The sequence below is a fragment of the Rana temporaria genome, chromosome 7 (assembly GCF_905171775.1).
Source record: "Rana temporaria chromosome 7, aRanTem1.1, whole genome shotgun sequence".
NCBI classification, from domain to species: Eukaryota; Metazoa; Chordata; class Amphibia; order Anura; family Ranidae; genus Rana; species Rana temporaria.
The window spans coordinates 87,717,665-87,861,843 of NC_053495.1; the positions used below are offsets into that span (position 1 = coordinate 87,717,665).

At 43.1% G+C, this 144,179-nt stretch overlaps 1 protein-coding gene across 1 annotated transcript; it reads left to right on the forward strand.

Moving 5' to 3' along the window:
* Nucleotides 1-57,574: 57,574 nt before the first annotated feature.
* EMP1 (epithelial membrane protein 1) lies at nt 57,575-117,355 on the forward strand. Its single transcript, XM_040359617.1, has 5 exons — nt 57,575-57,677; nt 102,906-103,016; nt 110,346-110,448; nt 111,122-111,265; nt 116,584-117,355. Exons 2-5 carry the CDS (start codon nt 102,939-102,941, stop codon nt 116,733-116,735), a joined length of 477 nt encoding a protein of 158 aa, XP_040215551.1. The 5' UTR covers nt 57,575-57,677; nt 102,906-102,938; the 3' UTR covers nt 116,736-117,355.
* Nucleotides 117,356-144,179: the final 26,824 nt, after the last annotated feature.

Below are 144,179 nucleotides of genomic sequence, written 5' to 3' on the forward strand. Positions count from 1 at the left end.
ACAGCTCGGGTGGATTATGGATCAGCGGCACCCCCGCCGCCTATTGCCTACAAACCCCAGTCGGACCGTCCTACAACACCACCTCCAGCGGCCACTTATCCTCAGAAGCCTACGTTCAACTCCCAGGACTACTCACAGTCCATCAGGTGTTTCGGGTGTAAACAGCTAGGACACAGAAAGCTAGACTGTCCATTGAATCCACCCAGGCAGTCACAGTCATGGAGACAGCCAGAAAGGGGGAACCCCCGCACACCCATGCCTGCGGCCCACTGCGTTGAGGAGGAAGAACATTGGGACGTTCTGCACGAGGCAGATCCGATACAAGCAGCTAACCAGGACAACAGGCAGCAACACAGGCAGACTGTCTGGGTCAATGGAAAGGTAGCCAATGGACTACGCGATTCTGGGGCCACAATGACCCTGCTACAGAAGAAACTCATCCCAGAGAGCCAGCACACCGGAGACACCGTAGCCGTAAGAGTAGCGGGAGGCACCGTCTTCCGGCTACCCGTTGCCCGGGTTCACCTGGATTGGGGGGTTGGTTCGGGACACGTGAATGTGGGGGTGATGAAGGATTTGCCAGCAGATGTACTACTGGGGAATGATTTGGCCCCCCTTATTTCTGCGTACGCCCCGATGTGCCCCGCTGAAGCCCACACAGTGACTACCTGTGCCCAGACCCGCGTTGCTGGAACCAACTCGCTTGCTGCTGAGACCCGGGTAAGACTACCTTCCCCGACATGTACTGTAGATCCGGCACAATATCACAGTCTAAAATGGGAATGTGACAAGTTGGCCAGTGAGAAATCAGAGATGCAACGACACTATGTCATGTATTATGAGATGTCCCGTGGCTTGAACATTGAAATGCACAAACAGGCGGAAATTGTCAAAAGATTAAATGGGATTTGCATCCAGGTGGTGCCTTATCTGTCCCAAGAGCATCAGCAACAGGTTTTGGGAGCCATTGAGAGAGCAAAGCAAGTGACTGTTCCAGAACTGAATTCCATTATTCACCGTCACCATCAGCTACCGATCTGGTAAGCCAAATGGCAATGCTGATGGTTTATCCCGGCAAACAGATGTTATCCCGGCCTCCTAGTTCCGGACATCCCCAAGTTGACCCGAAAAGGATCAAGCCGGGTCTGCCAGAGTGTTCCACAAGGAGGGAGCCATGTAACAGGAGTGACTTTAGGGGCACAGGGTGAATGAGAACCCCACTTTGGTCTGTGCTAGTCACATTTAATGCGGTCAGATATTGTATGTATATATATTGTGTGTTGGCTGATGTATACTAGTAAGCTTGCTGTGATGAAAGGGGTGGGGTGTGATTGCATTCCATTGTCTATTGTGGTAATTAAGTCTGCTATGTGGATTGGAGCTTGGTAGACAGTCTGAATACCTATTATGGGATGTTAAAGTGTCTTGCTGTGAGGAAAGGGGGGGAATCACTCCAGCAAACCCCCCTCCCCTGCTAAGACTGTTTACTGAAGGAGAAGTTTGAACACACCTGACCTGTATCACCATTGTCATTGGACAATTTAACCCACCCTGTTTCCCAAGGGTGGGAGGGATGTATTTTGAAGAGAAATGTGTGACCATGTGCAGATAATAAAGATTCATTCCCTGTTTTGAACCTCAACCAGAGCTGTGTGTCTCGTTTCTGGGGGGAATGGAATATCGTGTACGGATTTAACCCCTGTCCCATTTGGGGTTCCGTTACAGTCTCATAGACACATAGTAGCTTTGATAGTACATCAATAGAAAGCTCTATGCACGTTTTGTGGATAACTTCCACTCATCAGGAGCAAATGCTATATAGGTATGTCTGTAATAAAATATAAATACTAAATAGTATAGTAACTAACATAACAGGAAGAGGGGGAACCAAATCTTAATCCCAGTACTCTTACCTATAAGTAAGCTACCGTATTCAACAACATGGGTAGTACTGGTAGCTGGAGGCACTATGGGAACATCATCCCCGGAAACTGAGGTAGCGATAACTGCGGCAATACATCAGTGAACAGAGAACAAGAAGCGAGCATCAATAGTGATTTTGTCCCCAATAAATAACTGTGGTTGTAATAGGTGCTGAGTAAAAGCCCATTGGGCTTCTGTGGAAAAATTGTAAGTAAAGTGTATCAGCAAAGTGACTACACAATACATAGTTGGGGAAGATATGAAAACCATTACCAAGGGGAGAAAGACAAAGAACAGATCTTAAGTGTAAATTTAAAACAGGTAAGTGTCTCACCATAAAATGGGTGATAAGATCAAAGATAAAACATAAGAACCATAGATGGATAGAAAACCAATTATTACCCTTAATATGAAGTGAAAAACATAGTCCAGAGATGTGCATAGTGTCATCAATGTGCAAGGAGCATACTGAGTATGTGTTCCATAGGGGTGTGGAATATATACCTGCCCCATCCCCATAGGACCGGGGACGTGGTCTGTCACCCTAGCTCCGATCATGACAGGGAGACAAACCGAGACACCAGCGGTGCTTTTGCGGTACTCCAGCGGGACTTCAGTCATACCCCAGCAGTATGGACTCAGGGAGACAGCCGGAAACTAAAACCGCCCGCAAAGCAGCCCAGTCAGCTAAAGCAGCCAGAGAGAGAGAATTGCAGCCATAGATTCACCGCTACTTCCCCGCGATACAGGGAACAGGACTTGAACCGGGAAGTGAGGGCAGTAAGGTAGACACGCTGCTACATCCTGGTGGGAGTTTGCCTATGCAGGTATTACAAACACAGATAGCAGTGAGAGCAAGTGTGGAAGCCCTACGGACCACCCCGCAGACTCCCTGAATGCTGGCCGCAGTAGCTGGGACTTTACCTTTTCCTCCCCAGCGGGGGAGACGGAAGTAGGGTAGGTTAAAAATTGAGGAATTAAAGACTCCCTACACGGGCAGATATAGAAGCCCGTATTGTAAAAGTAGAAGATGCACACCTTTCTCCCCCCCCTTTTATATATATATATGTTTTACTATGTTTTTTACTGATGTTTTTTTTTTTTTTGAGGGGGGAGGGTGGAAGATAAGGGTAAAGAAATAAAACTGAGATGATTGTGGCTAAGTAGTTTGTATGAAAGGACCACCCCCAAAATGTTAAATTGTAAGGTTATACAGCCCCGCCCGTCTTCCCCTTTATTCCCTGCGGGTCACATATACACGCATGATTACATGATTTTTTTTTAGGGGGAGGGGGAGGAGAAGGGGGTTACCCTCCCTCTTTTATTATTTTTTTTTGGCTTGTTTTTTTGGTTTGTTGGGTTTTTTATTTTTTATTTGTTTTTTGATACAGGGCTGGGAGGCACATAGGGTACACAGGAGAAAGGGGATGGGACAGGGGTTCATTTGCCTCTCCCCCTTTTTTTTTTTTAGAAGAAATTGATATAGGTAATTAAAAGGGAAAGTAGTAACACAAGATGACATTAAGCCAGCACAAGGATACAAATAAGGGACACAAACACATAATCACAATAGTACAAGAGCAGTACAACAAATTATAATAATACAATAATACAATAAATTACTCACACTTACACACCTACATAGGTATACACAAGGTGGAGTTAGTAGGGTCCCGGCTGGGGGGAGGGTTAAGAGGGCAGAAGGTGTTATTAACTAGAGTAGAAGAGGGGTGTAATGGTCAGGGGTTACTGTCGTTTACGATATTCCATTCCACCCAAGACACGACAGCTTATCGACAGTCTACAATCCAGCAGACAAACATGGCCCATACAGATTCCCCAGAAACAAGACACAGCTCTGTTCTCTGGTTCAACAGGAATAGATAGTTTAATGGTAAACTCAGGCTCTTATACAGTTAGCAACCAAATATGAACAATGACTCAACTCCACCCACAACATTATACAATGCTTCCTAACGAGCCTCCATTACACATCTTGGGTAGACTTTCTTGCACCAGGTCTGACACATCAGACATCTGACCTTTTAGACTGTGCTAGCTCACAACACATTTATCATCAATAGAACTTCAAACAATACAGTGTCAATTAGCATACACAATCAAAGGTCTTAGAAGCCAGATTAATTAGACTAAGGTTAATTTACATGACAGTAGCAGACTTAATTACCACCTTAACAGTCTGTGTTCCCACATGAATGAATCACTCTATTGTCCGGTTTTGTTTAGAATCAACAACCTGTAATATTTCAAGATATCCTGCAGTACATTTTGAATTATCATTACTGTCCCATCTCATGTAATCCGAGATATCATTTCGCAGTCATCCTATGCCCCTAGTGGACATAGGATGACCCTAGACACAAGAGTCATTGGTGAAGCTGGAACAGGAGTACCCCACACCCTTCAAGAGCCTCTGTGTCCCACGGGCAATTCCGTTACAAGGGGGTAGGAGTCAATAGAAGAGAGTATTAGTGGTATGTTAGAGATATGTTGAATATACATAGGGAGGGCGAGTTTGAGATAAAAAATGGGTGGGTTGGCTTTTTCGGGTGGGTTATGATTGGTTTATGGTTGGTTTGTGGAGGATGGATGGGTAATCCTATTTTCTTCCTGTATTCTACATATGATATATATTCTTTTGAGATATAGATTGATGTGTATGGATATAATGATCTTGTGTGGGGTTTTATCACACTGCATTATACCCTATAATATTTTTTTTCTCTCTCTCTTTCTCTCTCTCCCCATTGCGCATTTTCCCCCTTCGTTTTCCACTCTGGATTCCTGGGTATATCTTTGCTCTTGTTGATAAGAAATAGACACTCTGTCAATAATGTCAATTAATGCTAAAGGGTTAAATACCCCTGAAAAGCGATGTATACTCCTGCAGGATCTAAAACCAGTGGGGAGTGATATAGCATTTGTCCAGGAGACACACTTAAGGGAAAATAGTCTCCCCTTTCTTAGAAACAGATTTTTTCTAATTGGATATCATGCTACTAATCCTGTTGCTAAGAAGGGGGGAGTATCTATTTTGGATTCCGGCAATATTCTTGTACGGACTCCCTGGTGGATGCTGGGGGACAATACCTGCTTCTGAAAGGTAAAATTTGGGGGGTCAGGGGTCAGGTCTTTTTACGCCCCTAATACACAACAGGATGTATTCCTTAGGAAGTTTTTGGATAAACTTGCGAGATTTCAGGAAGTCCAACATTTTGGGGGGAGATCTGAACATCCCCTTGGTTCCCAGTGAGGATACTTCTACCGGGGGTCTCTGTGGCATCGGCGGGCACCTGGAAGAGGATCTCACTTTTACTACAGGGAGCAAGGTTAGTGGATGTATGGCGATTGTTTCACTCAGGAGAGAGGGATTACTCTTTCTACTCTGCCCCACACAAGACATACTCCCGAATTGATTATTATTTTATTCCACATCGACAATTGCATGCAGTAGAGGAAGTGGGAATTGGAAGGATTACTTGGTCAGACCATGCGCCAATTTTTTTGATATACAACCTCTCGGATATCCAACTAACGACATGCCGGACTGTGATTCAGGTGTGATCTGGGAGGCCCATAAAGCAGTGATAAGGGGAGTACTGATAACACATGGGGCAAGGATTAAAAGGGAAAGAGAAGCAAAGCTAACACCATTATTGGCAGAACTCCTTCGTTTAGAAACCTTTCACAGAGTGCTAACCCAATTAAGCTAAGAGGGCAATACAGGCAGGAAGGAAACAGAACTATGAATATGGCAATAAGTTCGGGAAACAACTTGCTAGCTCTTTGAGGGAACAACAACTGAAGGTGTACATACCCTTGATTATGGGAGCTAATGGTGGGAAAATTATGTTACCTAGACATATAGCACAGCGGTTTGGAGATTTCTATTCATCTCTCTATTAGGGGTGAGCCGAACACCCCCCGGTTCGGTTTGCATCAAAACCTTCGAACGGACCGAACGTTCGCGCAAACTTTAGTCTATGGGACTCGAATGTTCTAAATCAAAAGTGCTAATTTTAAAGGCTAATATGCAAGTTATTGTCCTAAAAAATGGTTTGGGGACCCAGGTCCTGCCCCAGGGAACATGTATCATTGCAAAAAAAGTTTTAAAAACTGACATTTTTTAAGGGGCAGTGATTTTAATGATGCTTAAAGTGAAAAAAAGTGAAATATTCCTTTAAATATCGTACCTGCTGGGTGTCTATCGTATGCCTGTGAAGTGCCATGTGTTTCTCATGTTTAGAACTGTCCCTGCACACAATTAAATTTCTATAGGAAAAAAGTAATTTAAAACTGCTTGCAGCTTTAATGTAATGTCTAGTCCTGGCAATATGGATGAAAATCATTGAGAAAAATGGCATGAGTTCCCATTCCCCCCCCCCCAGGCCATTACCAGCCCCTTTGGGTCTTGTATGGATATTAAGGGGAAGCCCGCACCCAAAATAAAAAAAGGAAAGACGTGGGGCCCCCAGGCCCTATATACTCTGAACAGCAGTATACAGGCTGTGCAAATAAGACAGGGACTGTAGGTTTGTTGATAAGTAGAATCTGTTTGTAATTTTGAACTGGTACATTTTTAAAGTGTAGCTCCGGCCAAAAAATCTATTTTTAAGCTTTTTGGAAAACATAGGCAAGAGTTATCACCCCTGTAACATTTGTTTTGCTGTCTGTGCACCTGTTCAGAAGATTTCACCTCACTTTATGTCCCAATGACAAATGATTTTTAGAAAATTTGGGTTTTTTAGTGAAACAAGGATTGGTGATAAAGCATCAGTGGAGAGGAGACACCTCTTACAGGAGAGAATTTCCAATCCTAGGGGTAGATTTCCTCTCACTTCCTGTTGTCTCCTTCCGTTTGCAAGTAGGAGTCATTTGTAAGTTTGATGTTTGAAAGTAGGGGCCTGCTGTATATACTCTGCAGAAATTTGGGCCCTAGGTGTTGGTGTTGCCACAACACTGTAAGCCCTCACAGTTAGTCTTGGTGGGTGCTGGAACGCCCTGCTGTGAGCTATTATATCAAAAATTGTAATTACATGCCATTGTTGAACAGTGGTAGAAAAATTGGGCCTTTGGTGATGGTGGTGGTGCTGGTGCCACAACACTGTAAGTTCTCAGTTACTCTTGGCGGGCGCTGGAACGGCCCTGCTGTGAAATATTAGATCAAGAATTGTAATTACATGCACCTGTTGAACAGGTACAGAAAAATTGGGCCTTTGGTGGTGGTGTTGCCACAACACTGTAAGCCCTCACAGTTACTCTTGGTGGGCGCAGGAATGGGCCCTGCTGTGAAATATTAGATCAAGAATTGTAATTACATGCCCCTATTGAACAGGGGCAGAAAAATTGGGCCTTGGGCACTGGTTGCGCAACACAGCAACCCCTCACAGATACTCTAGTTGGAGCGCAGGAATGAGCCCTGCTGCAAAGTATTGCAGGGGCAGAGAAATTCTCCTCCTCCTCCCCTCTCCTATCAGGCACCCACGTGACCTCATCACTGTAGCAAACCTGGCAGTATGCTGCAGCTGGGGGAACATGACTGCCAGATTGCTGCCCTTCTTGGGTACCCCCTCTGGGCTCACGTTACTGCCTTCCTCTAGCTGGGTACCATCATCGGAGCCTTCAAAACGCTGCGCATCTTCCTGCAGCATGTACCCAACACTGTGGTCAAACAGTTCAGGGGACTCCTCAGGAGGACACGGTGGGGCTAGGGAAGGAGTGACTGATGCCATTGAGCAGAGGGAAGAGGCCGCGTTGGCAGCTGCTTTGCCAGACAAAGTACCCTGAGCCTGGGTGAGAGAGGATGAGGAGGATGAGGACGGCTTGATAAGCATGTGCATTTCGTTTCATTCCGAATCGAAATACGGACACATTTTTCATTATTCGGACATTCGGGTGCATACGAATTCCTGAATTGTAATATTAACGAATTTAATCGAATCCGAACGAACGTTTTCGAAACGAAAACCCACGGACGAAATTCGATCGAATTCAAAAACAAATTCTATTCGAATCGAATTAGAAAACAATTCGATTCGAAAACAAATTCGAATGAAAATTGAAAGCAAATTTGAATCAAAATCTAAAAAATATAAATTGATTTCTAAAAAAGAATACAATAAATTAGAATATAAAATAATAAAACAATAGAATGAAAATCAAAGAATAGTAAAGAACAGAATGGAATTTAATAGAATGTTATCAAATACAATAGAATATGACCTGGCTTCTTCTATCTATCTTCTATCTATCTTCCATTTTCTGAAATTCGAAATTCATATAGAATGAACTCAAATTCGAATAGAAAAATATTAGAAGAGTAGAATAATATATATATATATATATATATATATATATATATATATATATATATATATATATATATATATATATTTTTTTTTTTTATTATTCTACTCTATACTAATATTTTTCTATTCGAATTTGAGTTCATTCTATATGAATTTTGAATTTCAGAAGATGGTTATATATATAAATGTAATTATATATATATATATATATATATAATTACATTTATATATATAACCATCTTCTGAAATTCGAAATTCATATAGAATGAACTCAAATTCGAATAGAAAAATATTAGTATAGAGTAGAATAAATATATATATATATATATATATATGTTATTATTCTACTCTTCTAATATTTTTCTATTCGAATTTGAGTTCATTCTATATGAATTTCGAATTTCAGAAAATGGAAGATAGATAGAAGATAGATAGAAGAAGCCAGGTCATATTCTATTGTATTTGATTACATTCTATTAAATTCCATTCTGTTCTTTACTATTCTTTGATTTTCATTCTATTGTTTTATTATTTTATATTCTACTTTATTGTATTCTTTTTTAGAAATCGATTTATATTTTTTAGATTTTGGTTCAAATTTGCTTTCAATTTTCATTCGAATTTGTTTTCGAATCAAATTGTTTTCGAATTTGATTCGAATAGAATTTGTTTTCAAATCCGATCAAAATATTATCGAATCCGGTCGAAATATTTTCGAATTCGACCGGATTTTTTGAATTCGGTGGAAAACGTACGAATTCCGAAAACGAATTTAACACATGTAACGAATCTAACTTAACGAAATTAATTAAATAACGAATTAAAACAAAACGAAACAAAACAAATTTTTCCCTTTTGCACATGCCTACGGCTTGATCATCCACTCTACCAAGTAACCAATGTTGCGGCTCAACACGGCCAGCTGCTAAATAAAAGGACGAGCGTGTCCCACGGCCACGTGCTGATGAGGATGCACCGTGTCCATGACCAGCACTGTTGCCTCTAGACGCAGAGCCTGCTTGGCCTCTTTTATCGGCTCATGACTTTCTCCCTCTCCTTGTTGTCCTTCCAGACATATCAATGGCCTGCAGGGAGATGTAGCTGCACAAAGCTGGGATGTTTATATATATACTGATTATACTGCAGCTAGCAGAATCAACTGCCTGCCTGTAGTATTATTATTAACCACTTGTCCACCGGCCCTATTTTGGCACTTCTCTCCATGTAAAAATCAAAAATGTTTTGCTAGAAAATTATTCAGAACCCCCAAACATTATATATATATTTTTTTTAGCAGACACCCTAGGGAATAAAATGGCAGTCATTGCAACTTTTTTTCTTGCACGGTATTTGCGCAATAATTTATCAAGCGCCTTTTTTGGGGAAAAAAACGGTTTCATGAATTTTAAAAATAACAAACCAGTGAAGTTAACCCAATTTTTTGTATAATGTGAAAGATGATGTTAGGCCGAGTAAATAGATACCTAACATGTCACACTTTAAAATTGCGCACACTCATGGAATAGCGCCAAACTTTGTTACTTAAAAATCTCCATAGGCGACGCTTTAATTTGTTTTACAGGTTACTATTTTCGAGTTACAGAGAAGGTCTAGTGCTAGAATTGTTGCACACGCTCTAACGCACGTGACGATACCTCGCATTTGAACAGCGTTTACATATGTGGGCAGGACTTAAATGCTGTTTGCTTCTGAGTGCGAGCTACCAGGGACAGGGGAAGCAGCACACTCCCCCTTCTTCCCCCACTCCAGAAGGGCCATGAGACCCCCCTCTCCTCTGTCAGACCTCCCTCCTCTCTGCCAGACCCCCCTCCTCTCTGCCAGACCCCCCTCCTCTCTGTCAGACCCCTGTCCTCTCTGCCAGGCCCCCCTCCTCTCTTCCAAACCCCCCTCCTCTCTGCCAGACCCCCCTCCTCTCTGTCATACCCACCTCCTCTATGCCAGACCCCCTCCTCTCTGTCAGACCCCCCTCCTCTCTGCCAGACCCCCTCCTCTCTGTGAGACCCCTCTCCTCTCCTCTCTGCCAGACCCCCCTCCTCTCTGCCAGACCCCCCTCCTCTCTGCCAGACCCCCCTTCTCTCTGCCAGACCCCCCTTCTCTCTGTCAGACCCCTGTCCTCTCTGCCAGACCCCCCTTCTCTCTACCAGACCACCCTCCTCTCTGTCAGACCCCCTACTCTCTGCCAGACCCTCCTCCTCTCTGCCAGACCCCCCTCTTCTCTGCCATACCCCCCTCTTCTCTGTCAGACTCCCATCCTCTCTGCCAGACCCCCCTCCTCTCTGTCAGTCCCCCCTTCTCTCTGCCAGACCCCCCTCTTCTCTGCCAGAACCCCCTCCTCTCTGTCAGACCCCCCTTCTCTCTGCCAGACCCCTCTCCTCTCTGTCAGACTCCCCTACTCTCTGCCAGACCCCCTCCTCTCTGTCAAACCTCCCTCCTCTCTGTTCGAACCCACTCCTCTCTGTCATACCCCCATCTTCTCTATCAGCTCCCCATCTTCTCTGCCAGACCCCCATCTTCTCTGTCAGCTCCCCATGTGGCAACATGTGGCAAGTGACAATCCGCAACGTGTGGCAGGTGATGTGGCAAGTGACAATCCACAACGTGTGGCAGGTGACAATCCGCAACGTGTGGCAGGTGACAATCCGCAATGTGTGGCAGGTGATGTGGCAAGTGACAATCCGTAACCTGTGGCAGGTGACTTAGCAAGTGACTATCTGCATCTGGTGACAGGCAACGTGGCAAGTGACAAGCTGAATCTGGTGACAAGGAACCAGTGGCAAATGACACGCTTAATCTGGTGACGGGATGAGTGGCAAATGACATGCTGAATCTGGTGACGGGATAGATGGTAAGTGACACGCTGAATCTGGTGAGAGGGGATGGGTGGCAAGTGACACGCTGAATTTGATGACAGGTGACATGGCAAGTGACACGCTTAAACTGGTGGCGGTGGCAAGTGACACGCTGAATATGGAGGCAGGTGATGGTGGCAAGTGACATGCTGAATCTCTCTGCCAGACCCCCTCTCCTCTCTGGCAGACTCCCCTACTCTCTGCCAGACCCCCTCCTCTTTGTCAAACCTCCCTCCTCTCTGTCCGAACCCACTCCTCTCTGTCAGACCCCCCCATCTTCTCTGTCAGTTCCCCATCTTCTCTGCCAGACCCCCCTCCTCTCTGCCAATCCCCCCAGCTTCTCTGTCAGACCCCCATCTTCCCTGTCAGCTCCCCATGTGACAACGTGTGGCAAGTGACAATCCACAACGTGTGGCAGGTGATGTGGCAAGTGACAATCCGCAACGTGTGGCAGGTGACAATCCGCAATGTGTGGCAGGTGATGTGGCAAGTGACAATCCGTAACCTGTGGCAGGTGACTTAGCAAGTGACTATCTGCATCTGGTGACAGGCAACGTGGCAAGTGACAAGCTGAATCTGGTGACAAGGAACCAGTGGCAAATGACACGCTTAATCTGGTGACGGGATGAGTGGCAAATGACACGCTGAATCTGGTGACGGGATAGATGGTAAGTGACACGCTGAATCTGGTGAGAGGGGATGGGTGGCAAGTGACACGCTGAATTTGATGACAGGTGACATGGCAAGTGACACGCTTAAACTGGTGGCGGTGGCAAGTGACACGCTGAATATGGAGGCAGGTGATGGTGGCAAGTGACATGCTGAATCTGGTGGCAGGGGACAGTAGCAAGTGACACGCTGTAAAGTAGAAATATTGTACTTTCATTCTTGAGAGTAGGTGCGTAAATTGGGGCAGGCTTGTAGGGGCCCCATAGCATTACTTTGCCCAGGGGCCCATGATGCTATTAAGATGGCCCTGACTAACTCACAATACTTGCAGGTCCCTGCCTGTGGTATTAGTATGAGAACACCAGCAATTGTAGTCAGGTAGCTTTAGGTGCACACTGTGCAGAGGACACAGTACACCAAGTGAAAATACTTGCAGATCCCTGCCTGTGGTATTAGTATGAGAACACCAGCAATTGTATTCAGGTAGTTTTGGTGCACACTGTGCAAAGACACAGTACACTAACTGACAATACTTGCAGATTCCTGCCTGTGGTATTAGTATGAGAACACCAGCAGTTGTAGTCAGGTATCTTTAGGTGCACACTGTGCAGAGGACACAGTACACCAAGTGAAATACTTGCAGATCCCTGCCTGTGGTATTAGTATGAGAACACCAGCAATTGTATTCAGGTAAGCTTTAGGTGCACATTGTGCAAAGGACACTAAAACTGAATACTGGAGGTCCCTGCCTGTATTTGTATAAGAACACCGCTGTAACGGACATATGCATGCTGCCGGGACAGTTATAATCGTCATGCAGGGAGGACTACAAGGAACTGCATGGCTTGTCACAATTGGATGTACCACATTGTATTCTAAGCTCAAAGGGTTAATTGGACAAGTCTCTTTCATTGCTGAATGCTAATGTTCCCTTCGCATAGCTAATGAACTCTCTCTTGTGTGTAGGTAACAGCCCCCCTGTGAGGTGTATGCTGATGGGGATTATGTGTGAGTGATAATTGTTTTAAAGGTTAATTGAATTCTATTGAGAAAGGAATGTGCCTGGCCAGAAAATGTTAAGTGGTTTGCGGTGCCGAAGCGTCTAGAGACTGGTCAAGTGATTAATTCAAGGAGATGTCATTGTTTCAGGGGGTCTGTGTTGAAGCCCCCTACTGGGTGAAGGGGGGGGGGCGGAAACTGTCATTGTTCTTGTAACAGTTGTAAGCAGATATAAGCAGGTGAAATATGCCAAATAAAGTCAGTCTGCTTGACCCTTCAAACGTAGCCCGTCTCGTTTCTTGGAAGGGCGTTCGATGGGATATACCGGCGGTACCTGCATATCATAACTTGTCCGCAAAAAGGACGTCTCCAACGGCCGATACCCCTCACTACCAGTGGGTAGCCGTTACAACCGCCAATTGTATTCAGGTAAGCTTTAGGTGCACACTGTGCAAAGGAAACTAAAACAGAATACTGGAGGTCCCTGCCTGTATTTGTATGAGAACACCAGCAATTGTATTCAGGTAAGCTTTAGGTGCACACTGTGCAAAGGACACAGTACACTAAGTGAAAATACTGCAGCTAGCACAATCACCTGCCTGCCTGTCAGTATATTAGGAAGAGAATACAGGAACGGATCTAGTCAAAGTGAATGCAGTGTATAAATATATATACAACACCTGGGATGCATACATATCCTCTACACACTGTAAATGCAGCTAACTGACTCGCCTGCCTGCCTGACTGCTCTATCTAACTCAATTGAAATGACACTGTCTCTCTCTCTCTCTGTCTGTCTGTCTTTCACCAATGTCGCAACACACTACACAAGGCCGACTTCTAGGCAGCCTTATATAGTGTGGGGCATGTACTAAATCCCCTGAGGCATAATTGGCCAAAGCCACCCTGGCTTTGACCAATTACGGCTCTCTGTGCAGATGGCGCTGTGATTGGCCAAGCATGCGGGTCATAGTGCATGCTTGGCCAATCATCAGCCAGCAATGCACTGCAATGACGTGCCACTCGAATTTGGCGCGAACGGCCCATAACATTCGCAATTCGACGAACGATCGAACATACGATGTTCGAGTCGAACATGAGTTCGACTCGAACACGAAGCTCATCCCTACTCTCTATAACTTACAGTTAAGTTCTGAGAACCAGACTGCGATAGATGAGTACTTAGCAACCTTGGGAATGTCTAGCTTGAAGCCATCTATAACCTTGGGAATGTCTAGCTTGAAGCCATCTATAAGACAGGAATTACAATAGAGGAAATCCAGGAGGCAGTGAAAGTGGCAAAAAGAGGTAAGACCCCTGGTCCAGATGTTTTTTCCATTCAATATTATAGACTCCTTTTTCCTATATTAGGACCCTATCTTGTAAAATTGTACAATGGATTAGGATCTTTGAAAGCTTTAATCACGATTTTTCCTAAGGAAGGTAAGGATCCATCGCAGTGTGGGAGTTATAGACCGATATCTCTTTTAAACATGGACTTAAAGCTCTTCTCTAAGATTCTGGCGACACGGCTTCAACAGCACATAACCTCCCTGGTCCAAAAAGACCAGGTAGGGTTTGTGCAGATGCGGGAATCAAGACTTTGAATTTGATTCATGTAGCAAAGACATCCCAAACTCCATGGCCCGGATTCACATACATCGGCGCATATTTATGCGGGCGTAGCGTATCTAATATACACTACGCCGACGCAGCGCAGAAAGGCATGCACTGAATTCACAAAGCCTCCGCTGCCCAAACTGCGCTGGGTTTCCTCTGCGTAAGCCGTCGTAGGTAGAAGTGGGCGTGAGCCATGCTAATGAGGCGTGACCCCATGTAAATGATGGGCCGAGCGCCATACAAGTGCTTAAAACGAACGGCGCATTCGCCGTCCCGTGGACGCATCCCAGTGTGCATGCTCAGAATCACGTTGGAACTACTCCCTAAGATACGTCGAATCACTGCCTACGACGTGAACGTAACCTATGCCTAGCCATATTCACGTACTATGTAAACAACATAAAATACGATGGCTGTGTTCCCTGGTGCAGCCATTTGCATGGATGCTGCTGACTTACACCTGCTTTATGGGGCATAACTTTATGCCAGACATACGACTTACGCAAACTGCGTATATTATGCGCCGGGCGCAACTACGTTCGTGAATCGGCGTATCTCACTCATTTGCATATGTGCATAGAAAATCAATGGGAGCGGCAAATGCACCCAGCGTAAATATGCGCCCACGATACGCCGGCGTAGGAAAGTTACGTTGGTCGAATGAAGCCTATTTTCAGGCGTATCTCAGTTTATGGGCACGGCGCATAGATACGACGGCGCATACTTACACTTACGCGGTGTATCTTGAGATACGTGGGTGTAAGTGCTTTGTGAATCCGGGCCCATGTGTATTTCTGGGGATAGATGCAGAGAAAGCTTTTGACCATATTAATTGGCAATTTATGTTTTCGGTCTTAAGACACGCAGGGTTGGGAAATAAGATGGTCCATTGGATCACGAGTATTTATACCCAAACAACTGCTCAAGTTAGGGTGAATGGAGTCTTGTCCCCACTTTTTAAGGTATCTAATGGGACTAGACAGGGGTGTACATTATCCCAACTCAGATTTTCGTTGTCCGTAGAGCCTCTATTGAGTAGGATCCAACTGAATTCAGATATAATAGGTTGGTCGGTGGGAGGAACAAGATTCCAGCCTATGCGGATGATATGCTGTACACATTGACCAACCCAATAGTATTCCTTCCTAACCTGCTTCAAGAAATGGAGATATATGGTTCTTTATCAAACTTTGAGGCCCTGTACACATGATCAGTCCAAACTGATGAAAACAGACTGAAGGTCCGTTTCATCAGTCCAAACCGACCGTGTGTGGGCCCCATCAGTCAGTTCTCCTTTCTTTTCAAAAATTTAGAACTTGCTTTAAAATTTAACTGATGAACTGATAACCGATAGGTCAAACCCGATGTTTAGTACGTAAAAGCATCGGTTCAAAACCCGCGCATGCTCAGAATCAAGTCGACGCATGCTTAGAAGCATTGAACTTCGTTTTTTTCAGCACGTCGTTGTGTTTTACGTCACCGCGTTGGACTCGATCAGTTTTTGAACTGATGGTGTGTAGGCACATCAGACCATCAGTCAGCTTCATCGGTTAACCGATGAAACGGACCTTCAGTCTGTTTTCATCAGTTTGGACTGAGTTTGGTAAGATTCATTTTTCAAAATCTGAAGCGATGGAGGTTGCGATTTCCAAAGAGGTGTTCTCAATAAATTTAAATGGACAGACCAAGCACCGAATTACCTGGGAACTTTTATCCTAGCGGATCTTTCACAGATATATAAACTTAATTTTCCATCATTACTATCCAGAGTATGGATTCTCCTGGGGGGATGGCAGAGGGGGTTCCACTCCTGGTTTGGGAGTATACTAGCTACTTATCCTCCAACACAATTTTTATCCCAGTATTGCTGTAAACCCTGGCTCCCTGTGTGATCCCTTGGTTGGTGCTAGCGTTTTCCTGTCTCGCATTGGAAGCTCCGATGTGTATAAAGAGAGGCTTTTCTGTGTCTCCTGCTGTCCCCATCTGCTTTTGGTCGGATGGGGACGCCTACACATCGGTGCCATGTTTAGGCGCCAGAAGCATGGCGTCTGCGTTCCCGCAGACGTCGGCGCAGCTGGACGCACTTTATCATCTGATGGCATGGGGGTGCATTCGCACATGCGTGCCTCCCTATGACAGTGGGCGCCTCCTGCGCTCACATATCAGCCATCCACACATGGTGTTGGGGGCGGAGCCCTCTGGGCTCTTTTGGGGTAAATTGGAGGTCAGGCATGGCTTGGATTTCATTTCACTCTTCACTGGGGACACACACAGCTGTGGAGATTGCCTGCTGCGTCTCATTACTTTTATACTTGGGATATTCACCATACTCAGGTACTTACTATATCCACCTTATTATATTTAGGCACACTTGCATTCCTTACACACAGCTCATTTCTTGAGAACTCATTATTTATTTATTTTTATTTTTTGTTTTGTCTTTTGTTTTGTTTTTTGATATCACAGATTTCTCCACACAACCAAAGTTCACCCCTTTCTCCTCTCTCTCTTTCTCATCTTGTCACTTACTAGTACCCCTTTGCTATCCTATGTTTTACATCATCTCCAGGTCCCTACCATCTTTGACCCAGGCCTTTTACTGAGATATATACATCTTTATGCCAATACTCATTGATTTTACTTTACTACTTCAGATACCTGTGTAGCAGGGTCATCCTGTCAGAGTTTAATGACAGGCCATCCCCGCCAGAACTTTATTCACGCTTGTAAATATGTAAGATACCTTTAAGAAAGTTATGCATTGTGGGACTTCAAGTAGCAGAAGATATGGACTCTATTGACTCTCAGGAGAAATAAACTATGCTTCCCACAATGCCTTGCATCATTTGAACATGTGACACCTCCGCACAGACTTATGGGGGAGGTTACTTAAGGAAAGGGAGTGGCTGCTCTCTCGCTCTCGGGACCAGCATCTTCACCTCTGCAGAGCTGCCGAGGACAGCACAGCCGTGCTGCTAGGCCTGAAGCCTGGGCCTAAATCCACTGAGAGACCAGCCATCCAGAAGGAAGCAAGACTCCAGTATCCAGCCCGTGTTCCCGGAGATCGGAGAGACGACCCAGCTGACAACTGAAACAGTGGAGAATCCTCGTCCAGGATCCTTGTGCTGTGGAGCAGTGATTTATCAACGCGCCTTCTGAGAAGAACTCAGGCTGATCGGCCTGTCAGGTGAGAGAGCACATGCTCAGCTTGAAACTCTCCCTTTAGACAGTTAACCTACTGCCACCCCACAGGCCAGAGACACGTGTTGGGCCTCCAGCTGAAGTTTAGAGGCCCCTTATACTGTTCATAGTTATTATACTGAAGTGACTGATGCTGGCTAGCGATCAGCTCACCAACATTGCTGTTCAGGATACATTGTTTAATCGACTTTCCCTTATCATTTACCACTTGTGGATTATAAATCTAATGTGCACCAACCGGCCGCAACGTGAACATTAACTGTTTGCAGGATAGCCCGCTAGCGGGCGCTCGCGAGCACAGACTGTTCACTTTAGTTTAGCTGAATGGTACCATTATTTAGTCTAGATTTTTCTTTCATTAATGTCATTTGCTGATTCCCGCAAGGGCCCTTGCGAAATCATATTGTGCTAATGTGTGACAGTTGCTCATTTATGATTCAAAGTCTTCTTTGAGTTCATATAAAGTAAACTCATTCTTTTGGTTTAAATATACTACTGTGTGAAGTGTATTTTCTCGTCTGGTGGGACCATCCGTAAAGCAGGTAATATTACTGTTACATTGTCATTGAACATTACATGCCTTTTATTGTGACCCCCAGCCCAGCAGAGATTGCAATATTCCCACCAGACTTCTGATGTGTCAAGAGAGGATTCGAGCCAGTTAAATAGGGGTGAGCCAAGCAAAAGAGATAGTAGATCCCAAAACAACCAGCGGCTCCTGAGAGGGCAGCGCTACACCTGATCAACATATTTATAGCTTATACTCTTTATGGAATAAGGAGGTTTCTAGGGACACATCACCTCTCTTTCCTATCTTGTCATCTGCTAGTATCCCTCTGTTATCCCATGTTTCTAACCATCTCCATGTCGCCACCACCTTTGGCCCAGGCCTTTCATTTATGTATACATATTCTTATGCTAATACATATTGATTCTACTTTACTACTTTAGATGCCTGGCAAACATACTTATGTTCACAGCCTATACTTTTTATGGACTCACGATCTCTCTATGGATACATCACTACACCTATGCCATGCCTGCTCTCCGTTTGGCCCCTGGTGGGGTCCCTTACTGACTCTGTCCCCTCAGCTCCCAGGTGAGGCACCTGCTGCCGCCATCTTGGGGCCGCACACCTGTAGCCATGGTCAAGCTCAGTGGTGAGTATGGGGACCCACAACCCCTTCTACCCTGTGCCGTTACAACCAATACTGTGCCATATATATATTGTAAGGGTTAGCTCTGTAGCGGGGGTGCGTGACCCCCTGGATGGGTTCACTACACACGGAACGATACAGAGAAACAGCCGAAGACGGTTGAAAACAAAGAATTTGGTTTATTCTTCTATCTTGCTGGAAACAAGTGCAAGCATCCAAACAGCATAAACAAAATCAAACATAAAATAAACCCTGGCCACTTGGGGCGTCTACCTTCACCACACAGGAACCTATCTATGGACTCTGGCACAGCCTACTGCTGAGCAGACACTGCTGGTCATACAGCAGTAAAACAAATAGTCTTTTTGATTTTTATCACATAGCAAAATCAACAGCACCTCACCTCTTCAGAAGTATTTCTGTTCACTGCTCTCCTTCACTCCAAAAGCCTCAGGATGCAGCATTCAGTAGTAATCCTCTGGATTACTTATAGAGGCCTTAATTGCCTCATTCTGAACAGCTGAAGTTTTCAGAGAACGTGTCTACCTTCACCACACAGGAACCTATCTATGGAGTCTGGCACAGCCTAGTGCTGGGCAGACACTGCTGGTCCTACAGCAGAAAACAATAGTCTCTTTATTCTTCCATTTTGCTGGAAACAAGTGCAAGCATCCAAACAGCATAAACAAAATCAAACCCTGGCCATTTTGGGCATCTACCTTCACCACACAGGAACCTATCTATAGAGTCTGGCACAGCCTACTGCTGAGCAGACACTGCTGGTCATACAGCAGTAAAACAAATAGTCTTTTTGATTTTTATCACACAGAAAAATCAACAGCACCTCACCTCTTCAGAAGTTTTTCTGCTCACTGCTCTCCTTCGCTCAGAAAGCCTCAGGATGCAGCAACAGTAGTAATCCTTTGGATTATTTATAGAGGCCTTAATTGCCTCATTCTGAACAGCCAAAGTTTTCCAACGCCCCTAAATCTTTCTGGCTGCTTCTGCAGCCAACACCTGATAATAATTGGTGTATTGTCTAAACAAGGCAGAAATGTATCTCCCATCTGTGACAACACCCACAGATTTACCTGACTTCCTGTCACATACCCCCCCTCTTGCTTCAACCCTAGGGTTGGGACACAGGTTGCCAGGCAGGCATGCACTCGGGACAACCCATCTGCATTCCCCATTTTAGCACCGGGGCAATGCGTTACCACAAAACTAAATTCCTGGAGGGCCAGGAACCACCTATTTATTCTCCTATTGGTCTCTTTCTTTTGTACCATCCACTTCAATGGGGCATGATCCATCACCAGTTCAAACTGTCTACCCACGAGGTAGTACTGGAGAGAATCCAAAGCCCATTTCACCGCCAAACACTCTTTCTCAATGGTGGCATAATTCTCCTCATGGGCCTTCAACTTTTGGCTGAGGTACATAACAGGGTGTTCCTCCCCCTTGATAATCTGGGACAGTACAGCTCCTAACTCCACATTTGACGCATCTGTCTGAACCAAGAAGTCCCGTGAAAAATCAGGCGAATTTAAAACTGGCTGACTACATAAGGCCTGTTTTAAAGCCTGAAAAGCTGTTTCTGCTTCGGGAGTCCATTTGGTCATGACAGACTCCTTCCCTTTGGTCAAATTGGTCAGGGGAGCAGCCTGTGAGGCAAAATGGGGGATAAAGCGCGATAATAGCCCGCGATCCCCAAAAATGCACAAACCTGTTTCTTGTTGGTGGGACGTGGCCAATCCTGAATAGCCTCAACTTTGTTTATTTGGGGCTTGATTAGACCTCTTCCAATGGTATACCCCAGATACTTTGCCTCTTCTAGCCCAAGGGTACATTTTTTGGGATTGGCTGTAAACCCGGCTTTCCAGATGGAATCCAACACAGCCTGAACTTTTGGTAAGTGTGAGTCCCAATCCTCACTGTGGATGACCACGTCATCGAGGTATGCAGCAGCATAGGCTCGTGAGGCCGAAGGGTCTTATCCATGGTGCGTTGAAATGTGGCGGGAGCATTCTGTAACCCAAAAGGCATCCTCCGATATTGGAAAGATCCGTCTGGAGTTACAAATGCTGTTTTTTCCCTGGCCTACTCTGAGAGAGGAATTTGCCAGAAAACCCTTGGTCAGGTCTAACGTCGTCATGTACCGGGCAGTGCCTAGGCGATCAAACAGTTAATCTATGCGGGGCATAGGATAGGTGTCAAACTTAGTGATTTGATTCAGGCGGCGAAAGTCATTACAAAACTGCCAACTTCCATCTGGTTTGGGCACTAAGACAATGGGACTGGACCAATCAATTTGACTCTTCTATCACCCCCAGCTCAAGCATTTGTTTTACTTCCTGGTGAATTGCCTCTCGCCGGGCTTCTGGAATTCTATAAGGCTTCAACTTGACCTTATCCCCTGGTGTGGTGATAATGTCATGTTCAACTCCAGAGACCCAACCTGGCAGGTCTGAAAACTTCTCCTTATTACGGAGCACAAATTCTTTAACCTCCTGTTGCTGAGTTTTGGATAGAGTCTCCGCTATCCCAACTTCAGGGACAGCCAGGTTAAATGGAGCAGAAAATCGGGTAGTCTTAGCGACCAAGGACTCTCTATCCTTCCATGGTTTCAGCAAGTTCACGTGATAGAGCTGCTCAGGTTTTCGTCTTTCCGGTTGGCTAATTTTATAATTCACCACCCCCATTTTCTCCAACACTTCATAGGGACCCTGCCATTTGGCTAGGAATTTACTTTTGACCGTGGGAACCAGCACCAACACCCTATCACCAGGTGCAAAGGAACGGACCTGGGCCCCACGATTGTAAATCCTTTGTTGAGCCAATTGGGCTTGGGCTAAATGTTCCTTCACAATTGGCATCACTTGGGCAATTCTGTCTTGCATTTGGGCCACATGTTCAATCACACTTCGATGAGGGGAACTCTCACTGTCCCATGTTTCCCTGGAAATGTCCAGTAGGCCCCGGGGGTGCCTCCCATACAGTAGCTCAAATGGAGAGAACCCTGTGGACGATTGGGGAACCTCTCTTATGGCAAACATCAGATAAGGGAGCAGATAAACCCAATTCTTTCTGTCTTTATCCGCCATCTTCCTCAACATTTGTTTTAAGGTTTTATTAAACCTTTCTACTAACCCGTCTGTACGTAATTGGCTCTCTTTCAGGAGTTTACAAAGTTCTTTGGTCACCCTAGACATAAACGGGGTGCCCTGGTCAGTTAGGACTTCCTTAGGAAGACCCACACGGCTGAAAACCTGAAATAACTCTTTGGCAATGGTTTTAGCAGAGGTGTTTCGAAAGAGGAATCGCTTCTGGGTAATGGGTGGCATAGTCCATTATTACCAAGATGTGCTGGTGCCCTCTAGTGGACTTCAGAAAGGGGCCAACCAAGTCCATGGCGATCCTCTCAAAAGGGACCTCGATAATGGGCAGGGGTACCAACAGACTGCGGAAATGTGGCATGGGTGCAGTAATCTGACACACTGGACAGGAAGAGCAGTACAATTCCACTTTCTTAGTGATCCCAGGCCAATAAAACCTCTGGGTGATCCTCTCCCGGGTTTTTTCTGCTCCCAAATGTCCCCCAAGAATGTGCCCATGGGTCAGTTTCAAAACCATCTTGCGGTACAGTTTAGGCACTACCAGTTGCTCAATGGTTTCCTCTATCCTCTGTGACACTCGATATAACAGGTCCCTTTCAATAATGAAGTAAGGGAGGGCAACCCTCTCGTCAGGGTTAACTAACTCCCCATCTATCTTCACTACATTCTCCCGGGCTCTTAGCAATGTGGGGTCCCTCAATTGCTCAATGACAACATTTTCTCTGTGCACCTCAAGGTCTGAGGTAGCAGGCTCCTCCCTGGGACTGGTGTTTCCCCTGCTAAGACTGAGAATGGAAACTCAGGAGAATCCTCACAGTTAGAGGTTTCTGGAGTAGATGTTTCAGGCTCAGAAGAACCACCTACTGGGGAATCTGGGCAGTCCCAGAGTTCCCAGAATTTTGGGAAATCCCTTCCCACAATGGCGTCATGTTGCAGTTTGGGAACTAAACCCACCTGGTGACACAAGTTACCGAGGGAGGTTTCAAAGGAAACCGTAGTCACCGGATATTCTCGAGTGTCCCCATGTACACAAACTACAGCCATTTCACTAGGATGTAAGGTTTTTCCCACCACTAGATCACTTTTCACTAAGGTGACCAGGCTACCTGAATCCAACAATACTACAACATCTTTACCATCTAAGCACATTTTATATAAAGGTTTCTCATTTCCCTTTACTGCAGTGCATGTGGTTGCAAAAAGGGACTGTCGTCTCTCTGTCAGAAAGTCACACTGCATGGGTTCATCACCCGCTGGGCAAACCGCTGCTACATGTCCCTCTTCCCGGCAACAGTAACAAATCAACCTTCTGGTCCTCTCCTGTGGGATGGGTCTTCCAGTCCGCTCTCGCCAAACATTAGCAGTAGTCCCGATAATACCTCTTGTTGCTCTTTGGTCCCTCTCTCCACCCCCATCCCTTGATGCAGTCTTACCTATAGGTGGGGAGGGTCTGGTCTTGGGGTGGAAAGTCTGTGCGTCTCTGGTGGGAAAGGACATATTCTCTGTTGTTAGGTACCTTTCGACCAGGTCTACAAATTTGTCTGCGGTTTCCGCACCACCATGGTTCACCCATTTCTGCAGGGTGTTAGGAAGAGACCTAAGAAATTTGTCCATGACTACTCGCTCCAAAATTTTTGGTCCGGACAGAGTTTCCGGCTGCAGCAATTTCCTAGCCAAATGGATTAGGTCATACATCTGCGACCGAGGTGGCTTCCTCTGCTGATAACTCCAATTGTGGACCCGCTGAGCACGGACATCCAGGGTTACACCGAAACGTGCCAATATTTCCTCTTTTAATCGATCATAGTTTTTTTGCGTCTGCAAGCTCCAGATCAAAATATGCCTTTTGGGCTTCTCCAGATAATAGGGGGGGCCACTAGTCCAGCCCACTGTTCTTTAGGCCAACTCTCTATTTCCGCTGCTCTCTCAAACGTGGTCAGAAACATCTCAGGGTCATCATCTGCAGTCATCTCTGGCAATAAGTGTCTTACCCGAAAGGTCGGTATGTTACTGGCCTGACTCCCAGCCTCGGTCTGCTGTCTTTAAAGCTGTTTCACGATGGCCTCCATTTGCTGCTGGTGTCTCTGTTCCAAGCCTGCAATGCTCTCTTGGTGAGCCTGTTGTTGAGCTGCAAGGCTCCGCTGCAAACCTGCGTTTGTCTGCTGTTGATTTGCATTTGCTAAAGCCAGCTGTTTCAGTATCTCCTCCATTTTGGGTTTACTTTAACTGCCCGCATTCTTCACCATGTGTAAGGGATTAGCTCGGTAGCGGGGGTGCGTGACCCCCTGGATGGGTTCACTACACACTGAATTTATACAGAAAGGTAGTCGAAGACGGTTGAAAACAAAAGATTTTGGTTTATTCTTCCATCTTGCTGGAAACAAGTGCAAGCATCGAAACAGCATAAACAAAATCAAACATAAAATAAACCCTGGCCACTTGAGGCGTCTACCTTCACCACACAGGAACCTATCTATGGAGTCTGGCACAGCCTAGTGCTGGGCAGACACTGCTGGTCCTACAGAAGAAAACAATAGTCTCTTTTTGATTTTTATCACACAGAAAAATCAACAGCACCTCACCTCTTCAGAAGTATTTCTGCTCACTGCTCTCCTTCACTCAGAAAGCCTCAGGATGCAGCAACAGTAGTAATCCTCTGGATTACTTATAGAGGCCTTAATTGCCTCATTCTGAACAGCTGAAGTTTTCCAACGCCCCTAAATCTTTCTGGCTGCTTCTGGAGCGACACCTGATAATAATTGGTGTATTGTCTAAACAAGGCAGAAATGTATCTCCCATCTGTGACAACACCCACAGATATACCTGACTTCCTGTCACATTTGCCATCTCCTGAATGCAGCAAGAGCATGCACCCCTAATATGAAGTAAAAAACAGAGATGTGCATAGGGTCATTAAGGTGCAAAGAGTATGTGCTCCATAGCGGTGTGGAATATATACCCGCCCCATCCCCACAGAACCCCACCAATGTCACGTTGCACGCTAATGGGAAGGCGGAGCCAGTGTTCAAGTGACCATTGACGGCCAGCACTGGATATCACCAACTCCCTCATAACGCATGCAGATGGATAGACAGCGTCGGCCCGCAGCGTCAAGATTGATGACACTATGCACATCTCTGGATTTTATGTTATATATTCTATGTATGTATTTATTGTGAATGAGGGGGGGGGGTCATGAAATGGCCTCCCTGTGACTTATGTGTAGAATTCCAAAGAGTGAGCTGTGTGTGGTGCCTCTCTAATGCTGGACACATAATAAAAGGTCTGTCGATCTGCCCTGGCTACATATGAACCTGGTCAGAGGCATGTCCCCCACCAATGTCATGTGCAATGCCAAATAGGATGGGGGGCGGACACTGAAATCTACTCTCAGTGCGTGTGCCAAAGGTAGAGTCATGCCCGCCCCGTCTATGGCCCGAGATGGACTGAAAACATCTCTCTGGATATGCCCCACTGTAAGTGGGGCATATCCATGATGCCGATGCACAGGTGCACTCTCCCCGCCCACATCTCAACTGACCACTAGGGAGCAAGTCAGAACATTGACCCCTCGTTACTGTGGGATCCGTTACCAGGTACCACCATTCACGACAGTTTGCGTTGTACATTTGGTTACCCATAGCATCTACATTGCTCCTCTAGCTTTATTTGCCAAGTAGAAGCAGCTAAGCTTCATACCCCACATGTGCTTTTACTGACCCTGGTTCTTTTGATATTTCAAAACCAATATGCACCCATTTGAATAACTTCAGACTAGGCTTAGAACAGTTGATGCAACTTTACTTGAGGAGTTTTTGGCAATACATTTTAACATGAACAATGAATGAACAAGTTCCTGACCCTAAATACCACTTTTTGACTGCCCAGGCATACCTCAGTAAGGTAGTCCATTTTTAGTTTACCAGTTTTTGCTTGATCTCCAGGTCCCCGATGCTTCAGACAGACTGCAAGGCGCAGAAGTCCTCCTCCTCATGAATCACAGCTTGTCCTTCCTGATGTGGCCCTATCCAAAGACCCCAAACCTCATATTTATACTACTGGTTGGTAGGCTGGATCCCAAAAAGCTTGGGAACCGTATTACACACATTAATGCCGCGTACAGACGGTCGTTTTTTGTGATGTAAAAAAAAACGACGTTTTATGTGATGTTAAAAAACAACGTTTTTGAAACTTCATTTTCAAAAACGATGTAGCATACACACCGTCGTTTTTTCAAAAAGCTCTAGCAAAGCGCGGTTACGTCCAGCACATACGATGGCACTATAAAGGGTAATTTCCATGCGGAAGACGGCCTCTTTTGCTGATATCGTGTTGCAGCGTGTTAGTAAAAGTTTGGTGAGAGACGATTCGCGCTTTTCAGTCTTCGTGCTTTAAATTTAGTTTTCTGTCGTACAGTTTGTGTATTTGGGGTCGGATCTGTCTTACAGTGCTTGTATTCAGGACGTATTTGTTTTGGCAGTGCGTTCTTGTGTGCACGTTCCTGTTTTGCAGGTCGTTCTTCAGAGGCATTTCTGTTCTTCAGGGCGTAATTTTTAGTTCGATCTGATTTGACAACTGTTTTCTAGCCATGTTGCGGGTACGTTCTCGTCGCCGAGATCGTGCTGTGCTTGTTGTTCGGATGTGTGCTGCATCCCGGCAACGGTCCATGAACAGGGTGAGGAGGAGGTTGTGGACCAAGACCAAGAACTGGTTGCTTCGCAGGGACCAGTTCTCTCATATGCCTCTGCTGCAGGAGATCCGAGAAAACAACCCTGATGATTTCAGGAATTTTCTCAGAATGTCTGACCCCGTATTTCAGCAGCTTTTGGCTTTGGTGTTGCCTTATATAACCAGGCAGGACACCGTTATGCGGGAAGCCATCACTACTGAGCAGCGGCTAGTTGCTACCTTGCAACAGGGAGAAGTCTGCAGGACTTGAAGTTCTCGACGGGCATCTCCCCCCAGGCTCTGGGCCTCATAATCCCGGAGACCTGTTCTGCCATCATTCAGGTTCTGCAGGAGGACTATGTTAAGGTAAGTGGTGTCCTTTCAATGCACAAACTATGTATTTATTGCCTGCTTTTAATTGTTTTTTTCCAAACACTCCCTAATTAATATGTTTGTAATATGCTGTGAATGTTCCCTTTGTCTCCATGTATGCTGTTTTTTTTTTAAGTTAGGGCCTACATGCATCTTTTGTCTAGCCAACCTGTCCAGCATTCTATTTTGTGGCCAAACACACCTAGCCTAGTCCCTATATCCCCCTTTTTTGGTGGCCTCCTTTGTAGTGCTGCATTTTGTGTGTCCCTATATCCCCCTTTATGTGTGGCCTCCATTGTAGTGCTGCATTTTGTGTGTCCCTATATCCCCCTTTTATTTGTGGCCTCCATTGTAGTGCTGCATTTTGTGTCCCTATATCCCCCTTTATTTGTGGCCTCCATTGTAGTGCTGCATTTTGTGTGTCCCTATATCCCCCTTTATTTGTGGCCTCCATTGTAGTGCTGCATTTTGTGTGTCCCTATATCCCCCTTTATTTGTGGCCTCCATTGTAGTCCACGCCCAACCCCCCCCCCCCCATTTTTTTTTTTTTAACCACTTGCTTACTGGGCACTTAAACCACCTTCGTTCCCGGAGCAATTTTCAGCTTTCAGCGCTCTCACACTTTGAATGTTAATTACTCAGTCATACAACATTGTATCCAAATGAATTTTTTTCCTTTTGTTCATACAAATAGAGCTTTCTTTTGGTGGTATTTGATCACCTCTGTACTTTTTATTTTTTGCGCTATAAATGAAAAAAGGCGGAAATTTTTAAAAAAAAATGAATTTTTCTTAGTTTATGCGATAAAATTTAGCAAAATATTAATTTTTCTTCATAAATTTTGGCCACAATTTATACTGCTACATGTCTTTGGTAAAAATAAACCAAATTAGTGGATATTATTTGCTCTTTGTGAAAGTTAGAGAGTCTACAAGCTATGGTGCAAATCATAAAAAAATTATCACACCTGTTGTACCGGTGCCTATCTCATTTCTTGGGGCCCTGAACACGCCAGGAAAGTACAAATACCCCCCAAATGACCCCTTTTTAGAAAGTAGACATTCCAAGGTATTTAGTAAGATGCATGATGAGGTTTTTGATGTTGTATTTTTTCCCACAATTCTTTGCAAAATGAATATTTTTTTTATTTTTTTTTCCCCCCTCACAAAATTGTCATTGTAATAGGTTATTTCTCTCACATGGCATGTGTATACCACAAATGACACCCAAAAATACATTCTGCTACTCCTCCAGAGTATGGCGATACCACATATGTGGGACTTTTTCACAGCCTGGCCACATACAGAGCCCCAATATGCAGGGAGCACCATCAGGTGTTCTAGGAGCATAAATTACACATCTAACTTGTTGACTACCTATTACACTTTTGAAGGCCCTGGAGCACCTGGACAATGGAAATGCCCACAAAGTGACCCCATTTTGGAAAGCTAACACCCCAACGTATAATCTATGAAGCATAATGAGTCTTTTGAACGATTCATTTTTTTCCAAACGTTTTTGGAAAATGTGGAAAAAAAATGAAAACGCCATTTTTTTATGCAAATTTGTCCATTTATAAGATATTGCCAACACATAGCCTGTACATAGCAAAAATTACACCCCAAAATACATTCTGCTACTCCTTCTGAGTATGGCGATACCACATGTGTGGGACTTTTTCACAGCCTGACCACATACAGAGGCCCAACATGCAAGGAACACCAACAGGTGTTCTAGGGACACATAGCATGCACATGACAAGAATTACACCCCAAAATACATTATGCTAAGCAAAGGGTAATCAAAAAATGTACCTGTGGTTTTAGTAGCGCAGTTGTCCACGGGACGATAGCACTGGTCCAGGCAGCAGGCAGGGACTTGGTCAGCAAAAGAATGCAATTGTCCAGGCAACAGGCAGGGATATTGTCCATAGTCACCACAGGCATGATGGCATAGGTCCTACAGGCAGCAGGCAGAAGTAGGGCCTCGTTCAGGACAGAATGGGGACAGGGGTAGAGGCTTCTCCCACCCAAATCTCTTTGAAGCCTCCGGGCAACCAGACCCTAATCTAGAATGAGAAAACAAACAATAGTTTTCTTCATCCAGAAAAACAATTCTGGAGCCCCTCACATATGTGAGACCCCTGTGCTATGAATCCCACTAGTCCACTGGCAGGGTAAAAGATCAGTTCAAGAGGCAGGCAAAAAGAATGGTCAAACAATCCAAGGTCAGTTCCAGATCAGGCAGAGGTATAAACAGAATCGGTAGGCATAAGCGTGGTCAAATAACAGTCCAGGGTCAGTTCCATATCAGGCAGAGGTATAAACAGAATCGGTAGGCATAAGCGTGGTCAAATAACAGTCCAGGGTCAGTTCCATATCAGGCAGAGGTATAAACAAAATCGGTAGGCAGAATCTTGGTCAAATAACAAGCCAGGGTCATAAGCAGAGGTATAAGGGGTGTGAAGGTAAATGGCAGGAAGGGACTAATAATTTAGTGAGGAATGGTAAATGCGGAAACAGTCAACTACGCAGAGGCCTGGTTGGGAAGGGCATTGGGCACAATAATAAATGGTGTCTCTTCTCACTCCTCCTTCGGAGCACATCCGGCATTTCTTTTGACGTGTTTGGCCTGTTGGTCTGGGAGGGACTCTATCTGGGAAGTGGCGCTCGTAAAGACGGCTAACCACATTGGAACGAATGTTTGCTGGTGGGTTGCTGTGGTATAAAAGGGCAGTGGTGATTTCCTCCTGGTAGTAAAGGTAGGATTTGGGTCTTGGAGTGGATTTCCGATAGATTATATAAGTGTTGTACATGGCCAAATTGAATAAGTAAATAGAAACTTTCTTGTACCACTGGTATGATCTTCTTGTGGAAAGGTACGGTTCCAGCATCTGGTCGTTCAAGTCGACACCCCCCATGAACTTATTGTAATCTTGAATGCATTTTGGTTTCCGGATTTGCCCATTCCTCCTCCTGATGGTAACACATCCCTTTTGTCCCTCCATTTCACGGCCAGAACTTCCTCATTCCGTAAACTCGCCGTCTCCCTTTTTTAAATTTTTTGGTGACAAGGCTTTGAGGAAAGCCCTTCCGGTTCGACCGTACGGTGCCGCATGCGGGTGTCTTTTTTCTATAGAGGTTTCGGAACATACAAACTTGAATAGAAATTGTCCACATACAAATGGTATCCTTTCTCCATTAGTGGGTTTAGGAGTTGCCAAACAATTTTCCCGCTGGTCCCAATGTAGTCTGGACAATTAGGGGGGTGTAGCTGGCTGTCCTTTCCTTCGTATACGTTGAAGGCATACGTATATCCGGTGGCTCGGTCGCATAATTTATAGAGTTTCACCCCATAGCGGGCCCTTTTGGAGGGAATAAATTGCTTTATGCCGAGCCTGCCCGAAAACTTTACAAGTGACTCGTCAACACATATGTTTTGGTCCGGGGTAAACAACTGGGGGAAAATTTGGGAAAAATAATTAAGTAGTGGCCGAATTTTATAAAGTTTGTCAAAATTTGGATCATCTCGGGGAGGGCACTGGGTATTGTCGCTGTAATGTAGGAATCGCATGATCATTTGATATCTGGACCTGGGCATTTTTGAGGAAAAGATGGGCATGTGGTAGATGGGGCGTTTTGACCAATATGATCGTACTTCGTTTTTATAGTTTAGTCCCATACAAAATACGAGGCCCAATTTTTTTTTGAATTCCTCCATTGTTACGGGTCTCCACTCGAAGGGACGGGCATAATAGGACGTGGGGTGACTGGAAATAAATTGTTCAGCATAGAGATTGGACTGGGAAACAATTGAGGCAAGCATGTCGTCTGTAAAAATTAGATTGAAAAAATCGATCGGGGCAAAATTTTCTGTGTCCACTTGGACTCCTGGCTGGGCCATGAAAGGGGAAATGTTGGCTTCTCCTGAATTAGGAGGAAGCCACAAGGGGTTCTGAAGGGAATAGGGAAGGCTGGCATGGAACCTACTGGTACGTGACCTTGCTTGCCGAGGTGTTGCGGTTCTGGTGGATGAAACACGGGTGCTGGTGGATGGCACTGCCTCCTCAGCAATACGCCTTCGTCTGACAGGCGAACCCTCCTCCTCCTCTTCTTCCTCTTCTTCCTCTTCCTCCTCTCCCTCCTCTTCCTCCTCCCCCTCCTCCTCGGATGTCTCTGTTCCACTGCTAACTACCGGCTCGTAGTCAACGTCAGATTCGGCGTCTGAATTTGCGGAGGAATCCAAATCGGGGAGCTCCCCGTTGCTCCCATCGGCCGCAAGAATTTCGTACGCCTCCGCGAGTGAAAATGATCGTTTAGCCATTGTTGTTGATGACACTGACAGGTGTCACTGACGGCAAATGGCACGGGTAGATGGCATGGGTAGATGGCACGGGCAGGTGGCACGGGCAGGTGGCATGGGCAGATGGCACGGGCAGATGGCAAAGGCAGATGGCACAGGCAGATGGCACAGGCAGATGGCACGGGCAGATGGCACAGGCAGATGGCACGGGCAGATGGCATGGGCAGATGGCACGGGCAGATGGCACTGATGGCAGATTGCACTGGCAGGTGGCACTGATGGCAGATTGCACTGGCAGGTAGCACTGATGGCAGATTGCACTGATGGCAGATGGCACAAGCAGGTGGCAGGGGCAGGTGGCACTGATGGCAGGGGCAGGTGTCACTGATGGCAGGGGCAGGTGGCACTGGCAGGTAGCACTGGCAGGTAGCACTGGCTGATTGCACTGGCAGGTGGCACTGGCTGGTGGCAGGGACTGTGGGCACTGATTTATGTGTTTTTTCACTCACTGTGTTAAACTGTGTTAAACTGTAATCGCTCTCTCTCTCTCTCTCCTCACACGCGGTCTGTGTGTGAGGAGAGAAAGCCGGCGATGAGAGATGATCTCATATGTTTACATTTGAGATCATCTCCCATTGGACGGCTAGATCGAGTGCTGAATGGCTGCTGTGATTGGCCATTCAGCACGATCTGTGATTGGCTGTGTCCAAGGGACACGGCCAACACAGTTTTTCGCCCAATGCGCGCTCGCGGGGACGCGCAGGACGATGTAAACACAGGACGTCCATTGACGTCCACCCGGCACTTCAGGTCCGCGCTGCGGACATCTTTTGTCTATAGCGCGGATCTGAAGTGGTTAATTAACTATATAATTCATTTTTTTTCCGGATTTTTGGGGGTTGTTTTTTAGGTCAGCAACTCATCTCAGGCCCCCCCTCCCCCTAAGCTTTTATTTTTCACATCAGAGGTGGTGATTAATCTGCTTAGTGATCCCTTATTATTTATGTATGTTAAAATAATACTTGAAATGGTTTTGTTTAAATTTTTTTATGATCCCTGATTTTTTTGTGATATTCTGTTAGCAATGTTTGTTTTAATTTCTTTTTTGTTTCTTTTTCTATACAGTTCCCCACCACGCCACAGGAATGGCAGACTGTGGCAGCGGACTTCTCCCAGTGTTGGAACTTTCCGAACTGGGGAGGAGCCATTGATGGCAAGCACGTCCGCATCGTGCCCCCATCCCATTCCGGATCCCATTATTTCAATTACAAGGGGTTCCACAGCGTTGTGCTGATGGCGGTGGTGTCTGCCAATTATGATTTAATCTACGTTGATGTTGGGAAAAATGTCCGGATGTTGGACGGCGGGGTCTTTGCGGAGACCGAGTTCGCCCAACGGCTTCAGTCGGAAGACCTTGGATTGCCACCTGCGGAGGAGAACGAAGATGGTCTGCCCTTCGTATTTTTAGCAGATGAGCGTTTTGGATTGGGTCCCCACCTCATGAGGCCATTTCCCCAACGCACCCTCACCCCTGAGAGGAGGGTTTTTAGTTATCGGCTGGCCAGAGCAAGACGGGTGGTAGAGAATGCATTTGGAATCATGGCCAGCCGATTCAGATTGTTCTTGACTGCCATAAACCTGGCAGAATACAAATGGAACCACATCATCTTGTGCATTCTCCATAATTTTTTACGAAGACATTCATCAAACTATTTGACTGTATTGCCTGATGAGGCACTTGATATAGCTCCAGAGGCGGCCCGTGAGGCTAGCCATACAGGCTTTGCCCCCCAAAGCACACGTGCACTGCGGCAAGCCTATGTTGACTATTTTATGGGGAGAGGGGCCATTCCAATGCCAGATCTTGGCTAAATAAAATCTTTTATTTTCTGAAAGAAACAGTCTAATTTTTTTTTTTTTTTTTTTTAGTTTTGTGTATTGTAGCTTTTTCCTAGGTTCTCATAGAGCCATGTGTTTGGGATGTACTAAATACCCATCATTGTCAATCTTACCACCCCAAATATAGTTATTTTATTAGTCAGCATTGATACAACGAACTAGCCATACATTTTTGATCTTACAAATATGTTTATTGTTTAACAGAGATAAAATCAAGGTTTTTTTTTTTCTCATTTCTACAAATATAAAATCAAGGTTTTTTTATTTTATTTTTATTTTTTTTCTCATTTCTACAAATATAAAATCAAGGTTTTTTTTTCTCATTTCTACAAATATAAAATCAAGGTTTTTTATTTTTATTTTATTTTTCACATTTCTACAAATATAAAATCAAGGTTTTATTTTTTTTTATTTTTTTTCACATTTACAAATAGAAAATCAAGGTTTTTAGAAAACATAATAAAAAAAATCAAACCTTTAAATAAAAATGAATCAAACCCTCCCCAAAACATCAATTACATTTTTTAGCTGTCGTTCCAGCCTTTTTGCTTTCACCCGAATCTCTCTTGATGCAAGACGGATGTCTTTTACCTGTGCCCTGCACGAAAACACCTCTGCAATCAAGAGCTGGGCACTATATGTGTGAAGTCCCTCACCAGCACGACTTGTTCCTGAAATGTGGGACCAAAACATGTATTAAAATTATGTAGGCCTACATCTACATTACCTGAAGCTGTGGTATATGATACTTTACCGGATGTTGTGGCGGGTTCCCCTTCGTCAACATCCCTCGGGGGTGTGCCTTGGGTTGGTTCGGCCTCCTGCCTTGCTGCTTCATTGTGCCCTACGAGATTGAAGAAAAGGTAAACATGAGCTTAAAAGATTATAGAGGCCGGAAAGAAAATTAAAATATATTTTTGACTAAAATGATGGGACGATAGTTGGTTTTAAAAACCCTTCTAAAACCAGAAAAAAAGTATTTTAGTCATTCCCAATGCACTTAAAATTCTTTGGAGATTTGGTGTATTTTTCTACATGGAAGCTAACTGGAGCAGCTCACCTCTGTGTGACCCCCTACATAGGTTGTTCTTGTGACAAAGAATTGTGCTACTGAGTCCACATGTGTAACCAACTGCTGAGTAGACACTCCTTTTTCTATATATTAAGGTAGTATTTAATCTTAAAATCTAGTTAGGAACACATCTACATCAATTCCACAATTGATATCACCTCAACCCACAAATATGTTGCAACTTTCATGTTTGTGGGTCCAATAATTGGTTGTACGAGTCGTCGTTCGTTCAATCAAAAATAATAAAAAGACGATCTTTTTGGCAGATACATTGTTTTAAATCCCATTAGCCCATGCGAAATAGGCATGATGCCATTTCTCACAAAGATCTACTTTTATTAGTTAAAGTCATCGAATGAAGACGACTCTGACGACCAAATATTGTGCCCACAATCAACACAATTCAGTTCAATCTGAAAGAAAAACCACATGGCACAAAGAACACACTCAAATAATGATTACACATGAAAAATACTTCCTTTTTCTTCTAATAACTCTTTTTATTTTATCAAGTTGCTCGGGCTCTCTCAACTTGAGGTCTGACCACCTTTTTCGCAGTTGCTCTCTGCTCCTGCGTTCCCTAAATTTCTCATGGAGCCTCCTGATCACTTTCTCCATTATTTTGGCCTTTACTTTATTGGGATGCCTGTGCAGGCCATGTTTGGCATCATAGTCCTCCCTCCTTACGATGCTGACCATCTCCATCATTTCCTGGAAGGCCATGTTTGAGGCTTTGTACCTCCGCCTGGTTCTTCTGCCTGCCTCCTGGCTCGAGTTAGTAGCCATATTTCTCTGCTCATCCATAATTATTCTTCACAAAACGAGAGAGAAGGGGCGGGGAAAGGACGAGACCGAACGTCAGGGGCGGGGTATCGTGCGGAGCGGCACGAGTGCGTAGTGTAAAAAGGGATCCGACGTGTTTGAAAGCGGCGTTCAGAGTCTGTAGAAGAAGGCGGAAGTCACGATCGTTTCAAACGACGGTACGTAACTGTATTTTTGTCTTTATTATAGTGAACAGTGGATGAGTTTGTGGGCTAGATATGGTGTTAAAGCTTATTAGTAGTAGTGGCTTGACTGACATTAGGTTTTTGATTTTATATTTGACTTGCAGAAATAATGGATCCCTTCAAAGATGACGAGTTCATGACCGAATTCATCCAGAGATGGAAGGAACATCCTGTTTTGTGGCAAACTAAAAACAAACTTAATAAAAACAAAGATGCCAGGAATAAAGCTAAGGAGAGCGTGCTTGAATTTGTAAAGACAAGGGTCCCCAACGCCACCACAGAGACTGTGAAGCAGAAAATAAATTCCATCAGGGGCACCTACAGGGCCCAACGGGTCCAAGTCCTGGCCTCAATGAGGTCTGGGGCTGCAGCTGACTCCATCTACAAGCCTACCCTGTGGTACTATGGTCAGCTGCAGTTCCTGGACGACCACATTGAGGCCAGGCCATCTCTGTCTACCCTTCCGCCAAGAGGTAGCTTCCATCTTCCCTGCAGCCAATCCTTCAGTCTTCCCTGCAGGCAAGAGCAGGCAAGCTTGGAGGAAGAGCAAGAGTTCCTGGAGGACCCTGATTGTGACCCATGGAGCCAGGTATTGCATTTTGATAACAATTTTTGAAATTCAAAGTATAATAATGATGTCAAATTGATGTTACTAGTGTTATAAATTCCAAGGGAATGTACAAAAAATGTTGAACATATCAATAGACAGTAGTGGCAAAACAGGATGGGGACAAGATAGAAAAATGAAGGGGTCTAAATGATTGTGTGTCATTTTCTGGTACGCCATTAGGGGGGGTAACGCAATACACCTGGAAGGGGTCCCGTATGTCAAAGACCATTTTTGCCACAAATCAATTTGTCACAAAATAGACTACTTTTCTATTTTGGGTAAAGGCCCCCTACTTCTCTATTTCAGCCGGCAACAACCCCCCCAATTCCAGGGGGCCCATGTCTGAAGCTGTGTAAGGGGCCACATAATTATGGATGGCGACCCTGTGTGTAATATATATTAGCATTTAATTTGCATATGTCATGATTTTAAAAATGTGTGTGATTAATGAAAACAACAAATAAACTATGTCCTTTTTTTTATACACAGACAGAGCAAAGCCAGCAGGAGGCAGGCCCCACAGGTAGCCAGGGGGAGGATGGCCCCACAGGGAGCCAGGGGGAGGCAGGCCCCACAGGGAGCCAGGGGGGGGGAAGGTACAACTGCAAGGCAGGAGGTGGCAGAACCCACTGGGAGCCAGGAGGTGGCAGGCCCCAGTGGGAGCCAGGAGGCACGCCGGCGTGATACCATCTCCCGGATCCCTCCACTCCGCACTCCCGCGAAAAGGGCCAGGAGGCTTCTCCAAATGGAGAAGGAGACCCAGGCCATGCTTCGCGAAGCAACTGCGGCCATCCCAGAGCCACCCACTGAAGAAGAGGGGTTCGCAGCGCTCATTGCAGCCAAGCTACAAAATCTGGAGCAGGGCCAGCGTGTGCGCTGCGAACTCCTCATCTTCAAGGCCATAAGCATGGCATCACTGGGGCAGCTCGATGACGACACCGACATTGTGCGGATTGCTCCTCCTGTCCTTGCCACTACTCCTGCTCCTCCTCCTGCTCCTGCTCTTCCTGAGGCTGCTCTGGCTCCTGGCACTACCTCGGCTCCAACCCAGCCCCCGAGGACTTGGGCTACAGGGATGACTGCAAGGAAGACTGCAAGGAAGGCTGCTGGGAAGAAGAAGTCCAAAAAATGAGACGGTGCCCCTGATGGAATTTATTTTTGCCTCACAGCCTGGATTATTGGCTTGGTGGACCCTTGTCTTTATAATTTCAAGCACGCTCTCAAGTGCTGCCTTCCTTGGCATCTTTGTTTTTATTACGTTTTTTAGTTTGCCACCATTTTATAATTTCAAATTTTTTATTCGGCCAGAATAAATGCATTTTTGTTTTCTCGTACAAATTTGACCATGTGTATTTTTTCTAAAATAGAGAGATCATTAGTGAGTGGGCAGACCCATTTCCCAAACATTTTTGTTTACATTAAAGCGGTGGTTCCCCTAAAAATAAAATGTTGACATTGCATTTAGCAAATAAATTACAGTTAGAATCGGGTTGTTTTATTTAAAAAATACCTCCGTACGTATCGTTTCCATTATTCGGTCCCACCGCCACTTCCGGGTACGATGCAGGTGGTGGGCGTTCCTAATTGATTGACAGGCATCCGAACGACGCATCCATCGCGTCACGAGATGCCGAAAAAAGCCGAACGTCGGTGCGGCTCTATACGGCGCATGCGCACCGACGTCGGCTTTTTCCGGCAGCTCGTGACGCGATGGATGCGTCGTTCGGATGCCTGTCAATCAATTAGGAACGCCCACCGCCTGCATCGTACCCGGAAGTGGCGGTGGGACCGAATAATGGAAACGATACGTACGGAGGTATTTTTTAAATAAAACAACCCGATTCTAACTGTAATTTATTTGCTAAATGCGATGTCAACATTTTATTTTTAGGGGAACCACCGCTTTAACAAGGTACAAAAACCTCCTTGTGGGTAAATTCAAAGAAATAATTATGTTGTTGCGGCCACTTCACACACTCCAAAATCAACCCAAAATATATATTTCACAAAAAGTTTTGGCCAAAAAATCCAAAAATAAAAAATAAATATATATTTAGAATTTTGGAGATGGAAGATACACCTAAAAAACACAACACAAAACAAAACATTATATAGCAAGAAATAATAAAGTAAAAAGCTTGTCATAACTATGTAACAAGATCAGCCGCAACAAACGAGCATTTTTGTGTAGCATTTAAAAGCAGGGTGTAATGCAGCGCATTCTTTTCTTCTTCTATAAGTTGAAAACTAACTAACGAATGTGCTTACTCCATTCTGAACAGTAGTTTTACCAGAACGAGCGCTGCCATCTCCTAACTTGCTTCTGAGCATGCGCGGGCTTAAAACTTTGTTTTTCCCTACACACGGTGATTTTTTATGACACAAAAAACGACGTTTGGGAAAAACGACACAAAAAATTGAAGCATGCTCGAATTATTTTTTTTACGTTTTTCAGAAGACATAAAACAACGTTTTCCCCACACACGCTCATTTAAAATGATGTTTTTAAAAATGTCGTTTTTTTTCATCACATAAAGCGACCGTGTGTACGCGGCATAACTCTTCCCTCCCCCCTTAGCCTGGACCAGCTACTAACTAAAACCATACTCCTGCAGGTAACCTCCCTACAAGTATATATAATTTTGTTTATATACAGTATATAGCAAATAAAGTAAGTAATCATATGTTATATGTAATGCTTTTAACAGCCCCTCGCTTGAAATTTACATGTCTTTTATTCATCTTTAAAGTTGATCTGTTACTGGTGTGTTTGTGTGTACAACTGACAGATGATCTGTCACCTCATAATACTTATATTTGCTTACTTTACTCTGATCTTGCTCAGAGCACTTCCACTGCTTCTTTACCTCCAAGTGGAGGATGACAAGTAGGGATGAGCCGAACATACCCGGGTTCGGTTCGCACCAGAACGTTCGAACAGACCGACCGTTCGCACGAACATTTAGAACCCCATTGAAGTCTATGGGACTCGAACGTTCGAATTCAAAAGTGCTCATTTTAAAGCCCAACATGCAAGTTATTGTTGGAAAACGTCTTTGAGAACCTGGGTCTTGCCCCAGGGAACATGTATCAATGGAAAAAAAAGTTGTAAAAACTGTATTTTTTTCTTGAGCAGCGATTTTAATGATGCTTAAAGTGAAAAAAAAAAGTTTTCCTTTAAATATGGTACCTGCTGGATGTCTATAGTAGGGGCACGTGTTTAGAAATGTCCCTGCACAACATGAGATTACTCTCAGAAAAAAGTAATTTAATACTGCTTGCGGCTTTAATTTAATGTTTGGTCCCTGCAATATGGATAAAAATCATTGAAAAAAATAGCATGAGTTTCCCCACCACCACTCCCCCCAAGTCATTACAAGACCCAGTGCCGATCCTGACCACCCTGGGGCCCTAAGCAAAATTACATGGCACATTAAAAAAGAGAATCGGGGGGGGGGGGCGCTGACGACAGTGACATGTCACATTAAAGAAAGTTGAGAAGCGGGGTGAGGGGGTGTTCTGCGGTCGGAAATGACTCAGCCAGCGAGTTTAGAAGCGGGTGAGGGGGCGAAAATGACTTCTCACCAGGCGGGGCCTCTAGTAATTTGGGGGGCCCTTTGCAGCTTTGCGGGGCCCTAAGCGGCTTGCATAGTGAGCCTATAGCGAGGATCGGCCCTGACAAGAACGTTTGGCCCTATATACTTTGAACAGCAGTATACAGGCAGTGCAAACAAGATAAGGACTGTAGGTTTCTTAACCACTTAAGCCCCGGACCAATACGCTGTCTAAAGACCCAAGGTGTTTTTACAATTTGGCAATGCGCTGCTTTAACTGGTAATTGCGCGGTCATGCAATGTTGTACCGAAACGAAACTTGCGTCCTTTTCTTCCCACAAATAGAGCTTTATTTTGATGGTATTTGATCGCCTCTGCGATTTTTATTTTTTGCGATATAAACGCAAAAATACCGTAAATTTTGAAAAAAAAATATTTTTCTTATAACAAAAAGTAAAAAAAATCGAATAAACTAAATTTTAGTCAAACATTTAGGCCAAAATGTATTCAGCCACATGTCTTTAGTAAAAAAAATCGCAATAAGCGTATATTTATTGGTTTTCGCAAAAGTTATAGCGTCTACAAACTAGGGTACATTTTCTGGAATTTACACAGCTTTTATTTTATGACTGCCTATCTCATTTCTTGAGGTGCTAAAATGGCAGGGCAGTACAAAACCCCCCCAAATGACCCCATTTTGGAAAGTAGACACCCCAAGGAAACTGCTGAGAGGCATGTTGAGTCCATTGAATATTTAATTTTTTTGTCCCAAGTGATTGAATAATGACGAAAAAAAAAAAAAATGTTTACAAAAAGTTGTCACTAAATGATATATTTCTCACACATGCCATGGTTATATGTGGAATTGCACCCCAAAATACATTCTGCTGCTTCTCCTGAGTACGGGGATACCACATGTGTGGGACTTTTTGGGAGCCTAGCCGCATACGGGGGCCCCAAAACCCAAGCACCGCCTTCAGCATTTCTAAGGGCACAAATTTTTGATTTCACTCCTCACTACCTATCAAGGTTTCGAAGGCCATAAAATGCCAAAATAGCAAAAAAAAAACCCAAATGACCCCATTTTGGAAAGTAGACACCCTAAGCTATTTGCTGAGAGGCATGTCGAGTCCATGGAATATTTTATATTTTGACACAAGTTGCGGGAATATGACAAACTGATTTTTTTTTGCACAAAGTTGTCACTAAATGATATATTGCTCACACATGCCATAGTTATATGTGGAATTGCACCCCAAAATACATTCTGCTGCTTCTCCCGAGTACGGGGATACCACATATGTGGGACTTTTTGTGAGCCTAGCTGCATACGGGGCCCCGAAAACAAAGCACCGCCTTCAAGATTTCTAAGGGCATACATTTTTGATTTCACTCCTCACTACCTATCACTACCTATCACAGTTTTGAAGGCCATAAAATGCCAAGATGTCACACAACCCCCCCAAATGACCCCATTTTGGAAAGAAGACACCCCAAGCTATTTGCTGAGAGGCATGTTGAGTCCATGGAATATTTAATTTTATGGCCCCAAGTGATTGAATAATGACCAAAAAAAAAAAAAAAAAACATTTTACAAAACGTTGTCACTAAATGATATATTTCTCACATATGCCATGGGCATATGTGGAATTGCACCCCAAAATACATTCTGCTGCTTCTCCTGAGTACGGGGATACCACATGTGTGGGACTTTTTGGGAGCCTAGCCGCGTACGGGACCCCGAAAACCAATCACCGCCTTCAGGATTTCTAAGGGCATAAATTTTTGATTTCACTCCTCACTACCTATCACAGTTTCGAAGGCAATAAAATGCCAAAACAGCACAAAACCCCCCCAAATGACCCCATTTTGGAAAGTAGACACCCCAAGCTATTTGCTGAGAGGGATGTTGAGTCCATGGAATATTTAATTTTTTTGCCCCAAGTCACTGAATAATGACCAAAAAAAAAAAAATACAAAACGTTGTCACTAAATGATATATTTCTCACACATGCCACGGTTATATGTGGAATTGCACCCCAAAATACATTCTGCTGCTTCTCCTGAGTACGGGGATACCACATGTGTGGGACTTTTTGGGAGCCTAGCCGCGTACGGGGCCCCGAAAACCAAGCACTGCCTTCAAGATTTGTGTGAGTGAAATCAAAAATTTATGTCCTTAGAAATCTTGAAGGCGGTGCTTGGTTTTCGGGGTCTCATACGCGGCTAGGCTCCCAAAAAGTCCCACACATGTGGTATCCCCGTACTCAGGAGAAGCAGCAGAATGTATTTTGGGGTGCAATTCCACATATAACCATGGCATGTGTGAGAAATATATCATTTAGTGACAATGTTTTGTACATTTTTTTATTTTAATTTTTTTTGGTCATGATTCAATCACTTGGGGCAAAAAAATTAAATATTCCATGGACTCAACATGCCTCTCAGCAAATAGCTTGGGGTGTCTACTTTCCAAAATGGGGTCATTTGGGGGGTTTTTGTGCTATTTTGGCATTTTATGGCCTTCGAAACTGTGATAGGTAGTGAGGAGTGAAATCAAAAATTTGCGCCCTTAGAAATGCTGAAGGCGGTGCTTGGTTTTCGGGGTCCCGTACGCGGCTAGGCTCCCAAAAAGTCCCAAACATGTGGTATCCCCGTACTCAGGAGAAGCAGCAGAATGCATTTTGGGGTGTAATTCCACATATGCCCATGGCATGTTTGAGCAATATATCATTTAGTGACAACTTTGCGCAAAAAATATATATATATATATATATATTTATATTTCCCGCAACTTGGGTCAAAATCTAAAATATTCCATGGACTTAAGATGCCTCTCAGCAAATAGCTTGGGGTGTCTACTTTCCAAAATGGGGTCATTTGGGGGGGTTTTCAATTGTCCTGGCATTTTATGCACAACAATTAGAAGCTTATGTCACACATCACCCACTCTTCTAACCACTTGAAGAAAAAGCCCTTTCTGACACTGTTTGTTTACATAAAAACATATTATTTTTTTGCAAGAAAGTAAAGTTGAACCCCCAAACATTATATATTTTTTTAAAGCAAAGGCCCTACAGATTAAAATGGTGGGTGTTGCAAAAAAAATTTCCACACAGTATTTGCGCAGCGTTTTTTCAAACGCATTTTTTGGGGAAAAAATACACTTTTTTTTATTTTAAAGCACTAAAACACACTATATTGCCCAAATTATTGATGAAATAAAAATTATGATCTTAGGCCGAGTACATGGATACCAAACACGACATACTTTAAAATTGCGCACAAACGCGCAGTGGCGACAAACTACATACATTTTTAAAAGCCTTTAAAAGCCTTTACAGGTTACCACATTAGATGTACAGAGTAGGTCTACTGCTAAAATGACTGCCCTCGATCTGCCCTTCGCGGTGATACCTCACATGCATGGTGCAATTGCTGTTTACATATGACTCCAGACCGACGCTTGCGTTCGCCTTTGCGCAAGAGCAGGGGGGGACAGGGATGCTTTTTTTTATTTTTTTATTTTTTTATATATTTATTTCGCTTTTTTTATTTTATTTGTTAACTGTTCCTTCCATTTATTTATTTTTTTACCATTTTTATTGTTATCTCAGAGAATGTAAATATCCCTTATGATAGCAATAGTTAGTGACAGGTACTTTTTTTTTTTTTTAAATGGGGTCTATTAGACCCTAGATCTTTCCTCTGCCCTCAAAGCATCTGACCACACCAAGATCGGTGTGATAAAATGCTTTCCCATATTCTCAATGGCGCCGTTTATATCTGGGGGGGGGGGGGGACATTCCCTCCCACTGAATGTAAAAGCAGTCTAGAGGCTAATTAGCCGCTAGGACTGCTTTTACATGAAAGCCGACCGCTGGCTGAAAAGAATGATACCAAGATGATGCCTAAACCCGCAGGCATCATTCTGGTATAACCATTCAAAGTCCAGCAACATACCAGTACGTTGATGGTTCTTGTTGGACATGTATTGTAATCTTTTTTTTTTTCATGCAGCCTGTTGGCTGAACAAAAAAAAGATTGATCGGTGGGTATGCCCACCATTAGAATACCTCCCTTCATCCACCCACTTCTAATGATGGGCATACATGCACCATTTATATATGCCGAAGCATGGGGGCATCCTCCCGCAAAAAAGTTATGCCGCGTACGGTCGGACTTTTCTATGCCGCGTACACACGGTCGGACTTTTCTATGCCGTGTACACATGGTCAGACTTTTCCACAGGAAAGCCTCCGTAGGAATGTCAACCGTATGTACGCGGCATTAGGAGCAAAATCGCTCCTCCGCCCCTGCTTCCCCCATGCTTCGGCATATATGCTCTTTTTTTTAACTGTGGTGGTGAAATCACCTCCTACAGCACTGGCGGCTTTATATATCGTGGGAGCAAACGCTGTTGCTGTCAAGATAAATAAGTCCGCGCAACAGCTGAATGGCGTACCTGAAAACAGTAAAATAAATTACATACCTGAAAAGCAAGCATGAAAAAACATAACAACAATAAAACTTTGCAGAATAGAATACAGTAAAAAAGAGCAGAACAATATAGAGAGAATAGAGAGGGAGAGAACAATAAAACGACAACTATTTTTGTTTTTTTTATTTTATATTTTTTTGTGTGTTTTTATTTTTTACTTTTTTTTAACACTTTTTTTTGTAACTGTGAACTGTAACTTCAACTTTTCGGTTCCAGGTTTGGGTCTCTCAAAATGCGATGGCATCTTGGGAGACCCTGTGTGAGTGTGCCTAGCCTGTGAAATGTTTCACCCTACACTAATAATTAACGTGTGTGTGGAAGCGTTCAAAACATTCACCAATACAAAGACCAGGATTGCCAGGACATTTGGGACAAAAATAACGGGTGTCACGCCTAAATCCGCGCTTGGTACAGACACGACATTTTCTTTGGGGGGCTCGTTGGGTAGGGGTAGTCTCGAGGACATAAGGAAAATGCCTCTCATGCAGTCGGCTTACTGCATTTGGTAGGGGCTGGTGAGGTACAGTACCGCCTGGATACAGGAGTTCTGTGATGATATCCCTCTGGAATTGAAGGAAGGATTCATTCCGTCCTGAATCTCTGTATACGACATGAGCATTCAGTAGAGCCAATTGAAATAAATGTAGAGACACTTTTTTGTACCAGCGTCTCGTCTTACGGGCAATATGATACGGCGCCTTTAACTGGTCGTTGAGGTCCACCCCTCCCATATTAAGGTTATATTCGTGGACACAGAGGGGTTTCTCCACAACACCAGTCGCCGTACGAATTTGGACTGTCGTGTCTGCGTGAAGGGTGGTAAGAACGAAAACATTCCTATTGTCCCGCCACTTCACAGCGAGCAAATTTTTACATCTGCAGCAGGCTCTCGCCCCCGGCCTAATACGGGCATCTACAAGCCGCTGGGGGAAGCCCCGGCGATTAGGTCGCACGGTGCCACATGCTCCAATCTGTTGATCAAATAAGTGGCTAAAAAGTGGCACGCTGCTGTAAAAATTGTCCACATACAAATGGTACCCCTTTCCGAATAAGGGTGACACCAAGTCCCAAACAATCTTGCCAGCGCTCCCCATGTAATCTGGGCATCCTTCCGGCTCTACCTGACTATCTTTTCCCTCGTAAACCCTAAAGCTCCATGTGTAGCCTGTGGCCCTGTCACAGAGCTTATAGAGCTTGACCCCGTATCTGGCACGCTTGCTGGGAAGGAACTGTTTGAAAGACAAGCGGCCAGCAAATTTAACCAGGGACTCATCAACGCATACAACCTGCTGGGGATTAAACAAGGCTGCAAAACGTTCGTTGAAATGGTTTACGAGGGGCCGAAATTTGTAGAGCCGGTCAAATTCAGGGTCTCCACGTGGACGACAAAGTGCATTGTCACTGAAATGCAGGAACCGCAGGATCGCCTCGTATCGTTTCCTGGCCATGTGAGCAGAGAACACGTGCATATGGTCGATGGGATGTGTGGACCAATACATCCGCAACTCCGGAAATTTGTGTATGCCCATGTTGAGGGTAAGGCCCAGAAAGGTCTTAAATTCGGAAACCTCGAGAGGTTTCCATTGTTTGGCAAGGCGAGACTGGGGGTTAGCGGCGATATAGGTACCAGCATATAAATTAGTCTGGTCCACAATAGATCTATAGAGATCTTCCGTGAAATACAGCGAATAAAAATCAAGTGACGTAAAGTTCGCTGTATCCACCTGAATACCGGGTTGGCCAGTGAATGGGGGAAGTACAGGTGCTGTAGAAGTGGTGGGGACCCAATCAGGATAGGCAAATTCTACAGGAAGGGCACTATGGGCACGACGGGCCTGTCTCTGTCTTCTTCTTGGTGGCAGCGGGACACTACTTGTGCTTGCCACATCGCCAGCTTGAACTGCACTTATGGGACTCGCCACGTCACCAAGTGTTACTGCAGTGCTGGATAAACGACCAGGGTGTACTAGGCCGCTGGTGCTTGCCAATCCACCAGAAGGAATAGCGGCGCTAGTACTGGATCTCTGCTCCATACGAGGGTCCTGCGGTTCTTGCTGCTCAACAACATCAGAACGGGATCGGGTACGCCTGGCCTTAGCAGGGACCTCAACTTCGTCGTGCGAGCTATCTGACATGGAGCCGCTGTCGTAAACGGGTTCGTATTCTGAGCCAGAATCTGTCAGATGCGTGACCTCCTCCTCTTCACTATCTGACATGCACATGAACTCCAAGGCCTGCTTATCATTGTACCTTCGGTTTGCCATTTTGGACTCTAAATTTAGTGGTACAATGGTAAGGATTCACAGGTAAAAAAAGCACCTGATCTGTAGAAAAGCAAACGTAGAAAACGCTTAAAAAAAAACTGTAAGCGATCGCAGGGATCAGGCCTGTCTCTGCGAACGCTGCAGTTATGTGTCTTGTGTTTTGTAAGTGACAGTGATCGATCGATACTGCACTTGGGTGGGTTGGGCTGGGCAGAGGGGGAAAACGCAGGTGCTAGCGGGTATCTGGGCTGATTCCGCTAACAATGCGTTTTTGGGTACCCTAAACTGCTGGGTACGCTAGTATAGATCTGATCAGATCAGGTATCGATCCGTTCAGATCCTATACCACTAAGGGGGGTGTATGCTTAGCGAGTGGGTGTAAGCGGTACTGGCTCTAACCTAACGCTGCCTGGGGCGACGCAGACCCTGACTGGCGCTAAAATTAAATTTATATCACCCGCCGGGTGATCAGGGGGTTAAACCTATTGGGTTATATACGGCGGGTGCTCTGATGCTATAAACAGCAAACTAACCAACCAGCGTCAACCGTAACACTTATACGGTGATCACTGGTGAAAGGGTTAACTAGGGGGCAATCAGGGGGTTAAAACCTTTATTCGGTAATATATGGGGGTACCTGACGCTTTCTAAAAACCTGGTGGCGAACCTAAAATAACTAAATAACTAACTGGCTAACCACGTCACCAGTGACACTTATACAGTGATCAGTGGTGAAAGGGTTAACTCTAGGGGCAATCAGGGGTTAAAACCTTTATTTATGGGGGTACCTAACGCTATATAAACCTGGTGGCGAACCTCAAAAAAAACTAACTGCCTAGCGGCAACAGTGACACTAATACAGCGATCAGAAACCGATCGCTTAGTGACACTGGCAATAGGGGTGAAAGGGTTAACTCTAGGGGCAATCAGGGGTTAAAACCTTTATTTATGGGGGTACCTAACGCTATATAAACCTGGCGGCGAACCTCAAAAAAAACTAACTGCCTAGCGGCAACAGTGACACTAATACAGCGATCAGAAACCGATCGCTTAGTGACACTGGCAATAGGGGTGAAAGGGTTAACTCTAGGGGCAATCAGGGGTTAAAACCTTTATTTATGGGGGTACCTAACGCTATATAAACCTGGCGGCGAACCTAAAAAAAAACTAACTGCCTAGCGGCAACAGTGACACTAATACAGCGATGAGAAACCGATCGCTTAGTGACACTGGCAATAGGGGTGAAAGGGTTAACTCTAGGGGCAATCAGGGGTTAAACCTTTATTGGGGGGGGGGGTAGGGGGCTACCCTGGACCTAAAGGGGCCTAAACCTAACTGCCCTGACACTTTTTTCTGTCACACTGACACTAAAAGCAGTGATCAGAAAATAAATGATCACTGCAATCAGTGACACTGTGACAGGGGGTGATCTGGGGGTGCTGGGGGGGGTGATCGGGGGGGGTTATGTACCTATGTGTGCTGTGTCAGTGTGCTGTTGGTGCAACTCACAGTACTGACGTCTTCTCTCCTCTGGAACCGGACGAAAAGACCGCCAGAGGGGAGAAAACGTCACTTCCTCCCTGCCTGTGTTTACAGTTACACAGGCAGGGAGGGCTCAGGTGGAATCTGATTCGCCGAGGGAGATCGAGAGGGGACGGCTGGAAACCAATAGCCGCCCCCTCCTCCCGGACCTCCCGTACACCGTTCCCGGCCGTCGCATGTACCGGAGGGGGTCCCGATCGGACCCCCGAACCCGGGTAAGGCGGGGACGTACATGTACGCCCATGTGCCTGTACGTGCCATATTGTGGACGTATATGTACATGCGGGGGTCGGGAACTGGTTAAGTAGAATCAGAACCATGTCATACTTTGCTCCTGCATATTGCACAATTTCCTAAAGAGACCCTCAACAAACCACATGACACTTGTGCCTGATGAGGCCACTGATGTTCCAGTGGTGGTGGCCCGTGAGACTGTGCATACAGGCTTGGCCCCCCAAAGTGCATGTGCTGTGTGGCAACAATATGTCGATTATTTTAGGGGTGGGGGGGGCATTACAATGCCAGATCTTGGCTCAATAAATTATTTTTTGGGGAAAGAAAAATTCTAGAAAAAAGGGGGGTTGCCATCCGGGGCCCCCTTTGAACAAATTATGTGAAGAACTCCTGTTCTCTGAAGGCCTCCATTATTTCTGCAAGTCAAAATGTATAAACAAAACTAATGTCAGTCAAGCCTTAGCTTTCTCCCCATATCTAACCCACAAAGTCATCCACTGAACATAAAGTCCAAAAATCAAGTTTCGTATCGTCGTACTGCAGGATCGTTTTCACAAAGTTTTCTACCGACTGCGAACGACGTTCTCACTTACGCATAGATATCCCTAAAATCCGACAGGTGTAATAGTTTTACATTGTCGGATCTTAGGATGCAGTACCGTGGCCGCCGCTGGGGGGAGTTTGCGTCGTAAACCAGCGTCGGGTATGCAAATTAGGAGTTACGGCGATCCACAAAGCTTTTTCCCGTCGTTACGTCGCCGCGAGTGTTAGTTTTCCGTCGCAAAGATAGGGCACCTTTTACAAAGTGGAAAATTACTCCACCATGTAAAAATATACCCGTATTTCCCGCGTCGCTTTTGAATTTTTTTTTTTTTTTCTTCCCGGGGGAAAGTCTTTTTTTCACGTCGCGATTCACAAAACGTCGGCGCGTCGTAATTTCGCGCAGAGCACGTCGGGAAATTTGCGTCGGGAGCATGCGCAGTACGTCCAGCGCTGGAGCGCGCCTAATTTAAATGGTACCCGCCCCATTTGAATTGGCCCGCCTTGCGCCGGACGGACGCAAATTTCCAGGTAAGTGCTTTGTGGATCGGGCACTTAGACAGAAAATTTGCGGCGGTGTAACGTAAATCGGTTACGTTACGCTGCGCCCGGGCTACGTGAATCTGGCCAAGTGTCTCTATCTATCTCTCTCTCTCTAACTGTTCTTTTCTTTAACAAAGCTGGAACACACTACACGCGGCCGCCTTACAGGCGACCTTATATAGTGTGGGGCGTGTACTAAACCCCCTGAGCCATAATTGGCCAAAGCCATCCTGGCGCATAAATATTGCATCCTATGATGTACAGGACTTGTGTCTTTGGCTCCCTGTTTAGACCCCAAATTGGTGAAAAAATCTTAATGTTGAGACTTTTTTAGATACGCTTTATTGTGGTGACCACCATTTGATTGACAATTAAATTTGGAGTCCATATGCTCCTCCATATAGGTCTAAGCACACATACAGTTCTTCATATGCATTTTTAGTGAAGTCCTAAAAAAGTTAATATTTTATCCTAGTGGCAACTGGTAGACACACCCTTGTTCTGTAGTTCAGATTACCAGACTTCAGCATTCTGCCATTTTTTCTAGTTCTGATATGAAAACTATGAGTAAGAACCCGACCTTGGTGTGAAACATGTAAGCTGATACCTGTAGTTCACCTTTGTATCCGGCACTTGAATAAAGAAATTGCATAGGAGTGCCGCCGTCCAGCCTTCTTTTCTTCTAAGTATCTGTTTGCATACAGGGCTCCTACCCTCCACATGGCATGGAGGCTTTTTGGAGCAGCAGGGTAAGAGAAACTGCCTCAGAACGATGTACGTGTACATATCTGATAAGAAAATGCATGGAAGCAATAATGAATAAAACCCCACTTTAACTTACACCGTGGTTGTGAATCACAGAATTAAATTTAATAAAATGTATACAGCTGTTTAAACTTACCGTATATACTCGAGTATAAGCCGACCCGATTATAAGTCGAGGTATCTAATTTTACCACAAAAAAACAGGGAAAACTTATTGACTCGAGTATAAGCCGAGGGTGAGAATGCAGCAGCTACTGTAAGCGGAAAAGAGGGTCAACAATGCCCATTTGCACGCCTCACTGTGCCCATTGCAACCTCACTGTGCCATTCTCACTGTGCCCATTGTTACTGTGCCAATCCTCACTGTGTCAATCCTCACTGTGCCCGTCATCACTGTGCCCATTGTCACTGTGCCCGTCATCACTGTTCCCATTGTCACTGTGCCCGTTGTCACTGTACCTGAAATTGAGAGGCTGCGGGCGTCCATTCATTGTTTAAAACTTGCAGTCTCCTCCTGGTCCCTTCCGTGATAGGCGTTTCTCAGCTGACACAGTTCTGCCTATCACGGACGTTCTCTCATCCTCGGACTCTGTGACACAGTGACACAGCAGACACTGTGTTCAGTGTTCCGCCAATCATGGACGTCCTCTTGTCCGAGGATAAAAAGGCATCCGTGACAGAACACTGCACACAGTATCTGCTGGTATGGGTGAGGATGAGAGAACGTTTGTAATAGGCATTTCTTAGCAGACAGAGTTCCGCCTATCACGAAAGGAACAAGAGGAGACCGCAAATTTTAAAAGATTGTATGGCACGAGATTGCATCTGCAGTATACTTTGAATGGAAACAGTCAAGTTCTCAACAAAATGCCACTGTTGACTATTAGGGATGAGCTTCGAGTTCGAGTCGAACTCATGTTCGACTCGAACATTGCTTGTTCGCCTGTTCGGCGAACAACAAACAATTTGAGGTGTTCGCGGCAAATTCGAAAAGCCACGGAACACCCTGTCTATGGGAGAAATCTAAAGTACTAATTTTAAAGGCTAATATGCAAGTTATTGTCCTAAAAAGTGTTTGGGGACCTGGGTCCTGCCCCAGAGGACATGTATCAATGCAAAAAAAAGTTTTAAAAACTGCAGTTTTTTCGGGAGCTGTGATTTTAATCATGCTTAGAGTGAAACAATAAAAGTGAAATATTCCTTTAAATTTCGTACCTAGGGGGGGTGTAAAGTAAGCATGTGAAAATGTGCATGTTTCCAGTACTTAGAACTGTCCCTGCACAAAGTGTTATTTCTGAAAGAAATAAAGTTATTTAAAACCGGACTTGCGGCTTTAATGATTTGTCGGCTCCCGGCAATTCAGAGAGGATTCATTCATAAAAAATAAAAAAAATGTGTGGGGGTCCCCCCAAATTCAATTACCAGGCCCTTCAGGTCTGGTATGGATATTAAGGGGAACCCCGCTGTCAATTTAAAAAAAATGACGTGGGGTTCCGCCCAAATATCCATTCCAGACCCTTTAGGTCTGGTGTGGATTTTAAGGGGAACTCCACCCCAATTTTTTTTGAAAAATGGCGTGGAGTTCCCCCAAAAATACACACCAGACCCCCTATCTGAGCATGTTAACCTGGCCGGCCACAGAAAAGAGGGGGGACAAAGTGCGGCCCCCCCTCTCCTGAACCGTACCAGGCCACATGCCCTCAACATGGGGAGGATGTCCCCATGTTGATGGGGACAAGGGCCTCATCCCGAAACCCTTGCCCGGTGGTTGTGGGGGTCTGTGGGCAGGGGGCTTATCAGAATCTGGAAGACCCCTTTAACAAAGGGGACCCCCAGATCCTGGCCCCCCCTATGTGAATTGGTAATGGGGTACATTGTACCCCTACCATTTTACGAAGGAAGTGTAAATAGTTGTAAAAAACAGACACACACACACACTGTAGAAAAAAAGTCCTTTATTAATAAAAAAAATAAAAAATAAATCCAGCGGTGGTAATCCACTCGGCCCCGGCTCCGTGCTCCAACGTTGTCTGTATCAAGCGATGGGTGATCACATAGGGGGGCAGGATCTGAGGGTCCCGTTTGTTAAAGGGGTCTTCCAGATTCTGATAAGCCCCCCCGCCCGCAGACCCCCACAACCAGACCTGAAGGGTCTGGAATGAATATTTGGGGGGAACCCCACGTCATTTTTTTTTAATTGACGGCGGTGTTCCTGAAGGGCCTGGTAATTGGATTTGGGGGGACCCCCACGCTATTTTTTTTCTTTTTTATGAATGAATCCTCTCTGAATTGCCGGGAGCCGACAATTCATTATAGCCGCAAGTCCGGTTTTAAATTACTTTTTTTCTTTCAGAAATTACACTTTGTGCAGAGACAGTTTTAAGTACGGGAAACATGCGCTATTTCACATGCTAACTTTACACCCCCCCATGGTACGAAATTTAAAGGAATATTTCACTTTTATTGTTTCACTTTTAGCATTAATAAATTCACTGCTCCCGAAAAAACTGCAGTTTTTAAAACTTTTTTTTGCATTGATACATGTCCCCTGGGGCAGGACCCAGGTCCCCAAACACTTTTTAGGACAATAACTTGCATATTAGCCTTTAAAATTAGCACTTTAGATTTCAAACGTTCAAGTCCCATAGACTTTAACAGGGTTCTAAAGTTCACATGAACGTTTGGTGTGTTTGCAAGTTCTGGTGCGAACCGAACAGGGGGGTGTTCGGCTCATCCCTAGTGACTATGTATGGTATAATGTATTAAAAAAAAAAAAAACCTGCACGTGTTCCCCCCAAGATTTATAGATAGAACACAGTGTAAACACCTATTTTTGCTTCTTCCAAGCTCTGTCTCCAGGTTGTGAATGAATGGCTTGGCGCGGCTGGTGGGAAAGAACTCTGTCTGCCATCGACAATGGATAGCACAATGGGAGGGTGACAACACTGTTTTGTGAATTTAGCTTTGTTGTCAAGCCATGTAGCAGGAGCTGTGTGGTCACATGAGTGCTTCGAAGAAGTGTAAACAAAAGATATGTATGCTGAGATTTTTTTAAACTGTATCCAGCTTGTTTATCGGCAGTGGGAAGGCAAGATTTAACATTTTATTTAAAGCGGTAATAAACCCAAAAGCAAACATTTATTATATTGCAGCTTACCAATTCTTAGATGTGATGGCTGCATTTGTTTCCTCTTTTAGGCTTTCTTTCGTCTATATTCATCTAGTGATCCAGCTAGTAAGTCTGTTGTTTTTCAACAGAAAGGCTCTTTTGCATTAACAGGGATGAGACAGACCATTTAACACTGACAGTGGTGCCTAAAGTGATTGATTTTTGTTTGGGTAAAACCTTTATCCCAAAAGGAAAAAAAAAATGTCTGCTGTAACTGATTATAAAGTGTTAGCCCAAGCTCATCTTCCGTTTGTTAGGGTATTTGAATCCGTTAGTACAGCTCAGGCCCCTTTCACATTTGTGCGACTTGTCCTGTGATTTGGGAGTGCAAAGTCACATGACAAGTTGTACCCCCATGATTTCCAATGATAACCATTCATATCTGTGTGAAAGGGGCCTTGCACCGACTTTAAAGTAGTCCCTGCACTACTTTGGTCCGACTTTGATGCGAGTTGAGGTCCATAGACCTCAAGTTTACACAAGCATTCCCTGAAATTGCAGCAAAACCACGGAAAAATCACAGCAAAGTTGTACCTGCAAAATCACGATAGAATTGCAGCAAAATTGCAGGATTTTAAAGTTGTAACAGTGTGAAAGGGGCCTAACACTACCCTCTCCCAGACTGACAATGCTGCTGTCCAAATTTCCACCCTGTGATCCTTCATCCAGAGTGATGTCAGTATAATACTGAAGGTGCGTTACTGGCCAGATAATCAGGGAAAAACAGAGGGAGAAAAACTAAAAAAAGAAAACGAATGTAGCTACCACATCTAATGATTTCTGTAGCGCTACCCCCGAAGGAGCCGCTGTTTGATTTGGGATCAGACTATTAAGTTACCCTAGCGTTGTCTAGGGGTGCAATTGTAGAGACAGACAGTGAGCGAAGGTCCAGACAGGGAATAAAGGTTTTTTCTAATGCTTTATTTTCCAGGCCAACACGGCCAACATCAACATCAATTGGGAAGGGCAAAGTTGATGAATAGAGACAGAGGAAGAACCTTGCAGTATCAGGCCTGGATATTAAATAGAGCAGTCAGTACTGCTCTGCGTAGTACAATTTGTAACTCGTCGCCACTCCAACTGAGTGGGTAAAGTGCCCCCGGACAGACCCTTTTTACAGGCCTGGCAGCCGAGGTGTCACTTAGGATTTCTGGGAGGAACAGGCCTCTCTCACCGACCTGGCTTGGGCCTCCGCCACAGGCCAATTACAATAACTGAGCTAGATAGATAGATGGAGCTAATCCTCCCAGTAGATTTCTGCATCGGTCACCAAATGACAGCAAACATACCTGTCAGTACTCTGGTCACCAGATCCCCAATTGGTTTGTTCAGGCTCTGTTGGACGACCTGCCCCCGGGTCCTCCCCAAACCGACTCCCCAATCGAACGGCACCCAGCCTGGGATCCTTTAAATAGAACCGGGAACCCAGCCAGTCACTGGGGTCCCCTTGTACCTCTGGATGAGGTCCCAAGTAATCTGCAATTATGGCCAGGTGGGCCACGCCGACGGGGTCCATGGATGCACGCACCCTGAAGGTGGATGCCGCACCTGAAACGGGGACCCCGCAAAGATTTTAGAACACATGACACCTGTCACAGATATACTCCTCTCCAGCACACCCCGTGAGGGAAAAACTCCTCTGATTGGCTGCTGGAGAAACTTATTCTGCCAGAATCCCTCTGGCGCCAACTGCTGGCCAGGGATGACATTGCATCCCTGGACCACAGACCGACCCAGTGGACATTTCTGGAATGACTGAAGTCCCACAATTTGAACAAATAGTGAATGGGAGCAAGGTAACTCTCCCATTCCCCACTAATTTTAGCGTAGTGCCCATTCTGAAAGTAAGGGGGCGCTACATTTCTATGCAGCAAAATATTACAGTTTGTGGTTTAGGATAATGTGGGTTAGGATAATGATGTAGTGTATTGTCAACCTTCCATGGAAAAACTCAAAATGCAAAGAAAGATACCTAGAAACCTGGAATAAAAAATAAATAAAAAAACAATGTTATTACATTATACTTTTCGATTTTCTTTGTAGTCAAATCCTGAAGACCAAATGACAGAACATACAGGACAACTATAGAAAGGAGTTGATGCTGCAGAAGAAGAGTAGGAGTGGTGCAAGGGCGTGCAGCAGCATGTCCCATGCCATTGTAATTTACTAAATGTACTGAAACCCTATGTGGAGTTGTGGAAGTATGTTTATACACATTTGTTATATGTAAAAAAAAAATGATAAGGACTAATATTATAAGGACTAATATTGCTTGCTTCTTTTTTTAGCACTTGGTGTGCAATTGAATATGAGAAGTAAGAAAAGGAAGCAGAGGGAGAATTTTTTCTGAGCCTGTATGCCATGTCTTGCCAAGACTGCAAATGCAAATTTGGAGGTGTCTTATTCTAGTGCCACCACATAATATCCCACTGAAAATGTTAGAGCAGTCTGTCCCATCAAGCACCAAGCTAAGAATTAAATCCAGAGGCTACCTCCCAGGAGAAAAGCACATTGGGGCTAACAAGAATGGAGAAGAAGATGCCACGAGGCCCATACACAAATTAGTTGTAAGAAGGAACATTGACAATAAATATCACCTGGCTAAGGCTCTCTCTTTCAACCCACAAACAGAATTGGGAAGTGTTGTACCAGGAGGAAATAGCCAGTAAAACTCATGTTAAAATATTGCAGGTGCACATAGAAATACACAAGTGCATCCATTTTTCTTGCATGTTTATGCACACTGATTTGTGAACCAAGCCCTAAAGATGAATACAATTGAAGTCTATACAGTAGATGAAAAATATTGTTTCTAGGGCTAATGAGCAAACGACATGGAAAGTTCGGCACTTCCATTGGGCACATGTACCAATGCTAATAAAAATAATAATACCAAACAGTAGGGATAGAGCATTAAAATGAAGCTACAAATACTGCAGCTGCTGACTTTAATATCGGCACACTTACCTGTTCTGGAGTCCAGCGCCGTCCGCAGCAGAGGAGGAGCGATCGCTCGTCACTCTGCTGCCCCCCCCACCATCCTCGGTGAGGAAACCAGGAAGTGAAGCGCTCCGGCTTCACTGCTTGGTTCCCTACGGCGCAATGCGCGAGTCGCGATGCACCGTTCTGACTGGCTCCCGCTGTGTTCTGGGAGCCGAGTTTTTCCCAGAACACAACAGGGGTGGACGGGAGGTGACGTCCTGCCCGCAGACTGTGTGGCCGGAAGTGGGTGCAAATACCTGTCTTTAGACAAGTATCTGCACCCCCCTCCCCCCTGAAAGGTGTCAAATGTGACACCGGAGGGGGAGAGGCTTCCGCTTCGCGGGAGTGAAGGTGGAGGGTGGAGGGTAGAGCTCCGCTTTAAACCCTTCCCTGCCAGTGTCATTAGTACAATAACAGTGCATATTTTTAGCACTGATCACTGTCACTGGTTCCCAAAAAAGTGTAAAAAATGTCAGTTAGGTGTCTGTCGCAGTCCCGCTAAAAATTACTGATCACCACCATTACTAGTAAAAAAATGAAAATAATAAAAATTCCATAAATCTATCCCCTATTTTGTAGACACAATAACTTGTGTGCAAACCAATTAATATACACTTATTGCGATTTTTTTTATCAAAACTATGTAGAATAATACATATTGGCCTAAACTGATGAAGAACTTTATTATAGCAAAACATTGTTTTTTTCAAAATTTACGCTCTTTTTTTGTTTATAGGGCAAGAAATAAATACTGCAGAGGTGATCAAATACCACCAAAACGAAGCTCTATTTGTGTGAAAAAAGGAAATAAATTTTGTTTGCGTACAGCATCTCAAGACCGTGCAATTGTCAGTTAAATTGTCAATTTAAGCACATGACTAGTGGTATGTAAACATTATAATCCCTATGGCCACCAGCCATCAGTGGCGCCTGGTGCTCAAAATTTTAGGGGGGGGGGGGTGCAAACTAAAAAAAATCTGAATAATAATACTGAAACATAAACATCAAATGAAGTCAATGTGTCATAAATTGCAGCCACTGTGCCCCATCATATGCAGCCACTGTGCCCATGAAATGCAGCCTCTGTGCCAATCATATGCAGCCACTGTACCCATGAAATGCAGCCACTGTGCCCATCATATGCAGCCTCTGTGCCCATGGATCATGCTTTGCTGGGGGTTTTCGCCTTTCTCTGCATTTTTATCTTTTTTCCCTTTTTATAGGTTGAACTAGATGGACGTGTGTCTTTTTTTAACCTGATTTACTATGTAACTATGTAACCTTAAAATGATTGATTAACTATGTAAAGAGAATGTTGTGGGAAAAAACACCATTTCCTCTTTAACCTCGGCTCATTCCAGTACCACATGGTCAACACACATTGTTTTTCTTCATAATTGTGAATCTGTGTTTTTGTAAACAAAGACGTTTCCCGAGGTTTCTCTGTGCATCATTATGGAATGGTTTAGTCATTCATTTTCAGTCATTCTACCAAGAAAAATGTAGCTGTGACTAAGACAGTACAGAACATATTACAACTCTCAGCCACCTCCCAATTCTTCCATCTGTATGACTGCCAAAAAAACAGGGTGTAGCTGAATTCTTTCTCTGCTATTTCTTTGCATATATGTTCCTATAAAACACACACAGGCACCTCCCTAATTGCATCACAGAAAACCTATAACTGCTTGTGAAATTTTACTATGAAAGTATTGCCATTTACACTAAAATAGAGTGAGGACTTCAGAGGCATTCCTAATCGTATAAAGGTAAGCTTTGTAGTGTATTTTTTTTTTTTGACAATGACAACAATTTTGTAGTATTCAAGGATAGCACACTAACAAACACAAGTCAGCAGCTTAAACTATACCATCTTTATAACTTGTAAAAATTATTTTTATTGAAGCCAGATATATGAAATCAAATTAACAATTCAATTTAATTAGTTACACAATAAATTATAGGTCCTCTGGTAACAAAATAGTGGGAAGAGGAAATTTGTTTACTGTTTTGCTTTTAATACCTTAAACAGTTAAACAGTTTTTATTTTGTCCTATGAAATTATTAAAACACTAATATTAGAGTCAACTCTAGATATTTTTTTCTTAAAAATAGATTTTACCCAAAAAAATTCTACAAATTGCACTAATAATGTTGGCATAGTTGATATATATTAAAAATGCTAAAAGGTACTATTTCAGTAATAGATAACTAATCCTAAACAGATTTTACTAACTTTAGTTAAAACAAATTGATAATTGTATTATTATCTGAATGCACAGAATTTTTTTAATAAAAACACTGGGCACAATATAATCGCTTACCCCAAAATGTTATGTAGCTACTTGTTCTTCATGACAATTAATGCAGGAGAAAGGTGAATATGACTGAATCCTTAGCAGTAAAATCCAGAAGGCATTTCACTTATGATTCCACCTCTGGGCTGACAAAATTGTGACAGCATGAGATTTTGTTGTAATGTAATGATATTCCGTGTAAAAACAAACCATATCACTTTGTAAAATAGTTTGTTATAAAATTATACCTCCAAGTGATTTTGCAATATTGTTTATACTGTATATTTTCAAGCAAATAGAAAAGTATCATTGGCTATGATTGATTAATTGTGCCATATGTGAAGTGCCCCTCTTGCCTCTCTTTTGCTAGACACCCGTGCATTTAGGGGGATTGAGGCCTTCACTTTGCAAGGTGTATGTTCACTTACTGTACACATTATTGGCTATTTAAAACAGCACAAGTTCACCTTATTTACCAACATTCACTTTGTAAAGAGCATAGTCCCTCTTCTAAAGGAACAGCCTGTACCTCCTTATTAAATCAACCCTAACACGGTGTTATAAATTAAATCAATGCAGCACATTTTATATATGAATGAACTTCTTTCACCTCCAGCTTTTCAGTGAATATGGAACACATTCTGATGTTCCAGATGTCTTGTGTGCATAAAGCTCAGCTTACATTCTAAGCTATGTGGACAAGACATCCTTTCTGAGTATATGACAGAGCTTAGTACTGAAACAACAAAGGGGAATTCATCTGTTATACCATGGAGATATATGTTATGATTGACATTTGTATCTCTCACGCTATAGAACATTATAGTGTATAATACACTGCGCAAAATTATAAAGGCAACACTTTTGTGTTTGCCCCTATTTATCATGAGCTGAACTTATAGATCTACGACTTTTTCTATATCCACAAAAGTCCTATTTCTCTCAAATATTCTTCACAAATCTGTCTAAATCTGTGATAGGCCTCGTACACACGACCGAGTTTCTCGGCAAAAAACAGCAAGAAACTTGCTGGGAGATATTTTTTGCCGAGGAAACCGGTCGTGTGCACATTTTCGTCGAGGAAACAGTCAAGAAGCTCGACGAGCCAAAAAGAGAGCATGTTCTCTATTTCCTTGACGGGAATGGAGAAAATTGGCTTGTCGAGTTTCTCGACGGCTTCACAAGGAACTCGACGAGCAAAACGATGTGTTTCGCCCGTCGAGTTTCTCGGTCGTGTGTACGAGGCCTTAGAGATAATCCCTGCATCTCACAGGTGTAGCATATCAAGACGCTGATTAGACAGCTGTGCTTTAGGCTGGCCACAATAAAAGGCCACTCCAAAATGTGCAGTTCTACTGTACTGGGGGGTCGGGGGGGTCTGAAAACCAGTCAGTATCTGGTGTGACCACCATTTTCCTCACGCTGTGCAGCACATCTCCTTCACATAGAGTTGATCAGGTTGTTGATTGTGGTCTGTGGAATGTTGGTCCATTCCTCTTCAATGGCTGTGCAAAGTTGCTGAATATTGGCAGGAACTGGAACACGCTGTCATGTACACCAATCCAAAGCATCCCAAACATGCTCGATGGGTGATATGTCCGGTGAGTATGCTGGTCATGCAAGAACTGGGATGTTTTCAGCTTCCAGGAATTGTGTACAGATCCTTGCAGCATGGGGCTGTGCATTATCATGCTGTAACATGAGGTGATGGTCGTGGATGAATGGCACAACAGTGGGCCTCAGGATCTCGTCACGGTATCTCTGTGCATTCAAGTTTAATACTTACACTGGGATTGAGATATTTGTATATTGCTATCATATCTTCTCTCAAGCATCTCTTCTCCAGGGAGAACAAATGTAGTGCTTATTCCTCGTAATTGAAGTCCTTCAGTCCCCATATTAATTTAGTTGCCCTTCTCTGGACTCTCTCCAGCTCCAGCACATCCTTTCTGAGGATTGGTGACCAGAACTGGATAGTATACTCCACATGCGGCCAAACCAGAGTTCTATAAAGTGGCAGAATTACGGTTTTACCTCTTGCAAATTTGCACCACAGCCACAGCAGAGATATGTAAACTGGCTCCAAAGAGGGCAAGTCAGAATCTTCTGCTATTGCAAATTGGATGCGGGGAACAATGGTGTGAACCCAGCCTAAAACAAATAGCCCTACACTTACAAACATAATCTTGGTATTTTTAATTGAAGGTAAAGATATAGTTTGTTTAGTAGTAAAGATGTCCTATAAACTGCTAACTAGGCTTTAAAACTGTCTGCCATTGCTTAAGGCAGATTATCTATATAACTGGTCTCAGCAGTGATGACTTTATAACCTAAGGGCTCCTGACATTTCATTGTCATCTGTTAGCAGTTAAGGGATATTCCAGCAAGCTAGAACATGCACTGGAGTGTTATGTCAGTGTGACAAGGAGTTCTTGTACAGAATATAGAACTGTGTATGTGCATCTGTTTAGTTTTAAATTATGTTTTTATTTAATTCTGTTGGAAAAGTGTCAAGTGCATTCTAAGGGTGTGTATGAGATATATATTACACTAAATGTGACAGAGGCATGTGAACACTAAAAAAAAGAATACAAAAACCAGTCACAGTCTGAGAACAATAAAATATGCCACAAGATAGGTTGGGTTGCTTAGGATTCTGTTTTGAAATATATGGTGAGTCAGCCAATTGTGAATCTGCCAGATGGGTGGGGTAGGGGCTGGTGTAATAGCTGAGGTTTGGTATCACACAATAGTTCTAAGTCATTTGCATGACCTAACTTCTTAACTTGACTTATCCTTTTAAGATACCTATAGACATTAAATGGCATTTGAAAGGTCGAGATAACTCATGTTTGTTCAGTAGAATAATTGTTAAAAAATTATGCATCTTCATTTTAGCCAAGCACATATGGTTATGTACTGGGAAAAAAATCCCTGGTGCTGACCTGTTAATTAGATGAACAGCTGCAATGTACAGGAAGTTTCAGTTCAAAAAATGTTTCCCCCCACCTTCCAGTAGTGTCAGTTGTGATTGCATAGACATACACATGACTCTGCTGCCTCATAAAAAATAAAATTAAATCAGAAGATCCCTACAAAAAGTAGAATATTAATAGGTTCTGTACATGTTCCATTTATGGTGTCTTAGATCTTCCTTCTAAAAAAACTTTGCAGGCTGAAAAATCTTCTACATCTCCATGCACGATACCTCCATCCGATACAGGGTGACCGCTGGCCCTTACAATCACCTCTACAGGGAACAGTAGTGATGTAAATGTCAATGTATAGAACCAAAGAGCATAGCGGTGGAACAACCATCCAATACACCCAAAACTATGTTAAATGCAAAAGATTCTGCAAATTGCATAGTTCTTAAGCATTGGCAAGAAAATTACTGTGTAACAAAAAGAATATTAATAGTATTTTTAATATTTTTATTAGCTGGGATCAATGGGAGCTGCTTGAAAGGCCTGCATATATATTTTTAATAAAAATGTTACCAACATTTGCAAGACGATGGCAAAATAATGCAATGGTTTAAGCAACGGAAACATAAGAGTATAGCTTATTGTGCTTTCATCAATTGTAAAGTCCAATGATTTCAAATTTCTCATGTTAAACAGAATTCAGTTTCCATAAATTCATTGTAAAAAAAAAAATTACTTACATTCAGTTACCACCCTTTAAATGTTGGCCTTTGCTTCACTACAAGTAGGTTAGCACATGTATTAAAGTCTAATTATGCGGAAACCTGTTATTTCAGTTTTTGGGTGGATAATATATGACTGAGTTGCCCACCCTCTTACTATATTTTTGTCAGATTTGATTGACGAGATCGTGTTACTTATCTTATTCCCAGCTCCACCCAGCTGTCCCTAGGAAGGGAAATCTCATTATAGGTGACAAAAACAGTATACCATAAACAGAGTAAAGTCAAATCCTACTATACAGACACATAGTTACATAGTTACACGGGTTGAAAAAAAGACACTAGTTCTAGTTCAGCCAATAAAAAATAAAAAAATCTACACAAGAAGGAAAGGTTTTAAAGAATAACAGAAGAGAAGACAAGACCTTTTCTGGAGAAATTGCTCTCCCAAGCATCCTCCTGTGTTTCTCACTGAAATAAAAGCCTAAGCATTTTTCATGTGATGGTGTAATAAAGAGTAGGATAGGAGTTCAGATTGGCTCATCCGCATCTTCTTATATGACCAAATTACTAGGCTTGTGGTTATTTATGTTTTTATTACACTATGTATTATTACCCAGAGCAGCATTTTTACAGAAATGTCTTGCATTGTATTGTTCTTCCTCTATTAATTTAAGCAAGACTGTAAGCATGTTGTTAACATTTGAGTATATGTTTTATTTACAAGGCTACACAATCCAGATACCAACACTTATTAGCCACATTAGCCACATTTATTAACTACAAATAAAAGCACACTTAGGCTGCATTCACACCTGAGCGTCGGTCGTTCTTTCCGGTACGCGTATTCATGCTTATTTGCGCGTTTGCATACAGCGTCGTCCGACGTTTTTGTACTTCGACGTTTTTTATTTTAGCCAATAGGAAAAATGATCATCTTTTCATCACTTGTTGCTATGTTAGTAGATTTTTTTTATCTTCTGCCTGGGTGAAATGTTCTATTGATTAAAGCGACGAAACGCCCATAGCAAACGCTCGTTGTCGCGCTAGTCGATTGAATCGCGCGTTTCCATTACTTTCTATGGGAAATGGAAATGCTCAAAAACGACCAAACCGCCCGATACGCGCGACAAAAAAGGGTCCGGAACTTGTTTGAGCTTCAGGCATTCGGCGTCAGGCGTTTTGGAGTGGAGATGTGAACCATCTCCATAGGGAATAATGTATTTTTTCCCCTCTAGCGTTTTTGAGCGTTGCGCTTCAGGCGACAAAACGCTCGTTGTCGCGCTAGTCGATTGAATCGCGCGTTTCCATTATTTTCTATGGGAAATGGAAATGCTCAAAAACGACCAAACCGCCCGATACGCGCGACAAAAAAGGGTCCGGAACTTGTTTGAGCTTCAGGCATTCGGCATCAGGCGTTTTGGAGTGGAGATGTGAACCATCTCCATAAGGAATAATGTATTTTTTCCCCTCTAGCATTTTTGAGCGTTGCGCTTCAGGCGACAAAACGCTCAGGTGTGAATGCAGCTTTACATCACAGCAGTTTTGTGTCAGCCTAGGAAAGTAGAAAGCAGAATGTATTCCAAGGTAAGGGTGGTATGTAGCAGCAATGGTGAGTGATCCCAGAACCGGCTCAGGAGGGAAGCCCTACAGATGACAGCTGGTTTTCACCCTGTGTAGCGTCTGCCATCACCGTTCTTCCTCATGGCTGCACTCTTCATCTGACAGAGGGCAGTAATGCGTTTCAAAGGAGTTCCTTCTTTTTCAAACCAGCCCCCTATAGGGTACTGATTTTTCTTCATGGGCTCACGAGAAAGGGGAGTGACGCGGTAACAGTAAAGCCAGCATAGGGATACCGATGCCAGCCTTTCTGTTAATAATAGCATTGTATGCTATTATTAAGCTTATGATCTACCAGAACACCTGGATCCTATTCTTAGCTGGAAGCTTACTTTTCAAAAAAGCTGAGTTTGGAAGGACCAGAAGGAATGGTTCAGCCATTCAGCTGTTTCAGATAACTCTTGAAAGCAGTTTTGAAAGGAAGTAGAACTGTATGTGATGATTGCTTCCCTTTAAACACCTTGAAGTTAATTTACAAAAGTATTGAAGACTGTTCACCATCAAAGTTTATGCTCATTTTGGAAAGTGTATGTTCACTTTACAAAGTAAATGCTAGGGGATAAGATGAAGGTGTGGATATCCTGCATACTTAATCATGTACTAGCAAAAATCCTTTTTTTTTCTTCTTTGCACATGATTGGATATTCAAAGTGGTGCTTCTATTCAACAGCTTCTATTTCTTTAGTAAATCAACACAGCTGCTTTCTGAACTAGACCATTAAAGGCTAAGCTCACCTTCTGAACATGCTACATGTTACATCTGTATTTAGAGTGTAACTTATTCAGCACCCCCGCCTCACCCCCTGATCCACCCTTTGCCTGTGGCAGAGGGTGGGGGTTCTTCTCCCCACAGCCACTGTCACATTTTAAAAACCTGTATAGCCACATCATGCATTCACATAGATCTGTAATTGATCTATAAGTACTGTCTGCCTCCACTGCAGATGTAGTTCTCAATGAACTATGATCTACTGATCAGCACCCTCATAGTTCATTCTTCCTGCAGCTTAGTAACTGTCGGCCTTTACAGGGGTACAGGCAGAGAGCTGTAGTAAGGCTGGCCATACATTATAACATTTTCTTTAGATTTACCTTTAGATTTACCAAAACCTTATAATATGAGGTCAAACCTGAACACTTTAAATTTGTATTCAGTCAGGTAGGCCCTTGTACTACATAGATGAAGGTAAATTTAAAGAAAATTGAATAAGAAAATTGTATAATGTATGGCCAGCTTTAGGCCCCGTACACACGACCAGTTTCCTCGGCAGAATTCAGCTTCCGACCGAGTTTCTGGCTGAATTCTGCCGAGGAAACTGGTCGTGTGTACACTTTCAGCCGAGGAAGCCGACGAGGAGCTCGACGAGGAAATAGAGAACATGTTCTCTATTTCCTCGTTGTTCTATGGGAGAACTCGGCCCGCCGAGCTCCTCGGCGGCTTCAGTGCTGAACTGGCCGAGGAACTCGATGTGTTTGGCACGTCGAGTTCCTCGGCCGTGTGTACGAGGCTTAAGTGTCTGCAGGAGTCTGGCATTGCACCCCTGATCCAGTGATCACAGGTGCAATTCTTTGCAGGCTCCAGTGTAAAAAAAAGAATAATTGCAAATTTTTTAAGTCAAATAAATGTTAATTTAAAGATTTTTAGAGTATTACAAGGAATAGATAAACATTCCATAGTTAAAAAAACATTACACTGTAGTCAAGAAAATGCCAAGAGGAGAATAAATGCACATTTTAACTACAAAATAATGTGCATTTATTATATATATTTTTTACTAAATGCCAACTTAGCCTTTAAAGTGATCTAGCATGACATAAAGGGCATGTAATGATAAGCAACAATGATGCACATTCTTAAAGCGGTTGTATACCCTCTTGTCATACTTACACCTACAGGTAAGCCTACATTAAGGCTTACCTGTAGGTGCTTGCAATATCTCCTTAACCTACATGGTTAAGGAGATATTTGCAGAAAAGCAGGCACCGATGTCTACGGCACATGCGCGCTGTAGACAACGGCTCAGGCGCACTGAGCATGGCGGCTCTTGAATGGGAGCCTGCCGAAAAGTGCCGCAAATGTGCGCATGCGCGAGGATCGTGACGTTCCGCGCGCATTCGCGGGAGTGACGTCATCGCCGCTCCTGCCAGTTACAGTGCCGGAGCGGCGATACCCGGAAGTCTCGGGTATCATGGCGGCGACGGAGGACATGTCCGCGGACCGCTGCGGGGGCTTCGATCTAAAGTAAGTAATTGATAATGAGCTAGTATGCTAGTCATACTAGCTCATTATGCCTTTGCCTTGCAGGTTTTAAAAAAATATAAAAATAATAATTTGGGGTATACAACCGCTTTAATGAAGTGCATTTTTAAGGAAATCCTGTGATTGCAAGTCAAAAAATGTTTTGCAAGGGAATTTATCCCAGAGTATTTTTAAACTCTTTGCATGAGTAAGGCTTCAAATAACATTTCAGCATCATTTTGTTTTTTTGTTAAGATTTTACGCTTGGTGACATTTCTGCTCATCTGAACATTTTGGGAGATACAAACGCAAATATATTAAAATAAATGTTTTTCTTTATTATATAAAGCAGAGATTGTGTAGTCATAGCAGATTTCAGCAAGAGTAGATAGATTAGTAGGATGAGATCTCTCTGACTGGTACCTTGATATATCTTTGGTAATTTAGCAGTTAACATTCCATCATATCATAGATTATGTATGAATAGCCAGGGCACAAAGGGATTGCAACAAAGACTGAGGCTTAACGCCAAAGCAAATGGGAACTTGTAATGCAGCATTTTGAAGATGCACCTCAAAAGTCCCCCTCCACTTTGGCATTAAACCTACATTTTTGTGTATACCTACCTGGAACGTGGTGGTATCCAAAAAGTCCTCAACTACTTTGAAATTAGGCCTCAATTTTTGCATATACCGTATTTTCCGGCGTATAAGACGACTGGGCGTATAAGACGACCCCCTAATTTTCCAGGAAAAATTTTGGTTTTGGGATATACTCACTGTATAAGACTACCCCCTTCTTACTAGTCTTTCTGGAAGCTGAGGGGTAGCCAGAACCACTGACAGAACAGTGACCCCACTGTGCCATGACTTGCCCCTCACTGTACCATGACTTGCCCCTCACTGTACCATCACCATCACCGCAAACACTCACTATTTTTGCCGGTGGTCACAGTCTCCGTACTGCGAGCGTGAGCATCAATGATTTGAAAGCCGCGCCCTCTCTTCAGAGTGTTCTGTGATAGGCGGAACACAAATTTTCCCAGCAGCGCCTCTGTTCTGTGTTCCGCCTATCACGGACGTCTTCTCATCTCGTCCGAGGATGAGAAGGCATCGGTGATAGGAGGAACACAGAACAGAGGCGCTGCTGGGAAGATTTGTGTTCCTCCTATCACAGAACACTCTGAGGAGAAGGATCGTCTTTTAAATCATTGATGCTCGCGCTCGCAGCACGGAGACTGTTACCGCCGGCAAAAAAAGTGAGCACGGAGACCGTACCCGGCATATAAGACGACTCCCGACTTTGGATGCATGTTTTTGCATCCAGAAAGTCATCTTATATGCCGGAAAATAAGGTAACTACCTGGGATGTGGTGGTAAGATGAAATTGAGAGGTGGTAAATTAGCATTTTGATTGCTACAAAGGCCAAAATAGTATAAATGAACAATTGCAAAGAACACACTTGCACTTTAATTTGTCTAATTATTTAATATTTATAATACTGTAGGGGTGTGCAGTGCCTTTTGTGCTTGTTGTTATGTACAACAGCTTTTCTCTCCTATAAACGCATTTAAGAACACAAGCATTAAGGAGATTATGAAATGAGTCATCATCATTTCTCATTCTCATCAGGGTGTGGCATGTGTGGCCCATGCCAAAGAACCTGACATTATGTCTGACAGTAAGGCATGTCTTGGTACTCACCCTGCATGAGCACGCTCAATGCCCGGGATCGGGCGGGGACCCCGGTCATGGGAAAGTCTAATATTAAGGCAGTTCCCCGACTAAGGCACCATTTCTTTTGCAGAAATGCAGGGACATTTTTTAACATGGTTTCCTATGGAACATGTTCACATCAATGCTTTTTTGTGCCTCTGCGTTTTTGGAAAGGGTCAGGGACTTTTTTTCCTGCAAAAAGCAGCGTTTTGCATGTAATGGAATTCAATTGACCTGCTTCCAAAACGCATTTTACCGTGATTTTGCCGCAATTTGCGTTTTTTTTGTTAACCTGTTTATAGCTAGTTGTTAAAGGAAATGTAAAAAAATAAAAATTACTGGCTAAAAAATAAAAAAATAAAACGCAAATCGCGGTAAAATCGCGGTAAAAACGCACATCAAAAAACGCAGCAAGCACCGCAAAAAGCATTGCAAAAACGCTCAAAAGCAACATGCATAGGTGTGAATCGAGCCTTAGGCCCCCTTCACATTGAGGAGTTTTTCAGGCGGTACAGCGCTAAAAATAGCTCCTATCCCGCCTGAAAAACTCCTTCACTGCAGACTCAATGTGAAAGCCCGAGGGCTTTCACACTGAGGCGATGCGCTGGCGGGAGACAAAAAAATCTCCTGTCAGCAGCATCTTTGGAGCGGTGAGAGGAGCGGCATGTATACCGCTCCTTCACCGCTCCTTTCCATTGAAAACAATGGGAACCGCGGCAATACCACCCTCAATGCGCCTCTATAGAGGCGCATTGCGGGCGGTATTAACCCTTTATCAGCCGCTAGCGGGGGTTAATACCGCACCGCTAGCGGCTGATTCCCGCGGCAATCCCGGCGGTATAGCGCCGCTATTTTTAGCGGCGTTATACCGCCACCGCGGCTCCCGCCCCAGTCTGAAAGGGGCCTTAGAGATAAGCCCTGGTAAAGTACAGATTTCCTCTGTAAAGTTCAGTCCCGTAACACATTTGTAGCTTGATGTACACTATATACCTAAAAGTATTTTGGAACGCCTGTCTTTATACGCACATGAACTTTATTGGCATCCCAGTCTAAAGCCTTATACACACAATTGGACTTCCATCTGACAAATCCGTGGGTTTTTGTCTGATTGGTGTTGTCCGTAACCTTTTTCTGCATACAGACGGCTGAACATTTTCAGCCAACATACACCAAACTACGTGACTTTTCAGCTCTTTACCGCCACCCTTTGGGTAACTTCTGCTATTGTTGTCTGAGGTTTAGCATTGGTTCGGAGTATGCGTGTTTGTACTTTGGATTTTAGTCCAACGGATTTGTGTACACACGATCAGATAATCCGACAGAACACATTTGTTGTCGGACAATTTGAGAGCATGCACAGCCAACATTTGAATCTGAAATTCTGACAACAATTGTCCGATGGTGCATACAGACGGGTGGATTATCCAACAAAACACGTCCGTCGGACAATTGTTGTCAGAATATCCGATCGTGTGTACGGGCCTTTAGTCCATAGGGTTCAATATTGAGTTGGCCCACCCTTTGCAACTATAACAGCTTCAACTCTTCTTGGAAGGCTGTCCATTTAGGAGTATATCAATGGGAATGTTTGACCATTTTTCCAGAAGCACATTTGTGAGGTCAGGCACTGATGTTGGACGAGAAGGCCTGGCTCACAGTCTCCAATCTAATTCATCAAAAAGGTGTTCTATCGTGTTGAGGTCAGAACTCAGCAGAAGAACTATACTGTTCAACATACTTTACCCTTCCTAGCGGTATTCCCGAGTGTGGCTCGAGGTTAATTTTTAGTACCAAAGCAGTAAAACCGAGCCACACTTGGGATTGCATCGCAGGAACCAGGCAAAGTTACTTACCTTGTCCCCAGGATCCTGCGATGTCCTTCCTCTGTGTTCGCGGGCTGTGTCCTCCGCTCAATGTACTGTGTGTCAGACGCCGTTCCCTGCAAGTGTCGCAAAGCGTGGGGCGGAGGCCAGCGGCAAATTCAAAAAGTGCAAAAAACATAACACATACAGTACACTGTATCAAATCATACACAGATTACTGTACCAAATAATTTCACATCCCTTTTGTCCCTAGTGCTTTCTCCAGTGTCCTACATGCACTTTTATATTATATATGCCATTCTTTCTGCCTGGAAACTTGAGAATGTCCACCATGGCATCCAAAAAGTGTCCATTTACAGAGATAGTGAATTAGAATCACTGCAGAATTGAGTGATAGTGATTCGTGGGGAAATTTGTCATAAGACACTGAAAGTAACTACAGCGCCAAATTTCAGTGTTTTAATTTGATTACATTATTGAATACATTTTATTATTATTATTTTTGCTAATTATTTATAGTTATTTATTATATTATAATTTATGGTTTTGTGTTTCAAACTTTATCATACCCGGGATGTCTACTAGACTGTTGTTCAGACAGATTTAAAGGGGTTGTAAAGGTAAAAGTTTTTTTACCTTAATGCATCCTATGCATTAAGGTAAAAAAAATCTGACAGCCCCCCCCCCCCCCCGAGCCCCCGTTTTACTTACCTCACCCCTCGAATGTCCCGGGCGCGTTCTCGTCATCCTATTCGGTTCCCAGCCTGGCCGTTAATTGGTTAGGCTAGGCGGATTGATAGCAGCGCAGCCATTGGCTGGCGCTGCTGTCAATCACAGTGGATGACGTGGCGCGCCGGGGGGCGGGGCCGAGTGATACAGTCGGCGGCTATGGCCGCCGCTATATCACGGGAGCGCGCTCGCAAAAACTTTCCACCATGCGAGGGAGCTCGCATGAAGGTGGAAATCTTTTGCAAGGAGGAGCAGAGACAGTTGCCGAGTGACCCCAGAAGACACGGATCGGGGCCACTCTGTGCAAAACGAACTACACAGCGGAGGTAAGTATAACATGTTTGTTATTTTTAAACAAAAAAAATCTTGCCTTTAGTGTTCCTTTTAGTCATTCTTAAGAATTACAGGCCTACAATATAAAAAGCCAAATTTCTATGCAAAACAATGTACCACTTTGAGAAGCAAAAATCTGACATAATCATACCGCCAGGAAGGTTAACCACTTCCAGACCAATCATGTCATATGAGGTCATTCACTTGAGTGGGGATATCTTAATGATGCCTACAGCTACAGGCATTATTCAGATATCATCTTTTACAGCCGGCAATTCTGTGCACTGTAAGAACAATCATAGCGGCAGTTCAGCTGCTTGATCGTTCTTACAGGCGGCGGGAGGAAACACCTCCCTTCCACTGCCCTTCAGTGCTTCTCTGGCTTGCCCGTACGATTGCCGACCAAGGGAAAGAATCTGCCACCACCAGATGTGGAACATAGAGATTTCCGGGGGGCTAGATGGTCCCCAGTCATCTCTATGACCTTCGGAGGCCTTGGCGCAACGATATGACGTCACGTCTGGCTGGCGGAAGTAAACAAAGCCAAGAACTCAGCTGGAAATAAAGAGATCATTCATTTTTTTTTATCTCAATCTTTCCAGCCTGGAGGAGAGATGAGGACCTATCACGAACCATTCCTTTTACAAGGGATGTTTACATTCAAAAAAAATGTTTTAAGAGAAAGTGTAAAAATAAAAAAACAAATGTAAAATAAACAATAATAACAACTAAAAATTGAATGTGCTCGCACACAGAAGCGAACGCACATGTAAGTCACGCCCGCATATGTATACATTGTTAAAATCACTCATGTGAGGTATTGCTGCATGCGTTAGAGCGAGAGCAACAATTATTGCAATAGACCTCCTCTGTAACTCTAAATTGGTAACCTGTAAAAAATAAAATGTCGCCTATGTAGATTTTTAAGTACCAAAGTTTGGCGCCATTGCACAAGTGTGCGCAATTTTAAAGCGTGACATGTTGGGTATCGATTTACTTGGCGTAATATCATCTTTCACGTTATACAAAAAAATTTGGGCTAACTTTACCGTTTTGTTATTTTTTTTATTAATGAAACAGTTATTTAAAAAAAAAAAACATGTTTGGAAAATTGTTGCGCAAATACTGTGTGACATAAAAAGTTGCAACAACCGCCATTTTATTGCCTATGCTCTCTGCTAAAAAAACATATATAATGTTTGGAGGTTCAAAGTAATTTTCTAGCCAAAAAATTATGATTTCCACGCTATAGCTGAATGACGGCCACAGCGCGGACCCCAAATTCCCGGGAGACCGTCAACGCACGCACTATGATCACCGAGTCACTGAGACTCGGGTGATCACAGATCCGTGTAAGGGGCCGGTCCTGGCCCCTTACCACGTGATCAGCTGTCAGCCAATGACAGCTGATCACAGGATGTAAACAAAGGATCGTTAAAAGTTTTTTTTTCTCCTCACGCTGACAGCGTGAGGAGAAAAAAAATCCGTTCACCGGCTTGTGTGCAAAGGACATCGGTCCCGAGGAGGAAGAGGCAATTCTTCCTCATCTGTGCCCACAAATACCGCCTGCCAGTGCCACCTGCCATTGCCACCTGCCAGTGCCCACCAGTGCCACCTATCAATGTCCACGAGTGCCACCTATCAATGCCCAAAAGTGCCACCTATCAATGTCCAACTGTGGTCCCAATCAGTGCCACCTAGCAATGCTGCCTATCAGTGTAACCTACCAGTGCCCATTATTGCCACCCATCAGTGCCCATCACTGCCAGCTATCAATGCCACCTATTAGTGCCACTTTTCAGTGCCCACCAGTGCCACCTATCAATGCCCTTCAGTGGCCTTCCATCAGTGCCATCCATCAGTGCCACCTCTCAGTGTCACCTCTCAGTGCCCACCAGTGCCGCCTTATCGGTGTCCATCAATGCAGCCCATCGGTGCCAATCAGTGCAGCCTATTGGTGCCAATCAGTGCAGCCTCATCTGCGTACATCAATGAAGGAGTAAAATTACCTGTTTGCAAAATTTTATAAAAAAATATATATATTTTTTTTAAATCTGTCTTTTTCATAAAAAAAATAAATAAACCACAAAGGTGATCGAATACCACTAAAAGAAAGTTCTATTTGTGGGGAAAAAAATGATAATTTGGGTACAGTGTTGTATGACCGCTCAATTGTCATTCAAAGTGCATCAGCGCTGAAAGCTGAAAATTGGTCTAGACAGGAGGGGGGTTTAAGTGCCCAGTAAGCAAGTGGTTAAGCATGTGTCCCCTGTACCAACATAAAAATGACTCCTTCAGTAAATCACCAAACTGTGTACAGTAAAAGGTGCAACTAACATCCATGGCCTGTGTAGCAAACCCAGACTTGGTAAATAAAAGAATGTGTCAGTTATACTGGGGTCTTATGATTCGGATAGCCCTGTCACAGTTGCTCCCTTTACACCTCCTGAATTTGTATCCTAGGGTATAAATTGAATATATACTGAGGAAGTCTGGAGCCGACAATCTCAGAGGAGTATAATGGATTGTCAGTGCTATTAGCAGAAAATTTGGAAGAGGCTTGTGACCACACCCTTTGCAGATGGGTGTTGGCTCAGTCCAATAAATATTAGAAAGTGTTCTATGGAGCAACCAACTCTGACTAAGCAAACACATTAAGGGCGTTGAAATACAGTGTGAGTACAGAGTGGGTTTATGCCAGCACTTGTACCCTAGACATTTCTGCACGTTTCCGTATAGTAGCTCCAAGTTTCTTTAAGTGTTTTAGAGCACTATTCAGCACATGAAAATAGACAACGCCTAAAATATCATCATCCTTTTAGAAAAAAAAAAAACAGTTAACTGGAGGATTTTGGTTATCCACAGACAGTGACAGAAGAATGTGACCTTTTTAACTTTTACCTTGCTATATTGTAAAGAACAATCACCTGCACAAGGGTAGAAGTTGTTCTTTGAGCACACTTACCATATCAGCACTTTTTCTTTTGGTCAGACACACTCTTAAGCCTTGTGCACATGATCGGATTTTCCAACAACAAATGTGTCATGGCAGGGTTTTGTCGGAAAATCCGATCGTTTGTATGCTCCATCGGACAATTGTTTTCGTAATTTCTGACAACAAATGTTTTATAGCATGCTTTCAAATTTTCTGACAACAAATGTGTTTTGTCAGATTATCCTATCGTCTGTACACAAGTCCATCGAAAAAAAAAATCCAAAGTACAAACACGCATGCTCCGAACCAATGCTAACCATAGCACAACATTAGCAGAAGTTGCCCAAAGGGTGGTGCTAAAGAGCTGAAAATCCACATAGTTTCATGCATGTTGGCTTAAAAATGCCATCTGCATGCATACCAAGTTCACGGTCAACGCCCTTCGCACAAGATTCCATGCGTTTGACCGATTGAAATCCGATCGTGTGTACGAGGCTTTAGGCTTCTTTCACACTGACAGTATGCTTACCACTAAGGATGAGCTCCAGCGTGTTCGCATAGAACACATGCAGAGCCCGCCAGGAAGTGAGCACGGCGCTGCGCTAATAACAGCCAGGGAGACATTGCATGATCCCTGCAGCCGAGCATCGGGACAATGTCTCCCTGGCTGTTATTAGCACAGCGCCGTGCTCACTTCCTGGCGGGCTCTGCACGTGTTCTATGCAAACACGCCGGAGCTCATCCTTACTTACCGCCTTCTGAAAAGTGATCCAGGCTACTGCCGCCCCCGGAAGCCTCTTTTTGTTTTTATTGCCAAATTTCACTTCTACATTGCAGAACCGCGCCACAACTGAAAGTCAAATGTTTGGCTTGCGGTTGCAGTGTGGCCCCATTTATCTCAATGTGCAAGTTTGACAAGCAGTGTCTCCTGTCAATCTTTTGCCGAACTAGTTAAAAATGCTGCGGCCATGAACAAAGCATAACAACATTTGCATGCGTACAGCCCTGTCAGGCTGTAATTTCACCATTTGGGTGGCTGGCTGGGGGAGGGGGAGTCAGTAAAACTAAAGCCAGCCATGGGAACGAGCCCTTACTATGATCACAATCTAGACTTTTGACTAGAAATTTGATCTGCAGGCACTGTGGTTGATTTACTAAAGTCATAGCTCTGTAAACAAGGCAGAGCTCTGTTCTGTCAGCGGGGATGTGATGGATTTTCTTTCCCTGCAATGCAGAGAATAAAATCGATCACATCATTTAATAAAAGCAGCACACACAGTACACAAAAACACTGGTTATTATTATTATTATTATTATTATTATTATTATTATTATTATTATACAGGATTTTTATAGTGCCAACAGTTTACATAGAACTTTAAAATAAAAAGGGGGACAAAACAATTTACAATACAGTTCAATACAGAAGGAATAGGAGGGCACTGCTCATGGAGCTTACAATCAAAAGGGAAGGGGAGGTAGTACAAAAGGTAGTGACTGCAGGGGATGATCTGATGGAGGGGACTCAAGTACACTTCTTAATTGGAGGTGAGGTAGGCTTACCTGAATAAGTGTGTTTTTTTAGGCACACATTTAACTCATTGATCGCCCTAGATGTTAAACCCCTTCCCAGCCAGTGTTATTAGTACAATGATAGTGTGTATTTTTAGTACTGATCGCTGGGTGTTAATATAACAAACTGACCTTTTGACAAAATTTGTAAATAGACTTAGAAAATCATTTTAAATACAGTGGGGTTTATTTACTAAAACTAGAGAGTGCAAACTCTGGTGCAGCTGTGCATGGTAGCCAACCAGCTTCTAACTTCAGCTTGTTCAATAAAAAATGGAAGCTGGTTAGTTTCTCTGCAGCGCTGCACCAGATTTTGCACTCTCCAGTTTTAGTAAATCAACCCTATTGGATTTTTAATTATTTTCAAAACATAGCAGCCATTTATTAATTTAGTGCAAATTAGACACTACATTCCGATTGCAGCGCAGTTGGACTCTGTGTTGCTTTAAAAGAAACTAAACGAATTTCCACACCTAGGTTAATATTTAACAATACTTGCAATAAATATTCATATAGTCATGTACTATTAACAAAAGTGTGACTGCTCAATGAATGGGATGAATGCTGAATTTCTTAAACTTTTCTGAATGGTTTGAATGAGTTCAGAAGTCCGTGTAATGTAATGTATAGCACAGTGAACATAGTACAACAGTTTGTGATGCTTGGTGTGCGATTACTCTGGTAATGGGCAGTGGAAAAATGGTTGACTGCAGGGGCACTTAGTTGAAAAGTGGATGATTCCAGTTGCCGTCAGTAGGGACGTTTGCAGGTGTAGTTGCAACCAGAGGAGAGATAAGTGAGTGTAGTAGTCAGTGGAGAAGGGCAGGGGCACCATTGCAGTCAGTATAGGTGGTGCAGTGGAATTTAATAAAAAAGTATGCTCTGTGCACCTCTACAGTGACAGTCAGTAGGGATAAGTCCAAGGTTGGGTTCAAACTCAGGTTCAGACTGAATCTTGGCTGTACTGGGAATTTTGTCAAGAGCCGAACCTCATATATAGTAATTGTATTTGTACCACTACTACATATGACAGCTTTCCCCCTGTCAATGGTTGCTAAGGAAGTTGCAGGTGCAGGCACACATAAAATCCATAGTAACCAGTGACATTGAATGACCCTATTCATTTACAAGCTTGGGAATTGCCAGTCATGTAAACAAAGGTGTGGATATAGCATGACATCATCTGGGAGACCCCACACCTTTTATTCATTTTTAACAGCTGGAACTTGGAAGATGTAATTCAGAATGAGTCAGTGATAGAATCAGACAGCAGTAAGCCAGATCTTTTCTTTCAGCATGTGTTGGGCATCGCTCCCCATGATTGACAAGGATGTCCATGATGAGACTTTTTTTAATAAAGGGCTTGTTAAAAACGGTGTAATTGTCTTTATTTATTGTTTACTTTTGTGTGTGAATGTGTAGGGGTTCGAAGTACCAAGTACCGCTTACTTATTTACTTGGGAGGTCTCTATCTGTAGGGCCCCACGTATTGCTAAACCACTTCAATACTGGGCTCCTTTACCCCCGTCCTGCCCAGGCAAATTTTCAGCTTTTAGTAATGTCGCCCTTTGAATGACAATTGCGCGGTCATGTAACACTGTACCCATAATAAATTGTTATCATTTGTTTGACACAGATAGAGATTTCTTTTGGTGGTATTTAATTACCATTGGGGTTTTTTTTTTGTTGCAAAAAACAAACAAAAAAAGACTGAAAATGTTGAAAAAATATGTTTTTCTTTGTTTCCGTTATAAAACTTTGCACATAAATAATGTTTCTTCTTCACTAAAGTGCGCTGATGAGGCTGCATGGATGCCCACCCAGAACTGAATGACTATGCTGTATCCACCTTTCAGCTTTAGCATGCCTCTGATCCTAGGAAATGGCCATTACTGGCCATTATACAGTATTTTCTGCACCCACACATTGAAATTGCAGAGAATATATAGCATTCTCATGCAATTTTACCCCAGTCACCCAAAACCAAATGTCATGCAGTTTTAGATGGATGAACAACTATGAAATGTTTTCATAAATACACCCCTATATATATTTTGCAAAGTTACTGATGTCGTTTTCCCATAGGATATCATATATTCCCATTTGCAATGCAGTTAGTCTAGCAATCAGTCATTGATCAAGGTGGCTTTAGAAAGGAAACTGACAGATCACAGGACAGTCAATGGTTATTGATAAATATTTAGTACAGGATTATTTGGTATCTGAGAGTAAAATGCGGTTCTCTGCACTGGATGTAAACCCACTCTCATCCTTTCTAAACTACTGCCATAGTGCTGATCTATAAGGATATACATGCCTCCTGCATGTATCCTTACCTGTCAAATGTCTCCCCTTTGTCTGTTATAAGAACTGAAAAACTGCAGACTCTCTAGGTGGGTCTGTTGTCTGGAGCTCGGTGGGTGGAGTTGTGATGTCAGCAGACTCCCCGCCCACCTCTACACTCCCCTTGTCAACATGCATTTTCTCTTGTGTATTCCTTACACTAAATTCTGCTATGATCACTAACATCGAGTAAAAATCCAGAAAAGTAACCGCATGACTTCAGAAAAGAAGTGGGGGTGGAAATTAAAAAATAATGTCTGTCTAATGCCGCGTACACACCATCACTTTATGTGATGAAAAAAAACGACGTTTTTAAAAACGTCACTTTAAATGACCGTGTGTGGGGGAAAACTTTGTTTTATGTCTTGTGAAAAACGACAAAAAAAATTGAAGCATGCTTTAATTTTTTGTGTCGTTTTTCAAAACGTCGTTTTTTGTTTCACAAAAAATTAGCGTGTGTAGCAAAAAACGACGTTTAAAACAAAGTTTTTACACCAGCGCATGCCCAGAAGCTAGTTATGAAGCGAGCTTCAATGGAAAAAAGTGGTGAACGTAACCTCGCTTTGCTAGAGCATTGTGAAAAAACGATGGTGTGTAGGCAACTTCATCTTTGAAAATTGAAGTTTCAAAAACATTGTTTTTTACTTCACAGAAAATGTCGTTTTTTTTCATCACATAAAGTGATGCGGCATCAGGCTAGTGCATGAGATATGTAAAGGGGAAGAACGGACAAAAGTTTTCTCCTGTTTGTCTGTTTATCTCACTGAAAAAAAAGAGGATTGCTCAGAGCTGGATTAACTCTTTGTGGCAAGACTGGGCACAGATGATAGGAAATCTTATACTCTACATTGTGACAGAAAAAAAAAATCGGGTTTACATCCTTTTTAACAAAAACTAGAAAATAGCTATGATAGATTAACCTGCAAACATCCACATAGAGCAAGAATGGTAACAGTAGTGCCTTGGGCTTTTTTTCCTGCTTAAATAAAGTGTATCCTACTAAAATGATTGTAAACTTCAAAAATGGTGACCACACGTTTGCTATAATTAGTCTTAAACGTAAACAGCCCCGGGTTCCTTTCCATCATTTTAAAGTTGAAAGGTTGGATGCCTCAGGCCACTGTGCAATGACTAACCTTGACTTAGACAGAAGAGCTCATTCACAGAACATGACAAATCACATTGCTCACCATTTTTATTGAGAAGACTGGAAAGAAAGAAACCTTTGACAGTTCTACCATTGCTGCAATTATGATAGTGAATGCCATGTACTTGTTTTCCATTCCACAATGTGTAGTGGAATAAACAAAAACAGGATGCACAACTAAACTTCTGAAAACACCCTGAAAATGCAAGTGAAGCCTCGTACACACGACCGAGGAACTCGACGGGCGAAACACATCGTTTTGCTCGTCGAGTTCCTTGTGAAGCCGTCGAGACATTCGACAGGCCAATTTTCCCCATTCCTATCAAGGAAATAGAGAACTTGCTCTCTTTTTGGCTCGTCGAGTTTCTCGACAGTTTCCTCAACGAAAATGTACACACGACCGGTTTCCTCTGCAAAAAAATATCTCCCAGCAAGTTTCTTGCTGGTTTTTGCCGAGATACTCAGTCGTGTGTACGAGGCTTCACACTTGGAAAACTCTGTCTTCTGACTTTATCAGAAGTTTTCCCAACTGACCTCTCTGTTTCAGCCCTACTGGCTGTTCAGCTCGAAGATCATTGGCTTTTCACTCCTCCCTCTTTGTATGTCATTATGCTCTTATATTGGCGCAAAGGGCATAGAGCAGGCTGGCACAAAACAGTGTGGCACCTCCCAGTCCTGTACAATACTGTGTTCTGTATTCTCATTTTTTCACTGTTGCATTTTTTAGAACAAGTAATAAGTCTGTAATATTAGAGCAGAAGAAAGGGATGATGGGATGGGCATACACCTAATGTATGGCAAAGAATAATTGTTTGTACAGAGAACTTCCTGTGACACAATTACCGTATTTATCATCATATAACACGCACAGGTGTATAACACGCACCTTAATTTTAGGAGGGAAGTTTCAGGAAAAAAACTTAAATTTTAAATAGAGAACTTTGAAGCAAAATAAGGGTGCTCATCAATGCAGCCTCACCATTGCCCATCTGTTGCCTCACCATTGCCCATCAATTCAGCTTGATTAATGCCCAAATGCAGCCTCATCGTTGCCATGAATGCAGCCTGACCAATGCCCATCTGCAGCTTCACCTCAGATTACTGTTGCCTCGGAGGGGACAGGAAGGGGGGCAGGACGAGCGCCGTCAGATTACATACAGCGAGAATCTCCTGTTTACTCTGCAGCCTCTTTAACCACTTCCAGACCTTAGGTGTTTTTCAGATTTGGTGTTTGCAAGACTAAAACAGTTTTTTCTGCTAGAAAATTACTTAAAACCCCCAAACATTATACATTTTTTTTCTAACACCCTAGAGAATAAAATAGTGGTCATTGCAATACTTTATGTCACACCGTATTTGCGCAGCGGTCTTACAAGCGCACTTTTTTTGGAAAAAAAATCACTTTTTTGAATTCAAAAATAAGACAACAATAAATTTGGCCCAATTTTTTTATATATTGTGAAAGATAATGTTACGCCGAGTAAAATGATACCCAACATGTCACGCTTAAAAATTGCGCCCGCTCGTGGCATGGCGTCAAACTTTTACCCTTAAAAATCTCGATAGGCGATGTTTAAAAAATTCTAGAGGTTGCATTTTTTGAGCTACAGAGTAGCTCTAGGGCTAGAATTATTGCTCTCGCTCTAACGATCGCGGCGATACCTCACTTGTGTGATTTGAACACCGTTTTCATATGCGGGCGCTACTCGCGTATGTGTTCGCTTCTGCGCGCGAGCTCGTCGGGACGGGGCGCTTTAAAAAAATTTTTTTTTTGTTTTCTTATTTATTTTTATTTATTTTATTACTTTTTACACTGAAAAAAAAAATTGATCACTTTTATTCCTATTACAAGGAATGTAAACATCCCTTGTAATAGAAAAAAGCATGACAGGTCCTCTTAAATATGAGATTTGGGGTCAAAAAGACCTCAGATCTCATATTTGGGCTTAAATGCAAAAAAAAAAAAAAAATTTGGAAATGTCATTTTTTCAAATGACAAAAAAAAAAATTGTCTCTTTAAGAGGCTGGGCGGGACTGACGTTTTGACGTCACTTCCGCCCAGCAGAGCTATGGGGACGGGCGAAGGAGATTTTTCCTTCAGTCTCGTCCCCGCTCAGCTGCCGAACGGTCCTGATCGCCTCCGCCGCTACCGACGGCTCCGGTAAGCGGCGGAGGGCGCGGGAGAGCGGCGGGAGGGGGGCCCCTCTCCCGCCACCGATAACGGCGATCTCGCGGTGAATCCGCCGCGGATACCGCCGTTATCGTTTACCAGACCGCGCACACTAAAGATTGATACCTCGGTTGTGGCAGCAGCTGCTGCCGTTACTGAGATATCAATCTTTAAAAAATGGACGTACATCGTCGTGCGCAGGTCTAGAAGTGGTTAATACAAAGTCCTGCCTCCTGGACAGGCTTCTATGATAGACAGAACACTGGTCCAATGCTGGCCCAGGAGACGGGGCTTCCTATTACAGAGGCTGCTGCTAAGGCAGCCAAAATTGCAGTATCGGCGTATAACACGCACACACTATTTGCACCCGATTTTCAGGGTGAAAAAATGAGTGGTATACGCAAATAAATTCACTACATCACTTCCCTCAGATGATGGCACTGCCCTCATCATCTCTCTCCAATGCATAGGAACAGACTAGGCAAGATGGCATATGGGTAATATGAAACATAGATAGTACATAAAAGGGAACACTGATCAGCAAGTATTCATGCATGCACATTTTTTTTTTCTGTCTAGAGTGTTGGCATTAAAAAAACATTAATATTTTAGTCCTGCTTTTCCCCTAAAGCCTTTTTTTTGTACATTTTTGTACACATGTTAAAATGCACATTGTAGGCCTAGCGATTAATGAAAACCCCCAAAACAGTATATATTTTCTGAAAGCAGAGATCCTGTAGAAGAAAATGGTGGTAGTTGTAAGTGTGTGAAAATGATTGGCCGGAATTACTTCCACTAGAAAGCTGACTGTCAGCTGAAATATAAACAGAATCCCAGCTGCTATAGCTGCCAGAGCTGCCAGGAGCCAGTTTACTGGCTCAGCCACTGACAAAAGCCTTACATTGGTGGCAATAAAAGTGTTAAAACCTAATTGATCCTTCAGTTACAGTAAAAGCAGCTACAGTAAGAACATTCCAGGTGGATCAAAACAAAAGGTATTCAACGTTTTAAGGTTTGTTTCCTTTCTAAAGTAGCCACAGACAGAGTAGAAACGCCTTGCCACTGCTAGCAGCTGTAGAGTTGGGCCCTTGCTCTGTATGTGGAACAGTGGCGGCCCATCCATAGGGGGCGCCCGGGCGCCGCCCCCCCCCCCCTCCTGTAGTCATAAAAAAAGAAAAAAAACGGGCCCTTTAAGGCTTTTAAAATGTCGTTCTGCAGCGCCGCGCAAATAACATACATTCATGCATTGCTAACATACATAACCTGATTGGCTGAAGCGTCATCGAGGGTGGCAGAAGACATTGAGGGACCGTGGAAAGAGGATAGCTAACCCCAGAAAGGTAAGTGCTGGGCGGGGGGGGGGGGGGGGCAATCTGACTGGCAGCATTTTACAGGGCACAGTGGGGACAATTGATGTGGGCACAGTGGGGACAATTGATGTGGGCACAGTGGCGACAATTGATGTGGGCACAGTGGCGACAATTGATGTGGGGAAAATTGATGTGGGCAAAGTGGCTACAATTGATGTGGGCACAGTGGGCACAATTGATGTGGGTACAGTGGCGACAATTGATGTGGGCACAGTGGCGACAATTGATCTGGGCACAGTGGCAACAATTGATCTGGGCACAGTGGTAAAAATTGATGGCATGGCACAGTGGCTGTGTTTGATGGCACAGTGGCTGCGTTTGGCATGGCACAGTGGTGACAATTGATGGGCACAGTGGTGACAATTGATGGGCACAGTGGTGACAATTGATGGGCACAATGGTGACAATTGATGGCACAGTGGCGACAGTTGATGGCACAGTGGCTGTGTTTGATGGCATGGCATAGTGGCTGCGTTTGATGGCACAGTGGCTGCGTTTGGCATGGCACAGTGGCGACAATTGATGGCACAGTGGCGACAATTGATGGCACAGTGGCGACAATTGATGGCATGGCACAGTGGCGACAATTGATGGCACAGTGGCTGCCTTTGATGGGCACAGTGGCTGCCTTTGATTGGCACAGTGAGGCTGCAATTGTCTCTTTTTTTTCTTTTTCATTTGTTTGCGCCCCCCCAACAAATTTTAAGCACCAGTCGCCACTGGTGTGGAAGCAGAGGTCTGATAGACTCCTTACTGAAACAGACCTATAACTCTGCAGTTGGAAAAGCTTGTGCTTCCTACAGATTTGAGAGCTTTAGCTCTGACTCATTAGGCGATGTGTTGCATTTCTGCAGAGATATTACTGCTTACCCACAGAGAGCATGTGTCCCACTCTGCAACTTGCTGGCAAATACAGGCTTTTCTACTCAAGCTGTGTCTACTTTAGAAAGAAAAAACTTTAGGACAATGAACGCCTTTTGATTTTATGTACCTGAAATTTATTTAACTGACTTAAACTGACTTTCAGTGTTTCACAATACTCATAAAAGTATTATTGTCCCAGTACAAGGTAATTCTGCAATTTGTAGGCATGCTATCCCTACCTGTATTCTTTCATGAAACCTATTTTTATATTACATGGAAACTGTCACTCAGGCCTCGTACACACGACCGAACATGTCCGCTGAAACTGGTCCATGGACCAGTTTCCGCTGAGATGTTCGGTCGTGTGTAGGGCCGACCGGACAATTTTCCGGCCTAGCGGACAGGTTTCCAGCGATTAAAAGTTTCTTCGCTGGCCCGAGAACCCGCGCATGGCGTCGAAGTGATTCGACGCATGCGTGGAAGCATTGAACTTTCGGGTTTGCGGACGTGGCGGCGTCAATGTCACCGCCACGTCACCGCGCTGTCTGTCCGCGGGGATTTTGGTTTGATGGTGTGTACAACCATCAGACCAAAATCTCCGAGCGGACATGTCCGATGAAAACGGTCCGCGGACCGTTTTCATCGTACATGTTCGTTCGTCTGTACAAGGCCTAAGGCCCCGTACACACGACCAGTTTCCTCGGCAGAATTCAGCTTCCGACCGAGTTTCTGGCTGAATTCTGCCGAGGAAACTGGTCGTGTGTACAGTTTCGGCCGAGGAAGCCGACGAGGAGCTCGACGAGGAAATAGAGAACATGTTCTCTATTTCCTCGTTGTTCTATGGGAGCTCTCGTCCCGCCGAGCTCCTCGGCGGCTTCAGTGCTGAACTGGCCGAGGAACTCGATGTGTTTGGCACGTCGAGTTCCTCGGCCGTGTGTACGAGGCTTTAGGATAATTTGGACCTCATTCCTTAACAGCATATCTGTATTTAGAATTCCCGAGCTTGCACTACTTTTACATGTTCCTGTGTGTGTTAAATGAACCTATTTTGTTCTCTAAATGTTTTTGTTCCCAAAATGTCCCTTGCTAACTTTACAGAGCAGAGACTAAATTAGAATCTGTTCAATATAAAAAAAAAAGACTTTGAAGAAGATTTACTAAAACTGGAGAGTGCAAAATCTGGTGCAGCTCTGTATGGAAAACACTTAGCTTTCAGGTTTTATTGTCAAAGCTTAACAGAACAAGCTGAAGTTAGAAGCTGATTATTTACCATGATTTTGCACTGTCCAATTTTAGTAAATCAACCCCACTATGTTTTTTGCAATTGTTTTTAATTAGTGAAAAGCAATTATACTGTATATTGAAAGCTATATTTTATGCATAGAGGATGTTGCAGAGATTTCTGTAAAGAACAAAAAAAGAATTACTGTACCAACCCAGGCACAGCTTGGAGAATTCCTGATGTGAAATGAGTCAGTTCAATAAAAATAAAATGACATAGCAGAACGTGTAGCTTATTTTAGTTTTATAGAGAGTTTTGTATCCTGGTTACAAATCATCATTAATAAATGACTTGGCCTCTGGATAAAAAAGTCTAAAATATCTACTGACGCCACCTTTCTTGGTTCTTTACTCGATGATGAAATGTATTGTACATTAAAAAAAAAAAATGTAATGCAAAATAACAAATATCTTTCATCTTGTACTTTTTGAAGACTGAAATGGGAGAAATTTAAATCACCTACAGACATACTCTGGGGAATTTCTGATACAAAATGATTCAGTTCATTATAAAATGTAACAGAAGAAAGGGGCTTTGTATGGTGGTGTAGACAGTTTTGTAGACTGGTAACAAAAGCAAACCCCTCTATGTGCCATTTGAGGTGATAAAACATATATTTTTATATTTTAATATATATATATAAAATTAAACATAAATTAAGAGAAACATATTCAGGGGTTATAATTAGTAAGTTCAAATGTATTATACTGTTTATTGTGTTATGGTTTATAATTATAACAATAGCTAACTTTCAGGGTTTTAAAATATTAAAGGGTTTTTTTTTTTTTTTAAACAACAAACATGTCATACTTACCTCCACTGTGCAGTTCATTTTGCACAGAGTGGCTTCAATCCACCTTATCTGGGGTCCCCCACGGCACTGGCAGCTCCTCCCCGCAACGGGTGTCCATGGCGGAGAATCAGGCCCCGTACACACGACCAGTTTCCTCGGCAGAATTCAGCTTCCGACCGAGTTTCTGGCTGAATTCTGCCGAGGAAACTGGTCGTGTGTACACTTTCGGCCGAGGAAGCCGACGAGGACCTCGGCGAGGAAATAGAGAACATGTTCTCTATTTCCTCGTTGTTCTATGGGAGCTCTCGTCCCGCCGAGGTCCTCGGCGGCTTCAGGGCTGAACTGGCCGAGGAACTCGATGTGTTTGGCACGTCGAGTTCCTCGGCCGTGTGTACGAGGCTTCACTCTCCTTGGTGGACACCCATGCGGTCATTTGTATTATTAGCTTGGACTACACTGTCCAAGATAGGAGTTACAAAAAAAAGGTATTCAGGACCAAACCGAGGAATTTCGTAGCATGTACAACTGCACTAGAGTATCAATCCCAGCGCATCCCCACCTGGAAAAACCTTTTAGCTGAGAAACTTTAGAGAGCGCTCTGTTTGACTATAATAGTGTAAATCTGGTATACCCTATAATACTCAATAATACAAATAGATAAGTATATTGATTAAAAGGTGGAGTAGATAAATCCAAGGCCAATAAAGTGCTGCAATTGTCAAATAGAGAACTGAGTATATTATAAGTGGCTATATGAAAACTAACTTTTTCCAAGCCTACAAGATGTAGAAGTTGGGCTGCCAGAAAATGTACCAAGGGATTTGGTGCCGAAAGCCCCCCTTGATCATTTAATTATTGTAAACATTCATATTTCATTTTTGCCTATTACCCCATATCAGGTCATTAAAAAATCGTACCAAGTTTCCTAAAATATTTCTGTGGAATCTAGCAGGGCGAGTTATGTAAATAATACATTAATTGTGGCATCCAAATAATTTTCAAGAGATTAGTATGGCATGCCACAGAGATTGGCAACTTACACCATACTTTACTATGAGGTCTAAATTTTTGAAGTAGTGATAGCAAATTATGGGCGACATATTCCTTAAGATAAGAAGAGATAATCATTAGAAATTCAACTGTTCCATCTACCTTAGGTTGTGATCCTGCAGGAGAGAGAGGGTCCCGAAGGGGGTCCAATGGAGTAATATAGACTTCTCCCAGTTGATATAAGACTGAAAAAAGGGACCAAACTTCTTTATAACAGTACCTTCGGTAACCAGTGAATCCTGAGTATCAGCCAGATATAGCAGCAGATCGTCTGCATAGAGAGCTAGTTTCTCCTCATTTTTGCCTCTAAAGAAGTCTCTCACCTCCTCCATTTGTTTCAACAAAGCAGCCAGAGGCATTCCCTTCTTGTGATGCCGGCATGCTACATGAGAACGTACATGCCCACCCTCGTTGCCAGTCTCTGTATTCCCCAGCCATTAAGCTCCGCTCTGCCCCACTAAATCCTGCTTCCCACATCCCCTTCTTGAGACGCAGGCATGTGTTAGCTAGATGAGAATGTACATACCCACCGCCGGCTGCCCTTTGCTAATGCAGGGGGATTGCAGTTATGTGACAGGGACAACTACTACATAACAAAGATGAATAAACATAGATTTTTAGCTTTTGGGGCATACAAAGACGTTTAGTGATTGTATATGGTTGCCATGGCTCATTCACGGCATTAAGGGTTTACAATCACTTTACTTATATAATAGATATGTAACACTTAAGAACAAGTGAAAATACTCATTATTATAGGTATGGGGGTACATGTGATCCTCTTTTCTTCCTCCAAATATGTAGTATACAATACTCGAGCAGCCCACTGTAACTTGGGGGTTGAGGGAAGGTCTTTAGCCCTGTGTAAACTATGACAGAGATAGGGAGAACCCTTAACTTTGCCCTGATTTGGAATGTTAACAGGTTTTCTTTAAATTGTAATTTAAATGTACCAAATTGTCTTTAAGCAATGTGCTCTGTACAGTTTCCCAGTCTATGTCATCCCAGAGTTACATGTCTTCTGTCAATGAATCATATACATGCTTTTGGCTTGTCATTGAAGGCTGCTTCCATATTGTTGTAACTTGTTTCTGTACTACCACACAGCCTAACCGATGTGTCTGCCCAGGCATGCTAATACATACAATGGTGAAAAACAATGTTTTCATTATTATGAGGAAGGTGAGACATTAGTTTCCCACACTAGGATATAGTAGCTGTTACTGAGTAAGAGTTGATTACACAACCCTAGCCAAAATGATGACAATGGGAGTGCTCTCATTGACAAGATATTTATATTTATTTATCCTTCCTGGGTATTGGTTCATATTTAAATGAATGATAAAAATATGCATTTAGGTTATTTGAAGATATTAGCAGACTTTTTAAGATTATTGTCTGTTTATTTTTTCACAATGGCAATATCAGCAGTGAATGATCAATTTACCCAGAACATGAAACTTTACACAGAACTTTTTTTGCCTATTTTATTGAAAAGAAAAATTAATATAAAACCAACAACATTTACATTATTTTTCCATTTGCAGAAGCAGTTTTGGGGGAGCACCAGTAGATAAGCTATAAGTCCAGAGAACAACATACAAAGTGATGACACATATTTATTTTTGCAAACAGTACATGAAGCAACAACAAACAGAACATTATGATGGCTGACTGCTAACAAAATAAATAAATAAAAAATCGATATTGACAGGGAATGGTGTTTAGTATTGTTTTGTTGGTATTAGAGAAGAGGTGACTGAAATTGTTTGTCTAAATGATTTACCAAGAGTGAACCAAACTGTTGACATTTTCTGTGAATTGTTTTGTTTTTGTTTTTTGCTTTTTTGGATGTGTTGAGTCACCAAGATAACAGCTGGAAGGTAAACTGATTCAGTTCAGGCCACTGGTCTAGTTTGCAGGCCCAATAACATATTGCTACATTCTATAGGTTTGGTGAGTGGCTTAAGCCTTGTGCCTCTGCTATAACCAATAACCCATCTTGCTCTTTAAATACCAAGCTATCCACCATGACAATGATAACAGTGATGTTAATGATGATTATCAGGGGTCAAGTCCTGGGGAAAAAAGTGTGGGAACTCCCACCCAAAATCCACTCCCCCACCAAAAAATAAATAAAAAATGATACGCTCATATGCATAATTATTAAACCGCATGTTTTTTGTTTTTTTTCGATCCACTGTACCTTAGTAATCCTTTATGTTACTGGCCGCTTCCTGTATATGGATTAATTGGGTAGTGTGCAGGTATTCTGTCACTTCCTCGATGCCGCAATGTCTCCTGGGAGCTTTTGTCATTGGTCCCAGGAGACATTGCGGAGGTCTGCCGCAAGTTATCGCGGGATTTAGAAAGAACTAAGCAAGTTCTTTCTAAATCCTGCAATAACTCGCGGCAGACCTCCGCAATGTCTGCTGGGAACAATGACAAAATCTCCCAGGAGACATTGTGGCATTGAGGAAGTGACGGAATACCCGCACACGATGAATCCATATACAGAAAGCGGCCAGTAACAAAGGATTACTAAGGTTCGCCTGCCCCTGACAGTGATTCGAGCTGGGCATCACCGCTTAGGGAAGGATTGGCTCGGGCAGCTCGGCTGCTCTCGGCTGCTCTAGTCCTGCAAAGGGAACTGCTGTGAAAAAAGTGCAGGAACTCCGTTCCCACGCGTTCCCGCAGGACTTGACCCCTGATGATTATCCATTATTCATAAAGTGCAAAATACCACAGAGCTGTGACAAAAATGAAAAATTGCAGCATGTGATAAAGAAATTGCTGTTACTGTTAGTGCTGAAGTTTCCTCGGGGCTGATAGAGGTTGTAGCGATGAAATGGTGATGCAGTGAAGAAAAAAAAGGGGCTCATCTTAGACATGAAATTGGTACCTGCTGGTTACCTTTCCTTTCACAGGGCTCAATAATTAAAACATTTTGATTTTTCCAGAAGTGTGGCTATGCACAATTCTTTTGTTAAATACTAATACTCATAGGTTGGACTTGATGGACTTGTGTCTTTTTTCAACCTCACCTGCTATGTAACTATGTAACCAAGAATGTGCTTGTCAATCCGGATAAAAGGAAAAAAAGGTATTTCTTATTTTTGCCCCAAGGCTGCAATATTCGTTACCTTTCACTGTGATTTTCATTGTTATCATCATTATAGTGAGCAGCACTGACACACTAGCCTAATTGATGGCAGTTTAGTTTATAAATAAGATACAAAGTTAAAAATAGGGCCTCCTCCATTTAAAATCATACATAATAATATCTCTCCCCAATTCTTCCTGAATGGTGCCCCAACACTGACACCAACATAAATATTCAAAATAATCTGTTGAACTAAATACAGCTTTGTGGTATAGGTACACTGACTCTTATAACACACCAAGGTTTGATGGCCAAAAAATTGGGCATTAGGTATTTTTCAGACAACAACACAAGTTAAGTGTGTAGTTTTTGCAGATACACAAAGTTTTTAAGATTGTCATTTGCATTAGTCAAGTTTTTATTGAACACTGTATGAAAAAATTCAACCCATGTGATCCAATGCAAACTGGGGGTCTTCGATCTATTTCTCCATGAATGCACTCTGCTGTCTGTACAGAACCCTGTTTCATAGTCTGTATACAACGATGTCTGTTTTCACATCACTGAAAATCGTGAAATAGCATTGAGAGGAACACAGCTGGGGAGAGGAGTGCGTGTAGTCATGTCATGGGTAAAGGGAGTGGCTGCAGTGTGAGGGACAAAGATTCATATTCCACTTTGTCTGAAGTTAGAATTAAGTACAACTTGATGGATGTGTTGTTCATCTCTAATTCTTGTTTTAGTTCTCATTATGATCTATAACTATAATGCGTAACTACCATGCACATTTTAAGCAGAGACTACTAATAAAGGTGGAGAGAAAACAGCAGATTCAATATCACATTAATCAAAGTATGTTCATGAGGCTCATACTTGAGTTTTATTTCAAAAATGAATTTATAGAAGAATAGGAGCTCACCTTAGAAATTTAGTCTGCAGGTATGAAAAATGACTCAAAATGTAGCACTGTGTTTTGCATTATTATGATCTTGATGTCCAGGGTCAGGGTTCCAATGTGACTCATGAAAATCAAATTCATTAATTGGAAGAGAATGGCACAACAGTCCTCGGTTGGTAGTTAACATGCATGCAATTTCTGAACTTCATATATCTCATTAAAGCAAGAATGTTCTACAGAATATTAACTACACTTTCATTAAAACAAAAATGTAATACAATTTAAAAGGTACACCATATTCTGCGCATAGCAAATCAACAACAATTTAAAGGTGCTATTTCAATGCTTTATAGCTGTCTTTATTCATTTTCACTCAATATTTACAGTATATTAAAACCTCACTGTTTGTATTGCCATGTTAAATAAGGTTCTGGGTCAGGTCTGAATGGCCCTCTACGTGATTGAGGTGTTTGATTCTACTGTGCACTTTTTAATTCATTTGATAGATACTCTTAGCTATTTCAGTACAGAGGGATCAGGAAGGAATTTTCCCCCCTGCTGTAGCATATAGAATCATGCTTTGCTGGGGGTTTTCACCTTCCTCTGGATCAACTGTGGGTGAAGGATTGTGTATTTGGGATTGTATTTTATTTTTTTGGTTGAACTAGATGGACTTGTGTTTTTTTTCAACCTGAGTAACTACAGTGTATGTATGTAATCTGCAGACTATATGCAGCTTTCTTTATATCGTTACGGCATATAGTTTATGTTTGAAAAAGAGACACAGATCCATTCAGTTCTCTGTGTATGCGTGTTTATTTTCTAACAAGCCCCATAGCCCTGTAAATCCTGTCTCCTGAGGAAGAGTTGTCAACACTCTCAGCTAGTACCACTTCCAGGGTGAGGGAGTTCTATTGTATTGCTCTAACAGTAAAGAACCCTTTCCACAATCTTTTGTTCTACCTTTAACCACTTGCCTACCGCCCCATTGTAATATGGCGGCCGCAAGAACCCTCTGTCCCTCCAGGCGACTGTCATATGACGTCATTGGCTTCCCGTCAATTTATAGAGCGCACGTGTGCTCGCGGCATCATTTGGGACCCGATGCACGTGCCCGCCAGCCGCGATGTCTGCCGGGCACTTGCGATTGCTCATCACAGGGCAGGGACGTGGCTCTGTGTGTGTAAACACACAGAGCCACGTCCTGTCAGGTGAGAGGAGACTGATCCGTGTGTTCCCAGTACAGAGGAACACCAATTGGTCTCCTCCCCTTGTGAGTCCCCTCCCCCTTCAGTTAGAATCACTCCCTAGGTAACACATTTAACCCTTGATCGCCCCCTAGTGTTAACCCATTCCTTACCAGTGACATTTATACAGTAATCAGTGCCTTTTTATAGCACTGATAAATGCCAATGGTCCCAAAATAGTGTCAAAGGTGTCCGATGTGTCTGCCGCAATGTGGCGCTCCTGATAAAAATCGCAGATAAACTAATGGAAACATTTTTTTTTTATAAATTGGAATATGTATTATAGCAAAAAGTAATAAATATTGTGTTTTTTTTTTTTTCAAAATTGGCTGTCTTTTTTTGTTTATAGTGCGGAAAAAAAAACCGCAGAGGTGTTAATATACCACCAAAAGAAAGCTCTATTTGTGGGGAAAAAATTATCAAAATGTAATTTGGGTACAACGTCGCACGGCCGCACAATTTTCATTCAAATTGTGACAGCGCTGAAAGCTGAAAATTAGCCTGGCCAGGAAGGGGGTGAAAATGCCCTGTATTGAAGTGGTTAAATTGTGGCCATGCGTCCTTTTCAGGAACCTTAGAGTAAATAGTTTATTATAACTACTGGAATCACCTTTTCATATATTTGTACATTGTAGTGATGTCCCCTCTTATGCTTTTTCTACGGTGCTTCAGTCTGTTCTACAACACTGTCATCTGCCATCACATGTGATTAATTCATTCTATCTTGGGACTAATTAATTATTTTTTGTGTGCAAAGCAAAGTGTTACCTTACACTCAGTTTAGCATAATTACACATAATTATATTATTGCCTCATATATTATGAAATTGTATCACTTCAATAATACATAACAGATAGTTCTCTTATGTGTATAGTGTTGCTATGGCTCTTCACTTCCTTTATTTCTACTCTGTGACTGTGCACACCCAGTGGAGTGGCCCTGTGTTACGACAGAAACCACTGGCTTAAAGTCAGAACAGATCCAGGCTTAGGTGTGGCATCAGTTTTCATTCAGCTCTTGTAAAAACAAGCCTACAAAACCTGAGAATTGTTTTCCTCTAATCGACTTTGCACCTGGAATGTTATATTACTATGCAAAACAGTGAATATTTATTTTTCTATATTTTTATTAATTATCTTTAATATAGGACAACCGTATGCAGATTTTCTCAGTAACCATACCAAAAGGTGTAGATAATAACAAGAGCTGTTAAATACAACTAATCATACTTATCAGCAGGTCTGACACTCATCTATTTAGACAATGTATTCAAAAATAATTCTAGAAGAGAGGTGTGAAGACATGTGTAAAGTGAAATTCCGCGCCTAACTATATATATAAAAAGATTAAAATTATATATTAATATTTGTAAGTATATACAAATATTTAAAAGTGTATATAGGTAAATAATATGCTGCTCCTCAATAACACAAGTGATATGTGGACATGATAGAATATAAATAGAGGGCGCTAGGCCCATACAAAGTAAGTATAGTGCCGTGAAAAAGTATCTGTTTAACAATAAAATTGCAACATAGATAACACAAATAGTATATAAATAAGTCCCAACAATTGCAGTCGGAGCTGCACTTGAAACCACGCGAGTGAATTCAAATATGATCAAAAAATAATAAAAATAAAACAGTGAACAAAGTCCAATTGTATTGATACAGTAGTTCTGTGAAAGAAGAAATGCCCCCACCGCTTCAGTATAATTTTCAATTCCACCCAAGGTGCTTTAGATAAGGTTTGCTCTTACCAGAGCTCGTTGACCCCTTTAATGAAAAAGATGGTCAACTGAGCTTAAGCAGGATTGTGCCTGCAACACATGAAGATACGGACAGACCACTTTGCAAATCCAGGACCCTCACACGGGTTTGTATGTAAAAGAAGAGAGGCCAGAAAGCCAAATAGCGTGATACCGTTTTAATTAAAATTTTAAAATATACATAAAAAACAGCCAAATGGCTCCTTACATTAGAGGGTGCCCACCCGGCACTGAGGCTGCGGACCTGTCACCGCTCAAAGCGGTTCCTAAGTGGGATTCGCTGGGGAATGAAAGCCGCCGCTCACATGTATAGCCAAACGATCTCTCCGACAGTCCAAAGCACGGGGGGTACATCACGTGACCAAGCTGCCTCCGACGTACGTTTCGTTATGTTAACGTCATCAGGGGGGCCCCCCTGATGACGTTAACATAACGAAACGTACGTCGGAGGCAGCTTGGTCACGTGACGTACCCCCCGTGCTTTGGACTGTCGGAGAGATCGTTTGGCTATACATGTGAGCGGCGGCTTTCATTCCCCAGCGAATCCCACTTAGGAACCGCTTTGAGCGGTGACAGGTCCGCAGCCTCAGTGCCGGGTGGGCACCCTCTAATGTAAGGAGCCATTTGGCTGTTTTTTATGTATATTTTAAAATTTTAATTAAAACGGTATCACGCTATTTGGCTTTCTGGCCTCTCTTCTTTTACATACAATCCCGTGTGAGGTTCCTGGATTTGCAAAGTGGTCTGTCCGTATCTTCATGTGTTGCAGGCACAATCCTGCTTAAGCTCAGTTGACCATCTTTTTCATTAAAGGGGTCAACGAGCTCTGGTAAGAGCAAACCTTATCTAAAGCACCTTGGGTGGAATTGAAAATTATACTGAAGCGGTGGTGGCATTTCTTCTTTCACAGAACTACTGTATCAATACAATTGGACTTTGTTCACTGTTTTATTTTTATTATTTTTTGATCATATTTGAATTCACTCGCGTGGTTTCAAGAGCAGCTCCGACTGCAATTGTTGGGACTTATTTATATACTATTTGTGTTATCTATGTTGCAATTTTATTGTTAAACAGATACTTTTTCACGGCACTATACTTACTTTGTATGGGCCTAGCGCCCTCTAGGTGTGAAGACATGAAAACACTGTTAAAGTATATGTGAACTCTTAGGCCCCGTACACACGGCCGAGGAACTCGACGTGCCAAACACATCGAGTTCCTCGGCCAGTTCAGCCCTGAAGCCGCCGAGGACCTCGGCGGGCCGAGAGCTCCTATATAACAACGAGGAAATAGAGAACATGTTCTCTATTTCCTCGTCGAGCTCCTCATCGGCTTCCTCGGCCGAAAGTGTACACACGGCCGGGTTTCTCGGCAGAATTCAGCCAGAAACTCGGTCGGAAGCTGAATTCTGCCGAGGAAACTGGTCGTGTGTACGGGGCCTCACCCTGTAAAACAATCCATTCAAGAAGTTCAAGGCAAAAGAGTTTGTGTAGATATATAAAATACATTATGAATACATTTTTTTTAAGTGATTACGTGACCTCTGTGATCATCTGCCTAAGGGGCTTAGAGGGGTGAAGGTAGAAATTCCCTGTGACAATGGAGGGGGCATGGCAGCAGCAGCTTCATTGGAACACAGACACAGTTCAGGAGAGAATGCTGAGAGCAAAAATACACAGTAATGAGCTGGGCAGGGGGGTATCAGCAGGAGGCAGAGAGACAGCTTTACAGTGATCTACACAATGAATGGATGTTCAGGGGGGCATGACAACAGGGTACAGGCAGACTGTGCTCTCAAGTAGAATGCAAAGAACAAAACCGATCACACTGGAATAGATGTGCTTCCATGGTCAGTTTGAAATAGGAAAGGAGGGGGGGGTGGCAGGATCACCAGGTATTTACCCTCTGTGTGCAGCAGCCCCCAGCCCATCTTAATGTTCACTACTCTACTACTCTGTTTCCCGCATATCCCCAACTCTATCCAGAAGTGTGCAATGGCTCTCCCAGGTCTCTTCTATCCAGAAGTGTGCAATGGCTCTTCCAGGTCTCTTCCCCATTATTGGCTGTGACAGCAGCTGGAGCCACTGGCTCCTGCTACTGTTAACCACAGCCAGTGAGCCAGTGAGGAGAGAGTGGGGTGGGGCTGAGCCACACTCCATGTGGGAATGGACACACAGTGTAGCAGCTCGGGAGTGACCCTTCTCGGGTGCCTCCATATCAAGCTGCTTGCTATTGGGGCACTTGGCAGGAGGGAGGGGCTAAGAGCACCGGTGGAGGGGCCAGAAAAGAGGAGGATCAGGGCTGCTCTGTACCAAACCACTGCACAGAGCAGGTAAGTAAAACATGTGTGTTATTTAAAAAAAAAACATCTGTCTTTAATGTCACTTTAACCACCTCAATACTGTACTGGGAACGTAAACCTCCTTCCTGGCCAAGACATTTTTCCGCTTTCAGCGCTGTTACACTTTGAATGATAATTGAGTGGTCATGCTACAGTGTAACCATGTGGAATTATTATCATTTTCTTCACACAAATAGAGCTTTCGTTTGGTGGTATTTAATCACCCCTAGTTTTTTTTATTTTTTCAAAGTTTGTCAGTAAATTTTGCTAATAAATAATGTTTCTCCTTCACTGATTGGCACTGATGAGGCAGAAGTGAGTGGCACTGATAGGCTGCACTGATGGGCACTGATGAGGTGGCACTTATGGGCACTGATGAGGTGACAATTATGGGCACTGATTAGGTGGCACTGATGAGGAGGCATGAATATGCCACACTTATGGCCACTGATAGGTGGCACTGATATGTGGCACTGATGAGCACTGATGGACAGCACTGATGGGTGGCACTGGTGGGCACAGATAGGTGGCACTGGTGGGCATGGATAGGCAGCACTGATAGGTGGCACTGATGGGCATTGATGGGCAGCAGTAATGAGCATTGATGGGCAGCAGTGATAGCTAGCACTGACTGGCATCACTATTGGCCAATGATTTCTGGCACTTCTGGGCATTGAAAGCTGGCACTTGTGGGCACTGGTGAGCACTAATTGCTGGCAGGGGTGGGCAATAATTGCTGGCACTGGTTGCCACTTAATTGTAATCAGGGCACTGATGATCAGTGTCCTGATTACATACCTAGTTGTCCCTTGTGAGGAAATGCTGATGATCGGCTCTCCTCTCCTCACACTCTGTCAGTGTCAGACGAGGAGAGCCGATTACCAGCATCTCCGTGTTTGAATGTGACCGGCTGTGATTGGTCACAGTCGATCACATGGTTAAAGAGCCGCGGTTTCCTCCCACATTCCAAAGACATGCTGGTAGGTTAATTGGCTTCTGCCTAAAATTGGCCCTAGTATATGAATGTGAGTTAGGGACCTTAGAGTGTAAGCTCCTTGAGGGTAGGGACTGAAGTCAATGTACATTGTATATGTAAAGCGAAATGCATAAATTGACAGCGCTATATAAGTACCTAAATAATAATAATAATGGCTTTGCAGTGTGAACACCCCCCCCCCCCCCAGACGAACGTCTGTGCATCACGCAGGGGCCCTTAGCTGGTGGACATATCCCCACTCTGCAAACACTTCTCTGCAAACTCAGGAAGCTTTCCACTACCAGACGGGACTCAATCAGCATCAGTCTGCCCCCGACAGCTCTTTAGAGCAGGCTGTGGGAGTACTAACACTGGGAGACACTGTGACAATACATATTAAATACATCTTCATAAAATTTCCACAACAGTTATTCTGGTTGGTCATAATGCTATGGCTGATAAGTGTGTATCAAGCCCACTGACTTGCAAATGTTCGTACAGTTTAAAGCAGGGGTTCACCCAAAAAAAAAATGTTTTAACATTACATTCAGCCGAGTTGTCACAATGACAATCAGCTGTTTTTTTTGTTTTTTTTGTATCCCCGTACATACCGTATTTTCACCGCCGCTTCCGGGTATGTCTTCTGCGGGACTGGGCATTCCTAATTGATTGACAGGCTTTCGACTGTCGCATACTGCGCGTCACGAGTTGCCGAAAGAAGCCGAACGTCGGTGCGCAGGCGCCATATAGAGCTGACTCGCAGTCCGGCTTCTTTTGGCAACTCATGACGCGCTGTATGCGACGGTCGGAAGCCTGTCAATCAATTAGGAACGCCCAGTCCCGCAGAAGACATACCCGGAAGCGGCGGTGAAAATACAGTATGTACGGGGATAAAAAAAAAAAAAAACAGCCGACTGTCATTATGACAACTCGGCTGAATGTAATGTTAAAAAATGTTTTGGGGATGAACCCCCGCTTTAAGCTGAAAGGCCCTGAGGTCATTGGACCAATTTAAAGCACTGCTGAATCACATTTCCTAAATCCCCTGCATAAAGAATCATTTGAAGAACACCAACAGAAGCAGAAGGGTGGTTGCAAAAATTCAAAGCAACATCCTGGAACAATTCTACAAATCATGTCAGATCTATGAACAATCCAGGGTGGACACTTTGTCCTGAAATCTAAATGATATCTGACTTCTGCCAAATACATCATCACTGCGTTTGAGGTATTTTTGCTACTCATACCACTGATGTCACATCAAAAGTTTTTTTAAAGCCATATATACCTGGCGGCTTTTTATCAGTTAGACCCCTTTCACACTGGCAGTGCTTCGCATTAGTGGTAAAGCACCGCTAGTTTTAGCAGCGCTTTACCGAAGAAAGGGTTAAATGCGCCCGCAAATTGCTGCTGTCAGATTGATTTCCAGGGGCTTCGGCAACGGTGCCCATTCATTACAATGGGCAGGGGTGGTGGAATACACTGCTCCTAAATCGCTCCAAAGATGCTGCTTGCAGGACTTTTTCTAATGTCTTGCAAGCGCACCTCTCCAGTGTGAAAGCCCTCGGACTCTCACACTGGGGCTTCAGGGGAGGGGTTTTTCAGGTGATTTACAGGCGCTATTTTTAGCCCTTTTGCGCCTGAAAAACGCCTCAGTGTGAAAGGGGTCTAACTGAGCCATGCTGAATAATGGTTTAGGAAAGGATTGCACACACAGAGAAGTTAGTAGGGAATTACATTTTGCTTAATATATTTGCAATATTTTCTAGAAAATATTGATGATTAACACTTGTGTTCTGTTATAGCAGAAATAATCATCTTTGGTCCAATTCTGCAGTAATGGATTTTGAATCTTTACTTTATCATCTTAAAGTGGAGTTCCACCCATAAATATAACATTACATCAGTAGTTTAAAAAAAATGTCATTAGTCCTTTAAGAATTTTTTTTTTTTTTTTAGATGCCTTCAAAGTGTTGTTGCTAGGCAGAATAGTTAATCTTCCCTCTTCCTGCACCTAGGTACTTAAGCTTCCTAACCTACACCGCACAGACTCCTGGGAATGTAGTGGGTGTAACTTTCCAGGAGTCTGAAGTGTCAACTTCCTCTGACACTCCCGTTGCTATTGAAACCTGATCTGAAACCTATTACACTGCTTGTGCAGCACTGAGCATGTGCGAGATCTGCAAGGCTGAAATCCAGGTAGTCATACAGTCTGGCTTCATGATGCCCACACTTAAGATGGCCCCAGTCAATTTCTATTTCATAAAGTGTCTAAATGCTGTAACAACCTAACAAAACGGATCTTAGTTTACAGATTAACTTTACTAGAATACATTAAGCTTGTGTATTACAGGGGTATTTATATTTAAAAAGTGAAATTATGGCCGGAACTCCACTTTAATTAAAATAATGCAGATATGTAATTGCAGTCCTGCTAAGTAAAATTGTATTCCTGTACATTGGGTATGGTAATCAACTAAATAAGTATAATACAGATATACATGCAAATGAAGGAATGGCTGTTTTCTGATAACCTAATATGTTGGGCTTGATATACAAAAAGAGTAGACTTCATTATGCTAAAGCCCCATACACACAAAGGCGACATTGGCCGGTTCAAGGAAAACCCTCATAGTATGTATCAGGCTCAAGTGAACACTGATTTTGCTAAGTGAACAATCCTTACTTATTTAATAAATTAGGACCAATGTGTCACCTAAACACGTTCTAGATAGGAGGTGTGCCTGCAATTTACACATACCAATGATGAAGTGATACCACCTCACCCATAAGGACACTCCTTGAGGTTGCAAGTTCAGGTTAAACTAGATCTAGGCTAGCATTCCATTAATATGTAATATTTAAAGTGTCTAATAATTTTTCCTGTCATTTACCTACCATTTATATCTAACCACTTTCTGTTAAACCCTATTTCTCTACTTTCCTTCCTGGTAACTTTTTCTTATATTTTTTATTCTTGTTTGTATTTTTCCAAACCTCTTACAACCCTTTGTAATGTTCAGACAAACTTTTACCTTTTCTAATACAACACATTGGGATTGATTCAAAGGCAAATAGACTGGTAAATTTGCAAGTGCAGTTAGAGAGCTTAGTAAATGAGGGGAAGCTGTTGACTTCCATCAAGCAATCATGCGCAAGCAAAAATTATATATATATATATATATATATATATATATATATATATATATATATATATATATATATATTTTTATTTTTTTTATTTCCCTTATATGCAATTGGGTATTGTTTGCAAAGTGAAGCTTGAGCTCATTTGCTAAGCTCTGGAGCAAATGCCCTTGCAGAATGCAATTGAACTTGCGAAGTGCACAATCTTTTTGCCTTTAGTAAATCAACCCCATTGGGGCTATAGAAAACATTAACACTACAAATTCCAATGCTGTTAAATACCAATCTACTACAAAATACCATACCTAAAAATCAATAAATAATGAAAATAATACTTACCTGTTTAGAATTGTTTTAACTGCTTCGCTACTATGGCACTTGCCCTGTCATGCAACTATGATAAATTATACTACTGTCTGTTTTTAGTTTTACATTAAGGCTGGGTTCACACTGATACTACACGACAGTTTTACGACTTTTCATACTTTGCTCTGCGACATCAGTCCTACATTGATCCTACATTGGTCCGACATCCATCTGACATCCATCTGACTTTCATGAACAGGATACTACTTTGATCCGACTTTGTGATAGTCTGACTTGTTCTTTGACCAAAATAATCCCAGAGTGAGATAAATTCCTTTTACTGCTGCTGTAATCACATGTCGGATGTCAAAAGTCGGATGGTAAGGACAAGGATCCTACTTTGATCCGACTTCAATGATATTCAATGGGCTGAAGAAGGATCAAAGTCGGACCAAAGTAGTACAGGGAGCATTTTCAAAGTCGGACCGACTTTTGTCGGACCAATTAAGACGGCTCTCATAGGGAAACATTGCTTTTCACACATCATTCGACATGAGCTCCCAATGTCGGAGCGTTTGTTGTACCAGTGGGAACCCAGCCTGAAGGTAGTTGTAATCCCTGCCATCAGAAAGTGCACAAACAAAACATTTGCATCTGTCATTGTTTTAGAATGAAGCAGGTCTAGGAGCTGCAACTCTGTAAAGTGGCTTGGTGACTAGAGTTCCCCATAATGTTTTTATTGTGGGACAAGTTAGTTTAATATGATCCCAATATTAAAGGAAACCTTTACTGGTAGAACATGTACATAGCTAATTTTCTTTTTGAAAATGCTGCTAGTCTGGCTATTTCAGTCAAGCATGTAGCAAGAGAAGTACAAACTGCATATATTTTCCCAAGATAACTATTTACCAAATTTGAGAAAACGTTGGGGTTACTGGAACAGAAATACAAGGATATGATACATATAGGGATACTGTAACGGAATGGCCCGTGATACCCAGAGACTTTTAAAGGATGCGGGGTACTCCTGTGCCAGCTTCACTAATGACTCTTGGGTCTAGGGTCATCCTATGTCCAGGGGCATAGGATGACTGAGAAATGATATCATGAATTACATGAGATGGGACAGTAATGATAATTCATGTATTGCAGGATATCTTGAAATATTACAAGTTGTTAATTATGACCACAACAGGTCAATAGGAGAGTGTCTCCTCCAATGTGGAACATAGACTGTTGAGATGTTAATTGATGTTTATCGCCTCCAGCTACCTGGCTGTAGCGAGGAAAGCTTGCTGTGATTGCATTCTATTGTCTATTGTGTTAATTAAGCCAGGCTCCTAAGATATTTCATGGTGCTCTGCTAACTAACCCTGTATTGTGTGAAAGTTCTAATGATGCTAACATGTGTTGTGAGTTAACACACTCTAAAAGTCATGATGTCTGCCATGTCAGCTATAGTAATTGACTCATGTAGATTTGGTGCCAGAAAGTCTGACTTACATCTAAAGGAATGTGTATTGAAGTTTATTGTATCATGTTGTGGGTGGAGTTGAGTCATTGTCCATATTTGGTTGCTAACTGTATAAGAAGAGCTGAGTTTACCATTAAAGTATTAATTTGTTTGGAACCAGAGAACAGAGCTTGTGTCTCGTTATTCTGGGGGAAAATCCATATGGTTCGTGTCTGCTGGATTGTGGAGTGTCGGATAAGCTGTTTTGGGTTTGTGGAATGGAATATCGTAAACGGTGTTAACCCCTGACCTTTACAGATACAAATAAAGCATTGCCATAATACCCCCACATAAGAGAATAATAAGTAGCAAATAAGACCAAGAAAAAAGAGAGCAAGAGATAAGAAAATTAAAACCGAAACAGTCGGAATAAACTTTTGTGATTGTGATTGTAAAGGCTCGTTTTTTTTCCCTATAAAAACAACAAACATTTTACACTTACCTACTCTGTGCGGTGGATTTGCAAAGAGCAGCCCCGATCCTCCTCTTCTCGGGTTCCTCTTCTGTGATCCTGGACCCTCCCTACTGTTGAATGCCCCCACAGCAAGGTGTTCTATTGGCTTGAGGTCTGGACTCTGTGCAGGCTAGTCAACTTCCTCTACCCCAAACTGGCTCACATATGTCTTTATGGTCCTTGGTTTTTGCACTGGTCTAAATCATTATGTAAAGGGTGGATTATGGTGTTGGGTTGTTTTTCAGGGGTTGGGCTTGTCCCCTTAGTTCCATTGAAGGGAACTCAGCATACCAAGACATTTGGGACAATTTAATGCTCCCAACTTTGTGGGAACAGTTTGGAGATGGCCCCTTCCTGTTCCAACATAACTGCACGCCAGTGCACAAAGAAAGGCGAGTTTGAGGTGGAGGAACTTGACTGGTCTATATTGCAGAGATTGTTTTTGATACTGACCCTGTACCACCAGTGACAATTGCAAACAAGAAAATCCGACATCAGATATACAGGAGAAGATTTCAGAGTTGTTGTCTCTACTCACAGATCCCTCTTTGAAGGCTGTGCATTAAAGAATTTATTTAGCTATCTTAGTTGTTAAAAAACGAACCTTTACAACCCATTTAATGTTTATTTTTTTTAATACCATGTATATAGTTTATGTGGCAACTGTGTCCCTACATTGACATATATGGCACTTCTTGTATGCTGTATGCTGTGGAGAAAAAGAACTTGTAATCCAATAAGCAGACAAACATTTTGGAGCTTCGCACCTGTGTATAATTCATAGGGGTTGATTTACTTAGACTGGGGAGTCTTAGTCAGAGCTTCACCAGATTTTGCACTCTCCAGTTTTAGTAAATCACCCCAGTTTGCCTGTCAGTCTGGAGCAGTGCTGGGAGAAGTGATGGAGTTCCTGTCTGCTCTGTAGATTATAAGGATCCTTCCAGATACCTATCAGTCAAGAAGCCCCATCACTGACTTGATGTCATGGGTATCAACGCAAAATGGTGGAAATGGCATGATTCAGATAAGACATTGAAACATTGCACTGCACTGAACATTTCATGCAGCATTCGATTTGTGCTATTCTGTTCATACAAGTACAAGGATGCACCAGGAGAGCATGATCTGCATTTTCCAAACAGATCAAAATTTACACTTAAATAAGAATATATTGTGTATACAGGTAAAAATGTTATGAGAGACATATGTTCATTCATTTTATAATTGACATGGTATTATTGAATAGTATCTGTAATAACCACTATGAATATGATCTGTACTAACCACTATCAATTTTATTCTTTGTAGGGTCTTTAACGCTATTTGTAAGAATCCGCCAACATGTTGGTTATGCTAGCAGCTGTGTTTACGGTTCATGTTGCCACTACGGTAATGCTCTTTGTTGCCACCATTTCCAATGTAAGTATGCAAATTGTTTTCCTTATTTTTACTCTGACAGCTATGTATAAAGCTTTAATAATTTCTCATAATATCTTTAATAATATAATTGTTTTTATTAGAAAAAAGTGTTTGTTCCTCAAAAGAGTGGAAATGTATTGCATTACACTGCATATAATTTTATGTTCTATTGGCTCCCACTGCTGTCAGTCTAATCTTGTGAGGAGGGAGCCATGGGCGGGGCTGAGCCGCACTGTGTATGTCTATGAACACACAACTCGGCCCAGAAGCATGTCTGCATGTGTGCCCCCATAGCACACCGCTTGCTATGGGGGCACACACATAAGAGGTGGAGTAGAGAGCGCCAGTGGGGGTCCCCAGAAAGGGAGGTTTGGGTCCTCTCTGTGCAATATTAACCACTTGAGATCCTTGCTATAGAGGAAAGATGTCCACAGCGCGGCTCTCAAGTGCCGGGTGGACGTCCCTGGACGTCCTGTTGTTGACATTCCCCGTGCGCGCCTCTGGGGGCACGCAGCAGGGAATCACAGTGCCCGGCGCATCGCTCGGGAGCCGATGCGAGTGCCTGGCGGCTGCGATGTCTGCCAGGTCTGGCGGCCGCGATGTCCACCAGGTACCCGCGATCGGCGGTGACAGCAGGGACGTGAAGCTCTGTGTGTAAACACAGAGCTCCACGTCCTGTCAGGGAGAGAGGAGACCATCTGTGTCCCTTGTACATAGGGACACAGCATCGGTCACCTCCCCAGTCAGTCCCACACACAGTTAGAACACACCCAGGGAATACATTTAACCCCTTCCTCACCCCTTAGTGTTAACCCCTTCCCTGCCAGTCACATTTATACAGTAATTAGTGCATTTTTATAGCACTAATCGCTGTATAAATGTGAATGGTCCCAAAATTGTGTCAAAAGTGTCCGATATGTCCGTCGCAATATCGCAGGCCTGACAAAAAAAAACGCAGATCGCCGCCATTACTAGTAAAAAATAAAAAATAAATCATAAAACTATCCCCTATTTTGTAGGTGCTATAACTTTTGCGCAAACCAATCACTTATTGCGATTTTTTAAACAAAAATATGTAGAAGAATACGTATCGGCCTAAACCGAGGAAAAAAATATAAAAAAAAAATTGGGATATTATTATAACAAAAAGTAAAAAAATATTGTGTTTTTTTTTTAAAAAAATTCTGTCTTTTTTTGTTTATAGCGCAAAAAATAAAAATCGCAGAGATGATCAAATACCACCAAAAGAAAGCTCTATTTGTGGGAAAAATTATAAAAATATAATTTGGATTCAGTGTTGTATGACCGCGCAATTGTCATTCAAAATGCGTCAGCGCTAAAAGCTGAAAATTGGTCTGGGCACGAAGGGGGTTTAAGTGCCCAGTAATGAAGTGGTTAATAAACCAATAAAATACATTATTGCTTTGGTTTACATATACTATAACTATATACTATAACACATGGAAAAAGTATAAAAAAATTAATAGCCTAATCAAATTTCGTAAAGCTTAATTCAAATGAGTTAGGATTATTTCAGCACCAGAGAGCACTCTTGGATCCTAACTTGGATCCTTCTAAATACTGGACACACACACCCAGTGTATGACTCATATTAAGGCATAGCTACTAGTTAAAAATACTGAAATCCTTCATGTCCCAGGTCTGTCAACTAATTTCCTCGGGTTAAAATACCGTTTTAAATATTAGTTAGAGCTCTGGAAATTAGTATTTGCAAAAATAATCATCCAGTCATGTTTTAAATTACTATTTAAACTATTTTTTTTTTTTTGCCATTTCACTGTAAGTGAGATTTTATATTCCTCTTAAGTAAATTCAAAGCAAAAAAAGCCTAAATGACCCCATTCCCCTAATGTCTTGTCCTGCTTTCCAAATGTGGTTACACACAGCATTAAAAATTCTAGAGGGATTTCTAAATTTCACTTTATTCAAAACTGCCTTCATATTCAAAAAATTTCGGCAGTTATACAGGGAATTCATTGTTTTCAGAAAATTACGACACCTTCTGAATACACTGTTAGTGACTTTAAATCTCAGAATTCTGACTTTGAAACTCAGAATTCTGACTTTTAATCTCAGAATTCTGACTTTGAAACTGAGAATTTTGTATTTTTTTTATGATGGCCCCAGGCTTTTCCATAGTTAGAAGCAGTAAATCACTGTATAGGATTTCAAAGTAAGAAACTGAAACTGCTTATGTAATATGTAAATATTCCCATGTATACACACATGTATATATATGTGTGTATATATATATATATATATATATATATATATATATATATATATATATATATATATATATATATATATATGTATATATATGTATAGGATATGTATATATATATATATATATATATATATATATATATACATATCCTATACATATATATACATATATACATATATATATATATATATATATACACCGTATTTATCGGGGTATTGCTCCCTCTGGCGTATAGCGCGCACCCCTAATGTTGACCAGCAATTCCTGTAAAAAAATGTTTTAGTACTTACAGTTTTGGTGTCTTGCGCGGCATCCATCGGCGTCCGTCTGCGGCTTCGGTGGTGTCCTCCCGGCTTACACTCGGCTACATTCGGCCAGGCTCGGCTTCGCTCATGCTCACGCTCTGTGATGTTTATGCGTGAGCATGAGCGAAGCCGAGCCTGTATATATAGTTATCACAAGTCTGAAAACATGTAATTACATGTTCTTTTAAACTTTAGTTTCACTTTTTGAACTTGGTTGCACCGTAATCTCACAATATCTCACAAGATTACAGGCAGCCCACCCGCTTTTACACAGATCTCAGCCGTTTTCAGAGGAAACACTTCTCTGTTTTCCCTCTGTTTTATTAAAACGGCTGCAGAGGAGATAATTTTCCTCTGAGAACTGCCGAGAACTGAACTGAGAAAAAACTTCTGCGTTTATTAAACGGACACCGCAAGCACAACATCCCCTACAGAGGCTTTCATATCAAGTTCTTTGTAACTTTCCAAGGCAAGGATACCACTATTCTTCATCTCAAGCAGGACTGAAGAAACATCATAACTAGGGTCTATCGCCGCCCCCGGACTCCCATTGGAATTCCCCGACATATGTTTCAGAAACTTAGAACACAGTTAATAACAGCTGATACAGTATAGCACTTCCTAGACTCCATCAACCTTACTACATTATCACCAGAACACCTCTGTGACCTTTTCTTCTCGTTTTTTACAAACGCTAAATCGATTAAATCACTTCCCTTACACAAATCTCCAGGTCCAGATGGTTTTACAAATGAATATTACAGACTATTTATGGATCGTTTCCTACTGACTTCTTTAATAAAATAGCAAACGATGGTTCATGCCCTACATCATTTCTTGAATCTATTACCATTGCTATTCCCAAACCCAGTAAATCAGCTGATTTCACCTGCTAACTTTGCCCCATTTCCCTCTTGAATTCGGACATGAAGCTGTATGCTAAACTGCTAGCTGACCGCCTGGCTAAACTCACCCCCTTACTAATACACTCAGATAAAGTAGGGTTTGTCACAGGTTGCCAAACTTCTGATGGAAACTGTCGATTCATAGATCTTATCCAATGGGCATTAGGACTTTCTTTTTGTGGTATTTTATCACCTCTGTGGTTTTAATTTTTTGCGCTAAAAACAAAAAAAGAGCAACAATTTTGAAAAAAATATATTTTTTACTTTTTGCTATAATAAAAATCCCCCAAAAATATATATATATATATAAAAATAAATGGATGGAGTACAGCGCTCAGGGTGTTTGCACACAACAATCAACTAAAGGGTTAAAAATTAATAAAAATAATAAAAATAAAATTGATTGAAAGAATCGATTGGTTTAAGATAAAAATCACAAAAACACATTAGGGATATGCAGTATGATAGTTCTTATTCAAAAATCCATGATAGGATCAGTCCCAGCAAAAATGCCTAAAAAGGCTGTGGTAGATGAAAAATGAACATGAGGAACTGATGTGGTTGAAGGCAGTAGTTCAGGGCTGCTATCCGGGAGCGAAGCCAGCTCGGTGTATACAAGAGAAAAACAAGAGAGAGAAAAGCGCCTCACAGCCCCCAGCACACAATCCTCTGCACCCCTCATATGTTTCCCCAAGTACACAACCGTAACCCCAGCAAACCTTGGTATCCCCGCACACCTCTGCACCCCAGATACTTTTGTACTCCCCAGCATGGCTTTGTTACCCCCAGGATGCTTTTGCAACCCCCCAGCACACGTCTGTACCCCCTCGTACACCTCTGCACCCATAAGTCTCAGTACCCCCAGCACATTTATTCCGACACACACTCACTCATACACTCACACACTCACTCACAGATCTTATCCCTACACTGCTGTATAGTTCTATAGACTTTAGTTCTCTCCCGCATGTCTGCCTGCCTCCCTGCACACCGCCCCTTCACACTGAGAGAAGAAGCGGAGCTGGCAGCCCGCTCCATGGAGACTACTAATAACAAAAAGAAAAAAGGTTTTACTGCATGGTCTGCCCCCCCCCTTAATGTGTGGCACCCGGGGCAGACCTCACCCCCACCCCCCCTTGGAATGCCACTGGCCATAGGAACCTATAGGTGATGTTGTGCTGTGACTCCCAGGCATCATTACCAGCTCAAGGGGTTGTAAAGGAAAAAAATGTTATTCATAATAAGCATCCTTTACCTGCAGACATTCCTCCTTTCACTTCCTCATTGTTCGTTTTTGCTCAGAAGTTGCTCTATTTCTTCTCTGTTCTGTTCACTTCCTGCTTGTATGATTTTTACGGGAGGCTTTACTGCGGTGGTCAGTGATGTGCTTGCCCTTCCTGGGAACTACATCTTTGCGGCAGGACGCTCTCTACAGTTAGAGACTTCATGGAGGTGTGAATTACTCGGTGTGCTGCAATGCATACTGTGAAATGTAGTTCTTACATAAACGAGCACCGCAAACCAGGAAGTGAATGAGAGAACAGAAACTAGAACGCCAGAGGTAATATAGATGAAGGAATTTAATAGGCATTTACTTGTTTCTTAACAGAATCATTACACTATTCTGTCTGTCTACCTTGCAGACATTAATTTTAGGCAAAAAAACGTTTTCCTTTACAACTCATTTTATTCCCCTGCTACTGACACAGGGATCATGTAACAGGACCAGAGTGGACTGAAATAGGTAAATTTAAATGTCTTTTTTTACACAGGTTAGTCAGCATAGGTGTTAGGAAGGGGTGAGAACATTTTCAATAGGGAAGAGCCCGATGTTCGAGTCAAATGTAAGTTTGACTCGAACATCAGGTGTTCTCCTGTTCACCAAACAGTGAACATTATGCAGTGTTCGCGGCAAATTCGAAAGCCACAGAACACCGTTAAAGTCTATGGGACACTGACATAAAAAAACAAAAGTGCTCATTGTAAAGGCTTATATGCATGGTATTGTCATAAAAAGTGTTTGGGGACCCGGGTCCTGCCCCATGAGACATGTATCAATGCAAAAAAAAATGTAAACTTCTTTTTTTCGGGAGCAGTGATTTTAATAATGCTTAAAGTAAAACAATAAACATGAAATATTCCTTTAAATATTGTGGGGCAGATCCTCAAAGAAATTACGCCGGCGTATCGCTTGATACGCCGCGTAATTTCAAATTTTGCGCGTCGTATCTTTGTTTTGGTATCCACAAAACAAGATACGACGGCATCTGTGTTAGATCCGACAGGCGTGCGCCTTAGTACGCCGTCGGATCTTAGATGCAATGTTTCGGAGGCCGCTAGGTGGCGTTCCCGTCGTATTCCGCGTCGAGTATGCAAATTAGCTATTTCCGACGATCCACGAACGTACGAGCAGCCGTCGCATTTTTTTATGTTGTTTTCGTTCGGCTTTTTCCGGCGTATAGTTAAAGCTGCTATATGGTGGCGTACTCAATGTTAAGTATGGCCGTCGTTCCCGCGTCTAATTTTGAAAATTTTACGTCGTTTGCGTAAGTCATCCGTGAATGGGGCTGGACGCCATTTACGTTCACTTTGAAAACAATGACGTCCTTGCGACGTCATTCGGAGCAATGAACCCCGGTATTTTTTACGGACGGCGCATGCGCAGTTCGTTCGGCGCGGGGACGCGCTTCATTTAAATGAAACACGCCCCCTACCTGCCGATATTGAATTCCGCGCCCTTACGCCGCGAGAGATACACTACGCCACCGTAACTTATGGCGCAAATTCATTGAGGATTCAAACAAAGGCAAAGTAAGTTACAGCGGCGTAGCGTATCTGACATACGCTGCGCCCGGCGCAGATGTATGTGGATCTGCCCCTGTGTCTATAGTATGCCTGTAAAGTGGAGCAGTTTTCCCATGTTTAGAACAATACCACAGCAAAATTACATTTCTAAAGGAAAAAAGTCATTTAAAACTGATCGTGGCTGTAATGAATTGTGGGGTCTCGGCAATATAGATAAAACTCATTGAAAAAAGCGGCATGGGTTCCCCTCCAGTCCATTACCAGGCCCTTTGGGTCTGGTATGAATATAAATGGGAACCCTGTGCCAAAATTAAAAAACAATGGCGTAGGGGTCCCCCCCAAAACCCATACCAGACCCTAATCCGAGCACGCAACCTGACAGGCTGCAGGAAAAGAGGGGGGATGAGAAAGCAGCCCCCCCCTCCTGAACCGTAACCAGGCCACATGCCCTCAACATGGCGAGGGTGCTTTGGAGTTTCCCCCCAAAGCACCTTGTCCCCATGTTGATGGGGACAAGGGCCTCATCCCCACAACCCTTGCCCGTTGGTTGTGGGGGTCTGCAGTTGGGGGGCTTATTGAAATCTGGAAGCCCCCTTTAACAAGGGTACCCCCAGATCCCGGCCCCCCTATGTGAATTGGCAAGGGGTACATTGATCAATTCACAAAAAAAGTGTAAAAAATTTAAAAAAATTACAGGAGACACTTTGGGACAAGTCCTTTACTTTCATGTAAATTAAAAAAAAAGTGGAGAAATGCATTTTGATATGCGTTAAATCTATAGCACCTACCGTTTTTGATGCTCTTTCTGTTAGAAAAATTGGTTTCAGATCAAATGTTCCTATCCATTGAGTGATCTATTAAGTATAAAGAATCTGAAGTCAGGTAAGGCTAAGGCAGAAATGTAGAAATGCAGAATTATGATACAAAGTGAAACCTTGGAAATAAAAGGGCACTCTGTAATTAGACATTGGTACTAATGATTTGTTAGCATTAATAAATGTAAATCAGAGAGGTCTGTTAGGCAGTGGCACATGTGAATGCAGTAATGATAGTCATGTTATTACAGGTTTGGTTGAAGAGTAACACTGGAGCGACATCACAGGGCATTTGGATGCAATGCACTGGTGGGAGTTGTGAATCTATATTTGGACACATTGGCCAAGGAAACGGTAAGAGTTTTTTGTATTAGCTGTTCCTCTGTAATCTCTCCATCAAACAATACAAGACGATAGTATTTATGTAACTAAATATTAAAAAGCAAAATGATGTGTAGTAACTATATTAATCAACCAAACAACTATTTGGTTGCACTGCAGCCCGCAATGCAATGCAGAAATCCATGGAGTTTAAAATTCATGGTCCTGGCAAATTCATGTCGTAACACCAGACTGATTTTTTAGCAACCGTAAGGCATTGCCTGGACCTTAAACTTAAAGTGGTTGTACCCCTAAAAAGGTAGCTTCCCAGCTTGGTGCACACTGCGCAGGCACGAGTCGCGCTGCCCCTCCTTATGGTTGGGCAATTGCAGGTAGGGAGGGGGAAAGGAGAACTTCCGCTCAAATCGCAACAGAAGTGGGAGCAGGTACCTGTCAAAACTAGGTACCTGCTCCCCCCCCCCCCCCAAAAAAAAATGACATGCCAAATGTGACATAGGAGGGGGGGAGGAACGCTTAAGGTGGAACTTCCCCTTTTGGGTGGAGCTCAGCTTTAACTACTGAACATTCCATGAAAAATGATTTACGGTAACTAGAATTGAGAGGAGAATATTTACATAGAAAAATAGTGATTGTATCATCCACCATTAAATCTTTCAGTTCATCTCTAAAATATTTTTCTTTTTAGATGCTTCTATGAGAGCAGTTGAAGCTTTCATGATCTTGTCCATTATCTTCTGCTGTTTTGCCCTGATCGCTTTCATTGCACAGCTCTTTACACTGGGTAAAGGATGTCGCTTCTACATCACAGGAGCCCTCATGCTTTTCTGCTGTAAGTATCACTATTACATATAAACTCTTTTCACAATGTGCATGATCATAATAACAATAACTATAATCTGCTAAAGTTTCTAATAAAACTTGATAACTTTGTAGTAAAATTGAGAGTACACGGCTGACCTACTATCACTATTTTTTTATCCAGATAAATCCCTGTATTTGCCTGTAGCTTTTAAATGACCCTTAATCCAAATTCGTAAAAGTGCAGGCCAGTGTTTTATGACTTCTTTGTCTCTCTGAATCCACCACAGCCCACATGGCAGCTTTGAGACTTTTGTTTTGTGGACTTTCAGGATTTAGCATTGTGGCAAATTCTGGAATTCACTTCTAATTTACTGACTGATTTTACTCATTGCCTGGAATTGCCTATTAAAGCAGTATTAAGCCCAATAACAAAAATGTATTATATTCAGGGCAGCCATCAAAATTTTTGGGGCCCCTTACACAGCTTTAAGTCTGGGCCCCCCCTAGGCCTGACCACCAACATTCCCCAGGGCCTGCCCACTAGCCGTCCCACTGAATGGATGGATGGATGGATAGATGGATGATGCTGGGTGTGGATGTGGATACATTTTGGAGACTGGAGGGATGGATGGATGATGCTGGGCGTAGATATGGATACATTGTGGAGACTGGAGGGATGGATGGATAATGCTGGGTGTGGATGTGGATACATTATGGAGACTGGAGGGATGGATGGATGAATGGATAATGCTCGGCGTGGATGTGGATAATGGAGGAATGGATGGATGGATGATGCTCTGCATTGATGTGGATATTGGAGGGATGGATGAATGATGCTGGGCGTGGATACATTGTGGGGACTGGAGAGATGGATGGATGATGCTCGGCGTGGATGTGGATACACTGAAGAGAGGGATGGATGATGCTAAGAATGGATTACAAAGGGACACCCTCAAAGTCTTACCTATAGTGTAGCATGCATTGCAAAGGGAGCCCATTACAGTACTGCCTATAGTGTAATATGCGTTACAGTGGGGAGGGGGCAGGGGCATGAATTATAAAGGATGTGTATCTGAGTCTTGACTTTAGGGAAGCATGCATTACAAAGGGGACCTGACAGAGCCCTGCCTATTGGATGGCATGGGGCCCATTAGTCCTTCTTATAGTTTAGCATGCATTACAGGGGGGTAATGTTGGAACCCCACCTAGAGGTTGGTAAAGGGGGTGTGTCCGAGTTCTCTTATAGGCTCAGGTGCATTACAAATCCCTGCCTATAATATATCATGCAATACAAAGAGGACCTGTCATAGTTCTGCCAATAATGTAACATACAATACAAACAGGACCTGGCATAGTTCTGCCTATAATGTAACATACAATACAAAGGGGGCCTGTCATAGTTCTGCCTATAATGCAGTGTTTCTCAATTCCAGTCCTCAGGCCCCCCCAACAGGTCAGGTTTTCAGGATTTCCCTCAGATGAAAAGGCTGTGGTGATTACTAAGGCTGTGAAACTGATCAAATCACCTGTGCAAAATAATGGAAATCCTGAAAACCTGACCTGTTGGGGGGGCCTGAGGACTGGAATTGAGAAACACTGCTATAATGTAACATACAATACAAAGGGGGCCTGTCATAGTTCTGCCTATAATGAAACATACCATACAAAGGGGGCCTGTCAGGGCAGAAGCCATCCCAGCAGACAGATTGAGATAGTCGGAGTCCACATTTCCATTCATGTCTGTCTATGGCCAGATGCACCTTGGTAGGGATGAAGATGAATGAGTAACATTGTGAAAATGGTGGCTCTGGGTGGGGATGAGAGTTACCAAGTGAAGAGGGGCTCTCCACAATGTGACTCTCATCTCCACCCAGAGCCATCCTCATTCATTTTCCACAATGTTACTAAATTACGCCGGCTTGTCCACCTTAGGTATCCCATCAAAGGAGATTAAAATAAAGTCCAATGATTACAGCTGTCCCCCTCCCTGGGAAATACTATAGATAGCAGCCAGAATCAAAATCGGTTTACTGCAGCAGATCAGGTAGCAATTGCGATTGGTTGCCAGAGGTTGCAGCATATTATTGCCACTCACTAACTGGTTGCTAGAGATTACAGCAGATCATTACTGTTCATTGATTGGTTGCTAGAGGTTACTGCACATCATTATCTCTGCATCAGATTGTGGGCGGGGCGTTGTTATATACCAGGATTTTAGAAAAGCACTATATGGGCAGAGTGCAGGGTTGAGGGGTTCTCTATGGACAGAGTGCATGGTTGAGGGGTCCTCTATGGGCAGACCACAGGGTTAAGGGGTCCTCTATATGCAGAGTGCAGGGTTTAGGGGTCCTCTATGGGCAGAGTGCAGGGTTGAGGGCAGAGGCGTAACTAGAACCTTCAGGGCCCCTGGTGCAAGAAACCATGAATCAGTGCTGCCTATCAATGCTCATCAATGCTCCCAATCAGTGTCCCATTTCAGTGCTCATCAATGCCGCCTATCAGTGCCTCCTTAGCAGTACTCTGAGCTGAGAGCTTCTCTCTCATACAGCCCAGAGCCTGCAGTGACAGTTCCCCCTCCTTTTCCACTTGCATGGATGGGAGAGGAAAGAGCCGGTCTGCTCCTTCTCCTCCTACCTCTCTCCCCCTGTGTGTGCACTGCAGGAAGTGTGATTGATCACATTCAGCTGCTGGGCTTCACACTTCTTGTGTGCACACATGAGGAGAGGGTCAGGAGGGGAAGGAGCAGATTGGCTCTCTTCTCTCCCATAAGTGCAATTGAAGATGGAGGGGGAACTGTCAGTGCAGGCTCTGGGTTCTATGAGAGAGAAGTTCTCAGCTCAGAGCCATGCATTCAGCATCCCGCTGGGCCCCCCTGCAGTGGCGGTACACCAGGGATCTGGTTGCAAGTGCAACCTTTGTGGCTCTGGTAGTTCAGCCACTGCCCTGAAATCAGTCTGTCCCCTAGTATAAAACACGCTGACTGGGAAATGGGAGGACTGTACTGGGGAACAGACTGACATGGGGGTATATTTGGGGACAGACTGGACTGTCACAGTGTGCACAAAAGCAATCTAACCCCCCACCCAGATCAGCCTGTCACAGTGAACACAGCCATGATCCCAAACACCACCCCTCCCCCCACTCAGATGAGCCTGCCACAGTATGCATAATCACAACCCCCCCCCCCCCAATCAGGCTGCCAGTGTGCACAGAAATAATTCAACCCCCATCCAGATCAGCCTGTCACAGTGTGCACAATCACTGCCCCGTCCATATATACATGCCTAAGAAGCACGTGGAATTACTTTTCTCCCAGGCTTGTGCAGGTGCAGTTAGAATGGCATCATTGCCCGCCCCCTCCCCTGATGCTGATCCCACCCATGCTCTCATGTAGAGATGTGTAGAGCAGCAAGGGTTTTGAACGACAAAGCAGAGCAGCCAGCAAGTAACTAGCGCATGCTGCGAAACTCCGGCTGTAAAAATGACCTAGCAGGCAGCAGCCTTGGGTTTCAGTGAAGCTGCTTTGGGCCCCCCAACAATGATTGGGTCCAGGGAAGCTGCCCCGTGCAAAAGACGGCCCTGTGTGTGGGATTGGGGGGGTGCTGGTAGTGAAAGAAATGTGGCGGCTAATCAGACTTGTGTTCGCTCCCTCTCTGTAGCGGGCGCCAGAGGGGGGGCCCAGCCAGGCGAGCCCCTTGGGATGCTCAGGCCCCTTACAGGAGTACTGCCTATACCCCCCTGATGACGGCCCTGATTGTATTGCAGCTTGCCAATTTTTAGATGTGGTGGCTTAATTGCTTTTCTTTTTTAGGTTTTTCCTTTATTGTCTCCTGGTGATCAAGGCAGTAAAGAGATTTTCTCATCTAGTAGATTTTCTCATCAGTACATATGATGAACGTTGTTAGAAAGTACTTCAAAAAGTTTCGTTTGCTGTCAACTTTAGATTTTGCAGTGAATGGATTTTCCAGAACAAAAAGCACATTCATTGTTAGTAATTCATTTGACCCCACTAGCAATAACATAATCGAATGAACATATCTACAAATTCTGCTTGTATATGGCCAGTTTTAAGCCTGAAATAAACAAGAAGGGATAAAAGTCATCACCAGGAACTGGCTGACAATCTAATGACTGGCTTTTGTCAAACGGTCATACAGGAAAACTAGCATTCAATCAGCGCTCATAGCCAATGGCTGCAAGCGCTGATCTGTTTATTTTGACAAATTGGGTAGTTCCCCTGTCAGAATATAATGTCTCAGCATGAAAGATCCTTGCATCAACATTGCTTGTGTTGTGGTTATCTGTCAGTTTATTTTCATTGAACCATTGAACGCAAAAAAACTGTATGTGTGTACCCAAATTGATTCTGTTATTTTCCGACTTCCTTTAAAGTAGTATTAATACAAAAGCAAATATTTATTAAATTGCAGCTTACAAGTTCTTGGATGTGATGGCTACATTTGTTTTCTTTTTTAGACTTTCTGTACCCATATGAAATGCGTATAATTTGTTTGAGACAGATAGAACTTTCTTTTGGTGGTATTTAATCACCACAGAGTTTACCTTTTTTTGCTAAACAAATGAAAAAAGACCAAACATTTTGAAAAAAAATTACTTTATTTGAGACTGCATTGATGTTTACTAATAGGCTGCACTGATGGGCACTGATAAGGCTGCTTCCAGAGTGGAAACACCGTAAAGCCAGCAATACATGGATCGAAATGTGGGCGGATCAGCAGGGACGGCACAATTTTGATCCATGTATGGGCAGGCTGATTGTTAAACTGGCTTGTGTACAACCAGCCTGTGAGGTTTTTCTGGAAAGATAAGTGCTATAGCTGGCAATACTGTTAATTGTATTCTAATGGTAGATAAGGCTCCCCAATGTCAGAATACAATACCACAGTAGGGAGATTCTCTCATCCACATCAAATGTGTGGATAGAGGAAACAAAGAATTTGCTTTTGTTCAACCCGCCGGTTGAACACAAAAATATGCATAGTGTATAGACTGCCTAAGACATAAAGTGTGTTACTGATCAGGTCACCAGGTGAAAATAAAGGGAAAAATAGTTAAATAAATTAATGCAGCCACCAAATGTTAGCACTGGTAAGCTACAATATATAAAATTCTTGCCTTTGTTTTTAATATCACTTTCACTATCTCTTCCTGCATCAGAATTTATAATCCTATTACTGTATTAGAAACCCCATTTTGTTGGTCGAGTCTAGCTATGAATGCCAGAACAAAGAGTTCTAAAGAATGCAAGAAAATGTATGTTGATTCAACCTAAACAATAAATAAATTTTTTCAGATAACTGATGTCCAATTCTTTCTCATTCACAGGGCTCTGTATCCTTATTGCGGTCTCAATCTATACAGCCAGATTTGCGAATACAGTTGCTTTTTACCATGCATATTGCTTCATTTTGACATGGATCTGTTTTTGCCTTAGTTTCATACTTGGAATTCTCTATATGGTCCTGCGGAAGAAATAATAATTTTACAGATCTCTATTAACCTTATTGCCTGTGAACTGTAACTTCAAAAACAACCCCCCAAGGCTGTCAGAACAAGAACTGCTACATCATGATGACATGAAACTATGTGGTTTATTTCTATGCGAGGCACACAAAACTTGTAAATGTTTAAAATAAATATTTGACTTATTGGGAGTAAACAATATAGCTGAAAAATTGGACAGTTAGGCAATTATAATGTTGCTGTTCAAATCTCTTTACATACAAAACAGGCGTAGCTAAAATTATCTCCAAAGATGAAACTGCTATTTACTTTGAAAAAAAGTATATTGATTTTAACTTATTTTAGTTGTATTTCAAAAATGTTGTTAGGTAAAATGCATTAGCTTTCTGTATTAGGGACTCCGAGTGGCAGCCTCTTAGTATTGCACATTTACTATACAAGACAACTTCATTACCAAGAGAATTGCACAGCAAAAGGGTGACTATATTTAGAATTGTTTAACTTTGTCATGTTGAACCTTAAAGCATTATGTAAAATCAAGAGAGACAATACAGAGGGTTCGGTGTCTTATATATAAATATGTTTAGATAGTATTGTTAAACATTTATAATATTAAAAATTCTACCATATGAAACACTTGTATGCTACTTTTGCATTAGTTAATGCTATACAGTACATATATATATATATATATATATATATATATATATATATATATATATGTGTGTGTGTGTGTGTGGTACTGCTCCATTACTTCCCATCTGCACTAAAATCCAGTGCATAACTGTCAACTTTTACAAAATGCAAGGCCTTACACATTCAGATATAGATTACTGGAATGCTTTCTTTATATGACACTCTAATGCCGCGTACACACGATCGGTCCATCCGATGAAATCGGTCTGATGGATTTTTCCATCGGTTAACCGATGAAGCTGACTGATGGTCAGTCGTGCCTACACACCATCGGTTAAAAAACCAATCGTGTCAGAACGCGGTGACGTAAAACACAACGACGTGCTGAAAAAAATGAAGTTCAATGCTTCCAAGCATGCGTCGACTTGATTCTGAGCATGCGTGGATTTTTAACCGATGGACGTGCCTACAAACGATCATTTTTTTTTTCTATCGGTTAGGTATCCATCGGTTAAATTTAAAACAAGATTGAATTTTTTTAACCGATGGATAAATAACCGATGGGGCCTACACACGATCGGTTTGGTCTGATGAAAACGGTCCATCAGACCGTTCTCATCGGTTTGACCGATCGTGTGTACGCGGCATTAGTCATACCTGTATAGGGGGCAGATGGTGCACCTGCTCCTTGTCCCATTAGATTGGGCAGCGAGGGTAAACATCACTGAGACTTCTTTATATTCATTGGCTGCGTTGTTATTAAATAATACCTCAAACCGTGCATTGGGCAGTCAAAGGTTTTGCATGGGATATAAGAGAGCTCTGGTATACATTGTTCACATTAGAGTGCACAGTAAAGTGCAGCATTTTACCATGAGGGCAGCTGTCAGTGTAAGTCAAGGGTAAGCTCCAGCAGGGAGCAGTACAATGTTTGTTTCAGCGCATTGCACTGCTTACTGTTTTTGTTTGTTTTAACTTTATTTGAAGTGTCACATTTTATTCATGCCTCCGCACGCATGTCAGTAGCATGGTGGCTTCTGTCTGTAGATATGATTGCAGACAAGAATCTTCTAGGCTACTAAAAACCCAGCATATAAGAAGAACTTTGATGTCTCAATAAATAACAGAAAAGCTTAATTTAAGAAAATAAAAAATATCATGCAAGCCAAATTATGTCGGCTTTATAGTTCTTGTTCCTAAAACATTCCATCCTATATTCACAGTTATATAGCCCTGATTTCTTATTTAGATCTGATTAGTGCAGATTATATTTGCATGGCTGGGCACCACCACAACAAGCTATTCCAGGCATGCTCAAATGTAAACTAAATTCACACTAGAGTTTATGAAAACGATATTGGGTATCTGCAGTGGATAAGTCTTTAGATATGTTTTTCTGTTTAGGATGACTGAACCCCTTATAAATTTTGGTTAAGTTGACAACTCTTTTAAACTTTCACAGCTGACAAGACTCAGAATAAATAAATATCAATGTGTACAACAAGCACCATTCTCCACGCAGTATGTAAGACTTCACCTAGCAATATTTTCCATCCCTAATCTAAGTTCACAAAAGCTAATATTCAAGTTGTAATTCTATCTATTTTAAGGCCCCTTTCACAGTTGTTGCAATTAGATCTGCCAGTTACTTTTTCAGGAGTATCTTAATGGAAGCTCAATGTTAGTCTATTGGAGATAAACATGACGGATCTGAGTTAAAAGGATTTAAATGGATGCACATCAGTTTAAATCCATGAAATCCATGTGCCAATAGACCTCACATGGGTCTATTAAAGTGGTTGTAAACCCCATTCATGAAATTTGACCTAGGCAAATATATCTATAGTGTTTACTTATCTCTCTCCAAAGCTCTAAGTGTTGTGTCTTTCTGCTGCACCGTTCCTCTGTTATCAGCAGTCACTTCTGACAAGTTCTCCAACACAAGTTCTCCAACACACAAGATAACAGCAGCTGAAAATTTGTGTTGGGGAGGGAGCTTAAAGGAAGATAAGCAGATAGTTTGTCTATTCAGACTACAGCCCTGCATGTTCCTTCATTCCTCTGTCTATGTGTGTGTGGGGGAGGGTGACTTTCCTCCAATTAGCTCTCACACAGTGTAAGCCCAAACACCACACCCACTGCTGAATGCACTTTCCACATAGTGTAGAAAGGGAAAGACAGCAGATATACATGTACAACTTATGTAGGGAGATTAGTTTAATCTCTGTGTATCATCTGAGGCTATTCACATCACTGGGTATAGGAGATGGTGTACAACCACTTTAAGCCCCATTTTTTCCTCCATCATAAAAAGGAGGTAACGTCTGAATAGACACAGATGTCACAAACGTTTACAGTTCCTCTACTGCTCAGAATGGACACCACCTATGTTAAAGGACCCCAGTGCAGAAGAACTACCAGCTACAACCCCAATTCTCTAAATATATCCCTGCAGTGTGCAAGTATTAAAATATTTTTCACCCAATATCACTAAAATTCTCAGTTATATAGGTATATCTGGGATTTTCCTTTCTCGTTATATTGTATATTCCTACTAATGAACATTGTATATTGTATGAGGGCTATTGCTTCTTTTGGAATGGAAGTTAACCTACTTAATGCACTAACTGTAAATATTTTGATACAGCATTAAAAAATCTCCATAGAACACAGTTTGCTTTATTCAGAACAATGTGCCGTGTTTTTATTTTACTTCTGTGTGATTGTTTCTTTGTTTTTCCAAAACCACTGTTTTTCACAGTGAAGTGTTAACTGCTAATATAGCACAAGCCTAGCTATACTCCATGTATAAAAACTGCAGGAAAATGAAATGCACCAGCAGGCAATTCCAAATTACACATGTTATTTCAGTGTAGGTGAGAAAGTGAAAACTGATAGCAAATCAGATGTGAATTTCCATTTTCTAAGTTACAGCAATAGCAGCTGTAATGAGATATAGAAAATAATTTTATTATGCTCAGTATGCGCTCACAAGGTACCAGCAATTGGATTTTTTTTAGATGCTTTAACTTGATTGCAAGTAGAAAATATAATGAATAAGAAGAGAAGAAAGAGGAGCAGTGGGACATAGTCAGAACTAGAGATGGGAAGGAAACTCGAGGTGAACACAGTTACATAGCTACATAGTTACATAGTAGGCAAGGTCTATCAAGTCCAACCTATAAGTGTGATTATATGTCAGTATTACATTGCATATCCCTGTATGTTGTGGTCACTCAGGAGTCAGGTGCTTATCTAATATTTTTTTATTTTTTTATCGATGCTCCCTGTTGATACCACCGCATGTGGAAGAGAATTCCACTTCCTTGCCGCTCTTACAGTAAAGAACCCTCTACGCAGTTTAAGGCTAAACCTCTTTTTTCTTCTAATTTTAATGAGTGGCCATGTGTCTTATTAAACTCCCTTCCACGGAAAAGTTGTATCCCTATTGTGGGGTCACAATATTTGTATATTGAAATCAAAGTTCAGTGCTTGTAACCTTTGCTCATAACTAATATCCTCCAGTCCTTTTATTCGTTTTGTTGTCCTTCTCTGTACTCGCTCCATTTCCAGCACATACTTCCTGAGGACTGGTGCCCAGAACTGGAAAGCATACTCCAGGTGCAGCCGGACCAGAGTCTTGTAGAGTGGGAGAATTACCACTTTATCTCTTGAGCTAATCCCCTTTTAAATGCATGCCAATATTCTGTTTGCTTTGTTAGCAATTTGATGTCATCAGTTAAGTCAGACAAGAAACATTGCTGTATGTTTTTTTTAGGGAGTGCAACAAGTATTGTAACACTATAATGAAGAAAATACATGTAGAATTAACAAGAGAAAAATGGATCTGTAGATAAATATTTAATAACAATCATTTTTAAAAATTATATATATCCTAAAACACAAAATATCACCATAAAAACATTATTGTACTAATACCTTTTATCGAAGGAAGAGATCAACATCATATCTCAGATTCATAGTGTATGGTATCCTAGTATTTAAATAAAAAATCCACCAAACTTCTCGTTCGAGTGGCCTATGATGCAGGTCTCCTACCCGTGGCAAATTCTTGACCTTCTCCAAACCATAAAAAATAAAAGTCGACGTTGCCTGAGTGTTGGTGTTTGAAGTGTTTAGACACATTAGACAGACCTTTATCAGAAATATACGATGCACCATGATAATGTTCACCAAATCTAGTTCTTAATGGTCTCATGGTGCATCCTACATACTGTAAATTGCAGGAGGAACATTCCTGCAGATTGTCACCTGTCACGTCACCTGCCACCAATTTCAGATATTCACTTGCCACGTCACCTGATGTGGATTATCACTTGCCATGTCACCTGCCCCCATTTGCAGTCTGCCACGTCACCTGCCACCATTTGCAGATTGTCACTTGTCACATCACCAGATGTGTATTGTCACGTCACCTGCCACCATTTGCAGATTGTCACTTGCCATGTCACCTGCCACCAGATGTGGATTGTCACTTGCCAATTGATGTGGATTGTCACTTGCCACGTCAGCCAGTGCCACCAAATGTGCATTGTCGCTGCATTGGTGGCAGGCTGGCAGCACTGGTCCATTTAATGAGGGCAGAAGAATGGTGATGTGGGGCGGGAAGTGAGATCATGTCATCTCGCTGCTCCCCACCACACCTCCGACATTGAAGCAAGGGGGTCTGGCTGCAGAGTGGAGCTCCACCGTTGACAGGAAGCACGTGACCTCCACTCCACCATGCTGTGAGGGCGGAAGAGCGCTGATGTGTGGCGGGCAGTGAGAGATAATGTCTCTGCTCGTCTGCCCACTCACTTCACTTCTCTCCTCCGCCTCTCTCACGCAGCCAGCACGCCCACCGCAGCCGTGGCCCGGTGGTTAGGCAGGGACCCTGTGGCAAGCAAGAGACTCAGGCTATGGGCCCCAGATTCGGGGCTATAGCCACCCACTAGCGATGCCTCTGGGTCCAAGTATGTATGATCCCTGTGGAATTACAGCCCTCTAGGGAAATGTCCAAAAAGTTAATAATTCTTTCATGACTGTCATAGCTTCATTCAAGATTAAGAAAATTATCATTGACATAAGTCACAAAGGGAACAATATTATCCAAAGAACCCTCCCATATAAAGAGCAAATCTTCTATATAGGGACTGTACCATTTGATATGGTCCATAAAGGGATTAAGGGAGGAGAAGAGAAACCTCCCACCATCCCATATAGAGATCTTCTAGGGAAGGAGAAAACTAGACTCCCCTAGTGTGCAGATAGAAGACTTTATCAAAAGTGAAAAAATTGTGCTTGAGCAAGAAATCAACTGTTAATACAATAAACTCCTTTATTTCTACGCAGTACAAACTGTAATGGTGCAGATGAAATTTAATCGCTTCTAATGCTAATTCATGGGGAATACTGGAGTACAAGGACTAATGTCCATAGTAATCCAGTTGGATATATTTAACCATTTGATGTGTTTTATACTAGCTAATACAGCGTTAGTATCTTTATACATCCCGGTAACCTGAGGACAAGAGGTTGAAGATATTCATCAACCCAGTGGCCCAGTCTCTCAAAAAGAGACCCAATGCCTGCAACTATGGGTCGTCCTTGAATAGGTATATTGTTGTTATGCCATTTGGGCAAGTGATGAAAGACCAGGACCACTGGGTTGTTAACCATGAGATGTTTCATCATTTTAGATGATAAAACTCCCATATCTTGTCCTATGTCCAGGAGGTGGTAAGTTTTTGTTAAAAACAATTGTTATTATATATTCCTCTTTTTTCTTTACAGATCCATATTTCTCTTGTTAGTTATTTTCTTCATTATAGTGTTACAATATGTGTTGCATTCCCTAAGAAACCATACAGCAATGTTTCTTGTCTGACTTAATTGATGACATCATTCAATTAATTAATTGATTGAAGTTGTGGCTTGCATTATTTTGTGCATATATATGTTCTGTTTGTCCCTCTTATGCCTCGTACACACGATCAGAATTTCCAAAGAAAAAAGTCTGACTGACTTTTTCTATTGGAAATTCCGACCGCGTGTATGGCCATTAGAGTTTTTCCATCGGATATTCAGAGGAATTCCATCGGAGTTTACATAGAGAACATGATCTCTTTTGCTCCAATGGAATTCCGTTGGAATTCCGATGTGAGTTTGGTCGGGCAAAAGCCTGATCGTGTGTACGAGGCATTAGACTGTGCTGTGAACAAGGCTTGTGCCAAAATGCGTCAGTATGCCTTTTTAAACTTGGTTATGCTCAAATAAAGATCACAGATGAAACGTCCAGCAGTGCAAGCTCTTCCATTTAATTTTTTCTTAGGGATGGTAAGGCCTGGAAAAAAAAAGAAAAATTGGAGATTTTTTTTTTCTTTTCCCTTTTTTTAAGCGTTTGTTTTTTTCAGAAAAACTGAAAAAAGTATGGAATATGTTCTTTTACAATGTTAAATAACATATCTATGACATGGTATTCAAACTATATAACGTGAAGACCTTCATGAAAGATTTCTGAAACTTTATGTAAATTATTAAATTATTGCAAGTTCTTTCATCTGAAAAGTAAATCCTGGAATAAAGTTCAAGTAACACTGCACTTCTCAATGCAGTTATCAAACAAGAGAAATATGCATTTCTGACACCAGGGGACACTGCAGTGGAAAGGCTCCAGTTGAGTTTTTTTGTTGTCTCCATCTTGTATCGGGTGATTGTTGGGATACAGTAGATCAGAGGTAGGCAACCTCAGCACTCCAGCTGTGGTGAAACTACAAATCCCATCATGCCTCTGCCTCTTAGGCCTCGTACACACGATCAGTCCAAACCGATGAAAACGGACTGAAGTTCAGTTTCATCGGTCCAAACCGACCTGGTGTACGCCCCATCAGTCTGTAGTCCTTCAGTACAGAAACAGAGAACTTGCTTTAAATTTGGACCGATGGACGCCTGACCGATAGGTCAAAACCGATGGTTAGTATGCAAAAGCATCGGTTCCAAACCCGGGCATGCTCAGAATCAAGTCGACGCATGCTTGGAAGCATTGAACTTCATTTTTTTCAGCATGTCGTTGTGTTTTACGTCACCGCCTTGGACTTGATCGGTTTTTGAACTGATGGTGTGTAGGCACATCAGACCATCAGTCTGCTTCATCGGTGAACCGATGAAACTGAACTTCAGTCCGTTTTCATCAGTTTGGACTGATCGTGTGTACAGGGCCTAAGAGTCATGCCTTTGATTGTCAGGGTCTTGCAATGTCACATGGGACTTGTTATTTCAAAACACCTGGAGGGTCGAGGTTGCCTACCCCTGCAGTATCTGATAGATTCTGTCCTCTCAGGCCTTAATTGACAAGTAATATGGTCAATTTGTCTGACAAATCAATTTATCTTTATAACCTTTAAATGATTCCGGTTAATGTTCTCCAATCTCCACCATCACAACATAGTGTTTCTCTGTAGTCTGGCCAGTAAATTGTTTTTTCTTTTCCTCTGCTCAGTAAAATGGTTAGACCAACATCTAAGGCAGTGTTTCCCAGCTCCAATCCTCAAGGTGCCCCAACAGGTTTTAAAGATTTCCCTCAGATGAAACGGCTGTGATAATTACTAAGGCAGTGAAACTGATCAAATCACCTGTGCAAAATAAAAGAAAGCCTGAAAACATGACCTGTCGGTATGCCTTAAGGACTAGAGTTGAGTAACACTGATCTAGAGTTTGGAAACATTTCCACAGTGCAATTTCTACTTAGAGCAAAGCTGCAATTTGAAAATATTGTAAGAAATATTATTTTCCAAATGACATAAGGATGATAAAACACATCCTTGAATGCCCTAAAGACATAAAAAATACTTGATGGAACCATAATGAAAGTGCAAGTAGCTTTCCCCTCCCCCTTCTCATTCTTTCTGCTGCTTCTGTATCACCACTAAGTGTTTCTTCACCAGCAGCATCTTCAAGTAAGGAACTGTTACAATTCACATCCTCACAAAAATACAAAATCCCTCCATTTATAGAGAAAATAACTCCTGAAAAGGAGAACATTGAACAAGCTCTTGCAGGAGCAATATATGCTTCTTGATCAGCATTGTCAAAAACTGAAAATTATGTTTTGCAGGAAGCTTTTAAATTATTATTAGGGAAAGAGGGTGGTTACCTGTTCTCATGGCTCAAGTCCTGCGGGAACGCGTGGGAACGGCGTCCCTGCACTTTTTTGCAGGACTAGAGCAGCCGAGAGCAGCCGAGCCATCCGAGCAAATCCTTCATTAAGCGGCGATGCCCAGCTCGAGTCACTGTCAAGGGCAGGCGAACATTAGTAATCCTTTATGTTACTGGCCACTTCCTTATATGGATTCATCGGGTAGTATTCCGCCACTTCCTCAATGCCGCAATGTCTCCTGAGAGCTTTTGTCATTGTTCCCAGGAGACATTGTGGAGGTCTACCGCAAGTTATCGCGGGATTTAGAAAGAACTTGCTTAAAGTTCTTTCTAAATCCCGCGATAACTCGCGGCAGACCTCCGCAATTACTCCAGGGAACAATGACAAAAGCTCCCAGGAGACATTGCGGCATTGAGGAAGTGACGGAATTTGATCGAAGTGAAGTCTTTCAGAGTCTGGAACTTTCATTTTTTGACGCAATAGTTAAGGTATATAGGTTTCCCAGAGATAAAGAAATGTCCTATACGGTATAATCCTTTGTCCACCCACCATTGGAATGATTTTGTATCTAAGCCCGGAGGTAAGTCTTGGTTACTATATAGGTGTACGAGGGATTGTCCTGTGGATACAAGGGCAGGGTGATTTCTGAGGCTGTCCCAGAGCGCGTAGGATTGGGATAGGGAAGGGGCCAGTATGGATGGTCTTTTTTTAGGTGGACGCCATAATAGTTAGTCTGGGGATAAGTGGGGTTTTTCAGACCTTGAGTAAAGTATGGAGAGCTGTGCTAATCTAGCGGCTATATAATATTTGTGCAAATCAGGAAGGCCTATCTTCTATGAAGGAACAGGGTGTGTTGTGGTAATCGGTAGCCAGAGGCGCCCCAGGTGTATTTGAGTATCCTGCTCTGGAGTTTTTTCAAATGGTGTTTGTTAACTGGAATGGGGAGAGATCTAAAGTAAAATAGGATTCTTGGGAGTAAGGTCATTTTGATTGAACCAGGAAAATTCTCGTTTAGACCAGATCTTTAGATCATTTTCTAATTTGTTGTATAGAGGAGGGTAGTTGAATGCATAGAGAGTTTCAAAGCGGGCTGTAGGGGAGTTATCATTCCATTCAAATTTGAATGACTGTTTCAACAGGGATACAGTTGAGAGGGGGAGAGAGACATTAAGGGCTTGTAATTTTGTGTAGTTGACTGTTAGTCCTGTTATTTTAGAAAAGTTATTTAGGATTTGACAGATGTTGATAAGGGAGGTTAACGGAGAGGTCACAAATAGCAGGATATCATCTGCGAAAAGTCTGCATTTATGGGTTTGATCTCCACAGGTTACCCATTTAATGTTTGGATTGCTATTGCCAAGGTTTCTATGGCAATGGCGAAAATGAGAGGGCAAAGTGGACACCCCTGACTCGTACCCAGGGCTATATGTATTGGCTTAGAATAATGCCCTTGTAAACAAATGAGTGCCTTACGGTGTGAGTACAGGGATTGTAGAAGACCTATGAAGCGTCTTCCAAAGCCCCAACGTTCATTAAGAAAATATGTATGGCCAAGAAACTGTATCAAATGCCTTCTGCAGGTCTAGTGATAAAAGAAGCCCCTCCTGTCTCGCTCCTCCCCCCCCCCAGTTGGATTGTAGAATTTGATACCAAATGTATTGCTCATCTTATTTGGTCTGGGTCTACCCAGGATGAAGCCCACTTGATCTTTATGTATATAGGTATGAATAAAGGATGATAAGCGGTTGGCAGTAGTTTTGTCATTATCTTTATATCATTATTTATGAGAGAAATTGGGCGATAGTTGCTAACTTCTTTGTTTTTTTTTTATATCAGGTTTGGGGGTGACTGTGATATATGCTGTGTTGAGGTGAGGGTCTAAGGCAGTGTTTCTCAACCTTGTTCTAGTCGGGGCACAATTAAAAAGTATTTTCAGTCTTGAGGCACCCCAGTCCAAGGCATGGTTCACATTATGGTGTGTCGCAGAACACGCGCAATATCGTGCTCATTCCTGACACACAGACAAATGCTCTGCTCTTTAGGGGTACCATTAATTCTTAATGGTACCTGTAAGGTATAATGTACTGACCCCTTGGTATGATGGCCTCTCGGTACCGGGAGAACAAATTTCGACCTTTTCAAATAACGACAAACACGGTTATAGGTCAAAATTTACTCTGGCTTTATTATCACAAGCCTCGTCTCTTATATAGGGAAATAACAAAAAGTAACAAAACTTGGAAGCTTACAATAGGTTAGAATATGCTGCATAGGAGGGCTTAGCTATACATTACAGAAGAATGTGGTTAGACAAGAAATACTGCAGTAACCTGAACGTGTGATACTAGGCAAAGTAGTGTGTGTCATTCATATAATACATATTATTGCTGAATGGGCTTATATAATCAGTAATAGATACATGCATAGTCCTTCAATCCCCTCTTAGAACCCAAATAATTCAAAATTATATGGTTCTCCTTCTCCACCCTCCTCCTATCATAATACATGTTCAGATAAATCATATTCGCAGCCGCAGGATCAGACGTTCGGGATGCCTTAACAACTATGCACATTATGAGCCTATAAGAATAAAACAAAAAGAATAATCATAATGATTGTCAGGGCAGCACTCTTTAACCATGTCAGTATTCCTGCTCCAAAACCTAAGTTTGCAAAAGGATCCCAGGTTTTGGCAATGCTCCTAGCTTCATCTTGTAATTTGCTTACTTCTTTATAGATATATATATCTCAACATTATCAGTACCCTATTGCCGGGTCACTACCATATCTTCTCTACCTAGTATGACACCAAAGGGTCCACAGTACTACTTCACATCTATGTAGAGCAAAGATCTTCTTAAGGTGTATGTGAATACATATCTTTTACTCATTCATATCACCCATCTTGGCATCATACGAATCTTCTAATCTGACAATCTGATAACACTCTATCTCTTCCCTGGGGTGATCTTCCTCAGTTCTAATTGTCATTGTAGTACTAATTGTGTTTTAACAATAATAGAAAATGTGTGATATCATGAGAGGAATACTAACGGTGGAGGGGTGTAATTTACTACATATACAACATTTTTTATATCCAGACCTCTGGGCATAGGCATATTTAAACTTCAATAATAACGCGTTATCTGTAAAACTTTCTGAGTTTTCATTTCTCTTGTGTCTATCATGTGTATTATTCATATTGTTCTGTTGTGGAGTGTTAGAAGCTCCAGAAATGTTCTTTATATGTCCCAAATCTTCAGGATGACAGATACAGTTAGTTATCAGCCAAACTGGCAGGAATACGATCAGGGCAGTCCAGAATAGGAGGCACAAGGCTTTCCCAGAAGTCTGTGGTAAAATAAGCGACGTCATCTTGTTGGAGGTCAGGGCTGTCCACCCTCGTTGTTACCTCACTTGTACTTGCTTCTAGTCGGAGGTCAGGGCTGTCCGCCCTCGTTAGTACCTCTCTTTGTCTGGCTCTAGGCACCAGTTTTACTCAGGTGGCATGGATCCATGTTGGGCTCTCTTCCGTCAGTATTGCGGTCTGGGTAATGGCTACCACATTCATCTCTGGACCATAAGCGAAATCTTTGGCTCTTTTATCTTTGGTCAATCGTTTTATTACTACAACATCTCCTGGTATAAATGGGTGGGTGTTTTCCTGTGGAAGAGAAGGAAACTTACAGACAACTTTTTGTTCTATCTCATCTAGTTTGGTTATCAATGTCCTAACATAGTGATCCTGAATTTGTTCTAAATCTCCTTCCTGCAAGGCCAGGGGTTTCTTAGCCCATGGGGTGGGAAAGGGTCTTCCCATTAATATTTCGAAGAGTGACAGTTTCAATGATTTGTGGGGAGTCATGCGTATCTCCGCGAGAATAATGGGCAATACTTCCTTCCATTTGTGAAAGGTTCCTCCAGTGGCCTTTCTTAGTTTATCTTTGAATGTTCTATTCATTCTCTCAACAATCCCTGAACTTTGGGGGTGATATGGGACATGAAATTTCCAGTTAATTTTAAGGAATTTTACAAGTTCCTGGTTGACTTTTGAGGTGAAGGCTGGTCCTTTGTCACTATTAATTTCCAATGGACATCCCCATCTAGGAATAATATGTTGGGTCAAAATTTTTGCAACTGTCTTTGCATCCTCAGCTTTTGTGGGATATATCTCTGGCCATTGTGAGAACATATCTACGATTACCAGAGCATATTCCTGCCTACCGTTGTCACAGGGAATATGTGTGAAATCAATCTGGAGATGGGTGAATGGGGTTGTTGGATATTTGAGGTGTTGGTGGACTGCCCAATTAGGGTTGTTAGGGTTTGCCCGGAGGCATGTGATGCACCTCTGTACAAACCCAGCTACTAACTTGTCAACTTCTGTAATGTAAAAATCATTTTTAAGCAGTAGTAGCGTTGTGGCTTTACTGTTGTGGCCTACCCCATGGTACTGGGCTATAAAAAGTGGTGCACTCGCCTGTGGGATACATGGTTTCCCCTCTTTGCAAATTAGTCCACTCTTTGGACTCTTTTGCAACACTGGATAACACCAGTCATTTAGATCTGTGTCACTTGCTGAGTACTGGAGTTCCACTATCATATGTGTGTCATCTAACGAGGGTGGTGTTAGTACGGCCATTTGTAAGGTAGCTAATTGTTGGAGTGCGGCTTCTTTCGCTGTTTTGTCTGCTAGAGCATTACCTCTAGAAATCGGATCACCGCCCCCCGTGTGTGCCCTACAATGTAGTATGGCTATCTCTGAAGGGAGGTGGACTGCAGCTAGTAGATCATTGATCAACTGGTGAGAAATTATTTTCCCATCCGCTCCTACGAACCCTTGTCTGGCCCAGATCACGCCGTGGTCATGGACCATGCCGAAGGCATACTTTGAGTCTCTGTAAATGGTGACAGGCTGTCCCTTGAACAATTGGCATGCTCTGGTCAAGGCTATTAGCTCGGCAGCTTGAGCCGACTGATAGGGGATGGGTTTTGCTTCATGCATGCAGTCAGGTAAACTTACAACGGCATATCCTGCGTTGTATGTGGTGTCATTTGGTCTTGTGCATGACCCATCCACAAACACAACATGTGAATCTGGTATGGGCAGGGTTGCCATGTCTAGTCTTGGAGAAGTTTTTGTTGTTACAGAAGTTAAACAGTCATGGTCTTGTGGAATGTCATCTGTCTCACCTTTCAGTCCCAGCAATACATTTAAAATAGGGGCTGGGCCTGCATTTGGGGAACAGTATCTGATTGACAAGGATGTGTTTCCTAAGAGGATGACTTCGTATCCACTTAGACGTTGGGCTGACATATGTTGGGTGTGTACCCCTCTTAGAAGATGGATGACATGGTGGGTAGTGTAAAGTGTGGTGGGGTGGCCCAGGGTGAAAGCTACTGACATTTCCACCACCATTGCACAAATGCTGCTAGGGCTCTCAAACAAGCGGGCATACCTTGTACAGAAATTGGCATTACCTTCGAAAAAAAAGCTACGGGTCTAAACTTTCCTCCGTGTTCTTGTGTCAGTACCCCCGCCATGGTTTTACAGTTGTCCCTTGCATATAGTTGAAATGGCTTTACATATTCAGGGAGGCCCAAAGCAGGACTACACATCATTGCTAACTTCAACTTTTCAAAAGCGTTTAACATTTCTTGTGACCATATTATATCTTTTGGTTTGTCTGACAGTGTGCATTGCCTCAAAATGTTGTCATAGTAGGAACAGTCCGGTATCCACTGTCTGCAGTAATTTATCATACCCAGGAAAGATAGCATTTCTTTCTGAGTGGTTGGGTTGACCAGGCCCAAGACAGATCGGATACGGTTAGGACTGATTTTCCTACTCCCTTGACTGAGGACAAAACCAAGATATTCAACTTCCTCTTTACACCATTGTAACTTTTTGGGTGAAACTTTGTGCCCACATTCATGTAACCAACCTAACAACGATAAACAATCTTCCCTGCAGGCCTCCTTTGATAGACTACAAACGAGGGGATCATCCACGTATTGTAGCAGGACAGAACCTTGGGGGGGGGGGTGCCAGGGTTTTAATGTGGGTTGGAGGACTATGCTGTACACAACAGGTGAATCAGCATATCCCTGGGGCATACTGCACCAGGTGAGTTGTTGACCCTCGAAGGTAAATGCGAACAGAGGCCTAGGCCCAGATTCACGAAGCAGATACGACGGTGTATCTCGAGATACGCGGCGTAAGTGTAGATGTGCGCCGTCGTATCGATGCGCGGTACCCACAGAAGCACATACACGTGAACTTAGGCTTCACCCGTCCAACGCAACTGTCCTCCGCCGGCGAAACTTAGGCGCATATTTAGGCTAGGCGTATTCTTCGTTCCCATTGATTAGCTATTCAATTATGCAAATGAGGGCGAAATGCCGATTCACATGCGTACGATTGTCCGTCGTAGGCTACGCGCGGTGCGCGTAAGCTGCTAGCCCGATCTAAAGTTACCCTTCATAAAAGCAGGGGTAACTTTGCAACGGACTTGCACAGGTCAGCTGGAGAGCAGCAACAGCAGCAGCGTGACAGAGGAGCTGAGCAACAACACTTGCAGGACAACACATCTGTGTGCCAACATGTCAGGGGCAGCCGTGGTCATAGTACTACGGCGTCTACGAGCACGCAGGAGGAGGAGGAGGGCACAGGAGAGGGTACCCCGAGATCGCATGGACCTCTTTGGCATGGTGGAATCGGAGGTGTTTCGCTTGTTGAGATTTGACACTGAAGCCATCATGGAAATAGTACGATCCCTGCAGGATGACCTCACCAACCCAACACATCGATCACAAGCAGTGCCGCCACTGCTCAAGGTCATGGCAACCCTGCATTTTTTGGCCAGTGGATCATTTCAAAGAACCAGTGGAAATTTGGCTGGGATGTCCCAATCCACAATGAGTAGGTGCGTGCACCAAGTTGTACCCGCCATCCTGAGACGGATGTCCCACCACATTGTGAGACCCACCCAGGAGGTCCAGCAGATGAAGGCAAGAACCGATTTCTATAAAATAGCCAGATTTCCACGCACTGTGGGGGCCATTGATTGTTCTCACGTGGCACTCCAGGCCCCCCGTGACGCTGAGCATATGTACCGTAACAGGAAGAATTGGCATTCCATTAATGTACAAGTAATAACCGATGCTCAAGGCCTCATATGGCACGTATGTGCTAAACACCCTGGAGCCACCCATGACAGCTTTATCTACCGGCAAAGCGACATCCCAAGACAATTTGAAGAGAACGTGTATGGGGACAGCTGGCTGGTTGGTGAGTGACATGGGTGTCAGGCATTACTGTCCCCCCCCCATGATGCTGACATCACGAGGGGCACATGCATGACTAACATCCTCCTGTCTTTTCCCTTACAGGTGACTCTGGATATGCCCTGGGACCCCATCTCATGACTCCATTCCGGAACCCACAAACACCAGGAGAAAGAAGCTACAATGAGGCTCATATACGTACCCGGGGAGTGGTGGAGCGCACGTTTGGCCTCCTGAAGTCACGTTTCCGATGCCTAGATAGGTCTGGGGGTACACTGTTGTATGCCCCAGACTTTGTGTGCCAGATAATCGGGGCATGTTGCATTTTGCACAATTTCGCAATGAGAAGGGGCCTGCAGATTGAAGTCCGTCATGACCTGACCCCCGAACCAGACATTCCCCCCCCACCCGAGGATCCCCCGTCTGCAGAGGGAAGAGCAGTCAGGAGATGCCTCGTGGAAGGCTTATTTTCACGTGCAACACGCACATGAAACATGTCACAATGCTAATGCACGCATGCACCCCACTGTGGTCCCTAACACACCCCCCCCCCCAAACACCAATAAATTGGATTAGACCGAAGTACACCGTGCGGTACTTGGGAGCAGCAACGCCACGTCAAGGCTCCAATTATGTTGCTGTATGTTTTTCTCATAATAAAAAAATATCACTCATATCATGAGTATCAATTAATAACCAAAAATCAAATAGAATATAAAAATAAAATAATATAAATGGCACTCATCTGGCCCGACGTGTACTACGCCTAGTGCCAAGGCTCCGTGCCCTCTGTTGCCTGGGGGCAGCCGCGGGTGGGGGGGGTGGGTCATTGGGAGGAGGAACATCCCCCGGTCTCTCCCTGGCTGCCTGGATACCCTCTAAAGCCAGGGCTATGCGGGTGAGGACCGCAGTGGTCTGATTCCCCACCGCCTCAATGGCTGCTGTATTGGCCTGTATGGCCACTCCCAGGCTCCTCACCTCTGCCACAAGGCCTGAATTAGTGTCATCCAGGTCCCTAACGCAGGTCACCAACGCAGTGCTGTTGGCACTGACCTCCTGCACATTTTCACTAATGGTGGCAGTGAAAGCAGCCTGGGTCTGCTGCATGGAGGCCAGGCTGGCTGCCACCCGGCGCATATCACATGCAACAGAACCCACATGTTGGGTCTGCCTGGCCAGGTCCATAGCCAAAGTGGCTTCTAAGGCATCAGGATCACCCCTCGTCTTCCTAATTGCCTTCCTGGGTGCAGGTGAGGCTTGGGGACGAATGTATGGGGAGGACCCTGAGGGAACTTCCCTTAGGGAGGATGGGCTTCCCAAAAGGTCGGAGGCCCTTAGGGGGCTTCCCAAAAGGGTGGAGGCCCTTGGGGGGGTTACAATAAAGTTGGAGTCCCTTGGGGGGGTATCCCCTATGGAGGTATGGGAGGGTCCAGCGACGGTGGTCTCATCCCCCAGATATATGCCATCATCCAGGTGCCCGTGCTCCTCCTCCACTTCCTCTAATGGAGAGGTGTGGACACTGGTATCCTGGGATGGGCTTGGTTGGCCAGCAGCCGAGGATGGGCCCGCTTCATCCTGCACATCTGTGGATGACACAAAACATTCACATGTTGGTGGACCCACACACTTGTCACATATTCACTCCCCCCCCCCCCCCACATGCTATACACCAGATAAAAGAAAAAACACACTCACCTGTCCTCAAGGGCTGATCAACTGACTCGAAGCCCTCCAGGCCCTCCACCTGCTCCTTCTCCAGGCACCTGGCAATGACCTCCTCATCAGGTGTCAGTCTTAGTTTCAGGGCTGGTCCACCTCCGGTGCCCCTACTGTGTTTTTTTATCTTGGCCACCTTCTCCTTCACAAGACGCCGCAGGTCGTTGATCTTCTTTGCGATCTTGTCTGGGGTCCGGTTGGCATAGCCAAGGGCACTCACCTCCGCAGCAATCTGTGCCAAGATTTGATCCTTACGGACCTTGCTGGTCGAGCCACTTTCCTTGCCGTGGAGGAACTTGTTATACTTCCTCATGGCATCTATAATCACCGCCTTCTCCTCAATAAGAAAGTTTTTTTCCCTCCTATCTTTCGTGCCAGCCTCAGACATCTTTTTTGATCTGAACAAAGCAAAAGTAGCCACACCAAACGACCAAAACCAGCAGGTGTACTTTTGCACTTGACTGGCACATGTCCGGGCGGATTTATGCCCTGGGCGGAAATGGTGGGCTGGGTTATCGTGGGGGGGAATACGATCGGCGAATTGGGGCGCATGTGCAGTGGGACGCGGGGGATGCGATCACGTGACGGCGCATGCGCCGTTCGTTCGGACCTTAATTTGCATGGGGTCACGATTCATTTAAATGGATCACGCCCACCTCCTTCACAATTTGAATTACGTCGGGTTACGCCATCAAAATTACATTACGATGGCGAATCGCAGCGCGCATTTGCTTGCTGAATAGGCTGCTTGCCTCTCTAAGTTTCGACGGTCTAGTGTATCTGCATTGCGATACGCCCGCCTATTGATGCGCTGAGCTTCGTGAATCTGGGCCCATGTGTCCTCGTGTACAGGTATACTGAAAAAGGCATTCTTCAGATCAATTACAGAAAAATAGGTGGCTTGTGCAGGGATGGAGGAAAGGAGGGAGGTGACATCTGGTACTATCGGGGCAATGGGGATGATTAAATCATGTATTGCCCTTAGGTCCTGGACAAATCTGACACTACCGTCTGGTTTGGAAACAGGGTTGATAGGGGTTAAAATTCCCTTCTCTAAAAAATGTCCTGTATCATGGGTCTGGGTCTATCATACCAATAGGGGGCAACTTCTAACCATTGTCCCGCCCCCCCATGTCTCATATAATCCTGGTCCCATTGTGGGTCCGGACCATAGTATGGCCATGTGCTTTGATCTCCTAAACACAGTCCCTTCACCATGTCCAGATGGAACGGGTCATTTGCCCCATCCCTAGGGAAGGGTGAACAACTGTGTAATCCCTCTGTCCATCCCGCTATATTATCCACCCGCGGATTGACAAGGAAATAATCGGTGCCTCCTACTCGGGCAACATATTCTTTACAGGTTTCTTGGACATTGGGAGGTGGGTAGGAGGTAGGTTTACTATGTCTGGGCCCCATTGATCCAAACACCGGAGTTGGTCAGTATAATAAACTGAACCTAATTTTAATCCAATAGTGGTGTCAATACAAAAATCGTCGTGCCAAACACACTGAAAACAAGATCCGGGTTTGACTGGATCCCAGACAATACAAATTGTGTTGGGTAACTTAACTATGGCTTGGATAATACAATTCTTATAAGTAAAATCTGTGTTTTGCAAAATGAAAGTAACCTTGGGCGTCTTGCGCTGACACAGGAAACAAGTCATTGATCACACAGCAAGATTGTACTTTGACTCTGAAAAATTTTCAGAATCTGTCTATATGTTACACCAATTAGTGAAGCGTCGACTTCCCAATGAAAATTTATTGTATAACTCTTTTTTTCTTTGTATGCGCTGCCCACTTTCGGGATATTAAACTATTAAATTAATAAGTGACTTCTGTGTACTAAGCGAAGGACTCATATCTCTGGAGAGGTTATTGTATTTTAGTGCCTAAGTGTTCAATGTATGTTACGTGCCAATCGGTATGCAATTTCACTGTATGTTGGCAGATTGCATGCTGATTGTAAGTTAACAGATCTGCCAGGCAGAGATCTGTGTGTGTGTGGTGGCTCAGCAGACCAGTCTGCGGACAAAATGTTGGGTGGTGGCAGGCTATCGTTTATTGTGTGTCTGGTGTGTGGGTGTGGGGACAGTGGGAAGAGTGATTAACACTGGGATTCAAGCTTACAGGATAGCTGGAGGAACCCTAGAAGTGTGTAGTAATTGCTAGACTGTTTCCCAACCCTTAGCGTGCACCAGATTGTATGTAAGATTTGTATCTGCCTGTGTGTGGTCAGCTAGCTGGATTAGAGTGGAGTCTCCCTCTAGTGGTGGCCAAAGGTAATGCGGGCTGTGAAGTATCACAGCCAGTCTTATGTGCTTAGTAGAAATTCCTTCTTATTCCTTTAGTTCCTCATATAGCCCAGTCACGATACGCTCGTCGTGGTTAGTAATTCGCCGCTGGCGAGCGCGATCGTGACAGATTGTATAAAGTACAACCTTACTGTGTCTATCGGGAAAATTTACCCTGCGACCTAAATACTTTTTACTTCCTTTGGGAGAGAGTATTGAAACTAACTTGGCAGATTTTTAAATTCCACTCAGTTATATTAAATACTAAACAAATTTTACATCAAGGACAAGTCATACAAATTACACAGACGACCGACTCAGTATCACTTGCTTTCGTCTGCCGTGGGTCATCAGCTTGGGTCATCAGCTTTCACCTAGCCACGAAGACGGGGCGTCTTATACTTTGTCACAAACCACACAAACAGATTATACACTTATACTTTAAAATTCTTAATACTTTAAACAGCAATATATTACTTAATACTTTAAACAGCAATATATTAGGCGATCATACCAAGGTGTCTATGTCTCCCTGAGACTATCTTATCTGGACATCCCCGATGTCTATATTATGGCGCCGAAACCACCCTTACACGTGTCCTAGACAAGATTCTATCACAGTCCCTGACTGAGAATAATTTAGGAATACAGGAATTGATCCGAGCCTTCCGACCGACTAAACAGACGAAAGGAGATCACATGTATCCCGGACAAGAGCCCCCAAATTGTAAGGTATAATGTACTGACCCCTTGGTATGATGGCCTCTCGGTACCGGGAGAGCAAATTTCGACCTTTTCAAATAACGACAAACACGGTTATAGGTCAAAATTTACTCTGGCTTTATTATCACAAGCCTCGTCTCTTATATAGGGAAATAACAAAAAGTAACAAAACTTGGAAGCTTACAATAGGTTAGAATATGCTGCATAGGAGGGCTTAGCTATACATTACAGAAGAATGTGGTTAGACAAGAAATACTGCAGTAACCTGAACGTGTGTGTCATTCATATAATACATATTATTGCTGAATGGGCTTATATAATCAGTAATAGATACATGCATAGTCCTTCAGTACCCCCACACATTGGAAAACGTGGGGTGCTTTTGCTGCAGTGCAATTTTTTTTAAAAAGTTTGGGGACTTGTTTCCCTGCATTTTGTGGGTACAGAAATTAATGGACTGCCCTACATGCAGCTTCACAGATGTGAACCAAGGGTTTGTTCACATGTCATAGGGGCAGTAAAACCACATGGTTGAGCTGTTTTTACCACCCCCAACTTTTCCACCTTTAGCTGCAGAGGCAGCAGCTGAGGGTGTACACATGATGTGGCTGCAACTGGAGGTATACAGAGGGTGAATAGGGCTTCACTGCAACTACCCCTGCATTGTGTGCATTGCACAGTTACGGTGTAGTGATTCTGCATTTACAGCTTAAAACAGGTGGTAAAGAGGCAACATAATGCCCCTTTACCACCTGTCAAATGCCTCTGAAAAGCGATGTGTGTATGGATTGCTTTTCAGAGGAGCAGCAGTCATTGCTGCTATCAAACAAGCCCTACAAAAGCCATTCTGATAGTACAGGAATGGGGGGGGGGGCAGGATTAAAAGTAACATGCACACATACATACAGACACATGCTTACACACGCATACACTCATGCTTACACACACACAGACAGACAGACAGACACTCACATTTGTGCAGCCAGACAGACAGACACTCATATGTGCAGACAGACAGATTCTCACATGTGCAGACAGACAGACACTCACATGTGTAGACAGACACACAGACACTCACATGTGCAGACAGACACACAGACACATGTATAAAGCCATTTTAAAATTAATCTAGCTTCTAGCTCATTACCTTTCCAGATTCCTCCTTCAGCCAGGTACTGCACTCTAGGGGGAAGCAGAGAGCACAGCATGCTCCTCTGCACTTTACTTTCACTTTTGAAGCCGACAGAGCTTCTCACAGCTCGGCAGGAGATTGGGCTCATCTGACAGCCTTCTCTCCACTGACCCCACGGCACACCTGAGAACCTCTGACAGCACACCAGTGTGCCGCGGCACACTGGTTGAGAAAGGCTGGTCTAAGGGATCACCCTGTGATTTCGCATTAAAAAATTTGGTTAGATGTGGTTCTAGAGTACCTGAGAAGGCTTTGTAATAGGGAACGGATAAACCATCAGGTCCTGGTGCCGGCCCTTTTTGAGTCTTTAACCACTTAAAGCGGGAGTTCACCCATTTAAAAAAAAAAAAAAAATCTCCCCTTAGCTTCCTGCTCGTTCGGTCTAGGGGAATCGGCTATTTATATTAAAATAGGTGCAGTACTTACCCGTTTTCGAGCTGTATCTTCTTCCGTCGCTTCCGGGTATGGGTCTTCGGGAGCGGGCGTTCCTTCTTGATTGACATTCTTCCGAGAGGCTTCCGACGGTCGCATCCATCGCGTCACTCGTAGCCGAAAGAAGCCGAACGTCGGTGCGGCTCTATACTGCGCCTGCGCACCGACGTTCGGCTTCTTTCGGAAAATCGTGACGCGATGGATGCGACCGTCGGAAGCCTCTCGGAAACCTGTCAATCAAGAAGGACCGCCCATTCCCGAAGCCCATACCCGGAAGCGACGGAGAGGATGCGTCTCGTAAACGGGTAAGTACTGCACATATTTTAAAATAAATTGCCGATTCCCCTAGTAATAACGAGCAGGAAGCGAAGGGGGAAAAGTGCCCTCTAAGGGTGAACCCCCGCTTTAAGGACATTGGCTGTTTTTCAGATTTGGCGTTTTCAAGACTAAAACTGTTTTTCTTGCTAGAAAAATACTTAAAACCCCCAAACATTATATATTTTTTTCTAACACCCTAGAGAATAAAATGGTGGTCATTGTAATACTTTTTGTCACACCGTATTTGCGCAGCGGTCTTGCAAGCGCACTTTTTTTGCAAGAAATTCACTTTTTTGAATTAAAAAATAAGACAATAGTAAAGTTAGCCCAATTTTTTTATATATTGTGAAAGATAATGTTACGCCAAGTAAAATGATACCCAAAATGTCACGCTTCAAAATTGCGCCCGCTCGTGGAATGGCGTCAAACTTTTACCCTTAAAAATCTCCATAGGAGACGTTTAAAAAAATTCTATAGGTTGCATCTTTTGAGCTAAAGAGGAGGTCTAGGGCTAGAATTATTGCTCTCGCTCTAACGATTGCGGTGATACCTCACTTGTGTGGTTTGAACACCGTTTTCATATCCGCATATGAAAACGGTGTTCAAACCACACAAGTGAGGTATCACCGCAATCGTATGCCTTCGCTTCTGCGAGCGAGCTCGTCGGGACGGGGCGCTTTAAAAGATTTATTTTTTATTTTTATTTTTTATTTATTTTATACATTTTTACACTGAAAAAAAAATGGATCACTTTTATTCCTATTACAAGGAATGTAAACATTCCTTGTAATAGAAAAAAGCATGACAGGTCCTCTTAAATATGAGATCTGGGGTCAAAAAGTCCTCAGATCTCATATTTAGACTTAAATGCCAAAAAAAAATAAAAAAAAATTGTCATTTGAAAAAATGACAACAAGAAAATATTGCTTTAAGAAGCATGGGCGGAAGTGACGTTTTGACGTCACTTCCGCCCTGCTATGCTATGGGGACGGGTGGGGGCCATCTTGCCCTCACTCGTATCCCAGCCGAGCAGGGGACAGGACCCGATCGCCTCCGCCGCTACCGACGGCTCCGGTAAGCGGCAGTGGGCGCGGGAGAGCGGTGGGAGGGGGGCCCTCTCCCACCGCCGATAACGTTGATCTCGCGGCGAATCCGCTGCAGAGACCACCGTTATTGTTTACAGGACCGCTCAAGGAAAATATGGATATCTCGGTTGTGGCAGCAGCTGCTGCCGTTACCGAGATATCCATCTTTAAAAACAGGACGTATATAGTCGTGAGCGGGTCCTTAAGTGGTTAATGACCTCCTGAATAGAGATGGCCTGCCGGTTCGCCAGGCGGTCGTTGTGCGGCGAACTTTCGTCGTTCGCGGTCCACCAAACCGGTGGACATCTGGCGATGTTCGCGGCGGTCCGCAATGTTACATGGGTAAGAACTTTGACCTATGACACATCTATCAGGTGGTGCAGGACAGCCAATTGAGCCAATTGAGACAAATAGACCTGATCTGGCGGCCATCTTACATTCTGCTGTTTGTCAGTGTAGGGAAAGGGTGCTGTGTTTGAAGCAGGGACAGACTATTATTTCAAATAGCTATCTAAAAGGTCCACAAAAGTCATTTTAAGGACTGGTATAGGTGTGCTACTTGCTCTAGTATATAGGTGTCTAATACATTTATATACTTTTTATCAGTGTAGGGAGAGGCTGCTGTTTGGAGCAGGGACAGGCTGTATTCATTCAAATGCAGTGGGGTTTGAAAGTTTGGGCACCCCAGGTAAAAATTTGTATTAATGTGCATAACGAAGCCAAGGAAAGATAGAAAAATCTCCAAAAGGCATCAAATTACAGATTAGACATTCTTATAATATGTCAAAAAAAGTTAGATTTTATTTTCATCATTTACACTTTCAAAATTACAGAAAACAAAAAAATGGTGTCTGCAAAAGTTTGGGCACCCTTCAGAATTAATATCTTGTACTGCCCCCTTTGGCAAGTATCACGGCTTGTAAACACTTTTTGTAGCCAGCCAAAAGTCTTTCAATTCTTGTTTGATGTATCTTTGCCCATTCTTCCTTACAAAAGTCTTCCAGTTCTTTGAGATTTCTGGGCTGTCTGTCACGCACTGCTCTTTTAAGGTCTATCCATAGATTTTCAATTATGTTGAGGTCAGGAGATTGTGAAGGCCATGGCAAAACCTTCAGTTTACGTCTCTTGATGTAATCCCTGTGGATTTTGAGGTGTGTTTAGGATCATTATCTATTTGTAGAAGGCATCCTCTCTTTAACTTCAGCTTTTTCACAGATGGCATGAAGTTACCATCCAAAATGTGCTGAAATTTTATTGAATCCATTTTTCCTTGAAATGTTCCCTGTGCCACTGGCTGCAATACAACCCCAAAGCATGATTGATCCACCCCCATGCTTAACAGTTGGACAGAGGTTCTTTTCATTAAATTCTGTGCCCTTTCTTCTCTAAACGTACCTTTGCTCATTCCGGACAAAAAGTTATATTTTAACCTCATCGGTCCACAGAACTTGTTTCCAAAATGCATCAGACTTGTCTATATGTTCATTTGCAAAGTTCAAACGCTGATTTATGTGGTGAAGACGTAAAATAGGTTTTCTTCTGATGACTCTTCCATGAAGACCCTATTTGTACAAGTATCTCTTTATAGTGCAATAGTGTACTACAACTCCAGTGTCTGTCAGATCTTTCTGGAGGGATCGTGCAGTCAAACGTGGGTTTTGAATTGCTTTTCTCACAATCCTGCGAGCTGTTCTGTCTGATATTTTTCTTGGTCTTCCAGATCTTGCTTTAACTTCCACTGTTCCTGATGACTGCCATTTCTTAATTACATTCCGAACAGAAGATATTGACATCTGAAAACGCTTTGCTATCTTCTTATAGCCTTCTCCAGCTTTGTGAGCGTCAACTATTTTCAGTTTCAGTTTTCTAGACAACTGCTTAGAAGAACCCATGGTGCTGATTGTTGTGGCAAGGTCAGATGAGTCTGGGCATTTAAAACCTTTGAGATTGACATCACCTGGTCTTCCCAGACGATGATTGAGAACAATCCATGACACTGGCAGGTCTCAGCTTTGCAAAGGGGGCAGTGCATGCTATAAATTCTGCAGGGTGCCCAAACTTTTGTAGACGCCATTTCTTTGTTTTCTGTAATTTTGAAAGTGTAAATGATGGAAATAAAATCTAACTTTTTTTGACATATTATAAGAATGTCTAATCTGTAATTTGATGCCTTTTGCAGATTTTTCCATCTTTCCTTGGCTTTGTTATGCACATTAATACAAATTTTTACCTGGGGTGCCCAAACTTTCGATCCCCACTGTAGCTATCTAAAAGGTCCACAACAGTCCTTTTAAGGACTGGTATAGGTGTGCTACTTGCTACTTGCTGTAGTATATAGGTGTCCAAAACATTCATATACTTTTTGTCAGTGTAGGGCGAGGTTAGCATTTCCAGCAGGGACAGAGTTTAGCAACACAAATTGCTAGCTAACAGGTCCACAAAAGTCCTTTCAAGCACTGGTATAGGTGTGCTACTTGGTCTGCACTGCAGTACATGATAGTGTCTAATACATTCATATACTTTTTGTCAGTTTAGGGAGAGGTTGGCGTTTCCAGCAGGGACAGAGTTTAGTGTCACAAATCGCTACCTAACAGGTCCACAAAAGTACTTTCAAGCACTGGTATAGGTGTGCTACTTGCTGTGCCCTGCAGTATATAGGTGTAATATACACTTATAATATACTTTGAATATAGAAAGCATATTGTAGTGGATTTGTATTGTGCAGCATTGTGACTGGCGGTGTATTTGGATACTGCTGGACTTTCGCTGTGTTTCCTCCGCTACACACATTAAAAAAAAATCATGAAAAAAAAGTTTCATAACTGGTGAAATAAACCAGCGTCCCCCCAAAATGACAGATTTTGTTTTATACCTTCTTCCACATATACTGCGCCACCAACACCACCATATACCCTCCGCTTGAGTCACAAGAATTATTTTCCGATCTATCAGAAGACATTTCGGATGCGCAGCCATTCTTGGCATTGGATCAGGGAGAGGCGGTAGCAACAGCCGACACTCAGCAGTCTGACGACAGTACTCAGATCAGCCCAAGGAGGTTGGTGCCCGCTGTTGCTGCCTACTCCGAGATCTCTACTGTTAGTGATGGGGAAGGTGACGTCCAGGGCCGATCCTAGGGTCACATGCGCATGGGTGCAGAAATATTTCTGGCGCCCCTACAAGGGCGTGGTCACCTTACTAAATCCTCCCCTTTACAAATGTTTCTAAGGCAACAATTCAAACACAGAGATGCTCCCCTAAGGAGTCATTATTACCCTGGGATCCTCCCACGATCTCTTAACAATAAACAAAATACAGGAAGAGAAGCAGAGTACTCTAATTGGACCTAGAGGGAGGTCTCTCTAATGGACACAGAGAGGGCCTCTGTTAGAGAGTCTGTTTAGAAAGAGCCCCCAGACATAATACAGGAGATGGTCAGAGACTTCTAACATGCTACAGAAGATGGTCAGAGACTGCAGAGATAGTACAGGAGATGGCCAAAAACTGCAGACATGGTACAAGAGATCAATGCAGCCTCACCAGTGCCCATCAAATACAACCTTATCAGTGCCCACCAAATGCAGCCTTATCAGTGCCCATCAATTGCAGCCTAC

Coding starts and splice junctions, on each gene's coding strand:
- EMP1 (XM_040359617.1), top strand. CDS start 102,939: ATGTTGGTTATGCTAGCAGCTGTGTTTACGGTTCATGTTGCCACTACG. Junction 103,017..110,345: donor TTGTTGCCACCATTTCCAAT/GTAAGTATGCAA, acceptor ATGTTATTACAG/GTTTGGTTGAAGAGTAACAC. Junction 111,266..116,583: donor AGCCCTCATGCTTTTCTGCT/GTAAGTATCACT, acceptor TCTCATTCACAG/GGCTCTGTATCCTTATTGCG.